We start from the raw sequence: 107,589 nt of genomic DNA, 5'->3' as shown, positions 1-107,589 counted from the left end.
AACGACACTACTGGTAGGAATCCTTATCAAGCATCTAGCTAGCTGTAGACAAATTTAGTACTGATAGCAGTAAATGGCTAGAAGTTCTTGTTAGTCAAAAATCTTTGTTATGTAGTGTGTCCAGGTGCTCAAAGATTAGTTCAGCACTGAAACCGGGTCGGGTCATATTTTCTCCGGGTCATCCGGGTTTACAAATTATCCGGGTCTAACCCGGATTGGATCACGTGAGAAGTGAAATTGTTCGCTTGACGTCGTGGAAACTTATAAACGTTAGTCGCGTAGCTCTTTCGTTAGCCACACCCACTTATCGCGTTACAAACATACGTTCAGCCACGCCCATTTATTAGTAAGTGCAGTCTGTAGTACGAGACCATGTGCATTGCCTGCAAACTTACGTGAGCCACGCCCACTAATCGATTATTGCATTTACGAGTTGTATATAGTTTAGTCTTGCAGCACGATAAGGCCATACCAAATAAATCTTATGCTTCTCGGATTATTTTACCCTCACAGGTGACCCGGCAGGTCGAAAAAAAAAAGAATGGCAAATGCATATTAAAATACATACGTAGATTATAACAATACTGTGTACTGACTCCCAGCAGAACATAGCTACATAGCTGCAATAAATTATATAATTACTGTAGTGTACATCTTAAAATACATGTTTTTTATTATTTTATTTATTTTTACTTTTTGCATGTATATATATATATATATTTTAAATGATATTTAATCAGGGAAAATAGCGTCAGCCAAAGAAGGCTGTTTTTCAGCTATGCCCTGAGAGCACAACAAAAAAAAATACAATACAATATGTGACCGGATTTGCGAAAAGGTACCTTTTTCACACACAAAATTTGACCCATTTTTTGGACTTTAAAGCTTCATAGCTTTTTGATCATGGCATATAATTGCTTGAAATTTTCAATGAATGTAGCCACAGTATCTGGCTACATTTTGATACTAAGAGCAAGTTAATTGGTATAAGGAGTCAAGTGTTACATCATTGTGTGTGCTGGTATGTCAAATGTGTGGAAAAGGTACCTTTTTGCAAATCCGGTCACATATAAGTACATACATACACAACAAAACAGAATTACATTGTACAAAATAATGTTTTAAAACCATTCACAGTTTTAGCACTGTATAGTGCTTTAGGTAATCTGCCATATGCCATGTTTGTGCTGTAGGCTCAACCAGAATATGTACATATGGAGTGCCACACTATACCTGGATCAGCAAAACCTGCCGTGACTACAAAGCTAAAGAGACAGACTTTATACATACCATTGATATGCCCTTCTTACTATTAATATCAATTTATATGTTTAAACTCCATTAGCATGTATGTTTAGCATATCGAATTACTAAAGCCAAGTAGTCACCCACTGTAAGCTATATTCTCATTACCTGACTCATCTTTCTTCTTGAAATTCTGGAGTGACTTTTTCTAACCAGCGACCCAAATGTCTCTTCATAGGAGCACTTCACTATTGTTCTGTTTTTAACAATGATTACACCTTGCTTCAAAACAACACTCATCCATTCGTGAGGCCATGGTGTCAGTTTCATCTGCCGTGAGTTCACGTGAACCGATCACGTGATTTTTCAGAAAAGTGAATTTGTTGACCCGCCGCATCCGAGAAACATAAAATTAATTTGTGATGGCCTAAGTACTTTTGTGAGCCACACCCACTTCAATATATCGGGAAATTGTAATACTAACTGTATGCACGAAGCCATACCCAATTGCTGTCTGTAAACTCGATGCAGTTCAGTTACTTCCATGCTCCAACATCTCTCCTGGCCTGAACTTAAAACTCGACGCAAGATATCCAGACTGCAGACATTTTACAAATCACTTCACAACCAAATTCCCTTATCTATTCCATCCAATTATCTTCCAATGACCAGAGAAACCAGGCAATATCATCAGTACCATTTCACACTCCCTACAACATCTACTACAGCTTACTAAAAAAGTTTTTTCTCCAGAAGAGCTCAAGACTGGAACTCGTTGCCACAATTCCTTCTCTGAGACATAATGAAGTGCGTGATCTAACTGCCAATTTCCGAGGTCTGTAACAATGTTGTCACTGAACCCCACCTTCAGCCTCTTTCTGGTGAGACCCTTCAATACAAAACAGCTAATCGTGATGATAACGCAAGGCTTGACATTGCAGCTAATGGTTTTTTGGGAGGACGATTTGAGAGGTCATACTTTGGTGTCAGAATTTTTAACCCTAGTGCACCCTCAAATCAACCCCTACACTCTGCATACCGACGTCATGACAAGGAAAAGAGACGTGAATACCAACAACGGGTTCATGAAGTAGAGAATGCCTCGTTTACTCCCTTAATTTTTACTACTACTGGTGGAATGGGTGATGCTGCTACTCAGTTTTATAAGAGATTGGCCAACCTTTTGAGTGCAAAGCACAGTCTTTCCTATGGAATAGTGATGGGATGGCTGAGATGTAAATTGAGCTTCTCTTTGTTGAGGTCTGAAATTATTTGCATTTGCGGTGCCAGGTTCAGTTTGTGCTGTCCCATTGCTGAGGTACCGATTGCTGTGCAGGTCGCTGAGGCCAATATGTAAGATAATTTGTTTTTGTTTATTATGTACTGTTTTATCTTATGTCATTAATTTGCAAAAAAAAATTTAAAAAAAAAAATTCCTAATTGATTTAAATGACTCTGACTCTTTCTCAGTTAACATTTCTAATTATTGTAGTAATGTACATGTGTGATTATTTTTTTCCTGAGCGCATCAGCAGTGCTGGCTGCTCAGTAATAATAAATAAATAAAAACTCACAGTAGCTACGTGGAACCAAACCCACTGACTGGTTTTAAATTATAAACTTACCGGTTTAGTTATCACTCGTTTACTCAACACGAATCGAACGCTCAAAACGTAGTCATGCTCGCTCGAGACTCCCCGAAACATAGCTCTTATCGCACGCCTCGGCTTTAATTAATCCGGGCCGGTGGGTCATCCGGGTCAGCAGTAGTAACCCGGTTTCAACGCTGGATTAGTTGTCCTACAAACATGATGAATCCTAATGTAATAGCACCTAATTCTATCGCAAGCATGCTGAATTCAACTGCCAAGGCAATGAATTCAAATTCCATTGCAAACAGGACAAGGTCAATTGCAATTACAATTTAGTAAAATAGTTTTTGTTGCTGCATGTAGATGACAAACTATTCTCATCAAGTTGAAAATTGGCTTAAAGAGGTGTATATTCCACCTTGTGGCGCTTATGAGCTCCTAGTGTACACAATTACTGCATACACAAGTTCTAGAACTTACTGCTGCTTTCTCTTCAGCTTAGCAAGCCTCTCTTGTGCTTTGTTCTTGTTTGGTGCTATCACCTTAAAAGTAGCCACTGCAAGAAAATCAGAGCTGCAATGCAATGCATGTATGCAACCATAAAATTGTCAAAATGCATTCATCAATGATTAACATCTCAATATTGTAATGCAATTTAAACCCACTTCGCAAGTCTGGGATGTTCGGATCATCAGGAGATATCACAGGAAGCACCGATAAAGTTAAATGGTCCGAGCTACAATCAGAAGAAAAAAAACGTTTCTACAATTATCCAGCAGGAACAAGCATGATATGCTCCACTGTTTCTACTAAGAAATGCAGGTTCTATGCGATCAATACATCTCTACAAAACTGCGAGACTAGTTTCCGCTCAACCGACCTGGAAGACTCCGAGAACACATAGCCTCTGCCTTCCCTCGAGTGGAGGAATATTACGTCCCCAATACGCAACGACTGTTGCTGCTGCTGCTCCGGCACAGCCATCGTAGCAGGCGTTCAGAAACTTTACTGCGAATCCTTGCACCAAAAGAAGGTTTATGTAGTTCGGTTCACGTGCTCGGTGAAGACACGTCAGTTACCAATTTTGGTATCAACACACACGGTAGTGTGTCCTGCGGTCAAGAAGCACGCAACACCTGTGAGTAACTTATATTAGGCCAATGAAACTTGATTAGTAGTTTCGTGTCATTGCCCGCATGCTTTTGATATACCTGCACGGAATTTCATTATTGGTATTTCAGATCCAAATACTCTAATAGAGCAGTCACTTTTACTCTAATAGAACAATCAGCTATACTCTAATGGAAACATCACTTGTTTAGGAGTTACAGAAATAGCTGAATATTTTTATATGGATTAGTAACATACTTTAGCTGTTTAATACAAGAGTAACCAGTGTAGATCTTACTGTTTTTTGGCAGAAATTTTCATGTTTGGAATGTGTGTTGTGCTCAGAGGCGTAGCCAAGGGGGGCAAGGGGGGGAATTTGCCCCCCTATCACCGTAGTGGGTTTTTTTTAAAACCTCCGTCACAAGCTTACCAATATTAAACTGACGCGCAAATGACTATAAATTATGTGCGCTACTACGCGGTACCACCAGGGGTTGCTAGTGAACGCGCACACACACAACATTCAACTCGCTCGTGAATCCACCGAACGAAAATATTAGAGACACATTTCTATAGTTAGCCTAGATTACTCACGTGAAAGAGCATTTCGAATCTAAAGAGTGACCCGCTCAAAGGACCTTGCCGTGGCAGGAGTCACAACTCACAAGTGATAAAGGAGACCAGATAACGCTAAGAATCTACTGCCTATGAGGTCATAAAGTGTTAAATGTAGTCTACCAAGTTTATTTTCTCGAGTCGATCACACTAGATCTTTGTACGGCAGTGCTGCCAGTGTAGTCGGCCTATTCCAAGAGGGCGGTTCTTCAGAACCCCCTCGCTACGGGCCTGGATCAGTCACAAGCTTACAAGTTTTGCTAGCAAGAAATACCGGTGGGATTTCATGTAATACGTGGCATTTGAATTTCGCCGAGTGAAGTGAGTGAACGTGTCATTCTTTCAGCAGTGTGCTAGGACTGCAACACAAGCTGTGGCTAACGTAAAGTAACTTGTATTAGCACTAAAATATTAACAATATAGCTCTACCGGACTGGATGAATTTGTTGGAGTACAGTTGTGGCACGTGTGATGATGCTCGACGAATGAATCATTGATAAAAGATAAGCAATCAATACTGAAGTAGTTACGTAGCTAGTTGTGTGAGCTGTAATAATACAACACCATATGTTGGCTAGCCCACCATTGGGTCATTAGCCCTTTTTGCAATCATGAATTATTTTGAGCGTTTCGTGAGGGCATGCCTGCCCCTCCATCACCTTCTGGCTAGCTACGCCCCTGGTTGTGCTTTTGGAAAATAATGAATAATAACCGCCCGCCCGCATCAAATTTTCAAAAATCTGATCGAGAAACTGGTAGTCAAGTTTCATTGGCCTTAACAGGAAGAAAGAAAACGCGATTTTCTTACCTCCGTAGCTCTGTGCTGCCTTTACGAAACAATACGAATTTTGCTATGTACACGCCCGCCAACTTCAGTACTCCACATACCAAATTTGAGTTACTAGCTATACGAAGTAAGGTATACAATGGACTTTTCAAGTAGCATTTGAAATAGTATGATGTCAACCTGTGGTGGTATGATGTCGTCCTGCTCTCCTGGTAAAGCTGTATTGGACATCAGCTGTGGTTCGTTAAGCGCTAGTTTGTGTGTGAAAGATTTGTACAATGGTTCTAGCCGCTGTGTGCTTCTCGGTTCTGTGGTGCTGACGCCTTGGAATTCGAGCGTCGCGCTGGAAGAGGGAATACCAAGAATTGGAAGAAATCTATTCGCTATTGTGGGAGACCATTAGGAGAATTTTTGGAGTCGTATACTAGTTCGGAAGGAAGAAAATGTTTTAAGTTTGTTTCGTCACTTTTTGATTCTTCAACAGCCAAGACATCCGGGGTAACAGATTTGTCCGCGTCATCTGTTTTACAGCCTAGTGTTGCTTTAGCTAGTTTTAGTACATCGTCTTGCTTAGTGGATACTTTGGATACTGGCAAGGTTTTGACTCCTGTGGTTGCTTGTACTGAGTCAGTTGCTTCTGTCAGCAATGTTTCAATTAACACTTCACCAGTGCCAGTCAACAAGTCCTTAGTTAGTGCTCCACCATCTTTAGTCAGCAAATCCTCAATTGTTATTTCACCATCTACAGTCAGCAAGTCTTCAGTTAGTACTTCACCATCTACAGTCAGCAAGTCCTCAGTTAGTACTTCACCATCTACCGTCAGCAAGTCCTCAGTTAATACTTCACCATCCACAGTCAGCAAGTCCTCAGTTAGTACTTCACCATCTACCGTCAGCAAGTCCTCAGTTAGTACTTCACCATCTACCGTCAGCAAGTCCTCAGTTAATACTTCACCATCCACAGTCAGCAAGTCCTCAGTTAATACTTCACCATCTACAGTCAGCAAGTCCTCAGTTAGTACTTCACCATCTACAGTCAGCAAGTCCTCAGTTAATACTTCACCATCTACAGTCCTCAGTTAGCACTTCACCATCTACAGTCAGCAAGTCCTCGGTTAGTACTTCATCATCTACAGTCAGCAAGTCCTCAGTTAATACTTCACCATCTATAGTCAGCAAGTCCTCAGTTAATACTTCATCATCTTCAGTTAGTGAGTCATCAGTTGATAACTTAGTCAGCAAATCCTCAGTTAATACTTCATCATCTCCAGTTACTACAGCCGTTGCAGCTGATGATCCAGATCTTTTGTTATCTTCCCTTGAAGCCAGCCCCAGTCACACCCCGTCACCTGTTTCAGATCTAAATGACTGTCCTTTGTGCAATAAGCATTTCTCCTCCTGTTCACATCTCTGGCAGCACATTAGTTCTGTTCATATTTCAAGGTCTACCTTTCCACCTGCTGACTTTTTTGACTCTTGTAATCGTTTGATTTGCTCACAACCTCCTGCCGTTGGGCTTCTCACTTACGTTTTTGTAATTCTGGATGTAAACGTCTTCTGAGTACAGGAAAACATTGTGGTGCACCACTTGTAAATGCTAATACTGTGTCAAGCATTCCCTTATCTCAGTTGTCCATCCCATGTGCCTCCACTCCCCCTATCATTGATGAACTTTCCTCCACTTCATCTGATCCATTACAAATTGGTTTAAACTCTGTTGCATGTGGCTCTTTTCAAAGTCCTGTGGCTATGGAATCTGAGGTACTTACCTTTATGATGGACCATGTTATGGTTTGTCCTGTTAATACTATTGCCCATGTTCCTCGTAGTGTCCGCCCTCTTTTAGCCAGGGTCTTAAGTGTTGAACTTCGTAAAGCTTGCTCATCTGTTTGGGGTTTTGTTCGCTTGACTATGTTTGCAAAAGCTGTTCTACGCATTCCAGCTACTAATAGTCAACGTCGCCGCTTTGTCATGTCTTCTGTTTTACTCGACCGTTTACATATTTGGAATCAGTCTGGGGGAATTCATAGTCTTTGGAATTCTTTGCTAGATGATCTCAAAGTTTCTAAGCCTCGTGGAGGGGTTTCTCATGGTTTGTATTGTAAGGCTCGTGCTTTGTTTTGGGCTAGGGAGGGAAGATATAGTAATGCTCTTCAGACCCTTTCATCTCAGGGTGTTGCTGGTCATGATGATGATTCTGCATATGAAGATTTGCTCCATCGTCACCCTTCTTTGCCATGTCCAGATGTAAGTGTGTTGCCTTCTAAGCCTGCATTGACAGTTGATGACTCAATGGTTTTGTCTTGCTTGCGAGCATTTCCAAAGGGCACCAGCCCTGGAGCTTCCAAACTCCGTGCTCAACATTTGTTGGATGTGATTGCTGGGTCCACTGCTCCTGCCGCTCGTGATTGTCTTCTTTCTCTAACCTGTCTGATGAACCATTTGCTTTCTGGAAAAGCTCCTTCTTGTCTTTCTCCTTGGTTGTGTGGAGCTCCTTTGACTGCTTTGCTAAAGAAAGGTGGAGGGGTCCGCCCAATTGCTGTGGGTGAAGTAATTAGGCGCCTAGCAAGTCGATTATGTTGTCTTGCTGTTTGTCCTTCTCTCCCTAGTGTTTTTATCCCCTACGGTCAAGTGGGGGTTGGAATTCCTGGGGGGTTGGAGACTGCTATCCACGTTACTCGTCATTATATTTACCAACATGCTTCTGACTCTTCCTTAGCTCTGTTAAAAATAGACATGAAGAACGCTTTCAATGAATGTAGTCGTACTGCTTTTTTCGAACGAGTTGCTGAAGATTTCCCAGAGATTTCTGCTTGGGTTAAGTGGTGCTACTCACAACCTGCTGAGCTTCGTTTTGGTTCTAGACGTATCATGGCCTCATCTGGTGTACAACAAGGTGATCCTTTGGGCCCTTTGCTTTTTTCTTTAGTTCTGTTACAGTTTATTGATTTTGTCAAGCTTCATGATTTAGTCAAATTACATCTGTGGTATTTAGATGATGGGACATTTATTGGTTCGAAATCTTCCTTACTGAAGCTTTTAGATTCTCTCTCAATTCATGGTCCCCGATTTGGTCTCCATTTAAATCTGTCCAAGTGCAAACTATTCTGGCCTTCTGGAGACTCTTTCTCTGAATTTCCCACCAGTATCAACCGAGCTGGTGAAGGTTTGGAGCTTTTGGGATCTCCTATTTGGGGAACTGACAACTTTTTCGATCAGTTCTTGTTCTCTCGTTTAGCCAAGGTTACAGCTGCTCAAGACAGCATTGCAATTTTAGAAGACCCTCAAGTCGAGCTTCATTTACTACGCAGCTGCCTTGGAAGCTGCAAGATCATTCATCTTTTGCGCACAGTGCCATTCTGTATATTGCACTCCTTTTTAGAACAGTTTGATTCTAATCTTAAATCTTGCCTAAGTCGCATAATACAATGTAGTCTTCCTAATGATTCTTGGTGCCAAGCCACTTTACCATTTCGCTTGGGGGATCTGGGCTTGCGCTCATCCTTTTCTTCCGCTGCTGCGGCCTTTTTGGTTTCATGTAATACTGTTCGTCTCCTGGCTTCTCATCTTCTATCCCAGGACTTTCATGATCTAGTGTTTCCAAATGAAGAACATACTGTTGCTACCTTTGAAAGGTTTACATCTGATATCTTTATTCCCTCTGCTACCCAGCAGGACTTACAGGCTCTGTTAGATCAAAATCAGTATGACCAACTATTTGCTTCTTTCAACATCCGAAACCGTGCTCGACTTACTGCTCTCTCTCACTCATCTGGTACTAGCAGTGGATGGCTCAAAGCTATTCCTCAAGTCTCCCTTGCTCTGGCTATTCCTGGTCCTGAGTTTGTTGTTGGCCTTCGTTTGTGGCTCGGAATCCCTCTATTTCCACTTTCCCCATTATGTGTGTGTCTTACTTCCATTGACCAATTTGGTGACCATCTTCTAGAATGTTCTCATGGTTCTATGAGAATTCGTCGCCATGATGCTCTAGTTGACATTGTTTGTCATGCTTTGTCCCAGAGTCACTCAGGAGTTTTGAAGGAACAACGTGTTTCTTATGAAGATAATTCTCGCCCAGATGATGTGTACCACCCTGACTTTCAGCATGGTCGTCCAGCTTATTTTGATGTGTCTGTTCGTAGCACTACCCAGCCTTCTCACATTTCTTTTTCTTCTTGTGCTGGGGTAGCTGCTGCAGCAGGTGAGTTAGCCAAGGACCAGAGACATCAAGATGCTGTAGAGGAGGCAGGGTGTGACTTTGTCCCACTTGTTGTAGAAACATTTGGTTTTTGGTCACCATTTGCGCTTCAGACCCTTCGTACCATCGCTGAACGCACCACAGCTAGAAGTGGTGCATCAACCAAACAGGCTCGTAAACATTTGTTACAACAACTTTCAGTTTCTTTATGGACGAACAATTCCCGTATGATTTTACGGTACTGGGCTTTGCAGTGTGAGGACTCTGATTTTCCTTTCCCCAAACCCCTGTTGTAATTAATTGTGTTTGTAGTTTAGTTGTAGAGTAATTTGTATTGTAACTGTATTATAAAAAAAAGGTTTTGCCAGTAAAAAAAAAAAAAATTTGAGCGAAATCGCTTCAAGCGTTCTCAAGATATGCGACTTCACATTTTTTTAACATTAGAAGTAAATTTAAAAAAATACACATGACAACAAAATTAATACTACAATTAGATCTACAAAACAAATTGTATAATCACAACGAATAAAATACAACTAGCTACTGGGAAATGGGAACAACAAAACTACAGGGAAACGGGAAAGTCATCATCACCACCTTGCAGAGCCCAATACCTTAAAATCATTCGAGCATTATTCGCCCATAAATAAACAGAGAGTTGTTGAAGTAGATTTCTTCTGGCCACATTAGGTGAAATGCCACTACGGGTGGTGTTACGATCAGCAATAGAATTAAGAACCAACAAAGCAAAGGTGACTTTAAAATTGGCTTAGTTGGGACACTGCTCCTTGTGTTCTCCCTCAATAAACCAATTTCCTCCCGTAATGTGACAGTACTGACAGTCAATCTTATAACGTGGACACTCAGTCTCAACATGACTGGTCAGATATCATCGTTGTAACATCTTCCCACACTCATTGGAACACTTCACATCCTCAAACTGACAACCATCACTGTTTTCAAGGTTACTGTTGATGTGATTCAGTTCACCCTGCCACTCACAACCTCTTTCCGTGTTAGTACAAGTCACATGAAGATTCCTAATCTCTCTATCAAGTTGCTTGTTGACATAAGCCACAAATTCTTCCTCACGGCAAACTGGACAAACACATTAACTTACAGTTTTTTTTAAATCTACAAAACAAACTATATAATCACAACGAATATAATACAACTACTGGGAAAGGGGAACAACAAAGAAAGAAAACTACAGGGAAAGGGGAAGTCATCATGATTATTATCATTAAATATGGGTAAAGGCAAAGCCTGTATACCCGATCAATGCATTATACAAAAGTAAATCTAAAATCGAATAAATAATTATCTAACAGCAATTTAAAAGTGTTAATTGAAGTACTTTCTACAACAGAGGTAGGTAAACTGTTCCAATAATTAATTACTCTGTTCATAAAATAATTAGATCTGCATAACAATCTTGAATGTTGCTTGAACAATTTAAACTGGTGTCCTCTGGTAGAAGTAGTGGAGTAGGTGTATAGATTAGTAAAGTCAGAGCTGAAGTAGTCGTTAAGAATTTTGTATAGAAAAATTAAATCACCCCTCTGGCGTCTAACAACAGTGATGGTAGGGATAGTATTGACAGCCTCTCAGTATAGGATTTGTCATGTAATGATGGGAGACGGGTAGCTCGACGTTGTACCTTTTCAACCTTTCTCTGATCAAGGGTAAATAGTGGTCCCCAAATGGCATTTACCGTATTCCAAGATGGGTCGAACTAGTGTGGTAAACAACTTAGACAACATACCCGAGTCGAGATATTCAAAAGGTTTCTTGATCATGCCAAGTATTCGATTAGCTTTGGTTGTAACTTTAGTGGTATGATCATGAAACTTAAGCTTGTCATCAAAGAGAATTCCGAGATCATTGTGGGATGTAACTGTGTCATCACTACCTTGCAGAGCCCAATACCTTAAAATCATTTGAGCATTATTCACCCATAAACAAACATAGTTGTTGAAGTAGATTTCTTCTGGCCACTTTACGTGAAATGCCACTACGGGTGGTGGTACGATCAGTAGCTAACCGGATTCTTGACATAGTCCAGACAAAACTTACAGAAAACATGTCCACAACTAGTCTCGCGTGGCCAGACCGCTTTTTCCCAACCAAATGAAAAAGAAAAAAAGCGGTCTGGCCACGCGAGACTAGTCCACAACATGTAGTGAGGTAGCTAAGGGTCTCGACTAGGAAGGTGACAAATATTACAAACAAGACGATCTGGTGGTGTATTAACGAATTTGTAGTCATACCCGCCACTGAAAGTGGCCATATCGGTAATCTGATTGCTGCGAAATGCTCTGGCGTCTAAGCGACTCCTGACTAGTCTCGCGGAGATCGGGGAGGATGGGAGTGCCATTAGGGCCGGAATAAAAAAATAAATAAAAAACTAGTCTCGCGTGGCTAGACCGCTATTTCAGCGCAGGGGCTTGTCGATTAGAGATTATAAGCGCCCGCGCTGAAAAGGGAGCGTTTATAATCTCTAATCGATAAGCCCCTGCGCTGAAATAGCGGTCTGGCTACGCGATACTAACTCCTGACAACTCAACTCTAACTCAAATACGCCGACTTTATTATTATTTATTGTTAATCAGCAGGACCCTCCAGGGTAGTCTCGCGTGACCAGACCGCTTTTTTCTCTTTTTCATTGGGTCGGGAGAAAAAAGGGTCTGGTCCGGTTCGAATACCCACACTCGTTCTGAGAACCCCGCTTGCGGTGGAGATAGAAACGTGATCCGATACTACCTTACAGTCGCATGCGAGTTTTAAAATTAAGCGCGTTGTATATTTACATGGAATCTATCTCTCCTAAACATCGCCTGCCTGCTCAACACTAAATGGTCGGAATCCCATTCTTTGGATGGCCGTTGTAATGGCAGATTAAACGTACATTAGTGCTCCAATTCCCAGGTAAATATATAACGCGCTTAATTTTAAAACACGCATGTGACTGTAAGGCAGTACTGGATCACGTTTCTACCCCCACCGCAAGCGGGGTTCTCAGAACGAGTGTGGGTATTCGAACCGGACCAGACCATTTTTTCTCCTGACCCAATGAAAAAGAAAAAAGCGGTCTGGCCACGAGAGACTACCTCCAGGGGTATAATACTGATGTGCAATTACATGTGTACAATTTCAATTAGTTACTTAATTATATAAGTATTTACAATTACGACAAGTTACTTAATTATATACATATGTACAATTACAATAATAAACTATAAAAATATATACAATTACGATAAGTTACTTAATAACTATATACATAAAAGGGGCTAATTTTTGCTTAAATTCTTCAACATAGTCAGTCTCAATATTCTCATCATCTAATCTATTCAATTCTGGTACAGTTCTTGGGAGGAAAGAATATTTATACAAGTATAAGAAAAATTGGGAATTTTAAATTATATTAGGGACAATGTATAATGCTGCAATAAAAAGTACTGAAACAAGCTGGATCGGAGTAGTACGTAATGTCCAAATACTGTAAAACAATAAGAAGTGAATATCCCTACTGTACTACACTCAATGCACAGTAGGGATATTCACTTCTTATTGTTTTACAGTATTTGGACATAACGTACTACTCCGATCCAGCTTGTTTCAGTACTTTTTATTGCAGCATTATACATTGTCCCTAATCTAATTTAAAATTCCCAATTTTTTCTTATACTTGTTTGTGAAGTTTTTTTGCAAGCTCATGACCACTAAATATCTGCTGAGTTACTCACAGCACTATTATACTAGATTATGACTCATACAATAACAACTGATCAGTGGGCGTGGCTCTACATTAGGGACATCGAAGGTGTGGGGGCGATCCATGATATAATATAACCCAAAATCCTGCCGCGATTTTTCCTCACAACGACATGACAGTATTGGTTGGGTAAAACCAAGCCCAAAAGTGTCTTCAGATCGACCCGAAACGTTTCCGTCAAGTTGCTACAGAATTTTTAAAAAATTTAGTCAATGGAATTTTCTACTGCCTGCCTACCTGCCTGACGCCTTCAGTCAAGCGTAGCGGAAAACTGGCTACAGCTACAGCCCTAATTCTTTCGCAGAAACGTTTCTAGATCGCTTAAGAAAAAACCTTTGGTATATTGATAAACATACAATGCTTGCGCTATTGTCTTACCTTTTATCCTTCTTTACCATGGCCATCAGCAAGGTTCTACCGCTGAGTGTTAATAGACTACAGTACGGCTTCCATACCAGTGTATATTGCATCAAACTATTCGAATACTCGTGGTCGCCGGTTGTACCAAAAACACACGCGTATGTCAGACACGCTGTTGATATCGATCAGAGAGAGCAACTCACGGCGAACTATATAGCAATGTGTTAAGTCAATAAATGTGACTGAATTTGACAAAACAAGGCTTCGACGCACAAAGCTTTGTTAGGAGATATGGCGATTTTAAGGAATCATTGTGTAATAACTTCCCAGTGCCTATAGCTGTGCAAACAAAATTTGCACCAATTGTTCATCTGTTCACTAGCCATCACTGAGTGGGTGTATAGATTTCTGATACCCAAAATTTGCCCTGTTTTGAGCAGCTTTTTTCGAGCGGGTAATAATATCACAGGTGGTAGTAATAGGGTGGGAGGGTGGGGGTGGACAGTGGTCTTAAATACGGGTATAAAATGAAGTAAGAAGACGATTGGAATCCAGAGGCCAAGTTTGGGCTCTCCATGGTCCTCCATGACCCTCAAATCACTCCAAATTGACTGAGAACACTATTGGCGAGCTCTCTGTGAAGTCCCAGCTCACTACACACCATTATCACAAAGCCATGGCCATTTAATGGTGCCAATCTCACACTCGTGGCTTTGACAGGATCGGAAGAAAGCTGCTACAGAAACCAGACTTGTCAGTGCTGAAGGAAGTACAGTGTGAAATATGATAGTGTATTAGACCAGCAATCCATTTCTGGTAAAATCGTAAGTTTGATATTGTGTGTGTGGAAGCCTTGTTATGTGAAATCCGGTCACAAATATAGTTTAATTAGTAACAATGTTAAACCGAGTCAGATCATCCAGGTCCTGCTTTACAGATTATTCGGGTCTGATCCTACGTGCTAAATTAAATGTGGATGTGTTACCACACGTCATAGCGTAGCTCTGCTTCTTTCGTGAGCCACGCCCACTTACGTAAATTACAGTCTGTAGACATATGGTAGCCACGTCCATTCATCAGTGTGTAGGTATGCACGAATCCACGCCCACTTACGTAAATTACTGTCTGTGGACATATGGTAGCCACGCCCATGTAGATATGCACGAATCTACGTCCATTATTGTCTGCAGGCTTATTATTATTATTATTATTATTATTATTGCTTTATGGTGTAAACACACCAAAGGTCTGTTGGTAACATGTACCAACAGCCGCGAAAGTACATTACATTACATTACTTATTTACCTACTTACTTACTTACTTATATACACACATTACAGATTCTACAAGTAGTTCAGGTTTGAGGTGGGTGGACGTGACTGGTGGCATCTTGAGCAAGGACAGAGATAGTGTAATGAGCAATTGTTGTTACAGTACTATCGTACTGTATGATACATCAATTCTTGATTGGTAAGGTACTAGTTAAAGTTGTGTGAGTGACTATCAAGAACAAGACACATTACGCTGGTTATCATGATCAGTAATAACTATCTAACCTGAAACGAAACCACGATCCCGGCCTCTGGTAATCCTGAATTGTGTTCACTCAGCTCCGCCGAGGCTCCCGCTCAGAACAGTAGGATCCCAAATGACGTCACGAATTGCAAAAATGGACGGGATCCTTTTTGGGGGCACCCTAACGTCTATTTTTATTTATTTTTTATTATTAACTGTTTTTCAACACATAAAATTACAACAGTTTAATACACGATTATTTTTATAGGATGTACGTTCTAAGTGTGTTGAAGGTCCACCAGTATCCTGTAGCTAGCTACTGCATGCACGTGGCCAAGTTAAGTAGCTAGCTATAGCTGCATAGCTAATTTTAAAAAATAAATCGAATTAGCTAACAAGTAATCAAAATTTGGCACAGTTGGTGATTTATTACATCTACTACATGAGCATAAAAAGAGTACGTCAGTACACGGATCATGTTATTAGAAAATCTTGCATGGTCATAAAAATATAATTATGAAAATTTATATTTGATTGTAGCAGGGCATAACAGTTCTTAGTAATGCATTCCAGAGGCGTGGTAATCTATAAAATAAAAATTGTGGCTGTGTTTATCTGATTTTCTTATATGTTGTAGCTAATTGGTTGAGCAAGCATTTCTTCAATAGGTTATTAGGTATATCATAATATAATCAATTGAGTACGTGATTCCTGGTGTAAATGGCAAAAGATTCACATAAAACTATTGCACCACCTCTGACCCTGGTACGTGATATTTTCAAGTATGGAATGTTGTTTATACATGTAGGGAGCATCCTTTGGTAGAAACCTGTAACAAGATGATGCACATATAATATGATGGTGTGTGCAGAAATTTATGTGCTTCTTTAGTCTAGTCAAGCAGATTTTTAGTTTCTAGCATCTACCGCTGTTATCTGCAAGGAATATGGGGTTAGTGTTTTTGAGCTACATGTTTGGTTTAGTGTGTTACTACATTCTCTTGCAGATGATCACTAGACAATTCTCAACTGTGTAGTGAAAGCTAAAGTAACTCTTGGTGATAATAATAACATTTTTATGTGTGGTATGATTCAGAGATTAATATTCATTGAACAATAACCATAATATGTAATGGCAAGAATTTAATTAGCTAGAGTGGAATTTCATTGTAGGGACTGCATGTGAATACATTTGTAGATGCATAAAAGGCTTCACTTCATGTGTGGTTTGTAGCTGTGACTAAAAGGTTTCCAAAGCAGTGGACAAATTGAAAATGTTCAGTGTGCAAAATAGGAAACTTCTTTTGGAAATTGAGTTCATTTCCAACCAGTTTGCAAACTGAAACTGGCAGTGTGCAAATGTGTAAACCCTTGTGTTTATGTACATGCACAAAGCAGTTTCCAATCTGCGCACTTACTCTGTTCTTGCTGTGCAGATTAATAGGTCAAAATTTCCTCACAGACTTTATACATGCATGGGTGGGGCAAGGAAAGAAAAAAAGCTTAGCTACTACAACAATTAAAGATGATAGAGCTTTTGCATGAAAAATCTACATTACACATGGATATAGGGTCCAATTATTTAGGCCAAATAAATTCTCTGTTTCCTGTCCACAGCCCGCATCTCTTCACTGTTCCATTATTCTGTATTCTTCCACTTTCCTTGCATATATGTACTGTACAGGTTAAGTAGGGGTGTCAGCTCTCATGTCAGTGTGCTATCAAGTTGGCACATGCAAATTCACCTTTGTGCAACCTTAAGTATGCGCTTAAGTATAGCTATATATGTGAGGGGGCATAGGAAAAGGGACCTATAGAGACTTTTTAACTTTTGAGTAAAAGTCAGTTAATTTCCGTTTATTGTTAGGTAATTATAGTAAATTACATACATTGGGAAATCACACTTGTATTTAAATTCTTCATAACTTTGTGAAAGAATTGAGTATTGACTTGAAATTTGAAATATGAATAGATGGTGAGTTGTAGAATTCTTTGATTAGCATAACTCAAATTCCACGTTAACCACTATAGGTCCCTTTTCCTATGCCCCCTCACATATAAGTTAATTGGTTTTAGTTAAGTGATTTACCAGTTTATAGCTGAACACAATAGGTGGATGGTAATACTGGATAAAAGATGTCATCACTTTTGTCTATATGTGAAAGGTAGGTGCTGCATGTATGCATGTGTTAGGGTCCTCATGTATGTGTTAAAACACTTGGAAAGGAGTTGTTAAGAGCATGTGTAGAGGTTGCCATCGATACCTATACTTCAGTATACTATAATAGCTGGAATGCATGTTTTTATTATGTTTCTTGCCAAAATGCTTTCATAATATTCTTCTTAACATTGTTGCATGGCAATCTCTCTCAACCCTCTTGTAAGAGTATGCAAGGTATTATGAGCTTGAGCAGGGGCATACCAACTTCAGGAAACCACTTTGGATTTTATGCACTACTTGAATCACTGAGAAATTAAAACTTTAGGTTTCCAGAATCTGGAATCTGTAATGGAACAGGACACATTTAAACTTTTATCCTATAGTTTCTCTAATGATAGTAACACTTGTAGCTTTGACCTGCTTTGTTCTGAACAATAATGTTGATGAAAAGATCGAGATACATGCTATAATAAAGCAGTCTACTTTAAAGTTTAGCTAATATAAGTCACTCACGTAGCTGTAATGGAAATCCCTTTTAAAAATTCCTGCATATGCCCCTGTTTAGCGTAAGCTATGTAATCATTGTGATTTGCATGGTCCCCAGTCGAGATACTTATGCACCTATCGGTGTGTTGCCCCACCACCCCCCCAGCCTCGCGCATAAGTGGGGCTTTACAGGGGGAATTGACACGAAATTGCTGCCCCACTATGGGGCATTTGACGATCGTTCATTAAGCACCCAAGTATTTTTTTGTTGTAACTTTCTATGGTATGTCAAATCCCGAGTAAATCCCCGTGATGCAACTGGGACCAACAGTGAGGATTTGATACGATAGGTTTTCCCTACTATGGGGCATTTGACATTCAGCTGTGTCAAATCTCCACTATAGCCCCATATATGCCCGAGGGGGGAGGGGGGTGGTGGTGGTGGGGCAACACATTGATAGGCGCATTACCTCACTACGTGTTTTGGACACGTTTTCTGTAGCTCTTGTCTGGATTATGCTAAGAAGCCCATTGCTGTAAGTATGGTTTGCCCTGTTTGCCGTGAGAAAGAAGTTGTGGTTTATATCAACAAACAACTTGATAGAGAAGTTTGGAGTCTTCATGTGATGTGTACTAACCGGGAAAAAGGTTGTGAGTGGCAGGGTGAACTGAATGACATCAACAATCACCTTGGAAACAGTGATGGTTGTCAATTTGACAATGTGAAGTGTTCCAATGAGTGTGGGAAGATGTTACAACAACGATACCTGACCAGTCATGTTGAGACTGAGTGTCCATGTTATAAGGTTGACTGTCAGTACTGCCACATTACAGGAGGAAATCAGTTTATCCAGGGAGAGCATAAGAAGCAGTGCCCCAAGCTTCCTTCACCTTGTTCTAACAGTTGTACACTTAGTTATCCTTATTCATTTTACAATTGTAAAGGACATGCACATACACACCCTTATGCCAAAGCAGTGGTTTGATGTATTCCTCGTGAAGACATGGAAGAGCACAAGAAAGAGTGTCCTCTTCAGGAAGTTGAGTGCTCACATAAATGTGGGACAACAACGATATCTGACCAGTCATGTTGAGACTGAGTGTCCATATCGTAAGGTGGACTGTCAGTACTGCCACATTACAGGAGAACATCAGTTTATTGAGGGAGAACACAAGGAACAGTGTCCCAAGCTTCCCATATCCTGTCTAAACAAGTGTGGAGTTGGAAGTCTCCCTCGTGAAGACATGGAAGCACATAGGAAGGAGTGTCCTCTTGAGATGGTCCAGTGTGCGTATCACAATGTGGGGTGTGAGGAGAGGATGACGGGTAAGGACTTGGAGTTTCACAAGTGGAGAAACATTTATCACTAACTTCATCTCAACTGACTGCAGTAATGATGGCACTACATCCGATTGTTACAGAAGCAAAGCATTATTGCAGAGACACGCATTCAGCATCAGTCATTTTAACAGCACAGTGGTCTCTCAATTTGATGACTGGGAAAACAGTGGTGAAAACAGTGGTGAAATCAGATGATCAGGTGTGCCCAGTAATCTTTTGTATTGCTGATATTCATGAAGAGAAGTCTCATGAAGAGAAGTCCATATTATGCAGTTACAGTGCATTTTATTCTCATGATAAGGGATACAAGATGTGCCTGCATGTTTACCCAGCTGGTAATGGTTCTGGTAAAGATACTCACCTGTCAGCGTACCTGTACCTCATGAAGGTCCACATGATGATGAGCTAACATGGCCACTGAGGGGAAAGTTTGAAGTGAAACTTTTGAGTGACTGTGAGCATCATTCATCATTCATGGACTATGATCTATGATGATAGTACCACAGATGTTCCTGCTGATAGAGTCACTCGTGGTGACATAGGTAGAGGTTAGGGAAGACCGCAGTTCATTTCTATTGAAGACCTCCACAAGGTCACTCCCACATGCCAGTATCTCAAAGATGATTGTATCTTCTTCCTAGTTAGTAAACTGTATACATTGAAACTATAACAAATAGTGTATAGCTTTATTTGATATGCTCTAAAAAGTTGTAGTATTGTATTATTCTCTCACAATTCAAGCATGCAGGTACACTTGAATCATATCATTGTTTTATTAAGCGTATCCATGGTTTCTCAAGGACAGATTTAGAGGGGGGGGGCTTTGGGTGCTGAAGCGCCCTCCTTCAAAATTTTACTATCTAATCCAAAACAGCCAAGCTGTAAAAAAAGAGTGCGGCCCCCAAAAAGGCTATGGTGAAAAAAAGATGTGAAATCCAAGGTGGCAGCCAAGAAATGGCTGTGATGGTAGGTTAATGGTAAAAATTTTAATAACGACAATTCAGGTGAATTTTGTGCCAAGACCAAGCGGCACCAAAATTCACCTGAATTGTTGTTATTAAAATTTTTACCATTAACCTACCATCACAGCCATTTCTTGGCTGCCACCTTGGATTTCACATCTTTTTTCACCATAGCCTATTTGGGGGCCGCACTCTTTTTTTACAGCTTGGCTGTTTTGGATTAGATTTCACTTCTTTTTGTATACCCCAAAGCTGGCCATAGGCTGGCTTTGAGGTTTTTTTAACCTTTTTGTCTTTACCACAGGAAGAAGAAAAAGATGATGAATACTTTAAATATTTCTAATTTTATCAGTAAATGTACATTTTATATATGTAATACATATATTTATTACAGAACTTTCCATGCTGATTTCTTTGTAACTGAACACTCTGCAAGGTAACTTCTTCTAGCTGATCTCTCTACAGGGTGAATTGTTTGTAGCTGAATGATCTACAAGGTAACTTCTTCTAGCTGATCTCTCTACAGGGTGATTTGTTTGTAGTTGAACTCTCTACAAGGAAACCTCTTCTAACTGAGCTCTGTACAGGGTGAATTGTTTGTAGTATCTACAAGGTAACTTCTTCTAGCTGATCTCTCTACAGGGCGATTTGTTTGTAGCGGAACTCTCTACATGGTGGTTTCTTTGTAGTTGAACTCTACAAGGTGATTTCTTCTAGCTGAACTATCTCTTTCTGTAGTTGAACTCCCTACAAGGTAACTTCTTCTAGCTGATCTCTCTACAGGGTGAATTGTTTGTAGCTGAACTTTCTACAGGGTGATTTGTTTGTAGCTGATCTCTATACAGGTTACACTTTTCTAGCTGATCTCTTGAATTCTGTTCAGTGTGACTGCTCTATTAGGATGACTGCTCTATTAAGATGACTGCTCTATTAGAGTATCTCGATCTCGCACTTGCTACACCAAGTTGGATTTCGTGTTATAACTCCGTGGCTTTAAGTCTGATTCTTCTACACCATTGAAGAGCCTTTCTAAGATGATTACTCCATCTGTACAGCGATTCTCAAAGCATTACCCCAAGCGGTTTATCTGGTAGGCGTGGCAAGTAGTCGTTTTTTATTAGCTAATCTCGATTGCGTAATTGTTACACACTGTTGGTTTTTTCGTTGTATCTTCCTGGTTTTTAACTCGATTTCTTTCAAACTACAAAAGGTTTGAGGTTCAATAGTTAACCTATTCATCCACCGATTTTCAGCTTCTTCCCATACGTGACAACATATTGGTGTTATTTTTCGTGAATAATCGCTCATAACTCTTTGTCTTTTTATGGTATTCCAGCCAAAGTTGGTACCGAGATTCGCCTTTATACCCCCCTTCTGTGTGCCACATGTCAAGGAAATCGGATAAGGCATTCGCGTTTTATAGCAGTTTTTGTAATTGTGCGAAAAGAGGAAGAAAAATAAGAAGAAAAAAAACGAAGAAACTAAGCCAATTTTTGAAGTCGCATATCTCGGGAACCCTTGAAGCGATTTCGCTCAAATTTGGAATGTGGAGTACTGAAGTTGGATGGAGTGTCCACAGCAAAAATCGTATTATTTCATCAAAGCAGCACGGAGCTATGGAGGTGCGAAAATTGCGTTTTCTTTCTTCCTGTCAATATACTCACGGGTGTTACGCGCCGGCTTCTTGGGCCGCACGACACACTACCGTGTGTCTTGATGTGCAAGCTAAGAAGCTTCTAGACGTTGCAATTGCATCTTATACGTCTGCACGGGCAATGAAAGAATGGAAAGAGCGAGGGGTCCGCCACGACCTTAAAATCCTGTACGAGATTCCGAATCCCACGAAATTTCAGGCAAGATTCCGGATTCCAAGAAATATTTAAATTACTGAAATCCAATTAACAAAATTAAAATCCTGTACTGAAACAAATTAATGACACGCTAGCCCTACAGCAATGCGTGGAAAGGTAACAGCTACCTCGAGCTACTCTCTTGGATAGACGATCAGTGCCTCGGACACTCTCCTCGAATGCCGGCGAGCTCAGACAATGCTGCTCAACTTCGTGTTCAACTCGCACCTAACTCGGCACCTAAACTTCATTAGCTACTCATTGTAGACTTCGCTGTACCTGGGATAGGCTCTGGATTCGCCTTGTGGTTCGCTGTTAATCGGAGACACAACTACAGACTCGGCAAAACTCGAGACTCGACTATTCAGCAGTTCGACTCTACACTCGTGCTCTGTTGAATCCATAAAAGCTCTTAAACACTTATATAGACACAGTAAGTTTAAAGCGAAGTGAAATTAACAGCTCAAGGCAAGTTATAACAGGCCAACAAGCTTATAGCTGCATCTCGAGCTGCATACCACGAGTTGCACGCTATTAGAATATCCGGAATTATTCGGAAATTCACGGACTTTAATTAACCAAAAGATTCCAGATTCCAAGGCAAGATTCCAGATTTTGTGCGAGATTCCGAGGGGTTCCAAATGACTTGTACGGGATTCCAGCCCGTGACGGACCCCTCGGGAAAGAGCAAGGGGAATGGCTAATCTTCTCTAAGAATTGCTCAGAAGGGTTCAAAATTATACTTTTGGTGCAAGACTTAGCCTAAAAGCTGCTAAAATCGAAATACTCTAACAGAACACAGTCAACTACTCTAATAGAACATCCACCATGTTTTTCAAGAAGGTACCTGTGTGTCTTCATGACCTGTATGTGCACTGCTATCTCACCATTGTTCCAAACATCCTGCTTATCAATAATCATGATCACTTATTAAAGGAAATTTGTACCTTTTTATGTACTGAATGAATCATTTTAAAACATCAATAATTCTTTCTGAAAACAACTTCAGACCGTCAAACCCTCAAACGTGATTTTATATTATAGTGGGTACTTTCAGTTGTTGCTACATACTTGCTGCATAGGTTGACATGCATTCTCTTGCAAGTAAACAGAAATTAGCTTATATTTATAAGATTTAAATTGAAATTAATTTTTTAGTATAAATTTAAGCTAATAAAATATAAATAACACACATCTGCATTCACATTTCACAAACTCCTTGAAGTTGAACTTTATGAGCTCAAAATACTGCAGACTTTACATTGTCAGTGTAACGGTGTACCCAGGTACTAAAAGGGAGTTAGTTGAGGCCAAAAACTAGTCGTATATGTATATGTAAGTGACTTAGGACTCCAGATATACAATATGATGATGGGGCCATAGTTGTAAAAAGCCAGATTGAACAGTCTGGCTATAAAGTTGAAGTTATTTTGTGTGTGCATTTTAAATCTCTACACATAACCAAATGACCTTAATATCCAATCCTGTATATTTAAAATTCTCTTTGGTCCAATATTTTACCTTCCTTACAATCAACTACTCTTTATTCTCTTTGACAATCCACTATTATACATTACCTAAAATCTTGTTTTCAACTAAAAGTGCTTACAATTGAACTCATCCATCTTGCTTTCAGTACAATGCGGCAGTATTTGGCTAAAAGTAACTTCCAGATTCAATCTTGTGGTAGCCATTTTGCAAAATTTTCCAAAGGAGAGCCTGCCCTCAGACCCCCTAGCTAGAAAGTTCTATGCATGTGTACTCTACACAATGCATGGTGAGTGTATACTTGCCCTCTCAAACCCTCTCTTCATTGTTACTGTTTTGACATTATAGTTTGAGCCATGAGACTGTAAAGCACACTATATACACTGACTAAAAATGATCTCGTATATTGACGAATTTATCACATAAAGCAATTTTATTAATTCATGAAGTGACGTAATCAACTGATCAAACATTTTACAGGTACAGTATTAAATTTAGCAAAAAAAACATAAAATGCTAAGTTTAGTGTACCACTAAATTTAGCCATGGCCAGCTTAAGGTATTTCAAACACAAATGGCAACTTTGTTTAGTATTGATCATGTATGTGTAGCTGATACCCATATATCTTTCCCCTTCCTGTTTTTTAAGATGGAAAGAATAGAGAATATTTTTAGTTGCTGGCTGTGGCCTATATACTTACATGTGACAGCTAGTAGTACAATTGTTGTGGAATAGATAATGGTGTCGTTCATCATTATTATGCTGAGGTGACTCACAATGCTTTAGAAAGATTGTGAACCAATTAAACAAAGTGACATCAATTTTCTGTCAAAAATATATACCAAATTTAATCTCTCAATATGCTAAATTTACTAAATTTTCATGTGGGGGCATGCCCTCAGATCCCCTAGATAGAACATGCTCTGCATGCTGAGTGTGCTTTACATACTATAAAGCACACTATACTACAGTAGTTGTATCAACCAGTTGTTGCCTTTCTTAGCCAGCCAGCCACTATAAATGTCTCTGTTAGCACCCCCCTTCTGAAATCATAGATCCGCCCCTGAGATGGAGTGTTATATTTCATTAAATCTAAACTGGAGGTGCAAGATGACCACTGGAAACTTTTGTGCAATATAAAAATGATGTCCTTTTTGTGTTCCAGTTTTTGTCACAATGCTTTTTGGCTTGAAGTGTGTCTAAACATGATGCAAGTGCTAGTTTCACTGTATGGAATATCATGGCGGTGAATATATTATGCTATTAGCTCTGTTGTTAATTTCTGTGTGATGTAAATTTGAACAGTTTATGAAGTCACCTTGATCCTGTTTCAAAGATATTGAAGATGTTACTGTAGACCTCAACAGCAACTGTTATTGATATCCCAACTGAGCTCACATCTGTTATTGTTCAGGAATGGAGTGACTTCAACTTGAGCAGGGCATCAGAACAAACTTCCTGTCAGAAGCACATAACCAAACTTTAAGAACTCTGTATGGTTGAATTGTAAATTCATCGTCATACAGCGTAACTACTGTTTTATTTTATTTTGCAGAATTTTTGTATGTGATGTGAATTTAATACTTGCTACGGGTGCTACCATAGCATCAAATGATGCTGTACAGAAGCCGTCATTGTAACATCTATGAGAGATGCTATTATAGCATCCGTTCATCTATGAGAGGTTCTACTAATACTGTGACTGCTAACACATCTGTTTTAACAGTACAAGCACAGTGGCAATCTCAGGGAACCAGCCATATGTCTACCTGTTTCAGCTAGTAGTGGGCATGCACCTCCATGCAACCATGGTCATTTAGCCAGCTACAACTGTTTCATAGGTATATAATTTTAAGTAGTGAGAGAGTGCCTAACTGTCAGTATAACTTGTTCAAACAGGAACAAGTTCACCTTTGATCAAATTAATAGCCACATACTTCAACTGGTGAGTGATGTTAAAATGGTAGCTAAAGCGTTTTGTGTTTAAACTGAGGTGTCGCATGGCTCAGTGCTTTTCCTGATGGCTCTCTTACCAAGAGTTCATGATATAAAATAGTGAGGGAGAGTGTCTAACTATGTAGGATTGCTAGGATACATTTCAGCAAAATTACATCCATATCTCAGTAGAGCAAAGGCTTTGACAACACATAATATACTACTTCTCAATCAGTTCTCAATTCCCATTAACAGTGTTAATTTATCAAAGATCAATTAACAGGTTTGTTCAATGATTCCCAGTCAGGCTGTATTGTGGGGCAGTTAGCTAGATGCACTCTCTGTGTGTGTTAATTACATAATAATGAACTCTTGATCAGGGGTGTCAGAGTAAAAGTTAGTGAATGGTGCATGCACACATTTATGCACAAGTACACTGTACATCATAAAGATTTACTCTGCATTGCATTGTAATGGTATCCCATCAAATAGACACAATATAAAGTTTGATCATAACTATAGATCTTAAAAAGTGTAAAGGATCTATGGTTGGGTATAAAAACAGCATAATACGTATATACTATAATTATAGAGTACGGAATACAACACTTTATAAAGTCAAGGTTCTTCAGAACAACAAGGTGAGCACTCCACACATAATATAATGATCATGAAAGTAGCAGCAGTGGTCAGTCCAGCTCCTCTACCATGATTACCTTGAGGCTTAACAACACACAATAATGATACTCCTCCTATATATAGTAATATAGGTTTGAACATGCATATACACTGCTTTCTAAAGATTTTTCATATGTAGCATCAAGAGTATATAATAATTTGTATGGGATAGAGTGTCTAACTGCAGTACATTCAACAAACACACTGCTGCAAGTAATACCTCAGACTTCTTTTAGAAGTAAGGCTAGACTTTATCAATACCAATCATCACTTATCAACAGTTCTTTGCCATCTGTAGAAACAGACTAGAGGTGTACATATGATCAAAAGTGAACTTGCAGCAGTGTGTTTGTACAGGCCATATTGGCAGTTAGACACTCTATACCCCATACAAATATGACTTCAAAATATATAGCTATACTATAGCATCCACACTAACTAAAAGTCATAAACATTAAATATCGGCACCATGTATTCACACAGCATGCATGGCATGCTGTGTGATTTTAAAGTACATGAGCCTGCAAGTATTGCAGTACTGCTATAGTAATGTGTATACATATATCTTTACCACACAGATGTGTACATGTACCTGTCCTATATTACGCAGGCTGTAACATCATTCAACAGCTTTTAAACTCACTGACATCAAAAGAAATGACCATTGCATTGGTACCTGCCATACAGCTAATGCAGGACTTGCCATATTGTGCATGCATGTTACAAATTAAACTTTAAATTGCCCTATGCATACCATCTCCACGTTAACTGTATAAATTTAATATAATGGGAACCAAGCATTAAAATTTTATGTATGCAGCTATGTAGTATGCATGGTGATGTCACATTATACTTGAGACTGCATCCTGAAATGATGTAACCACAATAATGAGCTTTATTTACAGCAGACCTATGTAGCTAAAGAACAGTACCACACAGACAATTTATAATAGTAGTACCTGTCATGCAGGCCATACATGTACAATAGCATTCTACATGGCTAACAGCAAAAAGAAATATGCGACCCAGTCTTGGGAAAACTGGTCTTACTGTCTATTTATAATGCCGGTTTTTTATGTATTTTGTGTTCGTTGAAGCTATGTGTACCAAATTTTCACACGTTTTACACCAATTCCTTACCCTCCAGAGCATCCAATGGTAGCCAGCAGCTAACCCAGTTTTTAACCGAGGTTGAATGTATCAGGCGAGCTCTAAAAGAATCTGTTTGAAAAGTTGAAGAGGAAGGATACATATAGGGTCATAGGGATGAATTAGGCCAAGTTATGGGCCATCCATGTATCAAAATTGGCTAAAATGATATGTAAGGAAATTTACAGCACAGGTCCTTATCCAACACTATGGAGCTGTACAGCCACCCTCAGGCTGACCAGAGCTCTATTAAGGCCCCAGACTGCATGTATGGATTGCCACTGTGCTAGGGAAAAGCAACCAGCAAAAGCAGACATGAAGTCTTGATTGTGAAATTTGATAGTTTGTTCTTGTAACTTTGATTTCTTGGTGAAAAATCAAATCTCCTGTCATGGGCGATAAGACTGGTTTTCCCAGACCCAGTCACATAGAACATAGCATCAGTATACCTGCACTACAGCAATGGTACGTACCTGCCTTGCAGGAGTTTCTCTATTAAGTATGGGGAGTGCAGCCCCCCAGAAGCTAAAGGCACTGTATATGTTTCAGGGCTGAAACTTTTGATGAAGAGCAGTTTGATGCACAAATATGTAAATATTAAATATAAAAGTATGCTTTCTTTCTAGTGATCTGCATTGATCAAGAGTTGTAGGCAGTCATAAGTAGTTCAGTTATGAACCAATTGTCATAATATACAATGGCATACAAAGGACCACATGCTTTTTATCTACAAATTCCTAACTAGCTATTAGTGGCTATATGTGCCCATGGGATGGTGCTACAGATGCCAGCTTTCATATATACTCAGTAACTGTGGAGGATTCTTAATAGTGTTGCATGTGGTGACTGTTCTATTAGAGTATTTGACTGACTGCTTTATTAGAGTATCTCAATCTTTGCTTGTACTTTTTTGGGAGGAGGGCACATGTTCCCACTTGGATCCACCACTGTATTGGTGGGACATTTGGGACAGGCCTAAGGATGTCCACTTTGTCCTATATAGGACCGAAAGGATTGGTTGGATGGCCATGTAGGATTTAGGGAACACATGGGACAAATCTTGTCCCACAGTAGGACATCCTACATAGGATATGTACGGTGGAATCTGATGGCAAACTTGGACATGAATGGAGTGATGAGGTATTCCTACTGTACATTTTCATTGTGGTATCTTAAGCATAGTAGGACTTCTTTGTGATTTAATATCGTGCACTACTCCAGCTTGTTATAGTACTTTTTTAATTTTCTATATTTGAACTTTTTTTGTATGCTTGTCAATTTAAAACAGCATAAAAATGGGTGAACTTTGTACTCTTCTCCTAATAATCAGAGAAGGTTGAACATATTTAAAGCGCCACTCAAATGAATTACGCAAAAATCATTTTATGGAGGGTAATAATTATGCCAATCTCAGTGTAATACAGTGAATCATCATTGTTCTGCATATAGAATACGTACATGACAAGTCTGGTGAAGTTGTATACACCAAACCACAGGTCCACAACTTATTAATTTCACCCAGAATTCAAAACAAAGTACATTGTCTTGAAGCTTATGCGAGGATATCTAATGAACCCCAGCGAACCCCATCATTTTTCAGTTTTGCATTGTGACTATTGAGGGTCACGTGAAATACCAAATAAAACAAATCAACTAAGAGTAATACATTTAGGTAGTGCTTAGAGCACGTCCAACCTCCTCTGCCTAATAATTAACCCACAGATAGTTACCAAGTTACAAGACACATTGGATAAATTATAAATTTGATATTTGGCAAAATTGTGGTGGAGGTGGTGGGTAGTCAGTAACTATGGATACGAGTAGAGCTGAGCAACCATTGTGATCTTTTGATTATCATGATAGTGAGTAACAATCATGATTATGATAGTATGCAATCATACTATCATTATAAATTATGCATATCCTGTTGTTAGTCAAAAAAGAAGCATGATATTGTTAAAGTTAAGGCAACTATGAAAGTCCAGTACAACACGCACAACAAAGATTACAACTGTAACAAGTATACACAATTTTTTTTGTAATTTTCAACTAGAGTAGGGACCATAACACATCAATAAAAATTACTGAAACAAGCTGGAGTAGAGCACAATATTAAACCACAGTAAAACAATAAGAAGTGTTATATCTCTACTGTGCTCAAGATACCATAATGGAAATGCACAGTAAGGATATAACTTCTTATTGTTTTACTGTGATATCCTCTAGCTAGTTACAGTATTTTTTACTGATCTGTTATGGTCTCTACTCTAGTTAAAAACTCAAAAATTTTGTGTACTTGTGTATTGATTTTTCTGTAAATAAAATTATTATGACTGGTGAACCCATGCATACTGCATCAAAAGAAAGAAAGGGTGCCATGCGACCCAGCTATCAATTATTGTCTGAAAAACGAAGTATCCATTATGCTTCATTGTCAGCCCATTACACAGCATTACAAATCAAGAACTGTTCAAAAAGCACCTCTGCATTCAAAGTAGCCACTATGAAAAATGTGGACGATTTCTGTTATGAAGGGAAGCCATCATGTGCTACCACCAAATTGACACTTTTCGCTGTCAGCAAAGATGAATGGGACGCAAAGGAGGACACTGGTAAGTCCAAGAAGAATGCATTGTACGTACTGCAGTATGCCAAAAGGCACCTCTTGGGCCAAAGCGACATCGAACAGTGAAAAACTCAAGCCTGTAGCTTTAGCCATTATCGAGTTACGCTTATCTGAAGACATCAGTCAGTTACTCAGTTACTCAGCCAGTATAGAAAATTCCATTCAATAAGATTTAAAATTCTATACCAACTTGTTGAAAGCATTTCGGGTTGATCTGAAAGCTTGTTTGGGCTTAGTTTACCCAACTAATACTGCCTCGTCGTCGTCAGGGAAAAGTGAGGCTGGTTTTCTGTCATGTGTTTCATAGGCCATGCCCAAACCTTTGTGGTCCCTACTATACAGTACTATTGTACTGTATATATACATAACAATTTTTACCAATGTTAGAAAAGCAGATACTTGGTATGTAATTGGATTATTCACGTGTCATATTTGTCAGGTTGAGTGTCTTTGATTACTGCTAGTAATATTGTGGTACTATCGCTATCGTGATATAAAAATTACTATCAATCATGAATAGTGATAGTTATACTATCACTCAGCTTTAGATATGACACAAACTTTCATTCCTTGATCTATCAGAGGACAATACTATTTCTTGATGTGGTCCTAGAACTAAAGTTACATACGGTTCCAAAAAGTCACTATATCTGCACAGTTTACTAACTTGGAGGAAGATACAATCATCCTTGAGATACTGACATGTGAGAATGACCTTGTGGAGACTTTTATAACCTGGCCTTCCCCAACCTTTAGTGGCTATGCTACCATCAGTGACTCTACCAGCCACAGGTACATGATCACTAAAACACACACTTGATGTATGTACAGTGTTCACAGTCACTGATCTGGTTCAACAATTTCACTTCAACCTTTCCCATGTCAGCTCATCATCATGTGGACCCTTCATAAGGTACAGGGACATTGACAGGTGAGTACCTTTTCCATCATTATAACCAGCAGCATCAACACGCACACACATCTTGTATCCCTTATCATGACTGTACAAAGAGTCACTATACCGGTGTACCTGAGTATTCTTTTCACTCATACCATTCTCACAACTACTCAGGGCCACCCAGAGAAATTAGGGGGCCCAGGGCAAAGAGTTAAAGAGGGGCCCCAGGGGCAAGAAGGGTTCCAGTCTGAATCACAATTTCAGCCTAATTGTAAGTCGAAGACACCCCCCCCCCCAAAAAAAATGTCTAACAATGACAATAGCTGCCTCTCACCAACCATATCTCCTTATTTATAAGCCTGCTACACTCTTCTGAAGAATACTGTGACTGCTCAATTAGAGTATCTAGATCCTGACTGCTCTATTAAAGTATATCGATCTTTTAAACAGGTATTCAAGGGAACCTCCTGGGGCCCCTTTCAGGCTGGGGCCCAGGGAAAAATGCCCCAATTGCCCCTCCCCCCCCCCCAACCGTGGGAAGCCCTGCAACTACTGGACATATCTGATCACCAGATTTGGTCAAAATAGACTTTGTAGTTCACTCGGTCCATCTTTTTGTGAATGACAAATTGGACAACCAATCCTCAAGATCACTATGGACACCCTTGTCTGCTCTAACAATAGAAACACATAAAGTACTGTCACGTTCATATTATATATATATACCTCACCAATCCATATACAGTAAAGATTATCTAGCCTATAGTGGCCTGAACCACAAACACACACATGATCAGTCATGCCAGTGTGCATTTAGTAAAGCTTGCTAAAATAAGGCATGTGGGCACATAGCTAAAATCTTCACTCAAGAACTTTTCACGACATTATACTATTGTCATGCATGGAATTTTCAGCCTTTATTAAAAATCGTCTGTCTTTGTACTACTACTACAATGAAAATATTAAATATTCTCTCTAGTACTGTTTGTTATGTGACAGGGTGTAGTTTGTGCCCACATGCCCTGTTTTAGCAGGCCCGATCACATTTACAGAAATCAATTCAAGTTGCTCTATAGAAAAATAGTTCTATCAGAGGGCCTTTACACAAGGAGTAATACATGTACATGATGTCCAGTACGGATAGATAAATACGTACTGGCAAACAAAAATATATTTAAGTGTATATAACTCTTTGCATGCTTGAGTAAAGTAACATAATTTTGATATCTCATAAGCAGTGAATTGCAGACATGTAGTATTATGATCAATAAGGATGTTTTTGTCTGAAGTTGCAACTCCCAGACAGCCATTTTATATCAATTTAAAAACAGATACAATGCGACATAAGAAATGATGGAGCATTGGTAAACTCTAGCCTTGATCGACAACACATACATAAATTGCGTGTGAGGTCTTACCAACACATGCTACAGTTTTTTTTCCTTAGATACAGAGGTCATCCCCGCTACATTGTATCTGAGAATGAACATGTGAAACAGTTACAAATTAAACTTCCTGGCAACAAATGCTCCATTGTACACTATCATAATTCTATAGTCAACTTATATATTACTTGGATTGAAAAATAACAGTCGTGTGATCTACAATACAGCTTTTGCCAATGAGATTTTATGCTCTTACAAAACCAGAATTTACTGGCCTGCTCAGTGACAAAAGCATACAATGTAGTATACAACTAGCTTCATAAAAGCTGTATGTTACAACCATGTATGCATCATGCACTAAAACATTGACTGCTTGAAACAACTGATTAGCTATAATATTAGAAGAGAATGCCAAATGCAATGCTGGCTCAGTCACATTTTGTTATTTCTGGTTCGTGCAGTGCTTGATAATTAACTATACAGGTCTTTTAGTACCACCCTATGTTTATGTTATAGTTGTTTGTGTAATAATGCTGATAACTACAGTATTAATTAGCTACGTACATGAAACAATTAAACCTGGCAAGACTAGCATATCAGTATAACTTAATAGTAAGTGTCCATAATTCGTGATGGGCTTTTGGTAATACTTAAGTTAACTTAACTGTTGTTCTAGAAATTGAAGAATAATTCTAAATGTCATGGTTCCTGAACTGGAACTAGAACTGTAATTCTAAAGGTTATTATTATTATTAATGCTTTACAGCAGAAAGTGCTGAAGGTCTGTAGGACACCAGGTCCTACAGCCTGCTCAAAGACTTTAGCTACATAAGGTGTGTTTGAAAAGTTGGAGAAAGGAGAGTTATGGTTCCAGAACTGCAATTCTAAAGGTTATGGTTCCAGAATTAGAACTAAAGGTTATGGTTCCAGAACTAGAACTGGAACTATAATTTCAAATAATATTAAGGTCCCAAAACTGGAACTATAGAACTGCAATAACTAGCTGATACTGGAACACTAAACACATACGTGGCACCCATCATACACCCTACAAAGGCCGTACTCCTCGGCATGCTACAGTGAATGAAACTATTTGTCGCACTCTGGTGTCTGGAGATGCACCTACTGTTTTGGAGCCGGTTGGTGTGTGTTGTGATGATAAAAGGCCGGATGGCATGTCATTGATTCCTTGGTCACGGGGCTGGCCCTTGCTCTGGGACTTTATCAGTTCAGACACTCTAGCCCCATCTAATTTGTCTACTTTTGCAAGTGGTGCCAGCCGGCTGGCAAACTCTGCAGAGCCAGCTAAGATCAGGAAGTATTCTTCTCTAACTCCATCATTTTACTTCTCCCCTCTATGTGTTGAGACCCTGGGTGCTTGGGGATTATGTGCTCGTTCATTAGTGAGGCAGATAGGTTCCTGGGTAATGGAGCAGTCTGGTGATAATGAATAGGGCTACCCAGTTTTGATTCAGAAGGTTGCTATTGATGGTCAACATGGTAATGCTGCATCTGTAATGGCAACAATTCCATCAACACAGGATTGGGCAGAGTTCGCCTCTCTGCCCAGTTTGAATGTGAAGACTTTCTTTTTTTATTGAAACGCTGTAGCTATTGCAACAAAAAAAGAGAAAACCCTACAAAGAGCCTCACTGGGTTGCTTCCGATAGCCATCATGACACCAGCTGCAATTACCAATGTATACTTATATATGCTAGCAGTTATTAACTTTACACACATTTACAATTACATAAAAATACATTATGCACTATACAGAGAGAGTGTCAGGGTCTGTTCATTGAAGGATTTGATTGAGGCATTACCACTGGTTGATTTTGATATTGGCCTTGCTGCAAGCCCATTGGTTGTGCTGTCTGCATCTGTCCAGCTAGCTGAATTCCCATTGGCTGGCTATGGATCTGTATTGTTTGGCTTTGCATCTGCCTTCCTCCACCCATTGGCTGTATCATATTGCCTTGACCAATTATTCCCTTTGGCTGGCTGGCTTGCTGCAATCTCATTGGTTGTACCATAGCTCCACCCCCTCCAACTGCACCTGCCATCTGAGCTTGTTGTTGTTGGAATTGTCTCATTTGCTTCACCTTCTCAAGAATAATCTTCTGGTCTTCAGGTTTGGACCGTTCTAAAAGCTGCTGGATTTTGGGGGGCAAGTTACTGGGTAGTTGTAGTGAGGGGGGCAGCCCAGAAGAATGTGGTACCCCTCCAGAACCTCCTTGTTGTAGCTCCTGTAGAGTCTGTCTGAACACCATTAGGAACTTGTCCTGTAAAAAACAACACAATGATAACACATTAGTAGTAGATAATGACACAATACTGCTGAATCCATGACTAAATCAAATTCATTAGATATATCTAACCAGGGATATACATCATTATAACAAAAATAAATTCCAGGTTTTGGAAAATACCAGGCAGTAATAATTTCTAACAATTCCTTCTGAAGTGAAGAACGTTGCAGAATTCATTTAAGGTTGAATCTGTGAAATAAACTTCAAGTAAATACCGATCACTGGTCTCGTTTAGCGACCAGAGTGAAAAGGTGCTTGAAAGGAATAAATGGCCAGGCCATAATATGAGACAATAAAGATAAAGAGCATCTCAAAGCTAATCAGCAAAGTGTTTACTGTTGAAGACTAACATTTTGTGGCTTAGAATGATTTCAATATTTACCTAACCACCAACAATTGCTTGTCTAAACAATCTTGAAAGGTTTCATATACACTGGCTTTGTACCTTACTCAGTAATCACAGGTTGGACACATGAGAACAAGTGTATTATTATTATGCACACCTACTTGTTCAGAGGGAACATATCCCACAAATTGTTGATTATACCATGATAGTATTATTGACTTCACTGGACACATTGGCTGGGTGCCTAGCAACTGCACCATACCTAACTGGAGTTCATATGATTATCATCACTGTGTGGTCATGTGATGCTTACCCGTTGTTGTTCTGCTGATGTCAGCATTTTTAGTGTATTAATTGATGCCACAGGCTCTAAGAAATTGAATGTCACCATCGTCGTGGTGAAGGGCATAGAACGACTCTTCAGTTGACCAAGGACTGATTGCTGTAAAAATATACACCCAGACACACCTGAATGTAAGATCAAGTTGCATGACATATGCTAAACATAGGAATGATGGAAAAGGCCAAAGAGATGGATGGGTCAGACAACTTTCACTGCAAAAAATGATTACATTTTGGTGGCTTTCCAAGTCACAGGAAAGGTAGTGGAGATGTCACATTTCCATAAGGAAAGCATGAAAAGTTGTGGAAATGTGACATTTCCACTACCTTTCCAATGATTAGGGAAGGTATAGAAAGTTGATCATTTTTTGCAGTGTTTGGTAATGAAAGTTACACAGTAAAGTTTGAAGCATACAAAAGTATGCATGCTATTCTGGGGCTGGGGAGAGGTAGAATCCCTGAGATGGTATTTTAGACTACTTTCACTCTCTTTTTATTGGCAAAATTACTTTTTTCATGAGATATGTAAGCATGACTGCTCTACTAGAGTAGTTGACTATTCTATTGATCTTTTTTTACAAGCAATGACCAGTAAGCATGCCCCTCCCTCCATCACCTATGACTAAATGTAAGCCACAAAACTAAAGTAAGCTCCTTGACATAAATGTGAGCCACACAATAGAAACTAACCACTACAAAATTTGCATATATAAAATTAAAACTTTATGTAAGCCACAGAGCCACATAATCAGCAATTATTGAATGTAAACAATACAGGCAAACAATATCTATTGAACAACAATACAATGTTACCAATGCACAACTTTAATGCACTTACAGTAGTTCCCAGGGATTTCAAATATTTCATAAATTGATTTCTATCTCATCCACTGGTAACATACACCCATGCCACCTCCCCCCACCCCTCCCACACACACATACTCACATAAATGGTTTGGGGGTAAGGTTGTAGGATCATCTTTGCTGGCCATAGCTCCGGCTTGCTGCAGACAAAACAGGGAGTGGCTAGCTCAGCCTACAGATGAGTTATAAACACTCACAGTATTGACTTGCTGGCAACTTTTGATGTGATAGAACAACGTATTGTTCTTATCTCCCTCAGTCCATCTCTCTGTGGGTGTGTACGATAACACTATTAATGTATCAGCCACATAGCATAAAGCACCCTGTGAAATTAATGATACTCCTGTATGAAACCTGTGACCATCGGGTCAAAACTGTGTAATAAGGCCACTGTATAATAAGGTCATCAACCAACTTGATAATCCCTAAATGTGTTATTTGTGTATAACGTTTTACCTGCCTAATATAGCCAACAGTTTAATAAGGGTGTACACAAGGTTACATTAATCAAAAAATCACATCAGAAAACCACACTTGGAAATGTTTATAATCCAGTAAGTTTAGCATAATGTAGTACACACAATGACTAGCATGTCAGTGTCAAGAGTAGGCCTGAGTCAAAAATTTGCCCAAAATGCTTTTAGGAATTTTCCTAAATTTGCTCTTTCAGGGTTCCTATTATGCCTGCATTATGCTCCAAAGTTAGCAACATTTGTTTGGAACAGATTAATCAGTGAATGCTCTATTAGAGTGTATTGATCTAAGGAGCTACGCACAATGCCTATTGTAGTTTTCACTGACTGCTCTATTAGGAAGTATCAATCTATTTTCATGGAATTAAGCTCCATAGTTTGAAATATCCACCTAATATTAGGGGTGGTCAGTATACCGATTTTTAGTTGTTGTGCAATATATATATTTTAAACTGAATTATTAAATAGTAACATTTAGTAATACCGCATACTGGAAAGTACCGGTTTTCTAATTATTTAAACAGTATTATGGCAGCAAGAGTGTAGCATGGGACTACTAGAAAGGTACTAATGGGAGACCAGTCAAATATGGGAGTGCTATTTGTCATCTCTGTCTAAAAAGTGTTTTGGCTAACACCTCCAATTAGTTTTCCCACTAGCAGAGTAAACACTGTGTAGTCTACAATGAGGCTATCGATGCAATGGAAGCTTATACACATTTAGTAGGTATTTAGTAACACCGCAATATTTATAATTAATATACCGTGGTATGATATTGATCAATACCGCCCACCCCTACCTAATATGCTAGCATTATGCTAGCATAGCACTCCAGCCCATTATGCTTTTTATTATGCTGGCAAATTTGATGCAGGCCTAGTTAAGAGGTCTACCATTGATATGCGAGACTGAACCTTCTGAAATAGAAACTGACTAGTAACTATACCTACAATAACAGTCTGTACCACTTGAAACTGTTCTACATGATGAGCAAAACTTTCCCACTCAATACTGTTTGCCTATGGTTACAGTAAGGTCAAAATATCAAGCTTACATTCCTTAACCCTATCACATGTGCCTCATCACTCACCATTTCAGACACCTCAATACTGCCAGTCCAGATAATCTACATGGTAACCATGGTAACTAAGATGTCACACTATTAGCCACATAACTAGTTTCTCATAACAAAGTGGGGGTCATTTTCTACATAACTGAAATAAATACTGTAATTTTCTCTAGTTAGCTACTAACTTAAATGTTGCTCAATGTTTGCATTCAGTCAACAAAGGCACCAAAAATCAATGAAATGGAAATAAAATGGTCGGATGAGAAACTACTATATACGTACAATTTCCAAGGTACCTGATTTTTATGGATTTCACAGCTACTTGGCTGTCTGTGACTCTGACTTTCAAGATTAGTTCTAAGCTTTAAAATAGGTAACGTGAGCAAAAACGAGTAATTCTTAAAAATTAAACTGTGAAAATTGCCAATCCATGAAAATTACATACCTTGAAAGGTTGTTTGTATATGGTAATACATATTTTTAACGTGATGTGGCCTTACCTGGGTTTGTTGTGCTTGTGCATTCTGACCAACCATAGCAGATGATGGTGCCCCACCCACCCCAGCTGGAGTGGGGTATATATCTGGTGGTTGCTGCATGCCTGTTAGCATGGCAATCGACGATGATGGACCCATACCACTTCCATATATTGATGGAGGCTTTCCCATTCCAGGATTCATACCAGGAGCTCTCATCTGAAATCCTCCTGCCCCAGTCTTCATTCCAAGGTTCATTCTAGAGCCCACTCCACCAGTACCAACCACAGAATTCATTCCGGTGTTTATTCCAAGGCCCATTCCACTGGCAGATATTCCTCCAACATTGGCTCCAGTGTTGACGCCAGAAGGCATTCCAGAACTTGTTCCTGAGTTCATTCTCAAACTGGTTCCAGACATAACAGCTAGAGAAGTGTTTATCTCAGTCTTCACTTCAACACCACCCATGCTAGTACTAGCAGCGGCACCACCAGTAGAGCTGAGACTGGTTGAGCCAACTGAACTAGTGTTAGCAATTTCTGTTAGTAGCTTGCTCATGATTGGTTGTATCCCTGGTGCTGTCGTTGACACCTTTCCTGTGATCGGCTGCTGTAGTGATGTCATCGGTCCTAATGATGGAGCTATAAAAGATGACATTATATGGTATGTCTGTAGCTACACATAAAATGGAACAGTATCCTCGGGGCTATAAAAAGTAACAAGTATAAGGAAAAATTAGGAATTTTTAGTTTGATTAGATTCATGACTGAATTAGGGATTAAATGTTACTAGTATATCTGCAGGTGTAGATGACCTCCCTTTTTGTCTACTTTTTCCATGATACCTAATCGAACTTAAAATTCCTAAATTTTCCTTACACTTGTTTACTTCTTTGTAACATTATTATGACTGGTGAGCCGCGCAGACAGTATCAAAAGAAAGGATGGTGCCAGAGTTAATGTTTTTGTCTGAATGCACACCCCAGCTATCATTTACCGTATAGAGGGAAACTTTGGTGGCGAATTTGGTGATTTGCTACAAATTCGCCAAAGTTTTAACCCGCCAATTACTCATAGTGCCTCTTTATAGCTAAACACTGAGCTTGAATTCGCCAAAGTTCATTTCGCCAAATGCAATTTAGCTTGCTTTTCGCCAAAGTTCCCTCTATACAGTAATGACTCGAAAGTGAAATGGCCATTATGCTTTGCTTTCAGCTATGTTCAGCCCATTACATAGTACTACAAACAAAGAACAGCAGGAGAAACCATCTGCGAATAATCCAGCCACCACGAAAAATATGGATGATTCGTGCACCCCAACTATCAACTACTGTCTCATGGCTATTACGCTTCGCTTTCACCTATTTTCAGCCTGTTACACATATTACAAATGAAGACACCTCTGCAATCAATCCAGTCACTACGGAAAATACTGCAACTTCTGTTACAATGATGCATGCATTTTACGTACTGCGGACAAAGCAGCGTTGAACTGTAAAAAAATCAAGCCTGCAGCCTTGGCCGCTATGGATTTACGTTTGTCTGAAGGCATCAGGTGCAGGTAGGCAAGGCAGGCAGTAGAAAATTCCATTGAATAATTTTTCTTTAATTTTGTAGCTACCTATTGGAATGATACTGAAGGCACTATTGAGGTTGGTTATACCTAACCAATTCTGCCAAGGCACCAGGATGGCATTGTGAAGCTGGTTTTTCAGTGATACTTTTGTCATGGCCAGAAAAACCCAAACCTCCATGATCCCTAATATACAGTACCACGGTACTGTATGAATTCAGGCTATAAAAAGGAATACAGCTATAGCCTGTCCCTTTGATTCAGTGAAACATCTAATGAAGTAGACACTTTACAAAACTTATGACATTTTAATAACCGAAAAGTTTATTTTTGTGAAAAGGGGCCGGTATTTAATAAGGAGCCCATCAACCTGAACTGACTAAAGGTTAAAACTCTGACAGGTCCTATAGTCTGTTCGAGCCCTGGTTTCTTGTTAATAACTCTTGTTACATGGGCCAGCTGCCCAAACATACGGCAAGAACAAGTGAGTTATGAGGCTTTAAAAATATCCCATACATTTAGTATGGACAATCCAGGCACTCAAACATGTTTACAACATGAAAACATGGGTAAGTAGAATTCTAGGAAAACGGGAACGGAACGGAAACGGAAAGCGGGAACGGAAACGACCAACGGAAAATGCCTTATGAAAGGTTATCATCTCAATATACGGGTTAGATTTTACAGCATGATGCTTCTTTGTAACATTGTTGGACCCTCCGTACTGTTCCGCTAAAATGATCGAAACTCTCTAATAGAGCAATCACCGTCCATTAAAATACTCTAATAGAGCAGTCACAGAATGTTTTGCAAACCATGTATCTCACCAGGGGCCTTTTAGTATTGAAAGCTTGTGAATCATTGTACTATAGCTGGCAACCCTCAGCCTCTTCATTGGAGTCACCTCAGCCTGACACATATTGTATCTACCACCTACCTAACTTTTATCTTGACAAGGAACATCTTTATGTAAACACTGTCAATTGATTAGAATACTTGTAAATCACTTCATTCTTAATTGTTGAATCTTTTGTATGGTTTCAAGGAGTATAGTTATTTCAGTTTTTTTCTTCTCCTTTCTGCAACTTTTCAAACACACCTTAAGTAGCTAATGTCGTAGTATCTAATGTCTTTGAGCAGGCTGTAGAACCAGGTGTCTTACAGACCTTCAGCACTTGTGCTGTAAAGCTTTAATGAAAAAAAATTAAATAGAGTGTTGATGATATAGCTAGTGTGTGTCATATGAGACCAGCCATGCACGTCTTGGAGCTGACAAGCAAGCTAACAGCATACCTTATCATACATAACTCTTATCAGGAAGTTGCATGTAAGTGCATAGCCTATATAGACACTGTCTTCAGTCTATATAATTAGAATACTTCACAAACTTCTTCAAGCATGTTTCAGTGTTGAATCTTTTTAAATGTTTATAGTTTTAAAGGAACAGTTAACAGTCAGTGTTGATGACTTAGCTAGTCTACATACCTAATTTTTGCCAGCCATATCATTCACAGGTTTAAAGCAGATCCGCATAGTTTACAAAAACATTCTTGACTGTTCTAGTAGAGTATTTTAATGCACGGTGACTGCTCTATTAGAGAGTTTCGATCGCTTTAGCGGAACAGTACGAAAGGGTCCAACAATGTTACAAAGAAGCATCATGCTGTAAAATCTAACCCGTATATTGAAATGATAACCTTCATCAGGCATTTTCCGTTGGTCGTTTCCGTTCCCGCTTTCCGTTTCCGTTCCCGTTTTCCTACAATTCTACTTACCCTGAAAACATGTTTGTTACACAAAACCATTGGGAGTGAACATGTGTTCATCTCTTTGATATCACTATATTTGGTGGGTGAACTCTACTGAACTACTGAACTCTACTGAACGCTACTGACTATAATTCGAATTACATTTTCATGACATCATCACAATTGATGTAACAAGTGTCACTGTTCACTCCTTGTTGCTAGTGCTATGGTGTAAGAGTTCTTGTCCACCAAACTCTTGTCCACAGGATTTGATTTGCTCCAGTTTTAGTAGAGCAATAACATATCGGTACACATATTCTTCTACTGGAGAAGTTAACAGTTGTTATATTATGTGATATGTGAGTACATGTAGACCTTCAATATAGTTACTTGATTTATGTAACAGCCGTATTGTAGCCACAACAACTGTCCTATACACACAGATATACCTTTGCTGGTGTTGAAGTACATTCCTTCAGTGTAGGATGGTGATGTCATCTTTCCAGAGGGGCTACTGCCCAATGACAGCCAGCTGGATGAAAAGGGAGATTGTGAATGGCTGGAAACTGAGGACACACCCGGGTTAAATGGCTCCAATGATGACATAGCATTTGTCACAGTACCAGTGTTCATGTTACTATCTACAGTAACATTACTAATTATAGCTACAGTAAGTCCACTACCAAGTGACATTGCTGGCACGTCAATCTGATTGGCTCCCTGACCAGCAGACGATGATGTTACCGTTGCCATGACATCATCAACACTGGGTGGCTGTGACACACTAGTCTGTGTCACACCTTGCGACACTCCGTCATTTAACCCAGCTGATGATAGAATGGAAGATGCTGTACTGACATTATCAGAGTAGCTGGTTGCCATGGAGAAACTGGTTGCTGACTGGGACTGGCCAGGCAGTGAGTCAGACACAGCAGGCTCAACTTGTTTCTTGTGTGACCCTGATATGCACAGAAAACTAGCTGAATGCATAATTGAATTGATTTGATTCAACTCTGGGATTAAGACAGGCTGTAATAACACACACACACACACACACACACACACACACACACACACACACACACACACACACACACACACACACACACACACACACACACACACACACACACACACACACACAACACACGTACTACTGTACTGAAACACACAAATACAAAAGTATAACATACTACACACCATATGATAAATGAGAAATGGAGAATAAGTTGTGAAACAGTTCATTCGGGAGGAATTCCACCAATGTGGACATTTGAGGACACATTAACTGACCTGAAAATTAGGACACCTTGATAATCAGGATACTACTGCTGGTCCCCCAATTAAGGTCAATCCATAGAAATAACTTTGCAGTATGCACACACACGCACGCATGTACACAGACACCATAAAAACATATAATTATATATTATATATATATATTGGAGGTATCAATTAGTAGGGCCGATATCCATATATGAAGAAGTTTGGTCATCAAACATCCTATGATCTCTAACTCAAACTATTCAACCCAGAATATGTTAATGTGTTAATTAGTAGCATATGTGACCAAGAACCCTTCCAGCCACCCCAACACAATACATGGCTTTCCAGTCAAGTATATTATCCCACCTGCACCACTGAAGCAACTGGTGTGTCCAAGTGCCTGATGTAATACTAAATTTAGTGTATTGATTTTTTCCAAAGCATCAGCAAGCTGTAATTTAGTAGCAGCCACTTCTTGAGTCAGAGAATGTTTGGTCAATGACAAGTGCTCTTCCATCTTCTCCTCTTCATGTTCCCTCTTCCTCTTACGCATCATCCTCTCCTCACACCCCACATTGTGATACTCACACCGGATCATCTCAAAAAGACACTCCTTCCTGTGTGTGTCCATGTCTTCACGAAGGATATTTTTTACCTCACACTTGTTGGGACAGGGTAGTGGAAGTTTGGGACACTGTTCCTTGTGTTCTCCCTCAATAAACTGATGTTCTCCTGTAATGTGACAGTATTGACAGTCAACCTTACGACATGGACACTCAGTCTCAACATGACAGGCCAGATATCGTTGTTGTAACACCTTCCCACACTCATTGGAACACTTCACATCCTCAAATCGACAACCATCACTGTTTCCAAGGTGATTGTTGATGTCATTCAGTTCACCCTGCCACTCACAACCTCTCTTCTTGTTAGTACAGGTCACATGAAGATTCCTAATCTCTCTATCAAGTTGCTTGTTGATATAAGTCACAAATTCCTCCTCACGGCAAACTGGACAGACACTTTTACTTACAGTAACCGGATTCTTGACACAGTCCAGACAAGACTTACAGAAAACATGTCCACAACATGTAGTGAGGTAAGGATCTCGACTGGGAAGGTGACAAATATTACAAACAAGACGATCTGGTGGAGTATTGACGAATTCGTAGTCATATCCGCCACTGGAAGTGGTCATACCGGTCGAGATAACCGACAATCTGATTGCTGCAAAGCGAGCTGCAGAGTGCTCAGGCGTGAAGCGACAACTCAAACTCAAATACGCTGACTATCAAGAAAAAGACACATCATGCTGGTTGTCATGATAATAACAATCTAACCTGAAACGAAAATGAAACCACGATCCCGGCCTCTCAGCTCTGGTAATCGCGAATTGTGTTCACTCAGCCGCTCCCGCTCAGAACAGTCCGTTAGGATCCCAAATGGTAGCCGTAAACAAGGGGTGGTTACTTAGTCCAGCGCCTAAGCCACAAAACCGTTTACTTTTTAATAAAAGCACCAAATTTCTTATGAGGTTTGTCCTCGGGTTTGTCACTGTAGCACGTGTACTAAATGATTTTAGAAGGGGTAGCATGTAAAAAGCCCTTTGGAAACCTATTTTTTTGGACCTTGACAACTGCGAAAAAACTATTTGTTTACATGGAAACAATCAAGTTTAAAGGCTGGATCTAGTATTAGACCAGTACAAAGCCTGCAGCTGCAACATGATGGCCCATTAAAATGCTACATGAAACAAATTGTTTTCTTAGCCTGGCAGTAAACAAAATGACTGAAAATGCTATTTTCAAGGGGTTTTATTGAAGTTTTGCATTTCCAATGCACCTCGCAATGCACACAGTTCTGTAGTAGCTATCATGTACAAGGATCATCCTGATGTGTATTGTTTCTTTATCAAAGGTGTATAACCAAAGTTATCGAATGATGAATGGTTACCGGTGGACATAAAATCATTGGAATATCAGAGTATATACTAAACAACAAGGTATCTCTACAATACTATTTAGATTTGATCAACATTGCAAGGATAACTGCTTGATTTAATTATGCATATACAGAAGGATTTCAATAATTTTATGTCCACCTGTAACCAATTAAAACTTCATCATTCAATAACTTTTGTTATACACCTTCGATAAAGAAACGATACACATCAGGATGATCCTTGTACATGATACTACAAAACTGTGTGCATTGGAAATGCAAAACTTTAATAAAACGATTTTCAAGAACTAACTGTGATTCATGAGTTATTATTAAAACTGATCATGTTGCTTGGATGGCTCAGTTCACCGCTTATGTTATATAAAGATTCTTGCAAGGTTATTTGCAAGATTAGTAAGCAAGTTTTTTTCATTTTTTAGGAGGACATACATCTGACCCCCTCTCCAAAATTTCCATGCACCGACTACCTACAGAGGGATCATTCTCTATAGGGTTAGGGCAAAAGTTGCTAGTATAGCCATTTTAAAGCATATTTTTGTGCTGTTAGTTTGCAAGCCATTATCAAGCTTTTTAATTTCTAAAAGTCCTCAGTGAGGGTTGGTACCCAGACACCCCTGAAATCAGTCTACTTTGTACTCAGTCCGGCTATACAACAAACAAAGCATCTATGCTATGAGCCCCCGTATACGTGGGAGGGTAAACCGTAGAACCACTAACTCATTCATGCTGTAGTTATATGTATCAAGAGTTCATAATAATGTATGGGGAAGAATGTCTATCTACCAGTATGGCCCACTGCCAGAGTTCACTTTGACTAGTCATATGTACACCTCTAGTCTGATTCTACTGATGACAAAGAACTGTTGATAGGTGATGATTGGTGATAAGGTCAAGCCTTTCTTCTAAGCCATGGTGTTACTTACTGCAGTGTGTTATGCTGAATGTACTCCAGTTAGACACTCTCCCCCACACTAATACTATGAACTCTTGGTTATATTTTGGAGCATCTCTGATCCTTTGGAAATTTGTAATGTTAAACAATATAGCTACTGTGTACTTTACAGTTGCTGAAAAGACAAGCAGAAAATGAAACAGAAGTAATAATGTAGAAGGAAAACCTATGCGTGGAGCTCAGTGGATCAAGCATAGAATTTCTGGTAGCAGGGGTCTGGAGGCACAGCCCCAGATGCTGCCGGGTTGGCCATGAGAAGGTTTAAAATCTGCAGAATTAATGTTTTAGTTGCAAAATGCATGGACACAAGTATCAAGTTTGTAACTAGAATGGTCCACTATAATTAGCTATGTGCTATATATAATTATGCCAGAGTGGTCTTTTATGAGCACCATAAAGGATTTATTGTTTATACATTTCATTGTTTTTGCTTAAAATGAAATTACACCTGTAGCCTCCTACACTGTTAAAATTCAGGAGTAATCATAACACTTTATGCGGATACCACCACAGTTTAACAGTGTAGATACCTAGTAGCACATATAGTAGACATTATAGAGACTTTTTCATATCAGTGACGTACATAGCCAGAAATTCCTGATCGGTGGGTGGGTATACACAATGCCCTGTATGCACATAAAAAATGCTTCCATTAATGAGAGACATTATCAATGAAAATCATATAAAGTGTATGCGGCACATACACGTGATGTACAGCTGGCTAGTATGCTTATAGTGCTGAACAGAATGATGCTGCATGCAAATAATAAACTATACGTACATATAGCTGTGTTTTATATACCGGCATAGTATCCTGTATCCAATCCAACATTGCTTGTGGTATAGCTAGCTAGCAGAAAATCACACACTAGCTATAGCTAAAAAAGTTATGAATTTCACTACTAATTTCTGCCACAGTGCTCATGATTTTTGTGTAGTGACATTCACTACTTTTGTAGTGACCTTCACTACTCTTTGGTAGTGACCCTCACTACACTAGTAGTGAACGTCACTGCACTATAGCTAGCTAGTAGTGAACTGACGTCACTAGCTATAGCTACATGGTAGTGATGGTCACTACAAAATCAGGAACATCACTACACAAAAATAGTGAGTGAGTATTGCAGCAGACATTAGTAGTGACTTTCACTATTTTAGTAGTGGCCTTCACTGACTAGTTTGTTTTACTATTAGCTATGCATGACTTCAAGTTGGCCTGCTGCCTGTGTTTCTTAATGTTATAGCTTATTACTGAGACAACCTGAATATGTGACCGAATTTGACAAAACAAGGCTTCCACACACATCCAATTTTCTGACTTCAACCAACTGTAACTTGACTACACAGTAAGCTATTACCTTAAAAGTTTTGTAAAATTCCAGGTCAAAATTTGAAACTAATGTCATGCTCCTACATTGAGTTATGGTGATTCAAAGTCATAAAAGTGGATGTGTGTGGAAGCCTTGTTTTGTCAAATTCGGTCACATATGTACAACTTTTGGCTAAGTTAGGTTGTTTGAAGATTTCTCACTGCTACAGAACTGTGGAAGTTAGCGTTTTGAGCCATTTTCTGCCTAATTCTATTCTTGCAATTAAAGATGTCATTAATTTTACCCAGCAAGTACCCCTATTTTCTAAAGTGAGTGCTAGAGGACTTTTGAATGAAATAGTCAGTGCCTCAATCTCTGAGAATTTTCTATGGTAGAAACTCCAAAGAATGGACAATCAATCCGGACTGATTTTAATTTGTATGTGTTAGCTGTAATTATGTAGCTGTAATTTTAGTTATATAATTGGCGTGTTTATTTTCCTTGCCATGCCCACAGCTGACCCATGTTGGTCAGATATGTGGTTATGCACATGTTGACTGAGGATCCACAATTATCATGTACTTAATTTTCATTTTGTTCATCATAATCATGATGGTGTTGCTGATGTCACTAACTATAGCTACTGGTAGTGATGGTCAGGACAACCGAGAGGATTTAGGGGGCCCAGGACAAATTTAGAATGTGGGACCCTATAACCTGTAATTTTCAATAAAGAAAAACAGACAAAAGGACATTACAAGAACAAGCTTAGCTAAGTAGCTATTAGACTACAGCTCAAGCAAACTAGCTACTAACTGATAAGCTTATTGTTTTAGCATTCAAACCAAGCTGGGGGGGCATACCCTCCAGGAAAATTAAACTCTCTGAAATTGATTATGAAAGCGATTTTACCAGAACAAGGTTAGCTTACTAGCTACTATACTATAACTAAAAGCAAACTAGTTACTAACTGATAAGTGTATTAACAGTTTTAGCATGCACCCCCAGGAAAATTTTGAAAATTAGACTCTGAGATTGAATATGAGAGCAATTTTACAAAAACAAGCTTAGCTACTAGACTACAACTACAAGCTACTAACTGATAAGCTTATCGACAGTTTTAGCATATGCAAAACACGCCAACCTAGGAGGGTTTGGGGGCATGCCCCCAGCTAGGAAATTTTTGAAAATTAGACTCTGAAAATGAACATGAGAGTGATTTTAGAACAACTAAAAGCAAACCGCTAGCTGATAAGCTTATTGACAGTTTTAGCATGCAAATCATGTCAAGCCAGGGGGGTCTGGGGAATGCCTCCAGGAAATTTTTGATTATTAGACTCTACCTTGTAGATCTACTTTCACAGTCAAGTGCGGCTAGCTACTTTTATTAATGCACTCCAGATCAGAGCCATTGTACGCCCACGCACAGAACACGTGTCTATAGGCGGACTCGGACGTCGTTCAATGGTCGTCTTGGTTACAACATCTCAACCGAGATCTCATCACAGGTTAGATCATCATAATCATAATCGTCGCCGTTAACTCAAATAAGGGCTTGTCCGCGTTTCGCCACCTCAGTGACTCGTGAGCATTCGTCACAGCAACAACCTTGACACTATGGCCATGTCCAGTGACAATAGTGGATGCTCAGGTGGATATGATTACAAATTTGCTGATGATCCACCAGATCGTCTTGTTTGTAACATTTGTCACCTTCCCAGTCAAGATCCTTACCTCACTAAATGTTGTGGACATGTTTTCTGTAAGTCTTGTCTGGACTATGTCAAGAAACCCATTGCTGTAAGTAACGTTTGTCCAGTTTGCCGTGAGAAAGAATTTCTGGCTTACGTCAACAAACAAGCTGATCGAGAGATTAGGAGTCTTCATGTGATGTGTACTAACAAGGAGAGAGGTTGTGAGTGGCAGGGTGAACTGAATGACATCAACAATCACCTTGGAAACAGTGATGGTTGTCAGTTTGAGGATGTACAGTGTTCCAATGAGTGTGGGAAGGTGTTACAACAACAATATCTAACCAGTCATGTTGAGACTGAGTGTCCATGTTATAAGGTTGACTGTCGGTACTGTCACATTACAGGAGGAAATCAGTTTATCGAGGGAGAACATAAGAAGCAGTGCCCCAAGCTTCCTTTACCTTGTCCTAACAGTTGTACACTTAGTTGTCCTTATTCATTTCGCAATTGTAAAGGACGTGCACGTACACACCCTTATGCCAAAGGAGTAATTCGATGTATTCCTCGTAAAGACATGGAAGAGCACAAGAAAGAGTGTCCTCTTCAGGAAGTTAAGTGCTCAGTTTGATAGCTAGACAACACTACAGATGTCTCAGTAAAGTATTGACAGTACCACATGTAAACTATACTAGACCATAGAAAGTTATTTGTCCACTTAATATGCTAGGCTTCATTGCTTTTAGTTTGACTTTTTGGCATTTTGCACTTTTTGACATGCACTTTCCTTTGCACCTTCTCTGTTTCAGACTCTGCAAGCCATCTATTTGCACCATCCTATCTTACTGGACACTATCCACATCAGTTCTCAGTACAGCATGGCATTTCTCACTTGTCACACATATGGAACAATTTATTACAAAAAGTGACAGACTGCTTTATTAGAATGTTTGAAAGTCTTTCTATCATGTAACAGAGATAGCTATACTGAGAGATGATTGATGTATACAAATGTCTTTAGTTGTTGATCAGTTACCTATCTAACCAATGAAGTCCCCACAAGTGCTAATTATATTCATATGGCATTATGTGACAGTAAGCCTTTTCTATGTTGCATTTAACATGATTCATTATTGAAGGGAATTTATTAGCTCATACAGTGCACATAATAATTGTCCTCAAGGCAAACTTTTCAATTTTTCGTCAAGTGATCACTGTTTACTGAAAAAAGAAAATTAATCCAAACCTGGCCGACTGCTTTATTAGAGAACTTCAAAATAATTGTTATAGAAATAATCGTACTTAAAATCATTTGCTCTGTATTGCCTTCTTTAGTGTTCAACTACTTACTTATTCAGGTAATGAAATCCTTACAATTGTTAAGTATATTCATACCACTCAATGAGACAGGTATGACATATTTGGTTGTTTAAATGTTTTTCATTATTAAAGCAAATTCATTGGTCCATATGATGTATATAGCACTTTGCTAAGTGTGTATATATACACACAAACATTATGAAGGAGTTAGCTATCAGTTATGTACATTACCAACTTTGTCTGTAGAAGAAGGGACATGATGTTGTGATAAAAAAGAGGAAAATAATGTATTACAAACATGCATATGTGAATGCAAATTTAAGGCAACATGGTGCAGCAGTGAAAAGACTGCTGCTGCTAAATAGCATCAAAAGTTGTCAGCCATCTATTAATATATGATTTAGCATCAGAAAATCAGGAAAATATTGTTGTAGTGTCATCTGGTAATTTCAGTATTTTATAATATTGCTATATAAATACTGAAATTGCCAGATGACACTACAACAATATTTTCCTGATTTTCTGATGCTAAATCATATATTAATAGATGGCTGACAACTTTTGATGCTATTTATAATTACCAGCAGCTGCCTTTTCACTGCTACACTATGTTACCCTAAATTTGCATTCCCATATGTTTGCAATACATTTTTCCTTTTTTAAATCATAAGGTCATGTCCATCCAAACTTGGTAATGATATTAATGAAACATGATCCATGAAGACTGTATTTACATACGCTAATAGAACATTCACTGATGTCACAAAGTTGTTCCATATGAGCACATTTTGGCTCCATTCTCAATTTCAAATGCATCTCACATGCAACTTAGGCGGGTTCATGGGTATTTCCAATGGATTTTCCCCTCACAGTCATTATTTGGTCATGTCAAAGAACTTGCCTTGTTGCATGTGTATTGAACCAGTAGCTATAAGCTATGCACTAAATTTGTCAGTGTTAGGTTGTTTGTATGTAGCTACTTTTAGTATTGCATAGAAATAGGCTGGCACATTTTGGGCAAAGCTGTTGATTGATTTATGAATATCATCTCAGTGGCCGGCAATCGGCAACAGTAACCGTTCTTCCTTGCCAGGGCAGCATACAATATACGAATACACATGCATAGCTAGCTATCAAGTACAAAACTTAACACATGGATACAAAACAAATACATGGACACAAATACAAAACAGAATATCCGAATATACTGCATGGCAAATGCGACAGCTTTACTGAAGGAAAATTAGCTAACTATAGCTGCAGGGCCGCCCACAGGGGGGTTGGGGCATTTTGCCCCGGGTCCCAGCCTGAAAGAAGCCCCAGGAGGCCCCACAAAGGGCCCCTTGAATACCTGTTTAAATGATCGATATACTCTAATAGAGCAGTCAGATCTAAATACTCTAATAGAGCACTCGTGGTATTCTTCAGAGGAGCAGTGTAGCAAGTTTATAGATAAGGAGATATATGGTTGGTGAGGGGTCATTGTCAGCAGGTTGTGACCTTTTTTTTTTTTTTGGTCTTCAACTTACAGCTTGGGTGAAGTTGTGATTCAGAATGGAAACCTCCTTGCCTCTGGGGCTCCACTTTAACTCTTTGCCCTGGGTCCCTTAATTTCTCTGAACGGCCCTGTATAGCTACAAAGATGATTGAAAAACTATTACGCACGTGACTCCTGAAATGATTAGGACGGCCGGGCAGCTAACAATTCTAAGGGAAAATGCCCACGTGCACCATGCTCTACCCTATATCTTTCTGTTAATCTGAATCAGCTGTCAGTAATACACTCTCCGGGCGAATGCCGGCGGCGATTATGCCGGCATAATTTCGGGCATAATAGGTATGTGTGGGAATCAGGAATTATGCTAGCATTTTGAGGTTAGCCGCTAGTATATATAAAGCTTTAGGCCCCTATTTGGTGATTATTAGTTCGAAGTTGCTATTGTTCCGGCAGCCGGAAATATTTTGTCTGTGCTATTGTTCCGGCAGTCCACTAGATTTCTCACTATCAAGCACACTAGTTGTATACTATGCCCCGAGTATTCGACTTTAGGGCACACGTCTAGTAGGTTGCCCAGAGTATTCGACTTTAGGCCGGAACGCGTATAGTAGGTTGCCCCGAGCATTCAACTTTAGGGAATGCGAAAAGTAGTTCTAGTGTTAGGGTTAGGGTCGGGTTCAGCCTTAGTTTCTTCTTCACCTTCAATATATATATTATATAGAAGTTAGCTACTCCACTCGGAGACATATAAGGTAGAAACTAAGGGAGTTGGGTAGCTGGGAACCACGTAGCACAATGCGTAGGACTCTGGGCTCAAGCACTGGAGGTCACGGGTTCGATTCCTGCTCAAGGCATTTTGTGTTTTTCTTTCTTTTTTTTTGGTTTGAGGACCTTTTTTGTCTAAGTTTTAGGATCTTTTTTGTCTAAGTTTTATTTTTATTCACGTGACTGCCGGAACAATAGCAACAGCCTTATTAGTTTCTCATCCACCGCCAGCATCCGTCTCAAGTTACCGCATGGTAAGCCATTATTATTCTGTGCATGCTCAGAAGAACATGTGATACCAAACCGTAATAATTTGTATAACACGATGACGTTTTAATTAACGTTACAGTGTGCCAGGAGTATTGTCGTTTCCTTGGAAAATTACTGCAGTGGATTCTATTTTCGACTGTTTTTCAAGCTGCTAGCTCGATAGAGCACGATTGCAGCTAAAAACCATTGTTAATTTGTGGGAGGAAAGAAGGAGAATTTGGACAAGGTCTGTACATTAGTGTATAAATAATATAATGGCCTAATGGTAATGCCCTCCCGCCCGCATCATAATCAGTAATTAGAGAAACTAATAATCACCAAATAGGGGCCTTAACAGCAGGAAAATCTGCAAATTGCACAATTCCATTAAAAAATCGAGATACTCTAATAGAGCAGTCAAAAACTCTAATAGAGCAGTCACTGAATATCATTTACTTTAATAAAGCAGTCACATTGAAATGAAATACTCTAATACAGCAACCAGCTAAAGAATTCAAGACTATTTGAAGCTTAAACATCAATGAAAATGGTCTGATACAGCAATAAACTGGCATTATAGCCAATTATGGTGGCATGATTTTGGAAATAATGGGCAATTCTCAAAAGCATAATAGGTGATTTTTTTAGCACTGCTCAAAAGCATAATGCTCAATTTTTGGAGCATAATAGCCTCATGCCTATCACTGGTAAGACTGTTAGTGATAAGTGGTGGGTGCTACGGTGAGATATATAGTAACGTGTATACATGGCCGATCACAGTTAGCTAATATGGGTACCAGCTACGTCTACTTTCTGCATACCTGGAAGTTTCTGAAAGCACGTATCTTTTCCTTCCTTTGAATACAGGAAAATCACATCTCCAATGCACAGCGACTGCTGCTGCACTTGTTGTCGTGCAGCAGACATGACTTGTACGCAGTTTGAAAGCAGGCGGTACACTGTTTAAAATTCATTAAATGCAAGTTGTATAACGTTATGCATGGTTGTGCAACGGTGACACACCCATCTTGTACCCTTATTTAACCTCATCAGTGTAGGTCACGTTAAAAGATAAACCACATGGAAATTAGTAGCCACGCCCCATGCATTTTTTAAATGTATGAAAGGCAAAAGCCTGCCAAGTCCCGATCCTAAGATTTTACGCAAAGTACAGTTAATTGAAAACAAGTCAGTGTAGTTCATATAATAAAGAAACATTGTGCATGTGGTTGTGAAGATGTTTGGTCAAACAAAATGTGGTGCAAGAAAAAATTCTGAAACGAAAAACTAGAGGTCATTATAAACTTCATTGATCTTCAGCAATGTGCTCTTTTTCCCACTGTGCTTGCTCCTCGTGTTTTCTACGCAAGGCTGCAACCCTTTCCTGTTTAAATATTGCATAGTCAAAACAGTAAAATGTTACCGTACCTCATGATTGAAGCGCTCCATGATTTCAGCTACCATTTCCTTTAACTCGGCAAGTTGTGTTAAGGTTTCATTAGGAGTATCTCTTAAACTTTTTGCTTGGAACAATGGGAAAAAGTCAGTCTTGCCTTCCCTGATCTACAATAAATACTAGCAACTGACACAAACTTCATATGATGGATTACCTGTTGATGTACAAAGCTCTCTATAGCATTGTGGTCACTAACATCAATCCTCTCCAGGTGCAAGTAAAAGTAAATGTAGTGCCACATGCAGTGCTCATGTTTGACGTGATGGTCAAATCCCTACAGTACAACAAACCTTATACTCATCTACAATGGACACCATAGATTACATACTGTACCTGTGATCTTCTTTCAAAATCATAGCTAGCAATGCTACAAATGAAGCAGCTTCCCTTCTTATCTTCTTCTATGCGCCACTGCATCACAATAATACACTGTAACTCACTGATTTGTAACTATAACCCTCATATTTACCCTTTCATCTCTCAGTTCAGAGAATGTATCCACAATGATACCAAACACAATGTTCAGACCAATAGTGGTCACAATGATGAAGAAGGTTAGATCAAAGAAGACAGTTCTGAGGGCAGCATCTTTAAATGTCATTGGCAAATCAGCAGTCTATATAAATACGCCATATTAAAAAGTTAGGCATGATAAAGGTTTGTGTAGATAATAATTTAACAATTACTCTTCTAGGTTGACTTACCAGTCCCAAGGTGTCCAGTAAACCATATTCCAACACACTGATAAAACATTGAATGAGAGATCGACAAAATCTAACATTATCGCCATCTTCTTCAGGATCTGGTTCATGAAATTCATTGGCCAAAAATGCGAATGTAGCCACACTGTAAATATACATCACTACCAGACCAAGTGCACCAACCCAGAGCAATGAAGTGCCTGCAATTTGTGATTGATATAAATACCAAAAAGCTTGTAACAAATTTACCATTCTTAATAATGGATCTCAACACTCGTTGGAGAATGTCATTATCAATCACAATGTGTAGTAGACAAGCACAATAGAAGTATCCATAAAATGGTAATGACAGTGCTGAACATGCCACAAACATCTACACCACATAAATATACACAACATAACTCATCCATACACATTGTCTTACTATGTGATAAAATGATCTCAATCCCAGTAATGGTTCATCTGAGTAAGATGGATTTCTTCCTTTCCGAAGCCTACACAAACACATATAAGTAACTATTGTACTTTACTGTACACAGATTACATACACGTATCTATGGAAAAAATCTGGCAGGACAAAATTTGATGAGTTGATAAGGAAGTAAGACATAACCATTGCAATACTCATCAGAAGGTGAATACCACCTCCAATATAAAGAGCATAGCCAAAAAACCAATGACTTCTACCATCATCCTCAGGTATAGATGGAGTGAGAGACTTTTCTATTGCACATAGATCACGAGTACAATCATTAGCTGAAAAATTAGCGCTTAATATGTTGTTGTTGTAACAGGAAGTTTCCAAACAATAGTTATGCAGTGCCATTTCATCAGCTGATAATTCTGTTCCTTCATCTGGAGCGTTGTAAGTATACCCACTGGATAGACAACACACATAGTAAATTTAAATTGTGTCAAGGATTAAACCACTTACAATTTGAGGTTAACATCACTCCAAGCAATCACCAACATTATGTTCATCACCAGTGTCCAAAGTATGAGTAAGTAATTTCTCATTTTTCTGTTATAAAATTTATTGTATTAATGGATATATCTGGATAACTTACAGGTTGTATACAAACATGTTAGTGTACCATTTTCCACGTAGAACAGTCTGAAATAAAATATTAAATACAATGTCAACGATAGTATTTAAAATACCAAATGGTGGATTTCTTTCTTTACAGACATCATCCATTCTAGAAAATCTCGAGTTTTGTCCTCAGGGGATTCACGATTTACCTGATATTTTACCTTTTCAATTATTTCTTCTGGAAGTTCATCCTAATGGTCACCATTTATTAAACACATCTTCACATTACTGTGTACACTTACAGCAGGATAAGATCTAAAATGAACTTTGGCCAACACTTTCTGGTCCTCTTTATAGTGATAGAACACCTCTATACTTTTGGACCACTTTTTGCAGTGATTCCAAGCCTCCATAAGATCAGAATGGTGTTTAGATTGCTCAGGATCCTTTGGCTCAACACAGGCTGATTCTGAGTAAAATTAGAGTCATGTCAAGGGTACCAAACCGCAAGTCATAAAATGACTACTACACTATGAGTAATATCAACATTTCCATGCACATATCAATATACTTACCCACATCGCTCAGTGAAATTCCCTCAAAGTCTGCCATGTGTACTAATGCATGGTAGGTCCTAAAAGCTGCTCTTTCTGCATCGTCATCCTTTTCCATATCTTTCTAAATAATCACATATCACAAAGAGTTAAACAATGTTCTAGGCAATTACCAGTTCATAAGTTCTTGTTAAATCATGATTATTACTATTACTAGGCCTGGGGGAATATACAAGTACAATCACCAACCGAACAACCTACACGTACAGTGCATAGCTAGCACAGTGTGTGTGTCTGCATTTCGCACTGCATTGATTGAATCTGCTGGTAGTGTGTTAGGTTATGAGGAGTAACACCAGCCAGATTGGTTTAGAGAGCCTTTTGCTGCTTTAAACCCATTCCTCCAACATAGAAATGAACTGTACAAGATCATGTAAAATTTAAACAAGCAATGCAAGAAGAGCAATTAGGAAGGCAAAGAATGATAGGTTTGTAGCTAAAGCAAGTGAGATTAAACGAGGGAGTTTTGGTGGAGTAGAAGCATGGAGAGGTATTAGAGACCTACAATATGGAAGAAGGGGGTTAACTCCATCTAGAGTAGTGACCATGCATTGATGATGAGAATGAAAATCCGTGTAGTAATTTGGGTCTCTCAGCAGGCTTGTTGGAGAAGACACTTCACATCAGTACTTAACATTTGTAGCGATTTTGATCCTTGTGAGTTGGACTTTGTGGAGCAGAGGCCAGTGTTTGAGAAGACTGCTGCAATTCCATCTAACAAGGGTGTTGCTGCTGCTCTTGCTAAAGTGAAGAATGGGAAAGCTCTGGGTAGCGTAGGAATCTTACCTGAGATGATTTAAGGTGGGAATTAATAATGGTGAGTTTTGTGGTTTGTTAACCAACTTACTGAGAGTTGTGTGGAAGGAAGAGTGGGTCCCACAAGAATGGGTTTGCCATCTTGACCCCCATTCCCAAGAAGGGAAATCTGAAGTGCTGTGATAACTGGAGAGGGATTTCTTTTTTGGAGGTGGTTGGCAAAGTAGTAGCTAGAGTTGTACAGAACTGGTTGCAAAACTTGCTGAGAATTTGCTCCCTGAATCACAGTGTGGTTTCAGGAAGGGTAGGGGCTGTAATGATATGATATTCACCATCAGTCAAATTTCAGAGATAGCTGTTGAAAATCGGGCAAAGCAATTTTTAAAATATTCATGGATTTAAAGAAAGCTTATGACTCAGTGCCCCATAAGGCTCTTTGGAAGGTGCTTGGGAAACTTGGAGTACTGAAAGTGCTGATTAACATCATGAGGTGGTTTCATGAGAACATGACTGCTCAGATTAGATTGATGAGAGGGAATTGATGTGAACAATGGCTTGAGGTAGGGATGCACCATTGCCCCAACATTTTTTAATCTGTATTCTTGTGCTGTTACTGAAAGATGGTTTTCATGAATAAGGAATGTAAAGGGTGTAGGCACTACATTGTTGTATAAGTTGGACCGACAACTTTTCTGCAGATCCACCAGTGGGGCAGAGGAATTTGATACTGACAAGTGTCAGTTTGCTGATGATGTGGCACTATTAGCCACATCATGTGCCAGAGCTGAAGAAGGCCATTAGAGCATATCATTCTACTGCAGCTGGTCTTGGATTGTCAATTAGTTTTATCAAGTTCTAGGTGGCTGGGCATGGTATAACAGGGGATGATAAACAACCAGTAGTAGCATCTGGAGGAAATGTGGAGTGTGTGCCTGAATTTGTATATCATATATGGTTCCCAGATAACATCTGATGGGAAGCTGGACACAGAGGTAGAAAACGTATAGCTCCTCATCCAGAGTATTTGGTGCACTACGCCATGCAATTTTTCAAGATAGAATGCTGTCAGTTACAACTAAAAGACTTGTGTATCAGGCATGTGTAAAAACTAAGTGTACAATTGTACAGAAGGGAGTGTTGGACACCATACAAGCGACATCTTGTTCATCTGAACCATTTTCACCATCGGTGTATTAGAACTTGGGATAAGCAGGAGGAAGCAGCATATTACTTCTGAGACAATTCGTCTGATGTGGGGTGATTCTGAGACCATTCATCACTGCGAAACTGGTTAGGCATCGATTGGAGTGGTTGGGACATTTAGCAAGGATGGGAGACCACAGGACCCCTAAGAGAACACTGCTCGGATGGTTGCCCAAGAAGTGACCACCTGGTTTGCCATGAAAGAGATGGAGAGATGTTGTAAAGGCAGACCTTAAGATGACTGAACTATTGGATACTTGGTGTACCTCAGCACTTCACAGAAGTCAGTGGGGCAATCTGTATAATGAAAGGATGTGCGACAGTCAGCATCCATCTAGAGCAGCTTTACCATCAGTGCAGTGTACAGTGTGTAGCAGGACTTTTCATAGGAAACAAGACAAAGCAAGACATAAATGTACTGAAGAGAGAGCACCAACGACAGGGTGCACTACAGTGTACTGCTAGTGGAAGGTGGTTTAGGAGTAAGGGTGGTCTTGCTGTACATAGCTGTCATGAATATAATTTAATAAACTGTAATATTTCATAGCATGTGCTAACTTCAGCAATGGATAATAGAGTGCATTGTTCTATATGTGAATGATCATTTAACCGGCCTAGCAATCTGAAATGACACAAGTGTCTGGCACAAAGACCACTACCAGTAGAAGAACAACAAGGAGCTATTAAATGTCCATTGTGTCACCGATGGTTCCATAGCAAAGGGGGACTAGCTGTTCACAAGTGCAAAACTGCCAAGTTGATATGTTGAGCATCTTCGTACAGCTGTATGAATACCACGTGACCTTTATGGTAGTGGAGAGGAGGAGGTGTGTGTGTGTACGTGTGAGGGGAAAGATAAACATGTACAGTAACACAGTTACGGCATATAAACATGGAGGATACTCAGTATTCTGAGGAACTGCTGTATAAAAGTGATTGCTCCCTTGTACCTGTCAACGGTCATGTCTCCTGTAGGATTCTCAGAATTTAAGATGCAATCTCACCCTCTCACACCCATCTCATGCCTAAGCAATGAAGCTTAAACTTTCAAGAGACACTAAATAAACTCTGTAAAGTTTTGAATATTTATGGATCTGTACACAGTTTGTATCAAGTGATCCTTCTCACATGATACTGGGGTGTGCTGTATCAGAACACTAGATTTAGCAGATTAAGACATGACTGGAATTGCCAAGAGCAGACCACAGTTAGATTTGGGAAGTATTTCAACTGTCAGTAACATACAACTGTTATCTCCAAGTTATATTTACTAGTATTTAAAAAAATGGTCAATTTAAAAAAAAAATGATGTAGGGATCTATGCAATAAAAAGTAGTGAAACAAGATATGATATGATGGTGTTGCAGCATAGCCCTGTTATAGTAGCATCGGGACTGAAGCGCTTCTGAAATCCAGCTCTGAAATAATTCTGTAGCATCTAAATATGCTGCTGAAAGAAAGTGTTGATATGGAAAATTAATGCCTCGATATGGTTTCGTTGGATGAAGAAGACAAGCAGCCTGATTGAAAATAAAAGAAAGACAAGGTGCAGAGAGCCTACACTTGTCGGAACCCCAAAGGGCACATCCCACTGGTGAGTTTGCTATTGTGGCATAAAATGGTGGCCGTGCGCTGCTTTGTTTGGCCTCTAGCCTTGCAACTGTGGTCAGGCAGTGAGGCAGTAAGGCAGTCATGAGATAAAATCTGAGTTTCAGCAATTTAAAAAAAAATTCTATATCCGGCCACCTGTAAGTGTTTTGTTATATATTATGTATTATATGGACTAGTACTATTCCATAAAGGCAATTTTCATCACGTAAAATGTGATTTTTGAAGGCAGAAGTTTGGGTGCCGCACAAAATTTTCAAGGGGATTCCTACTTAAACGGTGCTACTGCACTGTTTGATACTTTTACGCTTGGGCCATGTGTCCTAAAGTGATTATGTGATGCCATGTAAGACAAGCTTTGGAGAACAAGTGGCTGTGGCTGATCATTTTGAAAGATACCAGTGCCTTCAGAGTCAAAGAATAAAAATGCATTACCAGAGTTCAATATAGATGACACAATAATACAAGTACAAGTACACAGAAAAATTTGGAATTTTCGACTAGAGTAGGGACCATAGCACATTGATAAAAAGTACTGAAACAAGCTGGAATAGTGCACGATATTAAATCACAGTAAAACAATAAGAAGTGTTATATCCCTACTGTGCTCAAGATACCATAATGGAAATGCACAGTAGGGATATAACACTTCTTACTGTTTTACTGTGATTTAATATCGTGCACTATTCCAGCTTGTTTCAGTACTTTTATCGATGTGCTATGGTCCCTACCTTAGTTGAAAATTCCAAATTTTTTCTGTGTACTTGTTTGTTAACTTTTTTTTTTGTAAACAATTATTATGACTTGGTTAACCCACGCTAATGGCACCGTGTGCCCCAATTATCGTCTGAAAAGTGAAGTATCCATTACGCGTTGTTGTCAGCTATTTTCAACCCGTTAACCAGCATTTCGGATCAAGATCTGTTTGAAAAGCACCTCTGCAATCCATGCATACCGAAAGAAAGAAATGGTGCCGCATGCCCCAGCTATATCAGTTATCGTCTGAAAAGTGTAGTATCCATTACACTTCATTGTCGGCTATGTTCAACCCGTTACACAGCAGTACGAATCAAGAACTGTTCGAAATGCACCTCTGCAATCAGAGTAGCCACTATGAAAAATACGGACGATTTCCGTTTCAAAGGGAAGCCATCATGTGCTACTGCCAAATCGACACTTTTCGCTGTCAGCAAAGATGAATGGGACACAAAGGAGGACACTGGTTAGTCCATGAAGAATGCATTGTACGTACTGCAGTATGCCAAAAGGCACTTCTCGGCTTGAAGCGACGTCGAACAGTGAAAAAATCAAGCTCATAGCCTTAGCCGTTATCAAGTTACATTTGTCTGAAGGCATCAGTCAGTTACTTACTTACTTACAAAGTCAGTCAGTAGAAAATTCTGTTAAATAATTAAAAAAAAAATCCGTAGCAACTTATTGAAAGTTTTTCTGGTCGATCTGAAAGCTTGTTTGGGCTTAGTTTTACCTAACCAATACTGCCTCATCGTCATCTGGGAAAATTGAGGCTGGTTTTTGGGTGATATTATTTCGTGAGCCACACCTACTCTTTTGTGGTTCCTACTATACAGTACTATCGTACTGAATGATACAGAAAAATTAGAAATTTTAAGTTCAATTACGAAAAACGTACGGAAACAAGGGAGGTTGCCTACACCTGCAGATATACTAGTGAACATTTAATCCCTACTTCAATAAAAGAGATTAAATGTTCACTAGTATATCTGCAGGTGTAGCCGACCTCCCTTGTTTCCCTACTCTTTTTTCTATGATTCTCAATCGAACTTAAAATTCCTACTTTTTGTTTGTTTACTTTGTTGTAACATAATTATGACTGGTGAATTTGTGCATACCACATCAAAGAAAAGGATGGTACTAGAGTTAATGTTTTCATCTGAAGGCGTGCCCCAGCTATCAATTACTGACTTGAAAGTGAAGTGGTTCGCTTTCAGCTATGTTCAGCCTGTTACTCAATGCTACAAACGAAGAACAGTAGGAGAATTGCCTCTGCAATCAATCCAGTCACCACAAAAAATATGGATGATTTGCGTGCCCCAACTATAAATTACTGACTCAAAAGTGAAGTGGCTGTTGTGCTTTGCTTTCACCTATTTTCAGCCCGTTACACAGCATTACAAATGAAGAACAGTATCAGATGTGCCTCTGCAATCATCCAGTCACCACAGAAAGTATAAACAATTTCTATTTACAAATGTAAGGAAGCCATGCATTGTGCTACTGCAAATTGACACCTTGGGTAGTCAGCAAAAAGAAATGAAAGACAAAGGTAAGTCCATGATGCGTGCATTGTACATGCTGTGGTATGCCAAAAGGTACGTATCGGGACAAAGTGACATCAAACAGTGAAAAACTCAAGCCCATCGCTTTAGCTGTTATCAAGTTGCACTTGCCTGAAGGTATCAAGCAGGCAGGCAGGCAGGCAGAAAATTTCATTAAATAATTTTTTTTTTAATTGTAACAATCTAGTGGAAGCATTTAGGGTCGTATTGAAGGCACTTTTAGGTTTGGTTATACCTAACCAATACTGCCAAGGCACCGGGATGGTATTGTGAAGTTGGTTTTTGGTGGTTTTGTTTTGGCCTGAAAGACCCAAACCTCTGTGATCCCTAATATAAAGTACAATACTTAATAGCAATTTAAGCTGCATTAATAGCAGTATATATATAGGTAAATATAGATAGAAAGCATAGGTCCATAACTACACAGCAATTCAGCCTAAGGGCACATTTAAGTATGTTGTGTTTGTTCTCTCCATCAGGATGCATGGATACATGGCAGTGGATATACGTTCAGGTTGAGAGAATACATTATCACACAAATTTCCTAGCTGGAGACTGCGCCTTCTTTACATGACAGCCTGGCTGTATACCTTTCCCTCATCATCCCACCCAAACTACAGTCTGGCTACACAAGGACTAGCGGCCACCTGGAATGACTCTGTTAAGCAAATACAAACTATAATCTTAAACAATAATGCACCTATCCCCCTATCTATTCCCATGCTGGGACATAACGAGGGGATTACATAAATATTTATGCTTTGGTTGTGGGGGTTTAGGTGATGCTTATAACAAAGGATCAAGATATTCAACAGGAGTAAGGAACAGATTAGACCTATCAGTCTAGGAAGAATTATACTTAGAGTTGGGTCAAATCTCCTCCTATTCCCCTTCCTTACTTGCATGGGGGTAGGTGGGGCAAAACTTTGATAGATTGTGACTTTGTAGTGACTTTCAATCAATTTTGCTCATTAGGTGGGTGTGGTCACCAATCAAAAGTCTGGCACATGAGGTTATCACGGTGTCTACCTGTAAAACATTCAAATAACACACTAACTTGCTCTTACACCAGATAAAAGTTGCCGTATCCATGTGAATGGTCAATATAGTGGTTGATACACATGCCATATTTGATCAGCATTAAAAGAAAATCTAAACCAAAACAGCTAAACTGTAAAAAAAGAGTGCAGGCCCCCAAAAAGGCCAGGGTGAAAAAAGATGTGAAATCAAAGGTGGTGGCCAAGGAATGGCTGTGATGGTAGGTTAACGGCAAAAATTTTAATAATGACAATTCAGGTGAATTTGTGTTGCCTCCTCCAAGTTTCACTAAAATTCGGCACAAAATTCACCTGAATTGTCGTTATTAAAATTTTTGCCATTAACCTACCATCACAGCCATTTCTTGGCTGCCACCTTTGACTTCACATCTTTTTTCACCCTGGTCTTTTTGGGGGCCACACACTTTTTTTACAGCTTGGCTGTTTTGGTTTAGATATCACTTCTTTTTGTTTTGCAAGCCACAAAGCCAGCCATAAACTGGTTTTGGTGCTTCCCTTTTACCTTGTTTTTTTTCTTCACTGCAGGAATTGTGGAACAAAAGAAGCAATTGTGTGTATACCTTTTTGTCAGATTAAATATTTGTATATTTAACACTGAATGGTATTCACATAGGTAATAAGGTGACTTCTTACGGAACTGAACTGTAGCTGAAACTCTCATTTCATTGTTTGTAGTTGAACTCTTTTTAAGGGTGGCTTGTTTCTAGCTGAACTCTCTACATGATTGTAAGCATTCGAGCGTAAATTGGATGGCTGCAGGTTTGAGGCTGCCTAGGCCCAGTCATGGATTTTCTTCTCCTTTCTGCAACTTTTCAAACACACCTTATGTAGCTAAAGTCTTTGAGCAGGCTATAAGACCAGGTGTCCTACAGACCTTCAGCACTTGTGCTGTAAAGCATTAATAAATAAATTTTAAAAATGATGATTTGTTTCCAGCACATATTTCTACAGGATGATTTGTTTGTAGCTGATCTCTCTATAGGGTAACTTGTTTCTAGCTGATATCTATACAGGGTGACTTATTTCCAGCTGATCTTTCTACAGGGTGATTTGTTTGTAGCTGATCTCTCTATAGGATGACTTGTTACTAGCTGAACTCTCTTCAGGGTGACTGCCCTATTAGGATGACTGCTCTATTAGAGTATCTTGATCTCGCACTTGCTATACCAAGTTGGATTTCATGTTATAGCTCTGTGGCTTTATGTCTGATTCTTCTGCACCATTGAAGAGCCTTTTTAAGATAATTACTCCATTTGTACAGTGATTTTCAAAGCATTACTCCAAGTGGTTTTTCTGGTAGGCATGGCAAGTAGTAGTTTTTTACTAGCCAATCTCGATTGCATAATTGTTACACACTGTTGGTCTTTTCGTTGTATCTTCGTGATTTTTAGCTTGATTTCTTTCAAATTACAAAAGGTTTTAGGTTCAATAGTTAACCTATTTTTCAGCTTCTTCCCTTGAGTGGTTTACCATGTAGACGTGACAACATATTCATGTTATTGTTGTGAATAATTGCTAATAACTCTTTGCCTGTTTATCATATTCCAACCAAACGTGGTACTAAGATGTGCCTTTATATCCCCCTTCTGTGTGCCAAATTTCAAGGCAATCTGATATGGCATTCACATTTTCGGCAATTTTTGTAAATGTACGAAAAGATGAAGAGAAAGTAGAAAAATGAAGAAACTAAGCCAATTGTTGAAGTAGCATATCTTGGGAATGGTTGAAGTGATTTCGCTCAAATTTGGTGTGTGGAATACTGCAGTTGGTGGGCACGTCCACAGCAAAATTTGTCTTGTTTTATAAAGGTAGCACAGAGCTACAGTGCGAAAATTGCATTTTCTTTATTCCTGTCAATATATTCATGGTGTTTCGCGCCGGCTTCTTGGACTACATAACACACTACCGTGTGTCTTGATACCGCATATTTTCAACCACGAGCACAATAAATCTCCTTTATTGTTAGTTTGCCTTTTTGTTCATTGCTGGTCAAATATCCAGTTAGCACATCTTCGTATGTAGGCCTTGTAGTTTTCGTATACATTAATTCATTATCAAGACACACGGTAGTGTGTTGTGTGGCCCAAGAGGCTGGTGTGCCACACCGTCAGTATATTAACAAGAAAAAAAATGCAATTTTCACACATATGTAGCTCTGTGATCCCTTATCCAATTGAAATCAAATTTGCTACAGATGTGCCCACCAGGAAGGGAAGGCAACATACCAAATTTGAAGAAAATAGCCTCAGTTCATTCCGAGATACGAGCAACCAAAATTTCGTTTTAATTTCTTCATTTTTTCTTCTACTTTTTGCACACTTTGCAAAATCTGCTGTAAAACACCAATGTGTGCTCCAATCGAGCTGAAATTTGGCACATGTAAATGGTTCATTATAGTGGATCTCAGTACCAAATTTGGTAGGAATCCAATGAATATTCATGGTATTATGACTGCTTATTCGCATAAAATAAGGTTGAACGTCTGTCACACCCACAGGGTAAAACCCTTGGAGGTATAAGTTGAAAATTGCTATGTAGATGGACCAACCATCGCAGGAGTGCCTTGTTGTGGTTTGAAAGGAATCGAGATAAAGACCAAGGAGACATGACACAAAACCCAATCTGAGTCACAATTATGCGATTAAGTTTTTTGAATAAAAAAAAACTATTAATTTTCACTCCTACCAGATAAAATGCTTAGAAGAGTGAATTGAAAACCGTATGTAGATGGAGTAATCATCATAGAAAGTCCATGGAGTAGCATAGAAGAATCAGAGTAAAAGCCACCGAGTTATAATGCGAGATCCAATTACATGTAGCAAGTGCGCAATCAAGATACTCTAATAGTACAGTCACCCTATTAGAGCATTCAGTATGTATGCAGTTCAACTTACTTACAAAAATAATATAGTCACTTATTGTGTTATTCTTATTCATTTGATGCTGTACTTTTGTTGAAGAAAAAATCACAGGACTTCATAGCTACCAGCAACTAACTATATACACTGTAGATTAACTGGATGCTGCCTGAATGGAGAGTTCAGCTACAGACAAGTCACATTGTCAGGAGTTCATCTAACCCATGAGAATTCAGTTGCATACCAATCATCTGGTTAGACAAACAAGTCACACAGTAGAGAGTTCAGCTACAAACAAGTCATCCAGTAGAGAATTCAGCCACAAAAAGTCACACTATAGAAAACTTAGCTACAAACCAATCACCCTGTGGAGATTCAATTATAAATAAGCCACCCTGTAGGGAGTTCAGCACATGCATCTTGTATTATAGAGAAATCAGCTAGAAATAAGTTACCTGTACAGAGTTCAGCTACAAACAAATCATACAGTAGTAAGAGAGTTTGGCTACAGAAAGTACACTGTAGAGAGTTCAGCTACCAATGAGTCATTCTGTATGGAGTTCAGCTACAAACAAATCCCCCTCTAGAGAGTTCAACTACAAAAATGTTATCTGTAGAGAGTTCAGCTACAAAGTACAGGGTTCAGCTAACATGTAGAGAGCTCAGCTGCAAATAGGTCACCCAGTAGAAAGTTCAGGTCACCCAGTAGAACGTTCAGCTTCAAACAAATCACCCTGTAGAAAGTTCAGCTACAAGCTAGTCACCCGGTAGAAAATTCAGCTACAAACAACTTACCCAGTAGAGGGTTCAGCTACAAACAAACCAGCTCAGCTACAAACAAATTACCCTCTAGAAAATTCAGCTACCAATAAATCACTTTGTACAGAGTTCACCTACATACAAATCACCCTATATATGTAAGAGGATTTTGGAAAAACAATCCAAATTGCACATTGGAAGTTTCAAGATAAACTGTTTTAAAGAATTCTAGTCAGCATAACTTTCCAAGGATAGCAAGCACGCGTATGAAATTCACACAACAGATGCATCAATCTATTACCTTTCAGACCACTTTCAGTACTTGTAGCTGCTTGTAGAGTTTCCCGCCAAATAAGATCGAGCAGTTGGACGAGTGAAGTAGTATCATGAGTGCTCACAAAGGGGTGGAGGGTGGGAGGCGGTGGGGAGGGCAAGAGATAAATTTCAAAATGGAGGCAGACCACGATTGGAGTCCAGACATGAGTTTACAGGGCTGTTCTGGCTTGTCAGTGGCTGATATGTAGCAAAATAACAGAAAAAATGTCTGGCCAACATTATCAGGCTGTTCACCAGTAAACCACTGATTCTTGCCAAGCCAGGACCTTCACAAGGCCTGAAACCGCCATTCGAGCACTCCACACCACCCAGAAAAGACATCTGTTAATAAAACCAGCCTCAAGTAGTTTGAGTAGTACTACCACTGGATGCTTTGGATGCCCATAGAAATGTATTGAAGCCATTAGGAGAACAATGATAACTGACAATATAAAACCACTGTTGCTTACAAAGTATACAGTATGTTCCAATTTTCTGTACTTAGATAGGAACTACATTGATTTTCCTTTTGTTTCGTGGTTGTCTACTGTTAATAAGATAAAGGGTTAGCGAGTTATGGAGCCGTAAAGTTCAAGATTTTACAAAACAATGCTTTTCAAGGTTGATACTTGTGAGTTTCTACTTGAAAACCACTCAGAACTGATTGGCAAAGCTTGTTAATAATTTCCTTGATTCCATGGAGCAGGAATGCTACAATCAACCAGACGGCCGACAAGCAAACATGATGTTTAGCATGCCTCTATACACTATCCAGGTGATCATAATGCTTGTTCTTGTGTTGTTCTTCAATCAAAACATAGAAACTAAGCATCTGTTTACATTCCTTGTTACCAGAACACTTTTTCACCAGGAATTTTAACTTCAGCAGCTTGTAAATAGCCAACCACATAACCTATTATGATGAGCAAACAACGACCAAAGTATGTAGAAATCAATGTAGTTTCCAGTGCTGTTTACAAGACTGGTGTTTCTCCTTTTGTTTTTGTATAACAAAGGTTTTAGTGTCCGTGGTCATCAGTTTCCCAATGGTTTCTGTACATTTTTATGGCTATAACCACAGCTTCCAGTGGTTGCACAACAGCAATCAAGACACACAGTAGTGTGTTACGCAGTCAAGAAGCCAGCACGCAACACCCGTGAGTATATTGACAGGAAGAAAGAAAATGCAATTTTCACACCTCTGTAGCTCTGTGCTGCCTTTACGAAACAAGACAAATTTTGTTGTGCACACGTCTGCCAATTTCAGTACTCCACATACCAAATTTGAGCAAAATTGCTCCAACATTCCTGAGATATGCAACTTCAAAAATTGGGAGTTATTAGCAATTATTCACGAAAAATAACACCAATATGTTGTCACGCCTACAGGGTAACCACTTATGGGAAGAAGTTAAAAATCAGTGGGTGAATAGGGTAACTATTGAACCTCAAACCTTTTGTGATTTGAAAGAAATCAAGCTAAAAACCACGAAGATACAATGAAAAAACCAACAATTATGCAATCGAAATTGGCTAATAAAAAAAACAAGAATACTTGCCACGCCTACCAGAAAAACCGCTAGAGTAATGCTTTGAAAATTGCTGTACAGATGGAGTAATCATCTTAGAAAGGCCCTTCAATGGTGCAGAAGAATCAGACTTAAAGCCACAAAGTTACAACATGAAATCCAACTTGGTGTAGCAAGTGTGACATCGAGATACTCTAATAGAGCAATCACCCTGAAGAGAGAATCAGCTAGAAACAAGTAGCCCGTATTGAGAACAGCTAGAAACAAATCACCTTGTAGAGAGATCAGCTAGAACAAGTCACCCTGTAGAGATATCAGCTAAATACAAGTTACCCTATAGAGATCAGCTTCACCCAGTATATGTGCTGGAAACAAATCACCATGTAGAGAGATCAGTTAGGAATAAGTCGCCCAGTAGAGAGTTCAGCTAGAAACAAGTCACCCTGTAGAGAGATCAGCTACAAACAAATCACCCTGTAGAGAGATCAGCTAGAAACAAGTCACCCTGTAGAGATATCAGCTAGGTACAAGTTACCCTATAGAGATTAGCTACAAACAAATCACCCTGTAGAAATATGTGCTGGAAACAAATCACCATGTAGAGAGTTCAGCTAGAAACAAGTCACCCTGAAAAGAGTTCAGCTAGAAACAATGAGAGTTTCAGCTACAGTTCAATTATGTATAATAAGTCACCTTATTACCTACAGTATGTGATTATCATTCATTGTTAAATATACAAATATTTTTAATCATACAAAAAGCTATACACCAAATTGCTTCTTTTGTTCCACAATTCCTGCAGAAAAGAAAGAAAGAAAAAAAAACAAGTTAAAAGGAAGCACCAAAGCCAGTTTATGACCGCCTTTGTGGTTTGCAATACAAAAAAGTAGTGATATCTAAACCAAAACAGCCAAGCAGTAAAAAAAGAGTGCGGCCCCCAAAAAGGCCAGGGTGAAAAAAGATGTGAAATCAAAGGTGGCGGCCAAGAAATGGCTGTGATGGTAGGCTAATAGCAAAAAATTTAATTACGGCAATTCAGGTGAATTTGGTGGACAACTTAGGTGAATTTGTTGCCGAATCCTAGTGAAACTTGGAGGAGGCAATGCAAATTCACCTGAATTGTAGCAATTAAAATTTTTGCCATTAACCTACCATCACAGCCATTTCTTGGTCACCACCTTGGATTTCACATCATTTTTCACCCTGGACTTTTTGGGGTCACACTCTTTTTTTACAGCTTGGCTGTTTTGGTTTAGATAATATTCACCGCTTATGCTAAACTCCCCTATTTCATGAGTGTTCTTATTATTTGGTTGTCAGTGTTGGGAGTAACGTGTTACATAATATTACTTTTGTGATAACTAAGTAATATAACGAAATACACTATAAAAACAGGTAATATAACTCAAGTTACTTTACCTATAAATGTAACGCGTTACCTAAGTAATATAGTTATTGTAACAAATCTAATATTACACAATGTTATTACTACAAGTAACGAAGTTACTAATCTCGTTAGTAATCCACTGAGTAACACCTAGCCACAACGAAGTAATGAAGCCTACTGAATGAAGCTTATTCACCAGCTTCTTACTTATAACCAAGATTTGCACATTGTCCAACAAAACAATCATGTCACATGATAAGGTGGTAGTTTCACACGTGACAGCTTAAGGCTGTGGACACAAAGTAATTATAATATGTAATATTATTATAGTTACTTTTTTATGGGTAATATGTAACTGTAACTAAATAGTTCAGTTGCAAGTAATATGTAATATGTAACTAGTTACTTTTGAAAAGTAACTTGCCCAACACTGTTGAATGTATAACGAGGCCCGGGGCACATAAAGCCAAGTACAATCACCAACTGGACAACCTACTAATAGGGCATGTACATACAGTACTACGCATAGCCAGCACAGTTTGTGTGGGAGGAAAGATAACTTATAATCAACTCTAGGTAGTAATTGTGTAAGGCATGTGTGGTTAGTTAAGTAGAGTTGTAGCTAAGACAGTTGGTATTCCAAGAGCGGCCTTTCAGCTATTTCGCACCATACAGAGCTGTATGGCTGTACAATTAAAAGGAAATACAAAAGTTACATTCGCCCATCTCACTATAATAAATAACTTCAGGCCCCCTCAAATTGTATAAACATATTAGAGCCGTTGAATGATACTGACAAATGGTTATTAATTTCTTTACCATTGATTGATCTTGACTAAGTTTGTAAAAATAAACCAAAGTATGTTGAAGAGCCTCAATATCAATTCCTTTAAATATGCTCTTTACAAGTCTTCCTGACCCTGGATCTGTTTCCTCACACATAGCTTCTAGCAGTTCAATAGCTGTTTGTTTTAACTCAAGAACCTACAGTGCATTATCATAATTATAATTTTTAACAGTGATATGATGTCTCACGTACATCTGTTAAGGAGCACTGCTGAATTAATGAAGTTTGCATGATGCGATTAATAGTATCCACAATTTGATGATTAAACAGGACTTGTTGATTAGCAAAATTTCCCTAGAAAGACAATCATAGCAATAAAAAATACATATTGAAATAAGAAATTGTACATACACCAAGTTAGTTACATGCAGCATTCAACTGTCAGCAATATAACATATACAGGTGCTAATTTTTGCCATTTAATAATGATTTGATTTTATGATTTTCAAATGGACCTTGAGCATAGCCTTCTGCAAAACCTCTGCATAACCTTTACGAGTTGTGAAGCAAATATCTCTATATGTAACACTTTCACACCTTGGATCAAAGGAGCCGCCCGAGTTACAACTGGGCAGCAATTATATAGATGTTGAGGCTGAAATCAATTGTGGGGATTGATTAATACTCACATGATTAGGATGCACAATTTAGATTTCACCATGAAAACCACTCAGACAGAGAATGTTTTGTTATCCTCACCATTCTATGAGTTGAAAAACGTTGGGCTAAGGTGAGAACTAGTTCTATATCTTATTCACCAATCATTTCCACACATTTTCAAATATGGACACGCCCCCATCACAAAGCTACAACTCTGCATGGAGTAACCACTCTACAAGCAAGCTTACCTATCTAGGCCTTTAGTGAACTCTGTATTTATTTCATAAGTGATTCAATAGCTCTGGTTAAAACATTAAACTTGCGTACCAAAATTCTCTGTGATATTTCTAGGATATGTCCATTCATTGCAACTGAACATAACCAGAACGTACTAGCTGTTGACCCATAATCAAAAGTTTTAGGTATGCATATATAATATCTAATCCAAAACAGCCAAGCTGTAAAAAAAGTGTGCGGCCCTCAAAAAGGCTATGGTGAAAAAAGATGTGAAATCCAAGGTGGCGGCCAAGAAATGGCAGTGATGGTAGGTTAAAGGGTAAAAATTTTAATAACGACAATTCAGGTGAATTTTTGTGCCGCTTGGTCTTGGCACAAAATTCACCTGAATTGTCATTATTAAAATTTTTACCATTAGCCTACCATCACAGCCATTTCTTGGCCACCACCTTGGATTTCACATCTTTTTTCACCATAGCCTTTTTGAGGGCTGCACACTTTTTTTTACAGCTTGGCTGTTTTGGATTAGATTTCATTTCTTTTTGTATTTGTATACCCCAAAACCGGCCTATGGCCGGCTTTGGGACTTTTTTAACCCATGTTTTTTTCTTTACCACAGGAAGAAGAAAAGACGAAGTAGATGTACTTTTAAATATTTTATCAGTAAATGTATAAATTATATATATATTTTTATACTAGTGGTACCCGCGCAAAATGCGCGTGATACTAAGACAATTGTTATGTCCAATTGTGTGAATACACTTAAATTTGAGCATTACTAATGATCAAGGAGTAATCACATCATTACATACCAACAAAGACATGATTACGCATAGCTACTGATGTGCATACATAATTTCCTCAATTGTGTGTGGCACTAACAGGTTATAGTTATAATGTTGGTGGCTTTGTGCACTGGAATTTCTGCACATCTGTACAGTACTCATGCAGAACACAGTTCTCATGAAGGTGGCGTATCAAGATGTGTCCCATTACAACCATGCACATACATGAAAAAGATTAGTTTTGAATGGCAGGGATGTACTCAACTTTGATGATGTTGCATGAACTAACAAAGTCTTTGAGTGTGGTATGAGGATCAATTTACCAATAGTTGGTGCATCACCACAATGAGCTATGTACTAATTCAACTTGCATTTGGCACATTCATTTTGTATATTTATGTAGTCAATTTGAGTAACTGAATTGTAGTTTTATTTCTACATCCTAGTCATGGTAGTGTAATGTTTACTTATCGCATGACCAAGTGTGTATGCAGTACAGTATTGAGTATTCAAGTTTATCAGCTGTACTGAGCAAGGTCAACACAACAATGTGGATTAAGATAGAGAAGTTCATTTGTTGCTTTCTGAATCAAGGTGCATTACCAAGATGAATTCTTCATACGAAGAGTGGTTACTCTAGAGAGGTTGAGAGAGATTGACTGATTGATTGTTGGTAGAGAGGTTGTGTTTGTTCTATTAGGGTAGATATCGCGATGTATGTTCTATTAGGGTAGTTCAACGGAGATAAGTAATAGAGCTTCTAGAAGTTTCAGCTGTCCCTGTGGAGTTATCAAGGAATGAAAACGTATCTTATGTCTCCCTACACATTGAAGACTGCAACAGTCACTTCACTATGTTGTCCACGATTCGTAGCCTGGTAAGGTAGATGTATGTTTTATTAGAGTAGTTGAACGTAATCTTCCGTTCTTCATCGCTCATAATGGCGAATCTTCATTGTGTAGTCTGTTAGGTAGCCTGATTGGAGTGATCATAGCTCGTTAAATTGCCACCCCTACTACGACTGTTTCCTTCACCCTTACAGTGGTGTTGATGGTAATCCTCCGTTTTAGGTCTGTCTGTAGTCCTTGACCTGCTTATATTCGTGTCGCAGTAGCTGACACTTCTCTATCCTTGTAGTGGACAGCACAGCAGGGTGCAGAGTGTGTATTCCCGGCGAGTCTTCCCTCTGTAGACTGTCAAGTAGCCCGATTATAGCTCGTAGACTTGCCACACCCACTACGAAACTCTCCTTTTATACTGGTGGGTTTGTTAAAAAAAAATTATTTTTAGTTGCCGGATGATAGCGTACACACCAGATCACATGAGCAAATTCGCTGATGTGATTGGTTAAATCATGAAAAAGTGATTGATCCTATTTCATTGTAAGCTTTTAGACCAATACGTCACCTGATTATCTATTGGCAACGCGTGTATACCGGAACGCCGTATACGCGTATCGTAAACTTATAATGGCCATTGACAATGATAAGTATCTCGCAACCAAGGTTAGCACGTAATGACAGACACGAAAACCACCTTATGACACATTGTTTTGGACGGGTAGTTGGTCTAGCGAGCTTGAAGCTAATCGGGGGAAAAACCAGGGAGGAGTTTTTGTTTAAAAATTTTATGGCCTCGATTTCCCGATTCTCGTTATGTCGTCCACAGGGGGAGAGAAACGTCTGGTGTAAGCTGGGATGGGGAAGGCTGGTAGCACGATAAAGGTCTCCAGAAAGTTTTGGACACATTCGTGTCTTCCTCGGGTAGCTATGGTGGTTTAAAGGATATTTCCCGTAGTTTAACGAATCGCCACCAATTCTGGATCAAAAGATTCGCCTCAAATTTTCGAATTGAATGGTACCGATCCTATTGGAATCGGACCAAGAACGACGGGGCAGTGCCGGAAAAGAGTTATAGAATTATTATATAGATAATACATATATTGATTACAGAAATCTCCATAGTGGTTTCTTTGTAACTGAACACTCTACAAGGTGACTTCTTCTAATTGCTCTCTCTACAGGGTGAATTGTTTGTAGCTGAACGATCTACAAGGTAACTTCTTCTAGCTGATCTCTCTACAGGGTGATTTGTTTGTAGCTGAATTCTGTACAGGTGATTTGTTTGCAGCTGAGCTCTTTACAGAATGGTTTCTTTGTAGCTGAACTCTCTAAAAGGTAACTTCTTCTAACTGATCTTTCTACAGGGCAATTTGTTTGTGGCTGAATTTTCTACAGGGTGATTTCTTTGCAGCTGAACTCTCTACATGGTGGTTTCTTTGTAGCTGAACTCTCTACAAGGTAATTTCTTCTAGCTGATCTCTCTACAGGGAGATTTGTTTGTAGCTGAACTATCTACAAGGTAACTTCTTCTAGCTGATCTCTCTACAGGGTGATTTGTTCGTAGCTGAATTCTGTACAGGTGATTTGTTTGCAGCTGAGCTCTTTACAAAATGGTTTCTTTGTAGCTGAACTCTCTACAAGGTAACTTCTTCTAATTGATCTTTCTACAGGGTGATTTGTTTGTAGCTGAACTATCTATAGGGATGAGTCTATTTTGCTTTTTTTCTCACCTATTTTTCTTTTCAGCAATTCTTTTTTTACCTACCTATTTTGCTCAATATTTTGCTTGTCAACAATCTATTTTGCTCCATAGTTGGTGTACAATGTAATAATAATAATTACATGTAATAATCAATAAGCACTGTTTACATACACTATGGTGTTTAGATATTAGTGATTGTATCTTAGCATGATTGATGCCTCCATATAATCCTTTAGTGAATTTCCTTGTAGGTCACCAAATCCTGAATTCAATAGTGAGAACACCCTTTCTGCAGCAGCCGAGGAGGGCTGTATGGTCAAGACCTTCTTTACAGCATTTGACCATAAAGGCAAATCAGTTGCATTGAGCTTCCACCATTCCAGAGCAGCAAGTTCATCACTAATACCATCCGCCTTAGCTACATAAGAAGGAAGTTCAGCCTTCAAATTTTCAAGCTCGTCATCCTTAAAGAAGGGAACAACCTGCAATGCATTTACATGAGAAACATCTGGCTTAAGCATTACTATCTTGTGCGGATTGAAAACTCTCACAGCCTTAAAAACTAAAATTTGCTCCTTTAAGGAAGAATCTAGCAGTTCTTGAAAGTAATCTAGAGCTGGTTGCATACAGCTTCGAGCATAGCTGCGATGCCTCTGCTGTGCAGTTGATTGAGTAGTGATACTGCGAATAACAGCTTCAGTGTTTGGAGTATGAGCTGCCCTGACTGCTGCAACAACAGTCTGTACTATTTCATAAGCTGTGAAACTCAGTGGCCCATCTCCTTCAAGGTTATATGTAGCCTTAACAAACACCTCCCCCCAATCAATAACAGCAGCAAGCTCAAGCTTTAAGTGTTCAAGCTTTTCACGGTCAGTTAAAATAGCTAGTAACTTTGGACGAGATGCAGGGCCTAAGTCTGTATTTTCACTTAGGAATGGTTCGATATCACCAAACTGGAGCATTATTTGCTTAAAAATTTCCCATTTGCTCCACCACCTGGTAGCACTATACGATGCCATTGCCTTTCCTGTTTGTTGTTTCCATAGAAATTTGGCTTTAATGCTATGTGAAAAAAGTGCTAGCCAATTACCAATAAACTCAGTCAGGGTTGGTACTTTGAAGTGCTCTCCAACACGATCAAAAGCATGGCTGAAGCATCCAATATCTATTACATTAGGGTAAACAATCTTCAATGTCCTCATTGCTACACTGTTAACAGATGCTCTATCTCGCATAGCAGCAATAAGATGGCTGGAAGAAATGCTGTAGAACACTGAAAGCACTTGTACCAATTCGTGTGCAATTTCTTCCCCAGTGAGAGATTTTGAAAGCAGTTGGATGGCTAGAAGCTGCTGTTGAATTTCAAAAGAATCATTTACAAAGCGCACTAAGACTGCTAATGCCTCTCCACTATGAGAGGTACCATCAAAAATGACACTCAAGAACTGACCCTGGAGTGATTGCTTAATACGTGCCTTTTCTTCTTCTAAAATAAAAGGAATAAGGTCAAACATAAATCTGCGATCTGTAAGGCGATAGCCTGTCTCCTCAAAAAGACTACGAAACTGGTCAACCTTACTTAGTGGTACACCCGCTTGAAGAAATGTTTTGACCACTTTGACTCGGAAAACCTGCTGTTGTTCCGGAAGAGTCTCACCTCGCCCATGAGCTTCTGCATTATACCTTTGCAGAGATTGTGCAATGTCTGAGTCTTTAACATTCCTTTGTTGCAGCTTTTTCTTTCCATTAGCATGTTTAGTAGATTTTAAGTGATACTCAATACTGCTCTTTTTGAGGGGTAACTCTTCCCGGCATCCTTGGCAAAAAAGCTTTCCAGTAGCTACAGTAAAGGGTTCCTTGGAATATTCGGTTACTCTTTGCTGGGGCTTGATCGTTTTTGGGTTGCTCTGCGAATTCGAATGTAATGCTCTCTTCCTGCCAGCTGGTGGATTTTTGGCAATTTTTCTCTTACGAGAGAAGTCAGATGCACTTGGTGCCTTTAGCACACTAAGCAAGGACACTCCACTAGACGTTGGCGTCGTTGAGTTGCTGGCACTTCCGGTAGAACGAGTCCTCGAAGTTGTACTAGTCGAAGTTGTTGTAACATCTGACTCGCGAGACGATTCACGGTCATCATCATTACTAACAATGCTAAGACTGTCATCTACTTCACTAACATCGCTTTCAGCACTTGAACTGTAGTCAATGCGTTCTATCACATCCATTGTAGACACTATTTCACACGTGATTATTCGCTAACATGTATTGTGGGTTCGCCTTCGGGTCAAAGTTCAGCTAGAGCCATACTCATTTAACGTACGAGTGTTAAACGTAGCTATGGTAAGTTGTTACTTGTGTTAGTTATGCAGTTACATTCACACTGTCTGAAACAGATCTGAGATTAACAAATTTTGCTTATTTTGCGCCTATTTTGCTCGATTTTGCTCCTATTTTGCTCGATTTTGCTCCTATTTTGCCAGCATTTTGCTTGTTGCTCTTGTATTCCTATTATTCCAATAATTTTGCTGGCGAAATCGACGCATCCCTAACTATCTACAAGGTAATTTCTTCTAGCTGATCTCTCTACAGGGTGATTTGTTTGTAGCTGAATTCTGTACAGGTGATTTGTTTGCAGCTGAGCTCTTTACAGAATGGTTTCTTTGTAGCTGAACTCTCTACAAGGTAACTTTTCTAGCTGATGTCTCTACATGGTCACTAGTTTGTAGCTGAACTCTCTACATGGTGGTTTCTTTGTAACTGAACTTTCTACAAGGTGACTTCTTCTAGCTAATCTTTCTACAGGGTGAATTGTTTGTAGCTGAACTCTCTACAAGGTAACTTCTTCTAGCTGATCTCTCTACAGGGAGATTTGTTTGTAGCTGAACTCTCTACAGGTGATTTGTTTGAAGCTGAACTCTCTACATGATGGTTTCTTTGTAGCTGAACTCTCTGCAAGGTAACTTCTTCTATTGATCTCTCTACAGGGCGATTTGTTTGTAGCTGAACTCTCTACATTGTGGTTTCTTTGTAGCTGAACTCTACAAAGTGATTTCTTCTAGCTGAACTATCTCTTTCCATAGTTGCATGAACTCCCTACAAGGTAACTACTTCTAGCTGATCTCTCTACAGGGTGACTTGTGTGTAGCTGATCTCTATACAGGTTTCTTTTTTTTAGCTGATCTCTTGAATTCTCTTCAGGGTGACTGCTCTATTAGGATGACTGCTCTATTATAGAGTATCTCGATCTCGTACTTGCTGCACCAAGTTGGATTTCGTGTTATAACTCCGTGGCTTTAAGTCTGATTCTTCTACACCATTGATGAGCCTTTCTAAGATGATTACTCCATATGTACAACGATTTTCAAAGCATTACCCCAAGCGGTTTATCTGGTAGGCGTGGCAAGTAGTCGTTTTTTTATTAGCTAATCTCGATTGCATAATTGTTACACACTGTTGGTTTTTTCGTTGTATCTTCCTGTTTTTTAGCTCGATTTCTTTCAAACCACAAAAGGTTTGAGGTTCAATAGTTAGGCCACTCCAAGTCATACCTTAGTTTCTGGTCACTCCCAAGCCTACAAATGGATGCGGGCGGGCGGATGATCAGGACTTCAGGACTATAGACTCTACTGTGACAATATACTGTATGGTACTATTATTTGCTCAATTTAGCAAATTCATGTTGATTTTGTTTTTAGTCAAACTTAACCAACAACATAAGTAGTTGTGCTTCGGCAAACAATGCACTAGGAAAGTTGTTGATGGATCATGGCTAGCTATACACTGATGTATAGCATTTAAGTATATTTATTTATTTATTTAGAATATACTATAGGAAATGTTTTGCTCATGTAGCTACTTATGCTTTCCAAGTGAAATAAATGTCTCATTAGCTATGTCAGGAAAGTATTACTATGACTTATAGCTAAGTTGTTCAAATGATCATGATCCAAAATGAAATTTAACTTCTATTTTCACATCAGAAATTCTTCATTCAAATGCGAAGTCTTAGCCCACTAGCTATGTGTTTCCAGCCTTCTATTCAGCAAACCTTGAGAAAAGTAACTGTCAAAGTATTGAGTCATTGAGTGCTCCAGACTAGTGTTTTTTAGTGATCATCTGGGAATGTTTAAACTATAAGGGTTTCTACTTGCCAATCTAATTTTAGTTATGGAAAAGTTTAAGTTTAAGCTCACTGAATGTTGCCGGCTTTCCATACCCCTGCAGTGTTCAGTGATAAAGAATTTGAAGTTACTAGACTAATCATTAGAGGACTACATTTGAATTATAAAGTTAAAGCTATGGCCCATCTGCATGCCGGACTAGTAGTTAATGCTACTGAAATTACTTTGGTTACAGAAACATTAGTAACAGTTATAATCTGAACAGCTATATAATCAAGGACAAAACTAGCTATAGTTAGAAACATTTTATTAGTGTGGCATATATACCTAATATTAGAGTTAAGAGTAGTGTGACTGCTCTATTGGAATCCCTGACTGCTCTATTAGAGTATCTCGATCTTTTGCAGTAAAAAATAAGTGTCTTGCTGGGTCACATGCACTTAAGCACCTGTAATATTAATAATAGTCCTCATAAACTAGGGTTCCAGGTTTACCATGCGGGCGGGTGACCAGAAACTAAGGTTTGACTTGGTGTGGCCTTAACCTATTCACCCACCGATTTTCAGCTTCTTCCCATACGCGGTTTACCCTGTAGGCGTGACAACATATTGGTGTTATTTTTCGTGAATAATCGCTCATAACTCTTTGCCTGTTTATCGTATTCCAGCCAAGGTTGGTACCGAGATGCGCCTTTATACCCCCCTCCTGTGTGCTAAATTTCAAGGCAATCGGATATGGCGTTCACGTTTTATAGCAGTTTTTGTAAGTGTGCGACAAGAGGAAGAAAAATAAGAAAAAAAAACCAAGAAACTAAGCCAATTGTTGAAGTCGCATATCTCGGGAACACGCGAAGCGATTTCACTCAAATTTGGAATGTGGAGTGCTGAAGTTGGAGGGCATGTCCACAGCAAAAATCGTCGTGTTTCATCAAGGAAGCACAGAGCTACGGAGGTGCGAAAATTGCGTTTTCTTTCTTCCTGTCAATATACACTGTGCAAAAAGTGGGATATAATATGGTATTTCCAGTGGCTTATTGAATACAAATAAGCCTTAATATAAATCCTGTATTATACTCATTTTATACTTTAGTATAATCCATACTATACTATCGCATATATGGTTTCAGTTTATTTACCACATTACCTCAAATAGCTTATATCTAATATAATGCCCACACTATACCATTTCATATATGGTTTCAGTATATTTAACACATTAACATGAGATTGTTAGTATAATACAGGTTATACCAAGCTTTTTTGTATTCAATAAGCCACTGGAAATACCATCTTATATCCCTCTTTTTTCACAGTGATACTCACAGGTGTTACGCGCCGGCTCCTTGGGCAGCACGACACACTACCGTGTGTCTCGATATCCAGTGGCTGGACTTATATTGGCTTGGGTGATTAATTTCCCTGTACAGGCTATCAGCCTGATAAGTGTTACATATTAGTTGTAACATGAGGCATTCGGGCTTTGCCTGATATGTATGCCCTCTGCCCTCAGGCCACACAGCCACTTGATATATTGTATATGTGGCCCGAGGGCAGAAGGCATACATATTAGGCAAAGCCCTCATGTTCATGTTACAACTATTATATGTCGCTAGAAGGTCATAATAATATTCAATAATTATAATAAGGCTTTAACATGCTGATTGGTATGGCAAAGCCCCGGGCAGTGTGCACTAGGCAGGTTCGAGCAGTCCACACCCCCGGGTGCAATCACCTCTTACCATGGATTTAATATATGTGCACACATAATTATACAGAAACACAGAATGATTATATCATATTTCCTAGCTATACACACCACCCTTCCACCATACCTAGCTCTACTGCCTACTTTTGACCTAATTCTAGCCACATAACATTTTCCACAAGGCATGAAGCATACACAATCAAATAAACACTTGTGCAAATTACTTTGGGGAAAGGCTTTCAAAATGGACTTCAAAACTGGACACCACATGGTGTAGAGCTATACTCTATGAGTAAGCCACTTTGCAAAATACTCTAGGCCGCATAAAATTCTCTGGCTACGATGATTAGCTACTGAACACTCAAGTGCTTACATAGCAAGATAGAAAACTTAACCCATTCAAAAGATGTCACTTCACAAACAAACATCAACAGTATGACTGAAACATACCACACTCATCTCAATCATAGTCTTAAGGACTTGCGTAATAAGCACAATATTATCCTTTGTGACATCAACATAAAATGATGATAGAAATATGCAGGTTTCGGATACAAGATTGATAGTTTTTATGTTATCTGGTTGCTCTCTGAGGTAGTTTTGCATTGGCCGATATTGACCATCACAGAGTAAACCAAGAACTCTAAGTGTAAGTTCAATATAGGATGTATCCTTGAATTGGAGTGAACTGGATTTCTTTGTAACTTCACCAGTGCTTTTCTTGTCCTGAACAAAAATGATTTCATATATAGCATCCATTTGACACAAAAAAACATTCACTAAGGCATAGTTTTTACTAGTATTAAACCTAGCTTGGCTATACAGTTAGAATAATCTCAGAGAACATAATAGTTTTAATGGTAGTAGTAAACAACATACATATTCTTCATATATTTTCTGCAGCTGAATTTCATTCTCTGCTAATCCAGCTTCTGCTAACAGCTAATAAATAAACTGCAATCAAAAGTTGTATGTAACTTTATAATTATTACCTCAGACGCATTCATTTGGTCTAGTCGCTTTTTCCTCTTCTTAACACTAGGATCAGTGATAGTCAGACGACCACTATGATGACCACTTGTAGGAGGAGCAGAGCCATGTACAGGGGACAGCTGCTGCATTTCATAGGCTTCACCCTTCCAAGATTATTGGTAATTTATTAGGTTACCACAATAGTATGGATTCACATGAAGTTGGCACATTAAATACTACCTTGAATCATCCCAATACAACGTGTAAAATGTTAAATGTAATAAAAGATTTTAGTTTGTATTGCTGTGTAGACAAACTGGAAATGGTTGTTTTGTTTATCTACGTACTATGACAGCTGTCTAAACAGTGGATTCAGTACACTTGATATTCAAATGGTAGCTCTTGAGTCTTGACAATAGTGTGTCCTTGCCTTCAGGCGGCTACTTGCTGTATTTTGCTTTCTACCATTGTTACTAGTTACTATAGTATCATTATTAATTTTAAAAATGAAGTAGGGATCTAAACGATAAAAACTAATGAGACAAGAGATGAATAATGGCATTACAATACAGCTCTGTGGGAAAATCCCTACATTGGCATCTCATAACAAATTATCTTGTCCAATGCCAAAGTAGGGATTTTCCCACCGAGCAAGTGGTCTAGGGCCTTAATGGAGGTCTGGCTAGCCTGGGGATGGTTGTATGTGACTGTAAAGTGTGGTGTTGAGATTAAGGCCAGTGCTGTAAATTTCCTTTCATTTTAGCCAGTTTTGAAACCTGAATGATCCATAATAATTGGGCTTACTTCATCCCTACGCATTCCTCTATCATTTTGTCAACAACCTCTTACCAAGCTTGCCTGATACAATCAAACTCGAATTCAAAACTATCTAAAAGGAGTGGAAACTTAGGTACTGGCTACTTATAAAGTGGATGCTCTGGAAGCTAAGAAATTGGTATAAAATGTGTGAAAATTTGGTACATGTAACTTCAACCATTGGCAAGCTACAACACGCTAATTATTTAAAACCCACATTTCTCAATACATTTAAACAGGCGATCAGACCGGTTTTCCCACATATATTATGTACATCATAAATCAGTCAAAAAAATTATGGCAACAGTTTGGAAATGTTGTGAGTTGCTCTAAATGCACTTTTGGCTTGATAATACCTAATCAATGTTGCTAAAAGGTGTCATGAAAGTATTGCGAGGCTGTTTTTGTGGGAAGGTGCAAACCTTCATGATCCCTACCACACAGTACTACTGTACTGAAAACTTGCCACACTTAAGAGCTCCCTATGCTATAAAATGCTGTCCTTAAGTAACCTCATCAATTTTTGATACTAGACTATAATATAGCTATGGTATTTAACAAGGTATGTAAAGATATTGAAAGGTTTTTTGTTGTGGGGATTCATGGAGGTTCAATGCAATGGCTAAAAGTACTGCTAGTACATCATGACAATTTCTAGTACTACATATAAGCAGTGATCACCAGGTACCACAAACAAATGGTCCTTCTTGAGTGTACAATAGCCATTGCAGGCACAATATATTTACTAACTCGTACTGATACAAGTAACTTTTTAGTAGCTACACCCATCGTATCTTCAGCCCACATAGAAGGCTTCCTTAAACCTCCAACCTGATCTGGGCACTCTGTGCTCTCAGACATGCCTACATCACCACCAAGACTAAATGCTTCCTAAAGGAAATAATGAAATATTTTTAACACAGTACACAACACAAAGCATGTATATATATATATATACCTGGGCAGTTCGTCGAGTGGTTCCCCCATCACGAGCAGAATGAGTGACAAATGTGTCCCTCTGTAAACACATGATGCAAAACATTGCCCATGTAAGTAATAAACTACTCACCAAAACTTTTTGTGCCTCCTCACGTGATTCAAGCTGGGCTAGAAGTGTCCTTCTTTCACGGTCATTTATGGCAGCTTGTTGTAAACGCTGTTGCATACTAACAAAAAGCTTTTCTTCTCTTGTGTGTATCAGATAGCTAAACCCTTTCTGTATTCATTAAACTTAGTCATTGATACTTTTGTTATGTAGAAGACAAACCTGAACGGTTTTATTTCCAGTGTACAGCAGGATTGAGAAGAAAGCTAAAACTTCTGCAGCAATTTTTTCATTAGGATGGGAGAGCAATTTTACAATCTAAAAATAATAATGTAAACAACCAGTTTCCATTGACAGCAAAACATACTCTTTCAACAGTATTCCCAAGTGATTGAATTTGATTTTGAACTGACACCACTCTTTCAGATAACCTGCACACACCATAAGCACAACACATGTTAGAAAAGCTAATTCACCTTCTAAACTTAACAGGATCTTGTCCTTCTTCCCTGAGGTCAGGATCAACAAACATGATCTCATTATGAATGATAGTTCGAAGTACATATAAATATCTGATATCATTTCTGTCTTGTTTTTGCCGTTCTTTCTCATCATCGATGTCAGCCAAATTGTTGTATGATGATCTAAGAATACACATTAGCTACCGTTACACTTATGTTACAGTTCAACTTACTCAAGGCAATCGACTATTCTTTTAGCATATGGTTTAACTTTACTTTCAGACACACCACGACTGGACACACCATGACTGGACACACCACGACTGGACACACCACGACTGCAATGATAACATATATGAGTGGTTCAAGTAAAATCCAAGTATTATTGCCATATTTTAAAAACTTATTTTTTAAAATACAATTATATAATTTAGTCTGTGAGGAATGTCGTATCAACATAATAACTTATTTTGATAAATTTTGTGCATGGTGAAGTCATAATGATGATGTCATGATGATGACATCATAATGCTAAATTTTAATCTGCATTTTTTAAAGATTTGTTTAAAAGAAATAAAATTTGGATTTTACTTAAACCTCTCACATATATATCTTATGTCCTAAACAAAAGCTATTTCTTACTCAACATAAAGAGCAACATGTTGCTGGAAAGATGGTCCTAAAGGAAGCCACTCGTCACCTTTGTTGTCTAGCAATTCGTCTTCGAATTCACTGTAATCTGTACAAAACTAAACATAATCTACCATTGTATCAAATGTATTTACCAATTTTGTATGGTGATCCAATCTGACGTTGTGCAGTATTAGGACCCCAGTAAGCCAACTCGTAGTTTCTAACAAAATTGTTAAATTCATCATTAAGTGATCTTTCCCGTTGATAGACTTTTTCGTAATTCTAAATATAAATATTTGAATGTTAATCTTCTATTTATCTTTACAGTTACATACCTCAACAGATGGATTCTTAGCAGTCACATTGTATGTGACACTACCTTCAAACCTTGCTCGTACCTATTCAATGGATACCACACATAATAAAGAATTGCATTTTGTGAGATTCACTGTATGTAACACTGATATACATATATATATATATTGCAAACACACAAAAACTGCAATTTGTAGCTCTATTACACTCTATAAAAGGAAAATATTTTATTAATACGATCAATTTTCCATAATTGTAGCAACCACCAAGTCTTTCCACTGCTGCACAGTGTACCTATATAGCTTGTGAAGAGATGGCAAGCTATGTGGTAGATGAAAATACTTTTGAAAAACCTTCCAGTAGACCAACAGATGTTGATGATGTCCTGAAGGATCTGACCATTTCCAATGTTTCTGCCTTGAATCTGGCACATTCACAACAGCTTACATTGACTTCTGAAGACCAAGGGACCAAGAAGGATACCAAATTTGACAGACATTTTGTCAAGCATTTAGATGGTATGGAGCATATTCATGGAATTTCATCCCACAGTAGATGCTTCAATTACATGGACCCTGTTGGAGACGATGATTAGTTTCTTTCAGAAACACTTCAACTGCTGCCTGACAGCAAAAGGGATGAGATTCTAAATAACATAACATTCCAGTCCTCAATGCTAGAAAAGGATGTTGTAGAACAACTTATGAACAAACAAAGAGAGCCTCATTTTGGCAAGGAAAAAGCTTTTTTTTTCAAGCTACAGGAGGCACTACAAAGACACATGAGATGTGCCTGGACCTTTCATGTGTCTGAACCTTTCATGTATCTCTGGGCAGACATAACTCCTCTACCAAAGTATCCAACTTTGTTGCTTACCCAGCGTGCGCCATAGCGTGCCCTAGCTTGTCCTCCTTAGAAGTGCTGTAAACCTAGAGTGAAGAAGTAGTGGCCAAAACCATCCCCAGCCAAGATTAGTTTGTGTGCAGAATATTCCTGGTCACAAAAAGAAACAGCTCCTAAGGCTACTCAACTGCTTTACATTCAAAAGTATCACTTCAAGATGGAGGGGACTGTGATATACTCTCCGACACTCACAAGTTTACCCTCTTGCCCTTCATAGTGACCAGTGCCCCAAGGAATCTCAAGTTAAGAGAGAGATGTAATTCCTTAGTTTCCAAGTGGACTTGGTGACCATGAATTAAGCTATTAGTTGCAGCAGATTGTTCCAGATGTCCCAGAGTCTTTTGTCAAAACAGACAGTCTTCTACAGAAGCCTCTCTCAACTACCAGTAAAGATGCAAGCTACTACCTGGCAGTGCTTCTTAGAGCACTATGGTACCAGAGCCTTCAGCAACTGAATAATTACTCACTCAGATGGTTGTCACCTGGTGACCCTAGACCCACCCTATATAGAAGAATCGATGTGGTGGAGCACTCAACTACCCTGTGGAATGGAAGAGATACCTGTCTTAAAGTACCAGACATGATGATGTCTAGACACAGATGCTTCCCTGACAAATTGGGGAACAGCCTTGTGCGGAGGGGGATTGTGGTCCCCAGAAGAGAGGAGGTTTCACATCAACTATGTGGAACTCTTAGTGGGCTTCTTTGCAGTACAGTCCTTTACAAAGGACAAGAACAACATAAATGTCTACCTTCAGCAGGACAACAGACCTGCCACCCAAATCTAATACAGCAAGCCTGCCACTTATGACAATGGTGTCTGCAGATTGACACAACCTTGTCGGCAGAGTATGCAACTGGGACAAGCAACTAGGTAGCAAACTGGGAGTCGCACATGGTACAGACATCTGTAGAATGGAAGCTAAATGAAAAAAAGTGTTTAAAAATGTGTGCCAGATTCTTGGGCTATGTCAATTGATGCATTACAGGCCAGCTAGTTAGATCAGCCTGGCTATGCCTTCCCTCCATTTACTGATACGCCATTGCCTTCAAAAGATCAGAACAGAAAGGTGTACAGTGTTGCTAATAGCTTCATGCTGGAGAACTCAATCTTGGCTGCTGAGCTCTCAGTGGATTCTTAATTCCTTTTGCCCACGCACATGTACTTACTGAGGGATCCATACAACCAACCACATCCTCAGAAAACTCTTTGTCTTGCTGTTTGTAAAGTATCCGGAAAAAACCCCCCAGTTTTTGACAAGATGCAGAATTTCTGGCTGCAGACTGGAACAAAGGTACCAACACAGCCTATCAGTCAGTCACACTGGAAACGTTGGTATAGCTGGTGCCATTCAAGGGAAATCCATCCCAAACATTACGGCATTCAATACTTTCTATGAACTTGAGTACCAGTCGAGAAATTTCGCATAAGCTATCTCCCATTAATGTCACAAGATTTACAAATCCAGAAGCACATGGGACATAAGACATCTCAAAGACCGATTTTTCTCTCAAGACACTGTCCACAAAACTAATTCTGTTAGTTTTAATGTTGGCTAGTAGAACATCAGAATTGCAGGCATTGGACCTATCACCCAGCTATAAGGTTTGTTATGTAGCTAGGCCCTGATGTCATGAGGCACCAATGCTAGACACGGATAAAACAGTTTGCTACAAATATAATTATTATTTTATGCATGTTTTAATTTCTTTAGTGAACAGTGAAACATGACTCAAATTATATACCATTGGTATTTGCCTCTTCATGGAAAGCTTTGTTTCTTTTCTGTACTATTAAGCAAACATGAATTATGTATGTTCATTTACATTGCTGTAAAATGTAACACTATCACACCTCATATCAAAGGAGCCGTCCAGCTACATCTGAATGTAGACCAGACTACAACTGGGCAGTGATTATATACATCTTTAGGCAGAAATTGATTGTGGGGATCAATTAATATTCACGTGATTAGCATATACAGCTTGGGTTTCACCATGAAAACCACTTAGATGGAGAGTGTTTGTTATCGTTAGTTGAAACATGTTGGGCTAAGATGAGAACTACAGTAGTGCTATAGCTTTTTCGCCGATCATTTCTGCAGGTTTCCGAATATGGACCACACCCCCATTATAAAGTTACCACTCTGCACAAAGGAACCGCTCTATAAGCAAGCTTACCTCAGTAAACTCTGTAATTATTATATAAATGATTCAATAGCACACTAAATCTCTAAGATTTGTCCATTCATTGTAACTGAATGTAACCAGAACATACTAGCTGCTGACTCATATCAAAGCTTTTAGGCATGCATATATAATATATCCAGTGGTTGCATTTGGGTGATTGATTGCCCTGTGCAGGTTATCAGCCTGATATGAATGGGAAGTATTACCAAGAGTTCATAATATATATATATATATTTATATATATACTGAGGAGAATATCCTACTCTCATATACCCCTGTAGAAGGGCGTATCATGAAGTTATGACATAATGACAAAACTTTGTGGTTTGTGATGTACGAGCAGCCATAAAAGTGCAAGAATCATTAGTACCATTCCACACTCATGACATTCAGGATAGCTGTATTCTCGAAAGGCTTAGCAAGAAATGCCTATGAAGCGGTCTGAACCCACGAAGGAACGATTTAGTTTGATGAGAAACATTTAGAGCTGGAGTTAATGTGGTTGCTAGCGACATCATTGTTAGGCACGCGTTCAATCGATATCATGTTTAACTAATGACATCATTCATTATACAAAGAAAAACATGCAAACTCAGAAGTGTTACATCATAACTTCATGATATGCCCTTCTACAGGGGTATATGAGAGTAGGATACTCTCCTCAGTATATATATGTGACTGGATTTTGGAAAAACGATCCAAATCGCACATTAGAAGTTTCGAGATAAATGGTTTTAAAGAATTCAAGTCAGCATAACTTGCCAAGGATAGCAAGCATGCGTATGAAATTTACACAAAAGATACATCAATCTATTACCTTTCAGGCCACTTCCAGTACTTGTAGCTGCTTGTAGAGTTTCCCGGAAAATAAGATAGAAAATCTGAGCAGTTGGACAAGCGAAGTAGTATCACGAGTGCTCACAAAGGGGTGGAGGGTGGGGGGTGGTGGGATGGGCAAGGGATAGACTTCTAAATGGAGGTAAACAATGATTGGAGTCCAGACACAAGATTACAGGGCTGTGCTGGCTCCTTAGTGGCTGATATGTATTAAAATCAACACAAAAAACATCTGGCCAACATTACAAGGCTGTCCACCAGTAAACCAGTGATCCTTGCCAAGCCAGATCCTTCACAAGACCAGAAACCACCATTTGAGCTCTACAGAAACGACGTCTGTTGAAACCAGCCTCGAGTAGTTTGAGTAGTAGTGAGGGTCAAAACTATTAATAGAATAGTGTACTATCCACTGGAGGTGTTAGTTTGATTTTGCCTGATGTGCAATTTGGATCGGTTTTGTAAAATCTGGTCACATATTATGAACTCTTGGTATTACATTATAACACAGGGTATTCGGGCTATTACCTGAAATGTATGCCCTCGGGCCTGCGGCCCTTGGGCAGTCAGGCATATATTTCAGGCAAAGCCATCATGCCCATGTTACAACTATTACATTTATCTTCATAGTTACCATTTCTAAGCTTGAATAGGCTTCTTACTTGTAAGCATGGGTGAATATAGGTAAAATTATATCATGATGAATTCATCCTAACTTCATGGACTGTTGCACTTCTGACTTTTGACCAAATATATAAGCATAGCTACTGTGTACATCGATTGTTTTGATGTTCCTACCAGAACTTATGATAACGTCCTGGACACCAGACAAAATCCAGTCAAATTGTATAGATGTCTGACAATAATGCAATTTGTCTGGACACAGTGTCCCATCAAAGCACAAGGAAGGAGCCTAAGGGCTGAGCTGGCAGGGTAGTTGGAAAAGGTGGATACGGTTGGACATGGACACGGATATTTTTAAAATACACTTTACATTTACAAAACAGTTATTTTTCATATCTAACATTGTTTTTACAGCAGAATTCATTTCCAAACCCAGGCATTGGTCTTGTCATGGTGCTTATCCATTTATAAGTGCATGTGCAAAGGATAGACTAGCACTCTAAAGACCATATAGTGTTGTACACGTGCTCTAGAAATCTAATTCAGAGTCATAGAGATTAAGCTGGCATGTGGCAACTTAATCTCATAGGCCAGGTCCTTGAAACCCTCAACACTTGGTATAAGTGCCTGCACCTTATACTATAAGGTGTAAGATTGTGGATTTGGCCTGCTAAGTTAAGTTGCATGGGGCATACAGGCTAATCTCTACAATTATATAACTCTGTATTAGACTTTAGAGCATGTGTGCAACACTATATGGTCTTTGGAATTCTGTGGAATGCTGGTCTAGTCCTTCGCATGTGTGCTTACAAATGGATGAGCGCTATGACAAGATTGACGCCCGGATCTGGAAGCAAAGACTGCTGTAAAAACAACATTAGGTATGAACAATAACTGTTATATAATGTAAAAGTGCTTTTTGAAAATGTCCGTGTCCGATTGTATCCGCCTTTTCCAACTACCCTGAGCTGGCATGCTATCAACAATAACAGTCACTTGGTTGCCAGGAGATAGTATACATTCTTACAACCCAAGGGAGTGACCACAAATGTACCCTCTGGCTGTAATCACAAAACAGCTGCAGTAAGGCATGTGACATCTTACCACTATAATGTTCATTTGCTATGCTACAGTGGACATATTGGGCATTCATCTTCCAAGTGTTCAGTCAATCTTGGCAATTGTCTGGCCAATTTTGGTTTGCCAGAACATTGTGGCAGGGCAACAGAGAATTCTTATCATAAGCTCTGTCCTACTCTCTATTGTTATAACTCCAAGAAATACAGTTAAAAATGTCACTATTCAGTGGACTGGACTACTGGATTGGAACACTGGACTGGACTACTGGACTGACATATTTTTGGTTTTGCACATTCTATGGTTGGATTTACGGAGTCTTGCTAGTAAGCACCCTTAGGGCACCTGTAGCCTACTTTTAAACACTGAAAACAAACAGTGGAATATGCGAAAACTGTGTCTTAATAATTTTGCTACAGCTAGTCCATTGTGCCACTATACAAGACTTATTCCTTATCCTGGTGTGTAATAATGCTGCAGGGCAGGCAGTGCAGGGAATTGATTGTGACAGCAGTAGTTAACCAGCAATCAACTTGCCAGTAGACAACATTCTTCGAGATATCCTTAGAGGAGCAAGCTAGTCTCGCTGCCAGACTTCTGTTTCAGTGCAGGAGCTTATCAATTAAAGATTATTAGTACCCATGCTGAAAAATCTCTAATTGGTAAGTCCCTACACTGAACTAGAGGCGAGTCTAGAGGTCTGGCCACTCTGGCAATCCTCAAGCTTGCCTCTAAGCATATCTTGAAGGTTATTGTCTACTGGCAAGTTGATTGCTGGTTAACTACAGCTGTCACATTCAATTCCCTGCACTGCCTACCCTGCAGCATTACTACACGCCAGGGTAAGGAATAAGTGTTGTATAGTGGCATACCATAAACTCCGGTTATTAGGTGTATACGTTGGTTATCAAGCGCATATTGCTCATATTGAATACTTGCCTTAAACACTTCCTGTTAAACGCATATAGTTGAATCACTCCTGCAAGCTAGTACAATGTAGAATGGTAGTAAAATACCAATAGAACATTTAAGCCAGAAGTGTCACAGTACATTCGATACTTTGCCAGGCACGTGTCTAGCAGATACCACCGCCTGTTTTAACGATAGCTGCACCTGACTTTTCAGGACTGTTGTTTCCTCTACTGAAGTAAGCTATTTGACTGAACACTGGTAACTAAATTGCTAGAAAAACGTGGTGGGCATGACTAATACTCTCCTAGTAGAAACCCGTTACAATCAATTATTAAGCGCATGCGTGCGTTTAACAAGCATAGTGTATTTCTCAAATAATTCCTCTAAAAATTATAAGTGCATATGCTTAATAACCGGAGTCTATGGTAATGAACAGTGGCAAAATTATTAAGAGACAGTTTTCGCATATTCCACTGTTCATCTTCAGTGTTTAGAAGTGGGCTGCAAGTGCCCCGGTAAAGGTGCTTACTAGCAAGACTCCACAAATCCAACCATAGAATATGCAAAAACCAAAAATGTGTCAGTCCAGTCTAGTGTTCCAGTCCAGTACACTCCACTGAACAGTAATGCCTGTTAAAAATTTCTACTGCCCTTTAATTAAACAACAAAGGTGATTTCATAGTAATATGAGAATAATATAAACTATATGGATTATTGCTTAGTGTGTCATGATTTTATCAACTGCAATGTAAATTGAAAGTTTTACTATGTAGCTCATAGTAATTCAACTGTGGAAAACAAATGATTCTAATAAACAAATTAGGTAGCTATGCTTAAGGTCCAAAAACAGAGAGTACGGGAATATGGACCAAGAGATTCAAATATTGATACACAGCACATACTTCAGGATCAACATTAATCATTTCTTCTCTAAAACAGCCACGATTAAGGATAGTAAGAATGGTTGTACGCAGTAGATCCCACTGCTCATGTGAGCTCAGAAAGTTTTTGATACAATCAGCCAAATACTAAAACAACAACAATGACATTATAACCAATATACATTTAACGTGCTCACCAATAGTGCACTGGCAATTTCAGCAGAAATCTGAATTTCCCTATCAGAAGATATTCTTTCATCTGAATCACCAGTTGTTTCAGCGGATGTGTTGAAAGGACGAAAATATTCAGCATAAAAGACCTAACATATAATGTACATGATATTATTTCAGAAATACTATTCCACTACCTTGAGCATAGGAACAATTCCTTCCATTAAATAAATAAGAAGACCTGGCACTAATTCACCCTCTTTATTTGTTACAAAAGGAACATTCGTTACTGCAGACATGGTGCTAGCTCTCTTCCTTTGGCCATCTCTTCTACGTTTGAGTTTTACAGATTGAGCAGTGAGACTTGACCTAGCTGCTACCACTTCACTTTCAGGCAGGCCTTTTAATGCTCTAACAATTCCATCCAACAGTATCCTGATGTGCTCCAAAAAGGCCCAGACTTTCCTACAATACAAATAAGTTAATACATAATGCAGAGAAAAAATTACATAAGTACCCATCATGGAATAGTAAAATAGAGCCAGTCTGCATCTTGTCACCTCCAGTGTTCATGTATACCCACAGCAAGAAGCGTACAAATGGTTTCTTTTGAGGTGGACTAAGATCATGGAACGAAAGGATCTGCATAGAAACAAAGTGTGTAGCTACAAAACATACAATATTAATCATCAAATACTTTCAATAGCTCATTGATGCTCATTATATTCTGACAGATGGACTCTATGAACAGATTTTCTCCTTCAGAACAAGAAGCAAGAAGGTCAATCAGTTTTAACAACATCATCAAATCCGGATCCTCATCTATTGCATTAACTAGCAATTGCTCCCTATCCATAACAATGACACACAACATGTATAGTAATTTCAATCACCTTCTTTTAACTTTCCCTTCTTCTAGACCTAGCAATTCATTGCAAAACTTATCTCTCATCTTACCAAAGTACTTCATTATGTAAGCTTGATTACGCTTCAGAGGAAGGTCCAAATGTTCAACCTATCAAAAATTGTTTCATGGACACACACACACACACATATATACATGAATCACTATAAGTGACTGGATTTTGGAAAATTGATCCAAATCACATATCAGCCTGATGGGATATTTAGATTGGCTTGTAAAATCTGGTCAAATATATACCTTTACGGCTGCTTGTAATGTCCCCAACAATTCAGCACGGCCTACTTCACCACCATATGCAATCAAATAAAACACTTGCTCTACTTGTTGCTCTTTTAATTTAAGACATATTTCCTGTCCACCAGTAAAAATCTGTAGTGACAGCGTAAAGAAATCACTTAAATATTATTATAGTAGGTACCAACCTCAGTAAGCACTTCAGCCATGTCTGGAATAGCAACATCAAGTTTTAGTAGATCATCCATATGATCAAACAACCGTTCTTGAACAGTTTGATTGTTTCTATTAAAATTATGATCACATCATGTGTCATTGGATTACTGCACATTACTTAGCTAGTAGCCTCAAAAACTTTAAACACTTTGACAAAACTTCCTCCCTCTGCTTCATGTCAGAAGAGTCAACCTGGGTTGCAATTTCAACTTTTCCATCACTACCAATCTGTCGAGTTGATTTATCCCAAAAAATCAGGTTCAACACATCTGCAAACACTCCTGTGTAGTTGAAATTTGTCATCATTGTTGAAGACCACAGTAGCTAATAGCTAACCTGTGTTATACAATATTGTCTGGTTTTGTTTGTGTGGCTCATTTTCATCTCCTTCCAAGTGACATAATCTATTAAAGTTATATAATAAGTTGAACATGCAAACTACAACATACGAAGTCAGTTCCTCTAGTATATCAACCAATTCCTGGCATTGTTTTTCATCTACATCGATTACTGCAAGGTGACGAAGTGTAGGAAGTAAACTGGATATTCTACTATATACTGTTTCTGATTCAGAAGTTATCAATAGCTGAAAATACAAGCAGCTAAAGATTAAATATTAATGTAATACTAATATGTACCTGGGTCTGAATAGCTTTCTCAAATAAATTTTCTTCAGCAGAATAAAACCTTCCCAGTAAATGAAGACATTCATGCAGTAACTCATCATCTTTATATTTGGACAAGTCCTGTAAAGGAATTATGCTTTGTGTTACTAAAAATAGCGATAACTACTGACTATTAAGATATCATGAAACCGTTGTCCATTCTCAACAGGCCCATCACACTTGTAAAAGCTCAGTGAAAATATTTTCTTCAGTCGCTGTGCAACAAGATCCATCAATCTGCACACAACAATGAAGTAATGAAATTTACACTACATAATACCTATCATTGTTGTAAACTTTAAGCTCATGAGCATGTTGTTGAAAGGCTTTAAGCTCATCAGGAGGTTGTGTATACTGTTCAGCACCACTCTATGAACACAAGACAATGTGGACTAAAACTAAGTATTATCCAATAAACACGTACGTGTAACCCTCTTTGAATCAAATCGCTTGTTAATTGTGTCACTTGTTGTGCTACATTCGATACTTGACATGTCACTTGTTGCTTCATGTTTGTTACTTGGTGAGTGACTTGGTGAGTGACATTGGTAACTTGTTGTGTTATCCCACTTGTTAACTGCTGTAATGGAGCAGGAGTTGGAAGAAATCGTCCAAATCCTCTTGAATACTTCTCTGTTGTTGTCTGTTCTTCTTTTTCTTCTTCGTCATCTGATTCTTGTCCAATTATTTCATTAAGATCAACATCTCCTTTCAGTAGTCTGTAATCATATATAAAATGCTAAGAGAGAAGCAGTGATTATTACATTCTCTATGAAACACGACTCTAACCTGCAATCTTAAATAAAAACGAAAATTAAAAAACAAGTCCATCACTTTCAGTGCCTTAACTTTCATTTTAAAGATTGCTCTGTTTTCATTATTGTCTTCAAATCTTTCTTCCTTTATTACAATAAAATATTAACAGAAAAATAAAATAAAAACTAAAGTCTTACTTACCATTGTGAACTGTTTATTTTCATCTGGAGTGGCATCTGGATATAACTTGTCATTCTTACCATTTAACATTGACACTAGCGGAACTATCAGAGCATTGATATCATCAATGGCAGCATAATATCCATATTTGACCAGCAAGTACAAAAGATCCAATATCTATACATGATTGAAATGCATCCATTTTCTAAATTGAATTTAACAGCTTACTTCAGCATTAAGGTTGTTCACCTCAACTGATGATGCAATAACAGACTACAAAAACAAACACCATCACTACATTGATGCATATACACTAATAATTTCCCAACCGTGTTGTCTGTAACATATTGCAGTATCCAGTCCTTGATTTTTGGAAAATGTTCATTTTTCACTTCAGTCAAAGCTTTTGTAGGATCTTCTGCAGCTGATTTATAAGGATCGGCTACTATTTTCTTGTATATCTACATACACAAATGTTAAAACAAGAGGTGTACTAGGTAAATGTCAACCTACAAAAGACAGTGGAAGGTTGTCCAAAAGTGCTCTATTCTTTCCAACATCAACATACAACACTGTCGTTATATAACTGAATGAAAATCATTGCACAAACATTTGGCAATACATACCAACTATCAGCTCTACATATTTGGAGCGAAGGGATGGATGGAGCATATCATCTTTGGCACCAGTAAGTGCTTCATTGAAAGTCAAATAATTTAACTCCTACACACAATGCAAAACAGGCAGCTGTCACTCCCCATCAATGTTGGGGGGTAACACATTACTTATGTAATGAGTTGCATATTATTTACTTTTGTGGTAACTAAGTAATATAACAAAATATGCTATAAAAGCTAGTAATATAACTCAAGTTAATTTACTTGCAAATGTAACATGTTACCTAAGTAATAAAGTTACTGTAACGAATCTAATATTAAGTAATTTTATTACTACAAGTAAAGAAGTTACTAATCTTGTTACCAATCCATTGAGTAATGCCTAGACACAACAAAGTAATGAAGCCCACCTCAAATTAATGAATGAACCTTATTGACCAGTTTCTTGTCTCTTGAATACAATTACATTTCGGAAGACTCTGTCTCAATATCAACATGTAATGAGCATAATTACCCACTACCACAGCAATTTAAAGAGTTCACAAAAAAATGATGTCATCTTCTGGTATCAGGACTATATAAACTGCCACGTGTCTCCTCTAACCTGGCTTTTTATTTGCTGTGACAGCAATTCATTTCTACTGAGTACTCATCAAACAATGTCAAACCTTGGCGACAACTCTACTGAGAGACTACTACAGGAACTGCTCACCAAAGTTAATACCTTGATGAATGACATTAATGTACTGAAGGCAAAGGATGGCGAAAGAACCTACCCCAGAAATGCCGCTGCGATGGTGGCAGCAAGGGAAACAGTGGTATACCATAGATTGTGATGGTGATCTCTCAGATGGAGAAAAAATGAAAGCGATGGCTCCCATACCACCCGATTTCCACTTTCTGAGTGAGGCAAGGCTTTCTTGGAGGCCACCTTTGACTCCTGCCTGGACTATAAAGGCAGGAAGGCCTGGATTGCCAAATACAGCAAGCCTGATTGAAAGTGGACGACCTGTCCCAAGATATCTCTGGTAGTGGTGGCGACCCTCCCCAATACCGCCATTAAGGATGACAAGTTGGCCTTTCGAACCCAAGAGATGTACATGGAGGCCATTGCTCCGCTTACAGCTCTATTGGAGAACACGTATGATGAATCCTTCACCTTCAAGGAAGCCATTCCCATGATACAGTTGGCTATTCAATTGCTAGGAGATGCTTCCCAACATCATTCATCCCAGAGGAGGAAAGCTATTATGCAACATCTGAACTCCCAGCTGCAGACACTGATGAAGGACGAGGATTTTAAAGGATCTCAGCCCCTTTTGTTCGGAGAGGACTTTGGAGAAAAGGTCAAGGCAAGGATAGAAGCGGTGGCTGCCCTGAAGAAAGTTGTGAACCCCCTGGGAGACAAAGGGAAACACAAAGGTTTTCAAAAAAGCCACCCTCAACGAAACAGCTGGGACCACCAGGGTGGCAAACCAAAACCCTATGGCCCTGCAAGCAAGCCAAAGAAGTAGTGTTGTAATTGTTAAACAATAACTAAATCAAAATTAGTTTTTGTAGTAGCTTAAAAATTGTTGTTAACAATAACTAATAATATTTTAATCCAACACAACGATTAACAACAATAACAAGAATTCTAAAATCTTTTTTGTAACATTAGGAAAACTATTACACTGGCAGTGAATTTATAACAACTCGCTTTTGACATATTTACAACAGAATACCAGATCATAAATAAAGATCATATGGGATGCTTAAGTTCAAATTCAGCCTTATACACAAAAGCTGCACAAGACCTATAACAGTCCTTTGTGCATTGCAATTCATGACAAGCAGCTTCTCTCATCATTAAAATCAATGTAAAACATTTAAAATATCTCCTACATAAATGGTGACCAAATTGTCACATTTATAGAATCTTGCATGCACTGAACACAGAAAAAATCTATTAGAAAACAATGCCACTTTATTAACATGCGCATCTCACTTATTTTAGTCTTAGATGAAACTGTACATACAGTGTATATGTACCTGCAGCTTAAGAATCTGAAGCCATGTAGAGCAGAGTTTAATGAGAAAATTACTATAACACCAGAGTCAATTATTACTGCCTGACATAGGCCATTTGTCAGACAAATATCATGTATGGCCAACCACAATGGAACCTGCCTGACAAAATGTCAGATCAAAATACAAGGAAGTATATAGTCCAAGGTTGTATAGCTTTTTTAGTGCATAAGTAAATAGCGAACACAACAATGATTGTACCATTATACATACTAAGGCTAAGTAAATCTATTGGTGTATTTCCTAAATGCCAAATTGTGTAAAGCAGCAGTGTATCAATGTCAGGTAAGCTATAGTTCGCCTGACATTTTCACTGGGGTTTAAAAAAAATTATAATTGTCTCTGTATAATAACACTGAAGTAATTGACGCTACAGCACTTATTAGAGATTATGTTTTACAAACTAATTCTTGCATGCCAATGCTACATAATACAAAAAAACAATAACAGTAATAAATAACAATAGTACACAACAATAACAACAACTTTATAGGTTGACTTATTGTTAACAGCTAATAACTATAACTAATTTAATTTTTGGAACCCCACAATAACAATAACTGTAACTAAAATGAAAATGCCTTACAATTACAACACTACAAAGAAGGAAGCAGGAACAAAGACCACACAAGGGAGGTCTTGACTAGAACTTTGATTGTGTCAACACCACATGTTACAATTTTAATACAATTGTAAACCCTACCCCATTGTCAGCACAGGTGGCTTCTCCAAAGCATCGCCTGGTGGGGTTGATGAGTCAGATGGACTTAACCATCACCAGACCCATGTTGGCTGGAAGGCTGGCCCAGTTCATAACAAACTGGTAATGCAAGACCGATGGGTCCTGCAAGCCATAAGGGGATACCAACTATCAAACACCATGGCAGCTGAGGCCTATGCCAGCAATAAACTGCTCTATAGAGCGAATTATTGGCCAAGGGTGCAGTGGTAGAGACCACCTCTTCCCAGGAAGGCTTTGTGTCACAGATCTTCCTGTTAGCAAAGAAGGACGGGGGACAGAGGCTGATGATAAACCTGAAGGCACTCAACATGTTTGTGAAACACGAACATTTCAAAATGGAGGGACTACATATCCTTCCCAACCTCATCCAACCGGAGGATTGAATGATAAAGTTGGATCTGAAGGATGCTTACCTTCAGATACCAATCCAGGTAGAGCACCAACACCTCCTCCAGTTCCAATGGGAACTCAAAACCTACCAGTTTCAGTGCCTCCCATTCGGGTTGACATCGGCCCCATGGGTTTTCTCCAAAGTAACGAAACTGGTGGTGGGAGTACTCCGGCATATGGATTTCATCTATTCATATATCTGGATGATATTTTACTGCTACACCAGTCGAAAGAGGAGCTGGTTCAGCTGACTCCACTGATTTGCCAGCTGTTTAAGGCTCTGGAGCTGGTCGTGAATCAGAAGAAGTCAATACTGACTCCAGACCAGAAACTGGAGTTTTGGGGTTTTCAGTCAGACTCCAGTTGATCTTCCCAGCCGAGAAGCTGAGGAAAATAAAGCAGCTAGCCCAAAACCTCCTTCACCAACAGAGTGTTATGGTGAGAGACATAGTGAGGTTTGTTGGAAAGGCCTCAGCATCGACATGAGCTGTAAGACAAGCTCCCCTTCACTACAGTTCTCAACCAACTCGGTGTCTCGGGAGAATCACTCCATGGAGACCAAGGACATGGCAATGAAATTCAGTGCCAGCCTGAGCTTAAAACACAGAGGCCCAGAACAATCTAGTGGTGTGCTCTGGACAGAAAAGTCCAACTGAAGTCTCCCCTCCTGCCCCGGGTGCCATCCATGACCATAGAGTCAGACGCTTCCAACATGGGATGGGGAGCCTGATAAGGCCACCACCAGACAGGTAGGAAATGATCCCTAGAGGAAGCCATTCACCATATAAACTATCTAGAACTACTAGCTGCATTTCTAACACTATAGTGCTTTGCCAAGCCCAGCAGTGGGGCACAAGTTGGACCATGTCACAGCAGTGACATACATCAACAAATTAGGGGGAATGCACTCCCAGATACTTTGTTAGCTTGCAGTGAAGATATGGGACTGGTGCATTCAGAGGGACATCTTCTGGTAACAGAACACCTGCCAGGGAAGGACAATATAACAGCAGATTGGGAGTCACGCTCAATGAAGGATCGCTGCAACTGGATGCTAAATCCCCAGATCCTCAATCAAATAAAACGGCAGATTGGCCCCCTGCAGATAGACTTGTTTGCATCCCCACTGACGAAGCAACTGCCCAACTTCTACAGTTGGAGACCAAACCTGGAAGCGGTTACAACAGATACTTTCAACCAAGATTTGGCTCAGGCGAGGGGATTCATCAACCCCCTGTGGTCTTGATAGCACCTGAGCCAGATAAAGAGACAGATGGCAAGAGTGGTGATAATCACCCCCTTGTGGTCATCACAATCATGGTACCCAACAATTCTGGGAATGCTAGAGGATTATCCCAGAGTTTTACCAGCGAGGGAGGACCTAGTAATACTCCCAATGGGTCAGGAGTTCATAATGAGCCAAGGAGTTCCGGAGTAAGTGGCATGGCCTATATCCGGAAATCCTTTGCATCACAAAGGATTTCTTCAGAGGCTTTAGCCCTCCTCCTTGCATCATGGAGACCCAAAACGCAGTCAACTACAACACAACACATGGGACAGACAGACATCAGTTAGCTTGCTCTATGTATCACAAGACACATGCTAAAAGTACCATGAGCAAAAATAGTAAGCACGAAAAGGCTTGGAGCCTGTATGCTCAATAGTCAGACAAATGCATGCAGTACGTGGTTTGACAATACACAAACCAAAATCAAAGTCTTTCTGTGACAACTGGACCCTTTAGTGTTTGCTTTATTTCCAAGCAGGAATCATTGTGCAGTCAAGTGAGTAATCACTATTACAGTTAGACAAATTTCATCCTGTTAGCATATTCTCTACTACCATATTCTATGGTTTGGGTAACCAAGTGGGAACTGGCCCCCGTGAGTTATATATTTACAACCGGTACCATGAAAACCAGAGTGATGTACCTCATCTATGATTCTAACTGCTTCAGTGTTGTTTCCCTGTAACAATAAACACATAATATGACTAATTTAAAAAATACACACATACTTTGCATAGTTTTCCAAACAGATCCAACTGAGCCACCAAAAATTGATACTCAGGTGTGTGTGTGGGTTTATCCTGTGTGTATGTATACATACATGAATATTGACATGCATAAGCAATTACAAGTATACTTTGGCAGCAATCTCAGCAAGTGAGTACCATCTTTGAGACTTGGGTGGATAATACTGTATCTCTCTTTTGGGCTCAGCACCATATAGACGACCTTGGACATCACGAACTTCAGTTAGGTAAAACAATTCCTAACATTTGTCAATACATTACTATACATGCAGGTATAGAAACAAAGGAACTGGTACCTCTCCATAATGCAGAACTAGCTTTTTAATAATCATGTCTGCAACACCAAAATTACGTTATAAAATATCCACAAAAATATATTTGCATACCTTGATTTTCAGGAATGGGACGATCATTACAAACACACAAAACACCAAGGTAGTCAAAAAAGCGATGATCCTAGTGTTATGTAGTTGGATAATAATTTAAATTGTTCTAGTCTGTACCTTGCTGTCAATCAGTTGTTTGATAATGGCATCCACTTCTTTTTCATCAAATTTTGATACAATCAAGCTAACACACCAGTGTTCGACTATGTACAACTAAATAACTACAGCTACTTACCTGTTGTCTCTAACCAATTCTGTTAACATTTGTTCAGCATTAAGGCCCATTCCTATTTGCTGCTCAAAGAAACTGATAAACCGTGCAAGATAGTTTTCATTCTTGCTGTACACATTAAGATGCTAAACACTGCTACATACTAACCTATATAGCACATACCGACTTTGTCCTAGCAAGTACACCTCTATCACTCTGTAGCATGCCTGACAGACTGACCGATGGTTACTAAATGTAAAATTATTTAAACATGAGAATTTTAAAAGTAGACACACACATACCGAGCATCAGATGCTTTAGGATCATACCCTTCCAGGATTTGTACAATCAGTTCAATAATCATTAAATTTCTTAACAGCTTTTGATGATCCTTCATGCATGGGTGTGCATATTGCATGAAATCTGCTAATTCACCAAGGACCTAATTACACAACAAATGATTAATTCATTGCTGATCAACGATAACATACTTTACGCATTGCAGATGACTTTTTAACTCCAATTTTGTCATTTTGCAAACTTTTCTATAGCATTCCACTCAGTACTATAACCAGTGTGGGAATTATTTCTAACCTCTTTAATGTATGCTTGAAAGACAGGGACAACACCAGCAATGTATGTAAATTTCTGTATCAAATTATCGTCAACCTTTTAGGATATACAATTAATATTAAGCAATTTATTAATCTTTTTTATTGACCTGTTCTGTTGCAAAAGCATCATCATAACTCATTTGGTTTTGGACACCAATTTGTAATAGTTCAGCTGAATCCCACTGTAAGCTAGCTAGTCCTGGGGCATCAGGGTCAAACGCTTGACGTGTGTAACGTTCTCCTGAATCATAACTTAACCATCTGCCTTTACTAACCGTACAAAGTTGTACCTTTTCTAGCTACCAGCCAAGTTTTAGTGTGAGGGTGATTAATCCTAGCATAAGAGTCAAATTGTATTCCTGCGTCTTCCTATTTCAACATGTATTTGTCAAACAAATAAATAAAACTGATTACTGACTTCAATAACAGAAAATAACCTAAACACGGTATCAAGATCAGTTTTACCCAGCTCCCGTCTTTTCAATGTCACCTGTATTAATTTACACACATACATAACACAAATTATGAGCTATACAAGTTGCTACATACTGTATAGCCATTTTCTTTTTTGACAATTGCCAGATACAATCTTGTTGGTAAGTGTTTGATTCTACAACGCTCTCCCCAACTGACCACTTGACCTACATTGGTCAGGTTCATAGCGCAACAGTAAATATATGTGCAGCGATTATAACGCACCCATAAGATCTGCATCTGATTTTTAGTAACCTGGACCAGAGTGTTTACAAATCAGATACAGACCAAATGAGTGTGTTAAATTTGTTTTTTTTGTGCTAGTGTGTGAACAAATAAAAAGCACACACTGATGGCCACCAATGATACAAATTCAACTGCTTGTAGAGCAGGCCATGAATTCATGAAGCTAAGACAATTATCTGCTTTCAAACATTACTGGAGATGTAATATCAAGACTAATTTAGCTGCAATATTTTAGCCTGGATTTACATTCATTCATCAAGAATTTCCAGATTTATAAATGGTTTGAAATTCTGGTAGTAGTTTAAACTACCCACTTGTATTGTTGTTATAGGGAATAGGCAGGTAATAGATACAAGAGTATGCATTCTGTACATACAATTGAATGATTAGTAATGCTGTCTTCTGGTTTTGGTATCTTTAGGCCTTTTCATATTTAATGTGCATTGAATGTGGATCCAGCTGTGATCAGACTGAGAGTGGATCGAATGCACATCAATCCATTTCACACTACGTGTGCAGCAACTGAATTCAATTACATAGTACGTTAATTAATTACCCGATTATGTAATGAAAATTTAAATGGCGTCAGTCATTGTACTACTTTCTTCATATTCCTTGGAGTCAGAAAATTATTCACAGTAGTGTTGTTTCAGTTCTCAGTACTGGAAATAAAATAATTCCAGTTCCAGTGGTATTTATTCCAGTTTCAATTAGAACTGGAACTGGAACAATAATTTTGCTTTCCTTAAGACTGGAACTGGAACTAGAATTATAATTTTGCTCTCCTCAAAACTGGAACTAGAACTAGAACTATAAAGAAAATTTATCAAGTACTGGAACTAATACTGGAACTGGAATTGGTCACAACCATACAGCTTTTGCCAATGAGATTTTATGCTCTTACAAGACCAGAATTTCTCTGCAGACAAAAGCACTTAATGTAGTATATAACTTCATAAAAGCTGTATGTATTACAACCATGTATGCATCAGTGTGCTAAAACACTGCTTGAAACAAATGAGTAGCTATAGTATTAGAAGAGAATGCTAAATGCAATGCTGGCTCAGTCACATTGTTATGTCTGGTTCAGTATAATAATTAGCTACAGGCCTTTTAGTACCACCTTATATAGTGTTAGTACTATAGTTAGCTGCAAACATGAAACAATTAAACCTGCATATATAACTTAATGGTGAGTGTCCATAATTCATTATGGGCTTTTGGTAATACTTTAGTTAAAAATAAGTGTTGTTTTAGAAATTGAAGAATAATTCTGAACATCATGGTTCCTGAATTGGAACTAAAACTGTAATTCTAAAGGTTATGGTTCTAGAACTGGAACTAGAACTGTGATTCTAAAGGCTATGGTTTTAGAACTGGAACTAGAACTGTAATTCTAAAGGTTATGGTTCCAGAACTAGAACTGGAACTGTAATTTTAAAGATTATGGTTCCAAAACTGGAACTGGAACTGTAATAACTAGGTGATACTGGAACAACACTAATTCACAACAAAGAATATTGTTAGTACACTTACAAAATGTTTGGTGCCAAGAAGCTAGTAAATTCTTAGGAGGAAACCTGTATCAGGCACGATGTTTTCAGAATTGTATGCTATTCCGTTGACACTTACTAATGGTTACTGTATCACTTCCATAAGCCAAGTATAACACTAGGTATGCCATTGCTTTAGTCTTGGAGCAATAGCCATGCTTTGCACGAGATATTTGGAAGCGGCACCCCCTTGCTAGTTGAGCTAATGCGCATTAAGTCTGGCCAATTTACCTGTCGACGTGGATTGACTTGAAGCCGGATTGAATGCGCATTGTGGTCAATCCAGCTCGGGTGTGAACTCGTTTGATCCGGCTTCGATACACATTCGACTTCAGTGTGAAAAGGCCTTTAGGTTACATCAATATCTCCATATGCGATATCACCACAAAATAGTATTCCATATATTTGGGCACAGTTTATTGCAACAATAAGACAAGCAATGATAGCTTTTAATCAGTTTAGTTGCCAAGCCAATGGCTATTAAAAACCTAAAACCAGATGTTGCATAAGAAAATATGCATGCATAGATTAGCTATGCAGGCATCCCATAAGTTAGCATTGTCCCTGGCAATTGGTTGATACTTGTGAGGGAGTTTCACATACCGTATGGCTCCAAATTTTCGTAGTATAAAAATTTCGTAAAAAGCCATGTTTTCATCAATAAGTAAACTTTCGTAAAAATAAATTCGTAATTTCAAGCCCTTTCGTAATTAAAAAAAATCGTGATGTTGCACGTACGTGCTTTTACGGTAATATGTGGAACACGAGTTACATCGTCGCGAAGTAGAATACTTGTGAAGACAAAACTAGAAGCACGGATGCTTAATGGATGGATAAGTACTGAGAAAAAAGCATCATACTTGTGTCAGAGGTTATTAAGTGTACCAAAAACGACTGGACAGGTAGTACGCCGAGCATTATTTTAAGGTCGAAGAGTAATAATAATAATAATAATAGTAAATTTCATGTGATAGTAGCCTACTTGGAGATGGTATTTAACAAACTCCTTTTACACCAACACTATCTATAGCTAAACCCTCACAAGCCTCGTGCTTTAACTATCGGTGGCTCGATTTCAAAGCACATGAAAATTTCATAATAAAATGTTTCGTAATTACAGTGCAATTACGAAAAATACAAACTTTTTTTTGCTACGAAAATTTGGAGCCATACGGTATATAGAATACAAGCACTTGTAAAATAGAAACTCCCACAGAAGGCTGTGTCAAACATGCCATGTAACGTTTGCATTGACTAAATAACTTGCATAATTGAGTACATGTTCAACCACTTTTCCCACAACTTCCCATCGTAATAGGCCAAATTTTTGAATGCCATGGATTAATTTAATTAACCCCTCACCGCCAAATTTGTAGAGGTCTCCAATCTACTGTTTCTAAAATGCTATAACTAACACACCATACCATATAATCCTATAAAATTATACTCGCTATAGAACAAGGAATTCGATTATCGAGTTGTTGTTTACACAAGAGCAACCAAAAAGCCATTATATAACTTCAAAGTGCAAAAATCGGTCTAAGTGAAACCAAACTTGAAATTTCACTACTTTACAGGCTAGGACTGTTTATAATAAAAATACAATAAACATCACTAATTTGTTTACAGTTGAAGCGATGATCACAAAGCCTGGTTTTCCAGCACTTGAGCAAGTGCGCATGCGCATACAGACACGAGGTAACTGTTTCGAGGTGTAAAGAAGTAGCAACACGCCACTCCAACCTATATAATCCTTCTCCTTATTGTTTCTCTTCATTAGTAGTGCCTTTGTCATTCGAAGAATCGTCTACAATGCTTGTTATCGACACTCCAAAAGTATGTGATTGCATCATCTAACTGCTCAATAGTGCGCGAGAGTCATGTTCCCGTTTACTTAAGGGCATGGCCACTACAGGATAGAATAAAGTATCAATTATCGGACAATACGATGTTCGGACAGCTACCACTCACTTCCTGGAAATCCTGCAGTTTAGGTTATTGTACCAAAAGGTAGGCTACACCAAACAATGATTATCCTCCGATAATCAGCTATGCGTGATTAATAGCTTAAGGTTACAGGATACTGTAAACCCAAATGTAGAGTAAGCCACCAATGTTCGACCACCATCAGTTCGGACGTGATTTTTCTTTAAACTAGCAAAGAAAATTTCTGCTCTTGCTATACCTTTGGAGAGGTCTAGGCCATAAACTCTTGCATGCAAAATTTCAGACCTGCAACTTTCTTCATCAGGCTGCAGGAACTGCAAAAGTGACCTGTCCAAATGTTCTCAATTCTCAGACAAAAATATGTATTATCGGTCGAGTGGCACTGCTCATAATGCTTATGATTATGATTAAATATGGGTAAAGGCAAAGCCTGTATACCCAATCAATGCATTATACAAAAGTAAATCTAAAATCTAAAAAATAATTATCTAACAGCGATTTAAAAGTGTTAATTGAAGTACTTTCTACAACAGAGGTAGGTAAGCTGTTCCAATCATTAATCACTCTGTTCATAAAATAATTAGATCTGCATAACAATCTTGAATGTTGCTTGAACAATTTAAACTGGTGTCCCCTGGTAGAAGTAGTGGAGTAGGTGTATAGATTAGTAAAGTCAGAGCTGAAGTAGTCAT

The 107,589-nt window shown here is 38.8% G+C and overlaps 5 protein-coding genes and 1 long non-coding RNA gene across 7 annotated transcripts; 1 reads left to right on the top strand and 5 right to left on the bottom strand.

Moving 5' to 3' along the window:
* Nucleotides 1-18,389: 18,389 nt before the first annotated feature.
* On the top strand, nt 18,390-19,218 carry LOC136253507 (TNF receptor-associated factor 4-like). Its single transcript, XM_066046178.1, has 2 exons — nt 18,390-18,653; nt 18,793-19,218. Exons 1-2 carry the CDS (start codon nt 18,390-18,392, stop codon nt 19,216-19,218), a joined length of 690 nt encoding a protein of 229 aa, XP_065902250.1.
* Nucleotides 19,219-33,861: 14,643 nt separating this feature from the next.
* LOC136253006 (uncharacterized) lies at nt 33,862-44,170 on the bottom strand. 2 transcript variants are annotated; one of them, XM_066045594.1, is made up of 10 exons: nt 43,967-44,170; nt 42,993-43,914; nt 41,810-42,373; nt 38,065-38,681; nt 37,586-37,621; nt 36,220-36,290; nt 36,105-36,162; nt 35,130-35,258; nt 34,978-35,082; nt 33,862-34,443 (listed from the first exon to the last, which is right to left on the bottom strand). In XM_066045594.1, exons 2-10 carry the CDS (start codon nt 43,822-43,824, stop codon nt 33,946-33,948), a joined length of 2,910 nt encoding a protein of 969 aa, XP_065901666.1. In that variant the 5' UTR covers nt 43,825-43,914; nt 43,967-44,170; the 3' UTR covers nt 33,862-33,945. The 2 variants fall into 2 exon arrangements, with proteins under 2 accessions (XP_065901666.1, XP_065901667.1); XM_066045595.1 differs by having other exon boundaries at nt 41,810-42,319; nt 43,967-44,169.
* A 9,399-nt stretch (nt 44,171-53,569) lies between these two features.
* LOC136253016 (inositol 1,4,5-trisphosphate receptor-like) lies at nt 53,570-92,555 on the bottom strand. The gene is made up of 30 exons (XM_066045603.1): nt 92,491-92,555; nt 85,069-85,131; nt 84,886-85,015; nt 84,743-84,839; nt 84,334-84,438; nt 84,116-84,283; nt 84,007-84,070; nt 83,862-83,957; nt 83,664-83,810; nt 83,553-83,612; nt 83,345-83,485; nt 81,799-81,942; nt 81,686-81,748; nt 81,257-81,532; nt 71,008-71,109; nt 70,788-70,952; nt 56,139-56,241; nt 55,866-56,032; nt 55,692-55,814; nt 55,598-55,644; nt 55,465-55,551; nt 55,079-55,408; nt 54,955-55,024; nt 54,780-54,903; nt 54,534-54,730; nt 54,299-54,445; nt 54,163-54,240; nt 53,984-54,103; nt 53,802-53,936; nt 53,570-53,757 (listed from the first exon to the last, which is right to left on the bottom strand). The coding sequence occupies exons 1-30, from the start codon at nt 92,509-92,511 to the stop codon at nt 53,680-53,682; spliced, it is 3,648 nt and encodes a 1,215-aa protein (XP_065901675.1). The 5' UTR covers nt 92,512-92,555; the 3' UTR covers nt 53,570-53,679.
* Nucleotides 92,556-92,605: 50 nt separating this feature from the next.
* On the bottom strand, nt 92,606-95,706 carry LOC136253506 (inositol 1,4,5-trisphosphate receptor type 2-like). The gene is made up of 17 exons (XM_066046177.1): nt 95,638-95,706; nt 95,470-95,580; nt 95,105-95,419; nt 94,961-95,049; nt 94,812-94,917; nt 94,654-94,761; nt 94,465-94,601; nt 94,352-94,419; nt 94,134-94,296; nt 93,988-94,084; nt 93,803-93,934; nt 93,534-93,655; nt 93,338-93,488; nt 93,158-93,282; nt 92,838-93,105; nt 92,678-92,789; nt 92,606-92,616 (listed from the first exon to the last, which is right to left on the bottom strand). The coding sequence occupies exons 1-17, from the start codon at nt 95,704-95,706 to the stop codon at nt 92,606-92,608; spliced, it is 2,184 nt and encodes a 727-aa protein (XP_065902249.1).
* Nucleotides 95,707-95,718: 12 nt separating this feature from the next.
* Nucleotides 95,719-96,050, bottom strand: LOC136253017 (uncharacterized). Its single transcript, XR_010699898.1, has 3 exons — nt 95,946-96,050; nt 95,845-95,889; nt 95,719-95,793 (listed from the first exon to the last, which is right to left on the bottom strand). It is a non-coding gene; the product is annotated as an uncharacterized lncRNA (long non-coding RNA).
* A 70-nt stretch (nt 96,051-96,120) lies between these two features.
* Nucleotides 96,121-103,191, bottom strand: LOC136253505 (inositol 1,4,5-trisphosphate-gated calcium channel ITPR1-like). The gene is made up of 16 exons (XM_066046176.1): nt 103,096-103,191; nt 102,968-103,046; nt 102,785-102,918; nt 102,658-102,732; nt 102,555-102,608; nt 102,366-102,505; nt 102,247-102,312; nt 102,088-102,192; nt 101,970-102,036; nt 101,853-101,922; nt 101,763-101,800; nt 101,577-101,705; nt 101,449-101,520; nt 101,364-101,399; nt 96,243-96,339; nt 96,121-96,188 (listed from the first exon to the last, which is right to left on the bottom strand). The coding sequence occupies exons 1-16, from the start codon at nt 103,189-103,191 to the stop codon at nt 96,121-96,123; spliced, it is 1,326 nt and encodes a 441-aa protein (XP_065902248.1).
* Between the last annotated feature and the right edge of the window lie 4,398 nt (nt 103,192-107,589).

This window comes from Dysidea avara, chromosome 4 (assembly GCF_963678975.1).
Source record: "Dysidea avara chromosome 4, odDysAvar1.4, whole genome shotgun sequence".
NCBI lineage: Eukaryota > Metazoa > Porifera > Demospongiae > Dictyoceratida > Dysideidae > Dysidea > Dysidea avara.
The sequence above is the reverse complement of the archived record's forward strand: the minus strand, read 5'-3'. Positions and strand labels throughout refer to the sequence as shown.

Excerpts from the sequence above, each read along its gene's own strand:
- LOC136253507 (XM_066046178.1), top strand. The coding sequence starts at position 18,390 with ATGGTTTGCCCTGTTTGCCGTGAGAAAGAAGTTGTGGTTTATATCAAC. Across the intron at positions 18,654-18,792 it reads CTGAGTGTCCATGTTATAAG|GACATGCACATACACACCCT; the intron begins GTTGACTGTCAG and ends ACAATTGTAAAG.
- LOC136253006 (XM_066045594.1), bottom strand. The coding sequence starts at position 43,824 with ATGACCACTTCCAGTGGCGGATATGACTACGAATTCGTCAATACTCCA. Across the intron at positions 36,163-36,219 it reads GTTGCCAGCAAGTCAATACT|CAAGCCGGAGCTATGGCCAG; the intron begins GTGAGTGTTTAT and ends TTTTGTCTGCAG. Across the intron at positions 35,083-35,129 it reads CATCAGCAGAACAACAACGG|TTAGGTATGGTGCAGTTGCT; the intron begins GTAAGCATCACA and ends TATGAACTCCAG.
- LOC136253016 (XM_066045603.1), bottom strand. The coding sequence starts at position 92,511 with ATGATTAATGTTGATCCTGAA. Across the intron at positions 54,446-54,533 it reads TACTGGACACCTTGGGACTG|ACTGCTGATTTGCCAATGAC; the intron begins GTAAGTCAACCT and ends GTATTTATATAG. Across the intron at positions 54,241-54,298 it reads CTGAACTGAGAGATGAAAGG|TGGCGCATAGAAGAAGATAA; the intron begins GTAAATATGAGG and ends ATTGTGATGCAG.
- LOC136253506 (XM_066046177.1), bottom strand. The coding sequence starts at position 95,706 with ATGTTAAATGGTAAGAATGACAAGTTATATCCAGATGCCACTCCAGAT. Across the intron at positions 95,050-95,104 it reads TGATTCAAAGAGGGTTACAC|AGTGGTGCTGAACAGTATAC; the intron begins GTACGTGTTTAT and ends TTGTGTTCATAG. Across the intron at positions 94,085-94,133 it reads TTTTTGAGGCTACTAGCTAA|AAACAATCAAACTGTTCAAG; the intron begins GTAATGTGCAGT and ends TAATTTTAATAG.
- LOC136253505 (XM_066046176.1), bottom strand. The coding sequence starts at position 103,191 with ATGTATGTGTGTAAATTAATACAGGTGACATTGAAAAGACGGGAGCTG. Across the intron at positions 103,047-103,095 it reads GGTTATTTTCTGTTATTGAA|GAAGACGCAGGAATACAATT; the intron begins GTCAGTAATCAG and ends ATGTTGAAATAG. Across the intron at positions 102,037-102,087 it reads GAATTGGTTAGAGACAACAG|CTTGATTGTATCAAAATTTG; the intron begins GTAAGTAGCTGT and ends CTGGTGTGTTAG.